Below are 144,179 nucleotides of genomic sequence, written 5' to 3'. Positions count from 1 at the left end.
CGGAGCACCCGGCGAAAACCCACGCAGACACAGGGAGAACTTGCAAACTCCACACAGGCATTACCCAGAATCAAACCCGGGTCCCTGGAGCTGTGAGGCTGCAGTGCTAACATCTGCGCCACTGTGCTGTCCAGTGCCAATAAAGCGGGCTGCTTTGTCATGGATGGTGTTGAGCTTCTTGAGTGTTGTTGGAGCCACACCCATCCAGGCAAGTGGAGAGTATTACATCACACTTCTGACTTGTGCCTTGTAGATGGTGGATAGGCACTGGGGAGTCAGGAGGTGAGTTACTTGCCACAGTATACCTAGCCTCTTACCTGCTCTTGTAGCCACAATATTTCTATTGCTGGTCCAGTTCCGTTTCTGGTCAATGGTAACTCCCAGGATGTTGATTGTGGGGGATTCAGTGATGGTAATGGCATTGAATGCCAAGGGGAGATGGTTAGATTCTCTCTTGTTTGAGATAGTCATTTTCTGGCACTTGTGTCATGTGAATGTAACTTGCCACTTATCAGCCCAAGCCTAGATGTTGTCCAGGTCTTGCTTCATCTGGACATGGGCTGCTTCAGTATCTGAGGAGTCACGAATGGTGCTGAACATTGTGCAATCATTAGTGAACATCCCCAATTCTGACCTTATGATGGAGGGAAGGTCATTGATGAAACAGCTGAAGATGATTGGGCCTAGGGCACGACACTGAGGAACTCCTGCAGTGATGTCCTGGAGCCCAGATGATTGACCTCCAACAACACAACCATCTTCCTTTGTGCTAGGTATGGCTCCCAACCAGCGAAAAGTTTTCCCCTTGATTCCCATTGACTCCAGTTTTGCTAGGGCTCCTTGATGCCATACTCGGTCAAATGCTGCCTTGATGTCAAGGGCAGTCTCTCTCTTCTCACCTTTGGAGTTCAGCTCTTTTGTTCATGTTTGGACCAAGGCTGTAATGAGGTCAGGAGCTGAGTGGCCCTTGCAGAAACCAAACTGAGCATCAGTTTGCAGGTTATTGCTGAGTAAGTGCCACTTGATTGCACTATCGATGACCCCTTCCATCATAGAACCCTGATTTGCATAGATTCATGAGGCCACTGCCTGCTTTAGGCAGGTACCTTGTCTGCCAGCAGTATCCTGCTGCTTAAAATAAGGAAAGGGTTAACCCCTTTATTTTAACTTCCCACCATCTTGTCTGTGTCTGTGGGGTGTCTAGGGTTAAAGGTTACCTCATTGGTTTTTTTGTAAAATACAACCTTTGCAGGAGATGACAATGTCAGTTGCAGAGAGATAACTCATTGTACAATGAGAACTAAAACCTCTTTTGATACATGCCAGGTTACCTTGTAGACATAGCCAAAAACAGCAAAGAGGCAGCAGGAAGAGAGATTGCAATGTCAACATTTTCTGCTGGTTTTGAGTCTAGGGAAGATCTAATAACAGTCTTACATGTGTTCCAGTTGGATCCATGCACCAGCTTTACATCCAAAGTTACAGCATATTTTATAACCCTAGTTCGGAGACATACGATGAGTAAAACTGACCTAAGAATTTTTACATTTAGCTTCAAAATTTAGGCAGCTTTTGAATTAGTTCTGCAACTTGAACAAATTGATTAAATTAAGAGCATAATTTAATTCATGTAAACTAATTGAAATTAATGCAGACTGTTATGATGGGAGATAATCTGGAATCATGAGTTTTTCTAAATGCGTATAGTTTGATAGAACAGAAGTTAAGCCAAGATTTGCTTTCTCTTGGCTTGGAGAAGAATTAACTTATTTAATTTGAAATGGTAAGAGAGAAGGATGGAGCTTAGCCAACGATTTAACATGTCATTGAGCTGGAGCAGAGCATCATAATTTTGTAATCTGGCTGGGTTTGGTTCAGATTCAAGGGCAGGCTCTTCACTCATTCCTATTAGAAGTAAATTCATTTCAGTGGCTATTCCTGTTGCTCTGAAGAAATGTGACTTCAAAACATGTGCTTGTGATTAATGTCGTATCATTGGCTGAAAAAAAGGTTATTTTACGATAATGTTTGTAAATATTTTACTTCATATAGACCACTAGCTGAAACAGCTGTGGGACAGAACTGGCTACAACTCTCTTCTTAATCATTGCCTTTAAACTCTGGCTGCATATACTTTCAAATTTACCTCAGAAAAATGGGATGAAGGCCCATTGACTGTTTAAGAGATCCTGAAGTCCACAGTAAAAAGTGTGGTGAAGACTCAGAACTGACACAGTGAGGATGGTGACCAATGTAATTTTTTCAACAAATATCAATTATATTTTATAATCAAATGCAGGAGTCTGACTTAACTTCATTGGGTTTGTTGTCTGCCAACACTAAACATATTTATGTGGCTGTAACTGGCACAAGAGCTGTTGTCAGTCCAAATAAACCCAACATAGCACACTTGTGTACAGAGACAGTTGAGAAATCAAGTCAATATTTTAAAAGTGCCAAAGGAATACTTTGCACCCAATCTCATTTTCATGAGGGCACAGCCCTTGCCATCAGGTAAACTGTGAACAGCTGAGGAGTAGGAGGAGCAGGAGGAAGAGGAGGAGGGAGAGAGGAGGCAACTAATGCATCCTCTTTTGGCGGGCTGTCTGTGATTGACTCATCTGACTGTGGCATCAGTGAATGCAAATCCAATTCCCCACTCGCCAACAATCTTAGCTTCCTTCTGTTACTGAACATCACAGTGTACTCTTGACAACAATGCTAAAACAAAAGCCTCCACAAAACAAGCATTAAACAACTTTAGAAATTAAACCATTCATACATTTCATATAAAAGTCAACTAATCACCCTTCTGCATTCCCTTAGTGCCTGTCTTCCATGTGCCTTTGTCTGTCCTAATACTCCTATGCAGTGCTACCACAGTGGCTGCAGCATAACCGGTGGAAGGCTGGTGGTGGATGGGCTGCCGATTAAGTGGACTGCTTTGTCCTGGATGGTGTTGAGCTTCTTGAGTGTCGTTGGAGCTGTACTCATCCAGGCAAGTGGAGAGTATTCCATCACACTCCTGACTTGTGCCTTGTAGATGGTGGAAAGGCTTTGGGGAGTCAGGAGGTGAGTTACTTGCTGCAGAACTCCAAGCCTCTGACCTGCTGTTGTAGCCACAGCATTTATGAGGCTGCTCCAGTTAAATTTCTGGTCAGTGGTAACCCCCAGGATGTTGATAGTGGGGGATTCAGCGATAGTCACTGCCTGGCATGTGTGGCACGAATGTGACTTGCAAGTGTTCTCATGGAGCTGGCCACCACTTTTATGCGGGAGAGGATGGGCTCCAAAGCTCAGTGCAAAGCTCTGTGCCAAGATGGTGCCGGACTCCTCCGTGCTCTTTGATAGTGACTGCAAGTTTTCTGTCAGGCTTGCCAATGCACGAAGCATTTTTGTGTACGTGCCTTCTCTGTACGCTGCCCAAACAATGTCCTCATCTGAGTCTCCTACACTGGTACTCATGTGTGATCTCGCCCTCTGGCGAGCTGGCACCCTGCTACCCTTTCTCCCTGGCCTGGCTGCAGTGCACTCATGTCAGTGACTCACTGGGCTGAATTTTATCAGCCTTCGAGGGTTGGGCAGGGTTGTGTGGGGGTCCATAAAATGGTGTGGGAAGGCAGGGTGTCATGTGCCCGTTGCATTCCTGGCTCCATTCAATTTTGTCAGGAGGATGCCTACGACGGCCTTCTCATCCAGAGGCCAATTAATGGCCACTTAAGGGCCTCTTCCCGCTATATGGGGAGACCGCCCAGTAACACCAGGCATCCTCCCTGTGGCTTGATGAGGGGACTCCTGCCCGAGAAATCTGTGGGTCATGGAGGGCCCAGCGGCAAAGGCCACCCCTGCGCCAACAAGACCTTTCCCCGCCTTCAATAACTATCCCCCCCCACTCGCTAGGGCCTGCCTCACTGGCCCCGGCGAGCATGCCAAGCTTCCCTGTAGTCTGAGTCTCCATGGATGCTCCTGGTCCTGCGCTACCTGCACTACCAGCAGTGGCCACTGCTCCCGATGGTACTGCTGGGACTGCTGAGCAGTCAGCCCACTAATTGGCCAGCAGCTCTTGGAGGTGGGAACATAGGAACATAGGAAGATAGGAACAGGAGTAGGTTATTCAGCCCCTCGAGCCTGTCCCGCCATTCAATGAGATCATGGCTGATCCACGGCCTAACTCCATATACCTGCCTTTGGCCCATATCCCTTAATATCTTTGCGTAACAAAAATCTATCTATCTCAGATTTAAAATTAACAACTGTTCTAGCTTCAACTGCTGTTTGTGGGAGCGAGTTCCAAACCTCTACCACCCTTTGCGTGAAGAAGTGCTTCCTAACATCTCCCCTGAATGGACTGGTCCTAATTTTTAGACAATGCCCCCTAGTTTTAGAATCTCCAACCAGTGGAAATAGTTTATCTTTATCTAGCCTGTCTTTTCCTGTTAATATCTTGAAGACTTTGATCAGATCACCCCTTAACCTTCTAAATTCTAGCGAAAACAGGCCGAATCTTTCCTCGTAACGTAACCCCTGTAGTCTAGGTATCATTCTTGTAAACCTATGTTGCACTCCCTCCAAGGCCAATATATCCTTCCTAAGGTGTGGTGCCCAGAACTGCTCACAGTACTCCAAGTGGGGTCTAACCAGGGTTTTGTACAGCTGCAGCATAACCTCTGTGTGTTTATACTCGAATCCTCTGGATATAAAGGCTAGCATTCCATTAGCCTTTTTGATTATTTTCTGCACTTGCTCGTGGCATTTTAAAGATCGATGCACCTGCACCTCCAAGTCTCTTTGGACATCCACTGTACCTAACCTCTTCCCATTTAGAAAGTACCCTGCTCTCTCCTTTTTTGGTCCAAAACGGATAATCTCATACTTGCCCACATTGAAATCCATCTGCCACAGTTTTGCCCACTTGCCTAGTCTGTCAATATCTCTTTGCAATTTTATGCTGTCATCTAGACTTTCTACAATACCACCTAACTTTGTATCATCAGCAAATTTGGATATATGACTTACTATGCCATCATCCAAGTCGTTAATGAATAATGTGAATAATTGAGGCCCCAACACAGATCCCTGCGGGACACCACTAGTCACATCCTGCCAATCGGAGTACTTACCCATTATCCCCAATCTCTGTCGCCTACCACTCAACCAACTTCCTAACCATGTCAATAATTTACCCTCAACTCCATGGGCTTCTACCTTAGTTAACAGTCTCTTATGTGGGACTTTATCAAATGCCTTCTGGAAATCCATATAAATAACATCCATAGACATTCCCCTGTCCACTACCTTAGTCACCTCTTCAAAAAATTCAATGAGATTTGTCCTGTCCTTAAAGGGTCGTTAGTGTTTGGAATGCTCTTCGCCTGTGAGCAGTGGAGGCTGAGTCATTGAATCTATTCAAGACTGAGTTAGACAGATTTATGATTGACAAAGGAGTCAAGGATTATGGGGGGCCGGTAGGACAGTGGAGTTAAGGCCACAATCAGATCAGCCATGATCTTATTGAATGTGGAGCAGGCTCGAAGAGCCGAATGGCCTACTCCTGCTCCTATTTCTTATGTTCTTATGTGTGTTCAACTGTGGCAGGCACATCACCCAAGCACATTACACCACACTGACATACTTCCCTCTCTCTTGCAGGACACGGTTGCACAAAATAGGTGGCAGCAGCAATTAACTGGCGGGTCAGGCATGGCTGCATGCACTGAACCCATGGAGGAGAGGGTGCTGGAAATCATTGGAGTAGCTATCACGGAGACTGTGGCCAGTGACAGGGCTGAAACAATTCAGGATGATAATATGTTCCTGTCTAATCCACCTTCTCACATCCCAATTCACCCTCATCCTGCGTTCTGTTATGATTCACAATCTGCAGATGATGTAACCATGTACCTCTTGCTTTCCCCTTCTTCCCTCAATCCTTGTGCCTTTATACTTTCAGATACCCAAGAACTGCCGCCTGGTCAGGCAGTGGTGCAGGAGGCTGAAGGTCCAGACAGAAAAGAGTGATGAAGAAACACAGTCACTCAATCTGACAATTTTCAGCCAGCAGCTCAGAGAGTGCCACTGTGCGAGGGTAGCATAGAGGCAGGATCTGCACGTGGTGAGTCAGCTCAGCTTGATGTCATGCAGGTTCAGCCTGCTGCCATCATAGGTGTGGGTGCCAGTGCTCAAAGGAGCTTACAGGGACTCACAACAGTCCAGTAATCTGCCATCCAACAGATTACTGGATTGCTGAGACATTGCCCCGAGGCGAGTGGCAGTGGTTCCATCATGCACAATAAAGACATGCAAAGGAAACCCAACCCCAGTCCGAATGCCAGAGCCGGAAGCCCAATATGACCCAGCCGGAACCCGATAGGTGTCATCGGATCCCGTCGGGGTCAGGTCGGGTAGCAGGCCTTTACATCAGCACATGGCACGACATGTGTCAGGTTCGGGCTGGGTCAGGTCGGACTTTGCACACCTTTAGTGCAGAAACCTGATGTCTTCTCTCAGGGTGACAGGATCTGTCCTCCCACTGCTGCCACTCCACCAGAGTCTTTGCTGTTAGCTGTCAGCCAGCCCACACTGCTGCCAACCATGGCAAGTGGGTGCAATCTGAAGCCTGGCCTTCTAGGGTCAGAGCTGCTCAAGGTCATCCTGTAAAGATATCTGCAGTTCCCCCCACTGTAAGTCAGCAGCTTTCTACCAGCCATGCTGCAGCCAGTGGGGTAGCACTGTGTAGGAGCACTAGGACAGGCAAAGGCATACACAGAGCCAGCAATAAGGGAATGCACAAAGGTGAATAGTTGAGTTTTGTATATATTGTTGGATATTTTGTTGGATAAAGTTGGTATGGAATGGTTATATTGTGGTGTCTTTTAGTTCAGGAATGTGGCCAAGAGGACATTGTGCCAGTCCATAACTGAGATGGTAAGGTGTGGGACTGTTGTACAATGGGGATCTGGGGTTATGTTCATGGACAGCCTGTCTGGAATATGGGTGTGCTGGCTGACATCTTCCTTCATCCTCCTTTGTGGAGGTGAGGGCTGTGCCTTCATGATGGCCAGATTGTGAAGGATGCAGAAGACCACTATGTAATCAAGACACTCACTCCAGTGAGTAGTGGAGGGCCCCTCCAAAGCAGTCGAGGCAGCAGAACTTTTGCTTCAGCACCATGATTGTCTGCCCAATGATGTTTCTGGTGGCTGCATGGCTCTCAGCAGGCTGGCCACGTGTGTTTGGGTTGCAGAGGGGAGTCATCAGCCAGATGTAAAACTAGAGCCACCCTCTGGTTTGACGTGGTGGCTGAATGATTGCTGGAACAGCAGACTGGCGCGAATGAATGCATCATAACAGCCGACAGGACAGTGGGCAGACACCAGCACAATTTGCAGAATGTGTCATTGTCATAGAGTCATAGTCATAAAGTCATTATGACACATAAGGAGGCCATTTGGCCCATCAGGTCCATGCCAGCTCTATTCACACTTCTATACCCATAGCCCTGCGAGTTTATTTCCAAGTGCCTATCCAATTTCCTTTTGAAATCATTGATCACCTCCACTTCCACCATCCTCATAGGCAGTGAGTTCCAGGTCACTACCACTCGTTATGATAAAAAGTTCTTTCTCACATTCCCCCCCTATCTTTTGTCCAAAACCTTAAATCTGTGTCCTCCAGACCTTGTACCATCAGCTAATGGGAACAGCTTTTCTTTGTCTACCTTATCTAAACCTGTCATAAACATGTGCACCTCTATCAAAACTCCCCTCAACCTCCTTCCTTCTTTGCTCCAAGGAGAACAACCCAGTTTCTCAAACTCCAAGTCTCTCTCTCTCTCTCCCTCTATCCCAGGTCTCTCTCTCTCTCACTATCCCAGTTCTCTCTCTCTCACTATCCCAGGGCTCTCTCTCTCTCTCTCTCTCTATCCTGGGACGCTTTCTCTCTCTCACTCTCTCTATCTCTCTCACTGTCTTTCTATCCAGGGGCTCTCTTTCTCTCTATCAGTTTGCACAATAATTGAACATTGAGTGAGTGTACCCTTTGTGGTTGCAGCACGTCTCAGCATCGACACGGTACCCACAAAGCCATGTGTGTGCAGTTGATGCCATGCTGCACCATGGGGAAGCCAGTTATCCTGGCAAAGCCACGTGCATCATCGCCTGCTTTTCTCTGTTCAGAGAGGTCCCAATGAAGTACTCTTTCCTGAGGATGCAGATCTGGTTCCAAGAGGTGGTAGAGTTCGGTGAGCACCTCCTTCATGAATCTCTGATGATGAACACACTGTTCCTGGCTTAGGGGGAGGTAGGAAAAGTACTCCTGGAAAACCTGAGGTGGATAAGGCTTCCTGGTGAGAGCTCTGCTTCCCCTCCTCTTTCTCTCTCTGCGAGCAGCTTGTCTTCTTAATTGCTGTCTCTGCATCATCACCTTCTCATGTTGCAGCCCAAGGAGGACTGCTACTATGACACCCATGACTGAGAGCAAGTAATGTGCCTGGAGCCCTTGCAGTCACAACCAATGTCACTCCCTGTAGATTTTACCCACTGTAACCAACTCCTCAAAACACCCAGCGTTTCCACAATTTCAAACAGAGCCAACAGAAACTAATAAACAATTAATCTGCAAATTATTGATGATCCCTTTAAATAGTCCTGGTGTGGGGGAGGAGTGGGTTCTTCCTGCTGCTTAACTGGAGCAGCGATGTCAAAAATGGAACTGCTGGCATCAAATCAGCATTAGATGCTAACTGAGGTCACAATCTGCATACTCTGAATACTTCTGGCTGACGCTTGTAAAGCTCGTGCTAACGCACTTACCAAGATGGTGTTCAGTGTAGGCCATGCTGGAAGTGAGCAGAAGCAGCGCAAATGCCATTTTGGACCTAAAACGGCATGCATAGAGCCAAAACTACCCATGCTACAGTGCTGAATCTTGCGGCCTATTTATTTTATGTTGGATCAGCCTTCCTCTACTCTATTTATCTAGAATCATAGAATAAGTACAGTACAGAAGGAGGTCATTTGGCCCATCATGTCCATGCTGGCTGTCTGCAACATCAAAACAGCTAGTTCCACTCCCCCAGCTTTTCCCAGTAGCCCTGCAAATTATTTATCTTCAGGTGTTTATCTAATTCACTTTTCAAAGCCCCAATTGAATCTGCCTCCACCACACTCTCAGGCAGTGTATTCCAGATCCTAACCAGTTGCTGCATAAAAACGGTTTGCCTCGTGTTACCATTCACCTTATATCGATGACCTCTGGTCTTGACCATTCCGCCAATGGGAACAATTTCTCTCTATCTAATCTGCCTCGCCCTCTCATGATTTTGAACACCTCATCAAATATCCTCTCACCTCTTCTTTAAGAAGAACAGCCCCAGCTTCTCCAATCTATCCACCAAACTAAAGTCCCTCAAACCTGGAACCATTCTCATACATCTTTTCTGCACTGTCTCTAAAGCCTCACATCGTTCCTAAATTGTGGTGCCCAGAACTGAACACAGTACTCCAGTTGAGGCTAAACCAATGTTTTATAAAGGTTCATCATAACGTCCTTGCTTTTGTACTCTATGCCTCTATTTATAAAGCCAAGGATCCCATATACCTTATGCCTTCTCAACCTGCCCTGCCACATTCAATGATTTGTGCATATATACCCTCAGGTCGCTCTGTTCCTGCACCTCCTCTAGAATTGTACCCTTTGTTTTATATTGCCTCTCCTCATTCTTCCTACAGAAATATATCCTTTCACACTTCCCTGCATTAAATTTCATCTGCCATGTATCCATCCATTCAACCTGCCAGTCTACGTCCTCTTGAAGTCTATCTCTATCCTCCTCACAGTTCACAATATTTCCAAGTTTTGTGTCATCCATAAATTTTGAAATTGTGCCCTGCGCACCCACTTCTGGGGCATTAATATATATCAAGAAAAGCACTGGTCCTAATACCGATCCCTGGGGAACTCCCCTGTATATCTTCCTTCCCCAGTCCGGAAAACAACTGTTCACTGCTACTCTCTGTTTCCTGTCACTTAGCCAACTTCTATCCATGCTGCAACTGACTCTTTTATTCCATGAGCTTCAATTTTGCTGGGAAGCCTATTATGAGTCACTTTTTCAAGCGCATTTTGGAAGTCCAAATACACCAAGGGGCGGCACAGTGGCGCAGTGGTTAGAACTGCAGCCTCACAGCTCCAGGGACCCGGGTTCGATTCTGGGTACTGCCTGTGTGGAGTTTGCAAGTTCTCCCTGTGTCTGCGTGGGTTTTCTCCGGGTGCTCCGGTTTCCTCCCACAAGCCAAAAGACTTGCAGGTTGATAGGTAAATTGGCCATTATAAATTGTCACTAGTATAGGTAGGTGGTAGGGAAATATAGGGACAGGTGGGGATGTTTGGTAGGAATATGGGATTAGTGTAGGATTAGTATAAATGGGTGGTTGATGGTCGGCACAGACTCGGTGGGCCGAAGGGCCTGTTTCAGTGCTGTATCTCTAATCTAATCTAATCACCACATTAACCCCATTATCCTCATCACCCCTCTCTGTTACCTCATCGAAAAACACAATCAATTTAATTAAACACAATTTGCCTTTAACAGATCTGTGTTGGCTTTCCTAAAATAATCCACACTTGTCCAAGTGACCGTTTAATGTTGTCCCGAACTGTTGTTTCTAAAAGCTTTCCCACCATGAGATTAAACTGACTGGCCTGTAGCTGCTGGGCTTATCCTTGCACCTTCGCGATAGCCTCTTGTCATTGGTCATGCACCTTTCGAGGCTCATATACAATAACCCCTAAGAATCTTTCCTGCTTGACAGATTTTAATTCTGATGAGGTCTCGCTAGAGCTCTGTACAGCTGTAACATAACTTCCATCTCTTTGTATTCCAGCCCTTTTGAGACAAAGGCTAACATTCCAGTTGAATTTTTTTTATTGGTTCAAGGGATGTGGGTGTCGCTGGCAAGGCCAGCATTTATTACCCATCCCTATTTGTCCTTGAGAAACCGAGCGGTTTGCTGGGCCATTTCAGAGGGCATTTAAGAGTCAACCACATTGCTGTGGGTCTGAAGTCACATGTAGGCCAGACCAGGTAAGGACAGCAGATTTCCTTCCCTAAAGGAAGGACAAAAGGTCACAGACTTGAAACGTTAACTCTGCTTCTCTCTCCACAGATGTTGCCTGAGTATTTCCAGCATTTTCTGTTTTTATTTCTTTTCTTGGGATGTGTGTAGTCATGAGATTAAAGTTCCAAATTGATCTCTCTAAATTATATCAGCTAGGAGCATGAATGAAATCTGGCCCAAAATATGTGCAATTCTAAAATGGTGTTGCACTAAGTCAGTTTAGTGTAGTAAATGTGCAGTGTTACCTTTCGATCAGGCATTTGATGATACAGCCTTCAATGTAAAGCACGCATTTCAAGGACCACTGCCTTTAAATGACTGTTAAAGTACAGGCAGCATTTACCGTGAAAGTAATCTTTCCTTGCTTATTTAGGTACAGTTTGGTTATTTCCCACTTTCCCCTCCTATGTCCGTGTTTCCCTCACTTGACTATGGTTCCACACTATGGCTGGCAATCACTGTCTTATATCTTGCCCTGGCGCCCATTTTTAAGTGCAACTGTGAGTATTGTCAGCCTATTGCCTGTGAAGGACATCACAGCCAATAATGCCTTAGGGGCAAAGGAACATAGGAGCAGCAGTAGGCCATACAGCCCATTGAGCCTGCTCCGCCATTAAGTTAGATCATGGCTGATCATCTACCACAACACCACTTTCCCATGCTATCTCCATATCCCTTGATGTCATCAGTATCCAGATATCTATTGATTTCCAAAGAAGGGTCACTGACCCGAAACGTTAACTCTGCTTCTCTTTCCACAGATGCTGCCAGACCTGCTGAGTGGTTCCAGCATTTCTTGTTTTTATTTCAGATTTCCAGCATCCGCAGTATTTTGCTTTTAATCTATTGATTTCTGTCTTGCAAATGCTCAATGATTGAGCTTCCACAGTCCTCTGGGGTAGAGAATTCCGAAGATTCACCCTCTGAGTGAAGAAATTCTTCCTCATCTCAGTCTTAAATGGCCTACCCCTTATTCTGAGACTATGTCCTCTGGTTCTAGACTCACCAGCCAGGGGAAACATCCTATCTACATACACCCTGTCACGCTCTGGAAGAATTTTGTAAGTTTCAATGAGATCACCTCTTATTTTCGAAACCTCTCCTTCCCTTTCTCCTCTTGTCCACTCATGCACACTTGCAGGGAATATTGTATAAGTTGATATTTTCCTCCCTAATCCAGGGGTTTTGTCACCAACGGCAATAGACCCACAGGTGTTCTGCTGAAATAAGCATACTCACCACAAATAAGGGATTGAGTCTAGGACCTTCCTGGTTAGAGATGGAGATCTTACCTAGGAGCCATTGAGATGGTTAGATATTTTCCCATTGTCTTCCATATGTTAAGAAAATTCCTATGATCGAAACATCATTCCTAAAAATGGCTATGAATCATTATAGAAAATTCCTCATAGTTCTGGGTTGGAATGGGTTACAATTTAGAGTTGCAAAATATTGTGCCTCAGAGAAATGCTATTACTATGAATTCATTTTGATTAACTAAGGCATTGTTGGTTGACAGTGAGGTAATTTTAGTGTTAATTATATTACACCTACCGACAACTAAAATTACAGATCAGTTGTGTAATGCAGTAGATATCTACTGTGCTCTTCATAATGCCTCTCAGAACACAATGATCGTTACATCGCTTTTATATTTGCTTTAACATATGTAGGATGTGTTAATAATGGGACAGCAGGAGTGAGTATTTTGTTCTGCAAATGATATGCTATTACAATCCAACATGCAATGTTCAGCATTCACAAACTGGTGTGATCCATGATTTTTTTTTTAATATTGTATTTCCAACCTTTTTCTCCTTCCTTTGTCTTAAAGCAACTTATCTCTTTGCATCTTCCAATGCCAGGATTGATATTCAGAATAACAATCTCACTACCACTTTGCATGCTTTCGTGAACAGAATGCATACTGATTGGAGTTGCCAGAAAATTGGAAGCAGTTGTCTTGCGGGAGGGTGGCTTCACCCCTTGCTTATTGGAAAAGATTGTAAGTAATTACGTGATTCAGAAGTGAAACTGCCTAATGTAAAACAAATATCTTAACTGCTGTAATACCTGATTGCCTAATATCTTGATAATAATGGAAACTGGTCAAAAATCCTTAAGTGCAACAATCCATACCAAAACTGTCCAATATTCTCCCATGTTCTGTATTCCTTTAATCTAGCTGTGTTGACTCATGTGTAGGAATCTACACAACAAAATAGTGAGTCTGAATGTGCAAATGGTGAGGTTCTTCCTGTCATGAGACAGTGTATTGGATGTTTCAAAGTTCACCACATGTTCAAAAAACCTGAAACCATTAAATCTTTCCTTTGATCTCTGAGCAGCAGATAACGGACTTTGAAGTTATCAGGTCACTAGAAATTTATAACCTAGAGCAAAGAGTCCTGCTGTCTGAGAAAAAACTGCTGTAGTGAGTAACTTCTTAAAATTTTCAAAGTGATTCCTGACGTCGTCAGGCTGCGCCAAGGTGCGCACATGCGCAGACGGGCTCCTGCTCCCTGCGCGTGCGCTGTGTTCCGACTTGCCAGGACTGGTTAGCACATACGCCGATGACGTCATCGCGTGACGTGTGCATCTTCGGGCAACGCGCCTGGTCGGCCTCTGCGTATGCGCTTTATGCGTACAGCAATGCAACGCCAATGGGTATTCACCCATGCGTCAAGCTCCGCTCCCCCCACCCCACCTTGCTGCTCTCTCCGGCCGCTTTGCTTTTTCAGCTGCTCCGCTCCCCCCCTCACTGCTCTCTCCGGCACTCCGCTTTTTCGGCCGCTCCGCTCTACCCTTCGCTGCTCTCTCCAGCTGCTCCGCTTTTTCAGCCGCTCCGCTCCCCCCCTCTCTGCTCTCTCTGGCCGCTCCGCTTTTTCGGCCACTCCTCTCCCCCCCATGCTGCTCTCACCGGCCGCTCTGCTTTTTCGGCCGCTCCTCTCCCCCCCACGCTGCTCTCTCCGGCCGCTCCACTTTTTCGGCCGCTCCTCTGCCCCCCACGCTGCTCTCTCCAGCCGCTCTGCTTTTTCAGCTGCTCCGCTACCCGCAACGCTGCTCTCTCCGGCCGCTCTGCTTTTTCGGCCGCTCCGCTCCCCCGCCACCCGTCCCGTCCCCGGCCCGCTCCGCTCCCCCCTCCTTCCCCGGCCCGCTCGCACGCTCTCTCCCTCCCGCCATTGTGTGCTGCCTTGTGTTTAGGTTAGGTTGCCTTCGTGTGATTTTTTGAGCAGCGCCATCTTTAGTCCTGGCAGCTGCCTGAAGTCACAGACTGTGACGTTTTAGTGACACATGCTGCATTTGTGCATGTGCCACTGCAGCGCCACCTACTGGTAGCATTGTCAGCAAATGCAGCCAAAAGTGTTATGTTATGACCAGTTGCGAAATGTGTCTAGGGGTCTGTTACTATCTTCACCTCGTCTTATTGTAACAGGTTTTAAACACACTGTGTTTTGAGCTCTTGTTCACAGTTTTCCAATTATAAGACAAAGAAACAATTCACACAGGCTTTCTCAGGTTTAAAGAAGAAAGATGAAATTTTATTAAAACTTAAAACTTAAACTCTAATACGGTTCATGCCTACAGATATACGACGTGCCCACGCTAGCATGCACACGCGATATCACATGCAGATAGGGACAGAAAAGAGAAGAGGAAAATATAGTAGAGAGGGGCTTGAGGCAATATCTTGTTACGGTGCTTCGAGCTCACTGTAGTCCTTTTGTAAGTAGTCTTGCTTTTCGTTGGGGCCCAGTAGTCTTCTTTAAACCTTGCTCACGTAGGAAACCTATCTCTCTTTGAGTTTCATGTGTTGTCACAAGATTCAGTTCTGTGCGAAGGAGATGGAAGCAAGCAGACAAGAGGGGCTGTAATTCTTGCTTCAGTTCCAGGAGAGATCTTTACTCCATGAGCACATGGCTTTGTCTGTTCAAATCCTTTGTTGGAAGTTCAAATTCAAAAAATCTCCAGCAAGCTAGTCATGTGACTAAAACTGGTTTGACCTCTTCTTCTGTGTATTGGGGAAGCAACGACTGGGTCCCTTTTGTTCCAACGCTGCTAATGATGATACAAAAATGTCTTTCCAGTCAGAGGCTTGCAATTTTACATTTTAATGTTCATGTGGCGAAATAATGGGCGCCTCAGTCTTGGTCGGTGGGGGGATTTGCCTGACAGTTCTCATACAAAATTTGACACCAAGCCACATAAGGATATTAGTTTAGATGACCAAAAGAGATTTAGGGAGGAAATTCCAGAGCTTAACGCCTTGGCAGCTGATGGCACGACCATCAATGCTGGAGTGATTAAAATTGGGAATGTTCAAGAAGTCACAATTGGTGGAGCACAGAGATCTCGGGAGCTGCAAGGCTGGAGGAGATCACAGAGTTAGAGAGGAGCAAGTACTTGGTACGATTTAGGACATGGGCAGCAGAGTTTTGGAGGACCTCAAATTTGCGGAGGTAAAACTAGGGAGGCTGAGTGGTAGTGCATCGGAAAAACCAAGTCTAGAAGTAACAAAGGCATAAATGAGGATTTCAGCAGCAGAGTTAGGCAATGTTACGGAGGTGGAAATAGGCAATGGTGAGGATATGTGGTGAGAAGCTTAACTCAGAGTCAAATATGACACCAAGATTGTGAACAGTCTGGTTCAGCCTCAGACAGTTGCCAGGGAGGGAGCGGTAGTTGGTGGTTAGGAAACAGAGTTTGTGATGGGGACTGAAGAGAATGGCTTCAGTTGGAGGAAATTTCTGTTTGTCCAGTACTGAATGTTGGACAAGCAGTCTGACAGTTTAGAAGCAGTTTATGGGTCAATAGAGGTGGAAGTGAGGTAGGATTGGGTATCTTCAGCATACATGTGGAAACTGAACATACGAACATACGAAAAATCGAATTAGGAGCAGGAGTAGGCCATTCGGCCCCTCAAGCCTGCTCTGCCATTCAATAAGATCATGGCTGATTTGATTGTAATCTCAACTCCACATTCCCGCCTACCCGGGATAACCTTATAGACCCTTTCTTAACAAAAATCTATCTACCTCTGCCGTAAAAATATTTATAAAGACTTTGCTTCCACTGCCTTTTGAGGAAGAGAGTTCCAAAGACTCATGACCCTCTGAGAGAAAAAAAATTCTCCTCATCTCTGTCTTAAATAGGCGACCCCTTATTTTTAAACAGTGACCCCTAGTTCTAGATTCTCCCACAAGGGGGAACATCCTTTCCACATCCACCCTGTCAAGACCCCTCAGGATCTTATATGTTTCAATCAAGTCACCTCTTACTCTTGTAAACTCCATTGAATATAAGCCTAGCCTGTCCAACCTGTCCTCATAAGACAACCTGTCCATTCCAGGTATTAGTCTAGTCTAAACCTTATCTGAACTGTTTCCAACACATTTACATCCTTCCTTAAATAAGGAGACCAATATTGTACACAGTACTCCAGATGCGGTCTCACCAATGCCCTATATAACTGAAGCATAACCTCCCTACTTTTGAATTCAATTCCCCTCGCAATAAATGAAACATTCTATTAGCTTTCCTAATTACTTGCTGAACCTGCATACTAACCTTTTGCAATTCATGTGCTTGGAAACCCAGATCCCTCTGCCTTTCAGAGCTCTGTAATATCTCATCATTCAGATAATATGGTTCTTTTTTTATTTTTCTGCCAAAATGGACAATTTCACATTTTCCCACATTATACTCCATTTGCCAGGTCTTTGCCCATTCACTTAACCTATCTATATCCCTTTGTAGCCTCCTTATATCCTCTTCACAGCTTACTATCCTACCTATCTTTGTGTTATCAGCAAATTTAGCAACCTTATCTTTGGTCCCTTCATCCAGGTCATTCATATAAATTGTAAAAAGTTGAGGACCCAGCACTGATCTTTGCAGCACACCACTTGTTACGTATTGCAACGCAGAAAATGACCTATTTGTGGCAACTCTCTGTTTCCTGTCAGCTAGCCAATCTTCTATCCATGCCAATATGCTACCCCCTACACCATGAGCTTTTATTTTTTGCAATAACCTTTGATGTGGAACCTTAACAAATGCCTTCTGGAAATCTAAGTACAGTATATCCACCGGTTCTCCTTTATCCATAGCACATGTTACTTCCTCAAAGAACTCCAATAAATTGGTTAAACATGATTTCCCTTTCACAAAACCATGTTGACTCTGCCTGATTACCTTGAATTTTCCTGTGCCCTGCTATAGCGTCTTTAATAATAGCTTCTAACATTTTCCCTATGATAGATGTTAAGCTAACTGGCCTGTAGTTTCCTGTTTTCTATCTCCCTCCCTTTTTGAATAAATACATTTACCATTTTCCAACCTAATGGAACTTTCCCTGAATCCAGGGAATTTTGGAAAATTAAAACCACGCATCAACTATCTCACTAGCCACTTCTTTTAGGTTCCTAGGATGAAGTCCATCAGGACCCAGGGACTTGTCAGCCCGCAACTCCAACAATTTGCTCAGTACCACTTCCCTGGTGATTGTAATTTTCTTGAGTTCCTCACTCCCTTCCATTTCCTGATGTACAGCTATTTCTGGGATGTTACTTGTATCCTCCATAGTGAAGACCAATGTAAAATACCTGTTCAATTCATCTGCCATCTCCTTATTTCCCTTATTAAATCCCCAGACTCGCTTTTTATAGAACCAATGCTCACTTAGCTAACTTTTCTTTTTAAAATATCTATAGAAACTCTTACTATCAGTTTTTATGTTTCTAGCTAGTTTTGTCTCGTACTCTAAACTTTTCCCTCCTTATCAATCTTTGACATTGTTTTTGTCTCATGTCGATGAGGGGCAGTATGTAGATAAGAAATTAAAGGGGGGGAAGAATTATTCAAAACTGAGATGAAAAATCCATCGCTGTCTGATGAAGAGTCGGAGAGAGCCTGTGTAGATCCCTTGACACCTTCATCAATATCTAGGATGTACGGCTCCTTCAAAGCACAAGAGAATCAAGCTGTATTGTTGCGATACCATTACAACAGTTGAGTGACTCAGACTGTTCAAATGCAAACTGAAGAGGCTCACTTTAAGTTCATACAAATCTGAACAATGATGGAATAAGAAAAGACCCTCTGATCTATCCAGCCTGTCTCACACAATTGCGATACCTTATGCATCACAATATATACATTGCCCACGCCACCCAAAACCATGTGATCTCCTGGGAGAGGCAAAAGATCAGATAAAAAGCCAGAACAATATGGTGGAGGGAGATAAATCTGGGAACTTCCTCTCCAAACCCCTTAGGCATTTGAAATTAGTCCAGGAGATCACTCCAGACCTGAATTTTACACTGTACATGTATGCTGATAAAGAAGTAATTGAATATGGACAGAAAGTGCTGAAAATACTCAGCAGGTCTGGCAGCATCTGTGGAGATAGAAACAGGGTTACCGTTTTAGGTCTGTGACCTTTCATCCAGGCCATGGAGCTTCAGTGGCTCACCAGCTATAAGGAGGTGAGATCTTAGCAGCAGGTGAGTAGTGCCTGGAGATGGAAGCCATTGAGAGTAGCAGCGTTTGAAGACAGGAAGGGTGCGAGGCATTACATAAGAACATAAGAAATAGGAGCAGGAGTAGGCCATTCGGACCCTCAAGTCTGCCCTGCCATTCAATAAGATCATGGCTGATCTGCCCCAGACCTCAACTCCTCTTTTGTGCCAGCTCCTCACAGCCCTCAACTCCCTGATATTTCAAAAATCTATCTACTTCTTCTTTAAATACTTTCAGTGATCTAGCCTCCCACAACTCTCTGAGGTAGAGAATTCCAGGCATTCATTAACCTCTGAGAGAAGAAATTCCTTCGCATCTCAGTTTTAAATGAGTGTCCCTTATTCTGTAACTATGTCCCCTAGTTCGAGATTCCCCCACTAGTGGAAACATCTTCTCAATATCTATCTTGTCAAGCCCCCTCAGAATCTTGTGCGTTTCAAGAAGATCACCCCTCAATCTTCTAAACTCTAATGAATAAAGGCCTAACCTGTTTACCTGTTCGTGATAAGTCCATCCCTTCATCCTAGGCAGCACAGTGGTTAGCACTGCAGCCTCACAGCTCCAGCAACCTGGGTTCAGTTCTGGGCACTGCCTGTGTGGAGTTTGTAAGTTCTCCCTGTGACTGTGTGGGTTTCCACTGGGTGCTCTGGTTTCCTCCCATAGCCAAAGACTTGCAGGTTGAAAGGTAAATTGGCCATTGTAAATTGCCCCTCGTGTAGGTAGGAGAATGGGCGGGGATGTGGTAGGGAATATGGGATTAATGTGGGATTAATGTATGATTAGTATAAATGGGTGGTTGTTGGACAGCACAGACTTGGTGGGCCGAAAGGCCTGTTTCAGTGCTGTATCTCTCTATGACTCTAATCAGCCTATTGAATCTCTTTTGAACTGCCTCCAATCCCAGTATATCCTTTCTTAAATATGGGGACCAAAACTGTACACAGTACTCCAGGTACGGCCTCACCAACACCATGTACAGTTGTAACAAGACTTCCCTATTTTTAAACTCCAACCCCCTAGCAATAAAGGCCAAAATTCCATTTGCCTTCTTAATTACTTGCTGCACCTGCATGCTAACTTTTTGTGTTTCATACAGAAGAACACCCAGATCCCTCTGTGCTGCACTTTTTTGGAATCTCTCTCGATTTAAATAATAGTCTGCTTTTGCTTCTTCCTACCAAAGTGCATGACCTAACACTTTCCTACATTAAACTCCATCTGCCAAGTTTTTGCCCACTCACTCAATCTATCTATATCCCCTTGCAGATTCTTTGTGTCCTCATCACAACATGCCCTCCCACCTATTTTTGTATTGTCAGAAAATTCGGATATATTACACTCTGCCCCCTCCTCCAAGTCATTAATATAGATAGTAAACAATTGAGGCCCTCGGGCTGATCCTTGTGGCACTCCACTAGTTACATGTTTCCAACCTGACAAAGACCCATCAATCCCAACTCTCTGTCTTCTGTGAGTTAACCAATCTTCAATCCATGTTAATACATTACCCCTAATACTGTGAGCTCCTATCTTGTGCAATAATCTTTTATGTGGCACCTTATCGAATGCCTTCTAGAAATCTAAATACACTACATCTACTGGTTCCCCTTTATCAACACTGCTTGTTATATCCTCAAAGAACTCTAGCAAATTTGTCAAACATGATTTCCCTTTCACAAAACCATGTTGACTCTGTTTGATTGTATTGAGCTTTTCTAAATGTCCTGCTATTTCTTCCTTAATAATGGACTCTAGCATTTTACCAACGACCAATGTTAGGCTGACTGGTCTATAGTTTCCTGCTTTTTGTCTCCCTCCCTTCTTGAACAGGGGCGTCACATGTTTTCCAATCTGCTGGGAGCCTCCCGGAAACCAGTGAGTTCTGGAATATTTCAACCAATGCCTCCACTATCTCTGCAGCCACTTCCTTTAAAACCTTTGGATGTAGGCCATCAGGTCCTGGTGACTTGTCTGCCTTTAGTCCTATTAGTTTGTCAAATACTTTGTCCCTAATGACAGAGACTGTTACAATATCTTTCCTTCCATTAGCTCCTTGCTTATCTGATATCTGTGGGATGTTTATAGTGTCCTCTATCGTGAAGGCCGATGCAAAATATTGGTTAAAAGTATCTGCCATTTCCCTGTTCTCCATTATCAATTCTCCAGTCACATCCTCCAAGAGTCTCATGCTCATTTTAGCTACTCTCTTTTTATATACCCATAGAAGCTCTTGCTGTTTGTTTTTATATTTCTTGCCATTTATTTTTATAACCAATTTTCTCCCTCTTTATTAGCTTTTTAGTCATCCGCTGCTGGTTCCTAAAAAATTCCCAATCCTCTGGCCTACCACTAGTTTTCGCCGCTTTGTATGCCTTAGTTTTTGATTGGATACTCTCCTTGACTGCCTTTGTTAACCATGGGTGGTTCATCCTTCTCATCGAGTCCTTCTTTTTGACCGGGATAAATTTTTGCTGAGTGTTATGAAATATCTGATTAAATGTCTGCCACTGCTCATCCACTGACCTTCCCCTTAGTCTATTTTCCCAGCCTGCTTTAGACAACTCTTTCTTCATACCTCTGTAATTGCCCTTGTTTAAGTTGAGGACACTGGTTTAAGACCCAAGTTGCTCGCACTCAAACTGAATTTGAAATTCTATCATGTTGTGATTGCTACCCCCTAGAGGATCCTTAAATACGATATCTCTTATTATACATTACTAGATCTAAAATAGCCTGTTCCCAGGTAGGTTCTGCAACATATTGCTCTTAGTAACAATCCCTGATGCATTTTACAAATTCGTCTTCCATGTTACCTTTGCCAATCTGATTTGTCCAGTCAATATGCAGATTAAAATCACCCGTGACAATTGTAGCACCCTTCTTACATGCCTCCATTATTTCCCAATTTATACTTTGTCCTTCAGTGAGGCAACTCTTCGGGGGGCCTATAGACAACTCCTACCCGTGACTTCCTCCCCTTGCTATTCCTAATTTCCACCCAAACTGATTTCACATCACGATCTATTGCACCTATGTCACTACTCACCACCACACTGATACCTTCCTTTATTAACAAAGCTACCCCACCTCCTTTTCCTTTTTGCCTATTTTTCTGAAACGTCGAATACCCTTGAATATTGAGTTCCCAGCCTTGGTCACCCTGCAACCTCGTCTCTGTAATAGCTATCAAGTCATACTCATTCATTTCTATTTGTGCCGTCAACTCATCTATCTTGTTGCAAATGCTGTGTGCATTCAGATAAAGAGCCTTAAGCTTTGGCTTTTTACCATTATTACTCATTCTGGTTCCAATTTCTACTGCACTATTCTGCACATATTTTCTGCCCCTTCCTGTCACAATTTGATTACCGTTCACCTCTTCACTACCCTACACCTCTGCTCTCTCAGTTCTTTTTGATTTTTTAAACTTCCCTTCAATTGAACCCTCCCCCCCACTAATTAGTTTAAAGTCCTATCTACAACCCTAGTTATACGATTCGCTAGGACACTTTCCCAGCATGGTTTAAATGAAGCCCGTCCCAATGGAACAGCTCTCTTCTGCCCCAGTACTGGTGCCAGTGCCCCATGAATTAGAACCCATTTCTCCCACACCAATCTTTGAGCCACACATTTACCTCTCTCATCTTATTTACCCTACACCAATTTGCACGTGGCTCAGGTAGTAATCCGGAGATTATTACCTTTGTGGTTCTGCTTTTTAATTTAGCCCCGAGCTGCTCATCGTCCCTCAGCAGAACCTTTTTCCTAGTCCTACCTATGTCGTCAGTACCTACGTGGACCACGATAGCTGGATCCTTCCCCTCCCACTCCCATTAAAGCACGGGAGAGAGAAGCTGGAGGTACTGCCAAATGTGCGCATATATCAGAGCAGATCATGGGTCAGGTCTCTCCACTGTGCAACTCATGCCTGCATTTAGGGGATTGAGAGGCTTTGAGACCTGAACGCATCAATTAACCATGGGTTTCATGAACTCAGATTTTTGACTCTTCTGATGAGGAGAAAAATGAGAGAGAGAGAGAGAGAGGGAGGCACAGGGAGTGGGGCTGCAACATCTAGAGGAGCAGCAGGCTTATGAGGGTGAAAGGGGACATGGACGAGAAGAGCGGACACTGACAAGACTGAAGGTTCATGGTTGCAGAAGGCACTACCCATCTGAAAGGGACTCTGCTACATGGAGATGTCAGAGCATCAATGTCAGCAAAGACTGCGCCTGTCCAGGCAGGTGGTTTCGGAGCTGTGCACAATGTTGGAGAAGGAATTGAGGCCAATGGAATGTGATAGCCACCCATTGCCTGCAGCAGTGAAGATCACCATGGCGCTCAATTTTACACCTCAGGTTTATTCCAGGGATCCTCTGGAGACATCTAAGGGATCTCCCAGTCAGCGGCCCATCGCTGCATCAAGATAGTAATGGATGCCTTGTACCAGAAGGCAGGCCAATACATATGCTTTCACACAGATCAGGCCAGTCAAGCTGAGAGGATGGTTGGATTCGGGTCCATCGCTGGATTCCCCCAGGTGCAGGGCTCATCGACTACATGCAGAGCAGTCAGGAGCCTTCGTCAACAGGAAGAGTTTCCACTCACTGAATGTACAGCTAGTATGCGACCTCCACAAACGGTTCCTGCAGGTGTGTGCAAGGTTCCTCGGAAGCTGTCAGGACTTTTACATCCTGAGAGAGTCCCAGTTGCCTTTGTGGATGGATATTGGATTACACGGGCTATGCTTTGAAGACATGGCTCCTTTCACCTGTGCGGCACACCAACACAGAGGCAGAGGACACTTCCAACTGGTGCCACACAACTACAAGGGCAACCATTAAGCAGACCATAGGCTTGCTGAAAATGAGGTTACAGTGCCTGGATAGATCTGGGGGAGTCCTGCAGTACGGACCATTAAGACTGACATGTATCACTATGGTATGCTGTGGCCTGCACATCCAGAGCGGAGTAGCTTTGGTGATTGAGGATCTCCTTGGGCCTGCACCCTCCTCTGAGGAGGAGGATCTGGAGGGGGCCCAAGACCAGGCGTCCAATGGCAATACACACGAGGGGCTAATGTCAACGGGCATTGACATGCATGCCAGGGAGACACGCGAGTCATTCATATGGACACGTTTCTCTTGAGCTCACCTTAAATGCCTATTTAAGCATTTCACTTTTTTCCCCTCACAAAGCCTTTTTGGCCTTTCTTTGAATGCCCTTACTATCTCAGTTGGCCTGTCAAGGCATACATATACCATTGCTCTCATGCAATGCAGACCTTCCCCTTACCTCCTTCTCAAGAGCTCACCAGCTGGAGATGGCCCAATGGTGCAGAAATGAGCACTCGAGACCTTAGCTGAAGCAAAACATCACATTTCACTTTACACATTGAGCCAAATCTTTGCCATTACACAATAAACTATCACCCAGTGAGACCCAAGTGCAACTAGGTGATTTTATGCGAATGTTTGCGGGTGCTCCTACGTTGTGCTGCCCCGGTGCATGCAGCTGAAGTGAAAGCAGACTGCTTGCCTTTTTGCTCCATTGCATTAAATGACTGCGGTGTTCATCCTCTGGGTGGCTGAGGCCTAGAGGATCCTGGCACATGGGGATGGCCACCTGCATTGGTGCAGGAGCCTCCTCTGTCATCGCTGTTTCATGAATCATCGGCGTCACTGTCAAAGGGGCAGAGGAGCTGCCATCGATGCTTCAGGCAGCTGCTCCTCCACCCTTTCAAGACCTGCCTGTCCTTCTCTGTGCACCTGGAATGTCGTGCTCACTAGCTGGTGCCACCCTCTTTAACTGCGTGATAATACCCACTGACTTGCAAGTATCTAAGCTAGTAGAAGATGCACTAGAGTGATGTGAGGCTGTCTTTTCAGATGGTGGCTCCTCCTCTGAGGTCTCAAGCAGTTGCTCTGCACTTCTTGTTGCCTCATCTGCCACTTGACCTGCGAGAGAGACAAGAGTGATGTTAGGGCTCTGCACTTTCCACCAACTCCTTCCGCCTGTCATGCACCTGGACCTCCCTGTGTTCATCACTGGCCATAGGCTGTGCATACCATAAGGTTCAATGCGTGGTGGATTATAATCCTCGCCTCTTTTTGGGGTTATCTTGGATCAGGCCTATCTCTCAGATGATCTCTCTCAACCTAAGGTTGAGAAAGACAGATCCTAAAGACATTAAATGGGTCTGAAGGACTGATCTAACTCTCTGTAAAGGAAAGGAATCCGCTGAGAATATTACTGTCCCCCCGATAGTCTTTTAAACAAGTTTCAGCCAGATTATAATAACGTGAATATTATAAGGGTTCAGAAATCTCTCCTCAGATGCAGAAAACTATGTGAGACAATATAAATTCTAAATTATCTAAAGGCTTATATAAAGATCTGAACAGATCTCACAGTTGGTGAGACAGTCAATTGTTAATAGTTCTAGGAATAGACCGAAGTACAATCTTGTTTCTAATAGAGAATCCAATTTTTAAATCTAAATATTATTACAGTAAAATGTTTAAGTAGGCTATCCATCAATTATTAAAGTAACATTTACCTTAAATCCCTGAGTAGAAAACTACAGAGTTAGCGAGATATCTCTGTCCCAGTGAAGGGAAAAATTATCATCGCTTCATTCCAATAGTCGTACCTTTACCATGAGAGATGTTCCAACAAATCTAAAAATCCAATGTGTGCTTCCAATATTTATATTGTTTTTCAAGTTGTATAACTAATTTCTTACGTATGGGGTATTACCTCAACTGTAAGTAAGTGCATCCTCCTTTATTTCCCCAAATAAGGTTGTATAACTATTAATTTCTAGGTAAAGTCCAAGCCTCTTTGATTTTTAAGGAAGCCAAGCTACGAGATTCATGATGGTCAATATTTCATTAGGCATCTAACTGTGTTTCAAAATGATAATCCAGTTTTTGTGTTTGGTCAGCTTTGTCAAAAATTCAGTTCATTGTGGTTTCGGGCTATCAGCATAAAACCAACTTATCAAATGTTAACTGTGGTAGCTTTTGTGACAGTTTGCCAAAATATGTTATCAATGTTTTACCGTGTGGTGAGGTTCATGATATTAGGAGCAAATCCTCCTTAACAGTAGCTGCTGTTATGGTTCTAACATGAGGCAAGCTTTTCACTCCCAGGGTCATTTCCATTTAGTTTTATAGAGATAAACTTTTAAACATTTTTTTAGGAAGATGAACCCTATTTTAAATTTTTTAATCACTCATTCATAGGAAAATAACTCTTTTAACCATATAACCCCTCATTAGGGCAGATCCCTTCACAAATGAATGCTTCCATGAAGTTACTCACTCTTTATGAGCTGCACACCCACCTCACCATCAGAAACCCACTGCCCTGCTGAAACCCCTCCTAGCTCCATTGCCTCCTCCTCCATCAGCAATGGCAGTCCACCTCCAGTTCTTCTCCATTCCCTGGCCTTGTGAGCTCACTTCTCCTGCAAACACAGACATATACAATGTTACTGTGCTCATTATTTTGTATCAGTTTAAAGGTCCAGCTTTCACCACTGGGTGACCTGCTACTAGGGGCCATTCAGTATTGGCAATGCAACGATCAACGTTGACTAATCAGGGACCTCTGCTATGAGGCTACAATGCGTCTCACTGTGAACGCTGGAGACTGGTCATGTTCGATGCCAACCTCTTCTCATATTTCATTGGCATCTTTTGTGAGATCCAGGGCTGTAAGGTATAACAAAGTCCATTCACCTTGTGATATCTCAACAGGGCTTTGAATCGCTCTTGGCACTGCAACCACGTCCGTGTGACCACCCCGTCCGTGGTTGCTAATTTGGCCTGCGACCTCCGACCATGACTTCTTGGTAAGGCTTGCTGACATGGAAAAGCACTTCTCACCATGGCCTTGCTGGCTAGAGTAACACCTCTGGGAAGGCATCACTAACCCCGGGAGTCACTCTTCCTCTAACTGTAGCCATTCCTTGAAAGTAACCCTTGATTGCTCTCCCTTCCAGATGTCTCTATGTGGATGGCTTTAAACCGAGTGCTGCCATCCCTTTAAATATGGCACCTGCATTTCGGCTGCTGCTGGGCCTTCCTCCCGCCTGCCATCCGTTATTGGCTGACTCCCACGCCTGTTGGCCGTTAATTGGGCATGAACGAAAAAATCTACTTAGATATCCCGACTCCTACTTGAGCGGTCACACCCAATTTGGATCCCAACACAGAACTTCCTCCCTCCCGGTAAAATTCAGTCCCTTCTGTCAAGGGGCTATGCAACTTTAAACTGGGAGCGAAGTATATGTGATATTGAGATACTGAAAAGCTCCTGATAGTAAACAGAGATTCAGCTGTTCGTTTCACTAGATATTTACTTATTCAACGTGATTGCATTTGTGCTTTGGTGCCTGTTAGTACTTTGATATGTAAATGTAGCAAGTAAAAAAACACACCAAAAACTGACAGCCGTTACAGGTAAAAATTACTAAAACCTAATATACATTCTCAGCTACATATTGACAGCAAAGCAAATGAGTACATTTGATGGGTAGGAGACAAGACTTGTACAGAGCATTGGCACCAACCTAATTACCTATGTGAAAAGGCTGCTTCATGTTAGGAACCAAATGTACATTATTTATTCTTCAGACTGCATTTACGTTCAATATTCATGCAAATTCCCTTTGACATAACATCCATTGACACTGTTAATCCAATAAAGATAAAATATAGTCGAAGAAGAACACCAGCCTGTTTCAGCTTTATGGTAATTACGCATGTCTATTTCATCCAGGCTCTTTCAGTAAATGTATTTTCCATCAGATATGATTGCACTCTTCTTTGAAGCACTCCATCCTCCCAAGTAGATTTAATGTGACATTCAGGCACTTTTTTAGTCTCTTGGCCTCAGCGGCAGTTGAGACAGGCACAACAAGCCACCACAGATTTATCCTCAAAGGCCGACACTGTCTTTTTGATGTATTGCAACTTAAAAAGTCATTGCTAGCAAAGCATGTGTTTTCTACCCATCTCTCGCGTCAGCCTTTTATCAGCTCATCTGTATGCACCCAGCACACCTGCTAACAGCTCAGAGGACAGAGTGTTGTGTCTCCTCATGGAAAACACATTACCAGCTATTGATTTATTTCCCTCAGTAATTTCATATTGTTTAGACGTACAGATGTTGAGGCAGCCTTTGTGCCAGATAAACTAACACTGACACACTAAATTCAAGTGCCTTTTGAAGTACAAATATTAAAGCACATGGCAAGAGCACAAATGCTAAAAGCTTTATTTGACTAAAAAAAAGTTTCTGCGCTGCAAACCTTTTTGTGAGATAACTCAAAAGTACAAAATCTGCAGAGGATGACCAGAGACAATGGCAAGTGTTGTGAACCAATAAGGGCTAATTTAACTCTGTGCCAGCTGAACGTTTCTGGCATTTGCCAGTGTGTGGACCTGCTTCACTTCACCAAACACATAGCAGGAATTGCAGCCAATTGGAATGTTCAGACTGGATATTGTTGGAAGACTATAGGATGCAGTAAGCTATGTCCTTCCTACTCTGGCATTTGGGTTTAATTCAAACTCAGTTGTTAGGGTGAAAATCTTCTCTCTTTGACAACCCAAGAAGATGTAAACCCTGGTAGTCACTTTGCTCATTATACTACTCACTTAGCTCTCCATTTAATTACAGCAAGTGTTTCTTGGCTGTTTCTCCTGCAATGAACAGAATGTTGTGTGTTCAATTACTTTGGTTGTGTGAAGTGCCACAGCCTCATTTTTCATGCTAACAATTATGGTAAATGGTATAATTCAAGATTCATAATGCAAACTTTTCCAAAATGGCGATAATGGCATTGGAAATTTGGATGTGCTATGCATAATTTATTGACCATTGTTTTCAACAGTTAGAAAATTGTGTGCAGTGTGCATATTCTGATATGCACTTACAGTGGGTGAGTTGGAATATTACTCCCGTAGTTCCTCTGCAAAGCCCATTCCCATTGATGTAATAATTTATTTTAAAAGGAATGATATCCATTGCTAGAGAATAATTAATTGTTAAACTGACCCCTTTGGTTGAACACTTAATAGATTTGTATTTATAGAGGATTAGAAGTAGACCTTGGTTTTTATCACAACAATACTGGTATCCCCAATTCTCTCTTCCATTCATTTTTAATCCTGGTAATACATTCTCTTAGCTTCCACATCAATTCTTTCAGTACCTCCAATGACAAAATCATACCTAAGTAATTTTGAACATGTCCATGGAATCTATATTTATTCCACTAAACTAGACTGACACTCCAGTCTAGCACTGAGGGAATGCAGCACAGTTGGAGACACCGTCTTTCAGATGAGACATTAATCTGCAGCCCTGTCTACACTCTCACATGGATGTAAAGATCCCATGGTGTTATTTCAAAGGAGAGCAGGGCAGTTCTCCCAGGTGTCCTGGCCAATATTTATCCCTCAACCAACATCACTAGAACAGGTTATCAAGTCATTCAGCTGGATTTTACCATAGGCGGACGGGACTTTGCCACTGGCATAAAAGTCTGTGACAAACCCGCCTCCGCCTAGACCGGGGATCTGACCTGCATTTTATGGGTCCCGGGCTTTAATTGTCCTGAGGTGAGATTTCCACCCGCTTGAGGGAGGAGTTCTTACCTCAGTGAGCTGGCAGCCAGTCAGCGGGCCGGCAGTTCTTAGTCGTAGCAGCGCTACTGGGAGCGGTGGCCACTGCTGGGACTGCAGCCTAGCCAACACCATTTAAAAAAAAAATTTTTATATCTCTTTTCTTTTTTTTTTGTAGAGGGAGCTTTACTCTGTATCGAACCCCTGTTTTTTTTTTCTTCCAAGGTGGCCTTTATACCCCAGGCCCCTTTTATATATTTTATGTCGAGGGGGCCTTTATTCCTCAGGCCCCTAGCCAACACCATGGAGCCAGGACCTCGGGTAAGTTGGGCTTGCCTCACTGGGGGTGGGGGGGGGCAGGGGGGGGGGTGGTCGGTCATGGTGGCGAGGCAAGGGTAGTGGTTTGGGGGAAGTGGGGGTGCAATTTGGGTCCTGGGATGGGTTGGGAGACGGGGGCAGCCCTCAATTGGGCACCCTGTGCCTGACTATCATGGCACCCCCAGTACGCAGAAAGGGTTGCCATGGGTAATATACACGTAGAGGTGGGCGAATGCCCTTAAGTGGCATTCTACATCATAGAGAGTGTATCCTTTTGTTTCATGCTCTAACAATGAAAAAACTAAGCTCCAATTTTAAAAATCTTATCCCCTTGACATTCTCTACTTTGAAGTGGAGTAGCTTGCATATAATTACAGTATTACGTTTGCAATTTATGTGTGTATGGACTGCAAAAGAATGCATTTAATTAAAAATGACTCACACTGCATTACTTAAATCCACTTAAAAACAGAATTTTATAGAAATGAATGGCTGAAATTTGGGCATACATATTGCAGAATATTAGTTTAGTTTAGTGATACTGAAACAGGCCCTTCGGCCCACCGAGTCTGTGCCGACCATCAACCACCCATTTATACTAATCCTACACTAATCCCATATTCCTACCACATCCCCACCTGTCCCTATATTTCCCTACCACCTACCAATACTAGGGGCAATTTATAATGGCCAATTTACCTACCAACCTGCAAGTCTTTTGGCTTGTGGGAGGAAACCAGAGCACCCGGAGAAAACCCACACAGACACAGGGAGAACTTGCAAACTCCACACAGGCAGTACCCAGAATTGAACCTGGGTCGCTGGAGCTGTGAGGCTGCGGTGCTAACCACTGCGCCACTGTGCCGCCCATGTTGTAGACACTTAATAAATAGGCACCTAAATAGAGTATGCACTAAATAAACAATCCATTGATATGGAAAGAAAAGCAGAGAGAAAATATTACTACATCTTAATGATCCTATTCAAGTTATCCTTGCCCTTTAGAAATAAATTAATATTGAATCCTTTTCTAATGTAAATTTTTATAGAATTAGAAAAATGTACAGTAAACCAGTTTCAAATACTCTCCTCCTTTTATTGTTTGTTACTTTGTTATAAAGATGCCCATGGTCTTAAAAATCAGCTAATGCATTTTTATCAAAATCAATATTGGCAGAAGAGAAATAGCAAGGAACTCTCCAAAGTTATGCTCGCAATACTGAGAGGCTGGATCTCAGCATTTTCCATATCAGTGGTTGAGGACTGCATCTATTACTCATGTGCTGCTGAACAGTGCTTTGTCACATTTTATCACTTCATGAAGAATTCACTCTCATGACGTCTGGGTTTCAGAAAAATTAATATTAATCTGTGAATGATTATGTCTTAACACAGTGCAGAAACACAGCAGTTTGCTAATTTGGTATTGTTCACATTTTGAAACATTACAACAGCTGAACCAAGTTGTCATCTCATGACTGCCTGAATATAATCCTAAACTTTTTTATTTCATAATTACTACACAGATGTGAAATTCTATAAAAATTTCCCTAGGCATATGCTACACTGATAGTGAAGGTATGCTGTAGATTACACACGGCACTGGTTTAATAGATTAATGCTGCTTTTGAGATATCTGTCAGGACAAAAGGACAACCATACTGAGTATGAGATTAATTCATACCAGAGTTTATAGCTTCAGATGAATATGTAGTTTAAGCCAATGCTATTCACCTCTGCAGATGCAGACCTTAATGGAGCTCAGGGAAAGTGAATGTTGGTTGATGCCTGCAATAGGTAGGAATGGGAACAAATGTCAGTCTAATCTAACATAATTTATGAGTTATCTACTTAAAAACACTTTAACAGATTAGACCAATCATAACTAAAGATGCTTAGGATACATAAAATCATTCACCATTATTAATGCAGATAACTCCCCAGAAATGTTACCTATTGTCAGAAAAAAGGGGTTAATATTAATTCAGAGCAGATTTCAGGAGGGTAGGGGGCAGGTAATTGTGAAATGCGCTGGCAAGTCTAAATTGCAGGACCAAGCTATTTTACTTCCTGGGCCTGTTTTAATTTGACCGTCAGCTTTCCTACCCAACTGCGTCAGGAATAGGAAATCCACCCACTTTCAATGTGTAATTTCCAGAGGCCTATTAAAAATGGGAGTGCACCTCTTAAAGGGAGGTTTCATTCCCTTCTGGCTGATTTAATTGTTACAAGAACGAATTTGGTCTGGTCAGCAATGTGCAGCAGACGAGTGCCTAGGTTTGCTGAAGATTCCCTAGAGGCCCTGGTAAAACAGGTGACGGCAAAGAGGGAGGTTCTCTATCCCTCTAATAACCTGTTGATTCCTGTAATAGATGTTCTCCAGGCCTGGAGAGAGATGGCTGAGAGAATCAACTCCAGAAGCATCACTGACGGGACCTGGGTTCATGCAGGAAACATTTCACTTATCTGATAGAGGCAGAAAGGTTGATTACAGCTCTTCATTTCCATATCTTAGTTTAGTTTAGAGATACAGCACTGAAACAGGCCCTTCGGCCCACTGAGTCTGTGCCGACCATCAACCACCCATTCATACTAATCCTACACTAATCCCATATTCCTATCACATCCCCACCTGTCCCTATATATTTCCCTACCACCTACCTATACTAGGGGCAATTTATAATGGCCAATTAACCTATTAACCTGCAAGTCTTTGGCATGTGGGAGGAAACCGGAGCACCCGGAGGAAACCCACGCAGACACAGGGAGAACTTGCAAACTCCGCACAGGCAGTACCCAGAATCGAACCCAGGTCCCTGGAGCTGTGAGGCTGCAGTGCTAACCACTGCGCCACTGTGCCGCCCCTCTCAGTAACACCTGGTAACAGTCCTTCACCCTCCAGCACTCTGAACAATTCCCTCCCTAGCTGGGCCCTTACAATGGGAATCAATGATACTAGCCTTTGCAGCTCTTGGTGGAAACCATTCAGACTCTGGGATCCATCTTTGGAGGACTGAATAGAAAGAGGCCTTTAAGGTCTCACTGAACTCCTATCGTTCAGTGGGACAAATGAGGTGCAGCTCCATGGGAGCAGTAGAGACATCATGAGAGCAGTACATATTGCCCTCTCTAAAAGTTTTATCAGCACAACAGGTCCCTAAACAATCTTTCAACCAATATTTGCCATGAAAATAGCCAGAAAACCAGCTGGGTCAGAAGTGCTACAGCTTGCAACCAGATCCTCACAGGCTCAAGTTTCTAGAATTCACTGGCCATGAGCATCTCAAGGATCCCAACATGATGAACAGCAACATTCCACCAGTCTTGCTGAAATGACTGGGGACAATCTCCTAGGAGTAGCTGAGTTAAGAAATCTTTGGAGAAAGGCAATATGGATTGACACTTTATTGACAGAAAATTCAAGGCAAGTATTGTATTTAGCATTAAATTAATCACCATTATCACATTTGCCAATTTGGTCTTCAGCGTCTTTTCATAACGCTTTTCAAGTCTGTATTTTCATGATGGGACATAGATAATGGCTCTTCCTGTTGCACTGCCTCTTCCAACTGCTGTCCTCTGTTGCCATGTTGTGCAATGTGTGGTACATTACAATAAATCAACAGACTTTGTAGGGGGCCCCCAGAGCGATCCAGGCACCTGAACATTTGATTCCTTTGTTATCTCTTGCCCCACCCCCACCTCACTTGCTTATAACCTGTGACATTTTTAATATTTGTCAGTTCCGAAGAAGGGTCACTGACCCGAAACGTTAACTCTGCTTCTCTTTCCACAGATGCTGCCAGACCTGCTGAGTGGTTCCAGCATTCCTTGTGTTTATATTTGATTCCTTCGTCCAATGGTGTGGCCAATGATGTTTCTGGTGGTCCCATGACTATGATAGTGCCTGAGCTTTTCAGGCATGGTGGGATTGTGGAGAGGAGCCATCAATAATGTATAACTGAGGTAAACCTTGTTCCCAGGCAGCCATCCCCTTACGTTCTTGGAAGGATGGAATAGTGAGGGGATGGATGAGCATTGCAGGATGAAGATATTATGACAGATTCTTGTGAAACTGGTATGGACTTCCATTTTCCTTTTTCAGTGATCCCAGACCAGATGGACATTAATTGAGCAATAGCCCTTCCTGTTGATGGCCTGGTCTTTTGGAGCCTTCAAAGTTACATGTCTACAACACCCTGGACATAGGGAAGACAGCCACTGCTGCAAATTCCAGACCGCACTTATTTTGACTGTTGGCATCTGTGGAGAATCCCTACCTCATCTCTTCAGTACTTCTCGGCCTTCCCACTTTCCTGTCGCTATCGAAGGCTTGACTCTATCTTAAATAAACCTACAGCTTCCCTCTGTGCCTCTCTCAGCATCCTCCAAAGGGCCTATCAAGGCACTCGTCTCTGCTTCCTCACGAGTAATTCCATCTGCCCCATTCTAGTCTCCCGCCAACTTTCCCATCCAGCACACCAGCTGGGAGATGATCTTGCCAATCTCCTCCCTGTCCACCTCACCTTTCCCAGTGCTGATCCTGTGCACTTTGCCAATGGTCCAGATATCACTGCCCCTCTCTACATCTTCCTCCAGAATGTCCGTTCACTTATGAACAAGGCCCTTGCAATCCATAAGGATATTGTGGATGATTGCATCGACAACATGGCCTTGACGGAAACCTGGCTGAGGGGTGATGACCCTTCCCCCTAACTGAAGTATCCCCAGCTGGCTATATCTTTCACCACTTGCCTCACCCACACCATTGTGGTGATCCTGTGGCTGTTATAATCAAATCTCACCTTGGTCTGGCCTCTTACTCCTCTGCCACTTTCTCCTCCTTTGAACACCTCACCTTGTTCCACCCCCTCACCTCTCATTTAAAATTTTGGTTCTCTATTGTCTGCCCAAGTACTGTGCCAATTTTCTCAATGAGCCATCTTTATTGCTTTCCTCCTTCAGCCTTTGCACTTAGCAACTTCTTATCCTAGGTGATGTCAAGCTCCGTCTCAATTCATCATGTGCTCTCTCTCCTCTGAGGTCATTGCTGTCCTATCCTCCCTTCACCTCACCCTCCATGTAAATGACCACTCGCTTGATCTTGCCATTTCATTCGACCTCGCTACTCCCATAGTATCAATCACCGATAAAGACATCTTTGATAACTTCCTTGTATCATTCGCCACCCACATCTCGCTTACCCCCCCAAACCCTACTTCCTTCTTTATCTGCCCCGGAAAAAATTATCTCCCAATTCACTTAAAACTACACTCTCAAAATCTCAACTGTCCAGCCATTGGCCCTCCATTCATCACAACATTTCTGTAGCTACCTATCTGTTCAACCATACCTTCACCTCCACCTTCGACTCCCTAGTCCCCATTAAAACCATTACTCTCTCTCACCCCAGTACAGCCCTCATCTCTACTCCCATACATCCACGGGATGCAAACTTGAATGCATACAGCAGACAATTGGTTTAGCCATTCACTGCCGGATTTGACTGGCCCACATAAAGCACTATCGGGTCCTACTCTCGACTGTGAAAAGTGCTCCCTGTTCCAGGATCATCCTGGAATGTAAAGGTAAATCCCAGCTTCTTTTCTCTACTAAAAGCCGTAATTTTAAACCCCTCTCCCCTGTCTCCTCAACTCTCACCTCCAACAAGTACAAGGAACTCATGGATTTCTTTGTCACCAAGATTAAGATCATCAGATCAGCTCCCTCTGCCACTTCCCTCCCTTCTCCTAGCCCACCGGGCCAGACTACCTCTTGGCTCCCCCCGACCTAGTACTGAACTTGTACCTTTCTCTACTTTCTCTCCTATCTCCCCTCATGTCTTCTCTGAGCTCATCTTATCCATGAGACCCACCTCCTGCTCCCTCGACCCTATTCCCATTAAACCACTGACCACCCAACTTCCCTTTCTGGTGCCCATGTTAGCTGACATTGTTAATGGTTCTCTCTCCTCAGCTACTGTCCCTATCACCTTCAAATTTGCCGCCATCACTCCTCTTCTCAAAAAAACAACCCTGACCCCTCCATCCTTATCACCCCATCTTCAATCTCTCTTTCCTCTCCAAAGTCCTTGAATGTGTTGCCACCTCCCAAATTCATGTCCATCCTTCCCATATCTCCATGTTTGAATCTCTCCAATCAGGTTTCTGTTCCTACCACAGTACCGAAAAGGCACTTATCAAAGTCACAAATGACATCCTATGGGACTGTGACCAAGGCAAATTATCCCTTCTTGTCCTTCTCGACCTCTCTACAACTTTTGACATGGTTCACCACACCATCCTCCTCCAACGCCGCTCCACCGTCGACCAACTGGATGGGCCTGCACTCATCTGGTTCCATTCTTATCTATCTAATTGTAGCCAGAGTATCACTTACAATGACTTCTTTTCCCACTCCTGCACTGCTACCTCTGATGTTCCCCAAAGATCTATCCTTGGCCCCCTCTTATTTCTCATTTACATGCTGCCCCTCGGTGACATCATCCGAAAACATGTACTCAGTCCGAAAGCATGACCCTGAGCTTCCGGTTGCTTGCCATTTCAACACACCCCCACTGCTTTCATGCCTACATCTCCGTCCTGGGCTTGCTGCAGTGTTCCAGTGAACATCAACGCAAGCCGAGGAACAGCATCTCATTTACCAATTAGGCATGCTACAGCCTGCTGGACTGAACACTTGAGGTCAATCATTTTAGAGCATGACGGGCCCCCTTTTTTTTCATTTTTGGTTATTTTTTTTAATGTTTCTTTTTTCTTTGTTTATTTTGTTTTAGTTTGTTTAGTTTGTTTCTACTGTGCCTACCCACTTTTTTCATGTTTGTGCTTGGGGCCAGGGCTGTTAATTTTTCTGTCAATTAACAAACACCCTCTCTGTACTAATGCTTTGTCTTTTACCACACCATTAACATACCGTTTGCCTTTGCTCCATGACCTTCAAGTCTGTTATTCTCTGTGACCTTGTCCTATCAACACCTTCTCTTTTGTTATCTCTTGCCCCACCCCTGCTTTACTTGCTTAAAACCTTTTACATTGCCAGTTCTGATGAAGGGTCACTGACTTGAAACGTTAACTTTGCTTCTCACTCCACAGATGCTGCCACACCTGCTGAGTATTTCCAGCATTTCTTGTTTTTATTTCATCCAAAAACCTGTCAGTTTCCACATGTACACTGATGACACCCAGCTCTACCTTATCACCAACTCTTTCGACACCTCCACTGTCTCTAAATTATCAGATTGCCTATCCAACATACAGTACTAAATGAGCAGAAATTTCCTTCAATTAAATATTGGGAAGACTGAAGCCATTGTCTTTAGTCTCCATCACAATCTTCACTCCCTCGCTACCAATTCCATCCCTCCACTGACAACTATCTTGAGGCTGAACCAGACTGTTTGTATCCTCGGTGTTGTATTTGTCTCTGGCATGGAACCTTATTTATTTTCTCCTCGGGTTAAAATAGTGTGCCTTTAAGATAGAGACAGAAGCTTTTGAATTTCTGAGGCACAGTGTGCCAGCTGCACCTGTCCCTAGGCCACATCAGGAGAGAAGTCACATGATGTAATGTTTTGATTTGACTGTGTGTGGTAAAACCAATTAAAACAGTTTTGAGAGATTCACCAGCAAAGTGTGCTACAGAAGAAAAGAGCTGTCTATTTTTTAGCAGAAATTCTACAAGGAGCTACAGACTGAGTTAATTACTTAAGGAGGAAATAACCCTTTGAAGAGACCATTTGTATTACTGAAGTAAAGTTTCGACTGAGAGACTATTGGTTTTAAAATTCAAGTAGACCTATTGCTGTGCTCATCATTGAAAGAACTGTTTGATGTCTGCAGCAGCCGAAGAGTATTGAATGCCTATCTACTAGAAGACTATTTCATCATATCTGCGTGGCGACTTCGAGTAGCATTTGATTATTTTCACATCAGAATAACTCACCCATCAGGATCATAACCCACAAAAGACTTATATGCCAGTTATTTATTTATTCTTAAGAAACAGCTAATTTTTAAAACATAATTTTTAAAAAGAAACTGGTTAACCGTGATTTTTGAATGTATGTGTGTGAATGGGGGAGTTAGGTCAAAATCAGAAGTTGTAAGGTCTTTAGACATAGGTTTATCTTATTAGTGTTTAAGATTTAGTGTTTAATAAATAGTTAATTTGTCGTAGTCTAAAGATACATGGTTTGGTCGGTTTTATTCTGGGGGTTACAAGAGTGTTTAATTTGGCTGTTTTCTGGTTGGGTGTGAAAACTTTAATAATATGCTGCAACTTGTGGAGTGATGGGACTGAAAAATTGACAGTGCATCGCTCCCTCCTTGGTCGTAACAACCCCGAGATGAGCTTTCAATCGTATATCTGCGTTGTCACTATGACCACCTATTTCCACCTCTGTAATATTGCTCGACTCCACCCCGCCTCAGATCATCAGCTGCTAAAACTCTCATTCATGCCTTTGTTACCTCCAGACTTGACTATTCTAATGCACTCGCGGACGACGTATCACATTGTATCCTCTGTAAACTTGACTTCATCCAAAACTCTGCTGCCCATGTCCTAACTAGCACCAAATACCATTCACCTATCACCCCTGTGCTCACTGACCTACACTGGTTCCAGGGCGGCACAGTGGCGCAGTGGTTAGCACCGCAGCCTCACAGCTCCAGGGACCTGGGTTCGATTCCGGGTACTGCCTGTGTGGAGTTTGCAAGTTCTCCCTGTGTCTGCGTGGGTTTTCTCCGGGTGCTCCGGTTTCCTCCCACAAGCCAAAAGACTTGCAGGTTAATAGGTAAATTGGCCATTATAAATTGTCGCTAGTATAGGTAGGTGGTAGGGAAATATAGGGATAGGTGGGGATGTTTGTTGGGAATATGGGATTAGTGTAGGATTAGTATAAAAAATGGGTGGTTGATGTTCGGCACAGACTCGGTGGGCCGAAGGGCCTGTTTCAGTGCTGTATCTCTAATCTAAACAATGCCTTGATTTTAAAATTCTTATCCTTGTTTTCAAATCCCTCCATGGCCTGGTTTCTGAAATCTCCTCCAGCACTCCAACCCTCTGAGATATCTGTGTTCCTCGAATTCTGACCTCTTGAGCATCCCTGATTTTAATTGCTCCACCATTGGAAGCCATGGCTTCAGCAACCCAGGCTCTAAGCTGTGGAATTCCCTCCCTAAACCTCTCCAACTTCCTAACTCGCTTTCCTCCTTTAAGATGCTCCATAAAACCTACTCCTTTGACTCCTTTGAGAAATAAGGTTAAAGTAAGTGGTGGCTTTGACAGTCACTGGCAAAGCATGGTCACTTGTGCCAATAGGCAGCAGGTTCTGTTGCAGAAAGCTGCATAGATCAGCAACAACCTGCCCAGTGGTGAAGTGCAACCTCCTGATGCAGTGCATATGCATGAAAGTGACTCTTTCCTGGTATTGAGTATAATTATTTATGCCTAACTATTGAAAAATCTTTCATCAATGGCATGTCTGTTACGCTTCAGATATCACGTTTCAAAGTGTAAAACATTGGTAAAAGGAGCAGAAAGTAATTTCTTGCAGTCTTTTTTAACCTGGTGCTGGTTGCTGTAAAATTACATGTTCCTTTGATATGTGAACTATTGTAAGACTCACAGGACTACAAATAATATCCAAAGAAAACATGGGTTTTTATTATAACCTAACTAGAACACACACATATATATGTTAAATATATATAGATATATATTATATGTGTGTGTAAACAGTTACTGCACAGGTACATCTAAACACATCTTACGGCACAGTGGCGCAGTGGTTAGCACCGCAGCCTCACAGCTCCAGGGACCCGGGTTCGATTCTGGGTACTGCCTGTGTGGAGTTTGCAAGTTCTCCCTGTGTGTGCGTGGGTTTTCTCCGGGTGCTCCGGTTTCCTCCCACAAGCCAAAAGACTTGCAGGTTGGTAGGTAAATTGGCCATTATAAATTGTCACTAGTATAGGTAGGTGGTAGGGAAATATAGGGACAGGTGGGGATGTTTGGCAGGAATATGGGATTAGTGTAGGATTAGTATAAATGGGTGGTTGATGGTCGGCACAGACTCGGTGGGCCGAAGGGCCTGTTTCAGTGCTGTATCTCTAATCTAATCTAATCTATTCTGTCGATGTACACCCACAATTTGCTGGTCATGTGCGATGTGACGTCACTTACAACACTGAAGGTGATCCGCTTTTAAGGTGATCTCACATCCCACAACATCCCCCTTTTTTCCAAAGATAAAAACATACGTACAATATACAATGATGTTTCAGTTTGGACAAACTATACATGATTAACACAAAATATTATTTAAAGGTTAGTAAGTTTAACATTCTGTAAGACGTAGAGGAGGTTTGCTTATTTGTCCCAATCTTGTTATCGTGAACTTCTTCCCACAACTGAGACTCTGGTGACTCGGAACTCTGGTTAGCATGTTCTTCCTGTGTAGCCTCTGTCGGTTCATCTTCAGACTTTGTCTTTGAATGTGTCCACAATGCTACAGGGTTGTCACATGTAGTGTTGTCGTACAGCTCCCTTAATTGACTTTAGTTCCATCTGACAATTGCACCATTGAGTGTCTGGACCTTATACGATCTGGGCTGGTTGTATAGCCTCGCCAGCTCTGCAGGATACCAAGTTCCCAACACATCATTGAGGACTCTGACCTTCTGTCCTACTCGCAATCGAGCTAATTCTGGTCCTGCTTGCTTGTCATACGATGCCATCATCCTTTCTTGTTAGACAGAAGTATATCCTTTACTGTGGAAAATTTAGAGAGATGATGACTGGGCAGGATAGTTCTTGCCTGCCTTCCAAACATCAAGTCTGCAGGGGAGGCAGTGGCGTAGTGGTATTGTCACTGGACTAGTAACGCAGAGACCCAGGGTATTGTTCTGGGACATGGGTTCAAAGCCCACCAAAGCAGGAGGTGGAATTTGAATTCAATTAATAAATTTGGAATTTAAAAAAAACTAGTCTAATGATGGCTATGAAACCATTGTCAATTGTTGTAAAAACCCATCTGGTTCACTAATGTCCTTTAGGGAAGGAAATCTGCTGTCCTTACATGTGACTCCAGACCCACAGCAATGTGGTTAACTCTTACATGCCCTCTGAAATGGACTAGCAAGCCACTCAGTTGTATCTAACCGCTACGAAGTCAATAAAAAGGAATGAAACCGGACGGACCACCCGATATCAACTTAGGCACCGGAAACGACAACGGAAAACCCAGCCCTGTCGACCCTGCAAAGTCCTCCTTACTAACATCTGGGGGCTTGTGCCAAAGTTGGGAGAGCTGTCCCACAGACTAGTCATGGAATCAAACCTGACAGACAATGTCCCAGACACTGCCATCACCATCCCCGCAGAGGTGGCGGGACAGTGGTCTACAGTAGGGAGGGAGTTGCCCTGGAAGTCTTCAACATCGACTCTAGACCCGATGAAGTTTCATGGCATCAAATCAAACCTGGGCAAGGAAACCTCCTGCTGATTACCACCTACCGCCCTCCTTCGGCTGATGAGTCCGTACTCCACCATGTTGAACAGCACTTGGAGGAAGCACTGAGGATGGCGAGGGTACAGAATGTACTCTGGGTGGGGGACTTCAATGTCCATCACCAACAGTGGCTCGGTAGCACCACTACTGACCCAGCTGGCCGAGTCCTAAAGGACATATCTGCTAGACTGGGTATGTGGCAGGTGGTGAGGGAACCAACAAGAGGGGAAAATATACTTGACCTCATCCTTACCGATCCACCTGCCGCAGAAGCATCTGTCCATGACAGTATTGGTAGGAGTGACCACCACACAATCGTTGTGGAGATGTAGTCCCGCCTTCACATTGAGGATACCCTTCTTCGTGTTGTGTGGCACTACCACCGTGCTAAATGGGTAAGATTTCGAACAGATCAAGCAATGCAAAACTGTGCATCCATGAGACGCTGTGGGCCATCAACAGCAGCAGAATTGTACTCAACCACAATATGTAACCTCATGGCCCGGCATATCCCCCACTCTACAATTACCATCAAGCCAGGAGATCAACTCTGGTTCAATGAAGAGTGCAGGAGGGCATGCCAGGAGCAGCACCAGGCATGCCTCAAAATGAGGTGTCAACCTGGTGAAGCTACAACCCAGGACTACTTGCATGGCAAACTGCGTAAGCAGCATGCGATAGACAGAGCTAAGTGATCCCATAACCAATGGATCAGATCTAAGCTCTGCAGTCCTGCCACATCCAGCCGTGAATGGTCGTGGACAATTAAACAACTAACTGGAGGACATGGCTCCACAAATATCCCCATCCTCAATGATGGGGGAGCCCGGCACATCAGTGCGACACATAAGGCTGAAGCATTTGCAACAATCTTCAGCCAGAGGTGCTAAGTTGATGATCCATCTCGGCCTCCTCCTGAAGTCCCCAGCATCACAAAAGCCAGACTTCACCAATTTGATTCACTCCGCGAGATGTCAAGAAACGACTGAAGGCACTGGATATTTAATTTTATTTTATTTATTTAGAGATAAAGCACCATAACAGGCCGTTTGGCCCACCGAATCTGTGCCGACCAACAACCACCCATTTATACTAATCCTACATCAGCCCCATATTCTCTACCACATCCCCACCATTCTCCTACCACCTACCTACACTAGGGGCAATTTACAATGGCCAATTTAACGATCAACCTTTAAGTCTTTGACTGTGGGAGGAAACCGGAGCACCCGGCAGAAACCCACGCAGACACAGGGAGAACTTGCAAACTCCACACAGGCAGTACCCAGAACTGAACCCGGGTCGCTGGAGCTGTGCAGCTGCGGTGCTAACCACTGCGCCGCCCCCCTAGGATACTGCAAAGGCTATGGGCTCTGACAATATTCCAGCATTAGTACTGAAGACCTGTGCTCCAGAACTTGCCACCCCACTAGCCAAGCTGTTCCAGTATAGCTACAACACTGGCATCTACCCTGCAATGTGGAAAATTGCCCAGGTATGTCCTGTACACAAAAAGCAGGATAAGTCCAACCCGGCCAATTACCGCCCCATCAGCCTACTCTCAATCATCAGTAAAGTGATGGAAGGTGTCATCAACAATGCCATCAAGCGGCACTTACTCAGAAATAACCTGCTCAGTGACGCTCAGTTTTGGTTCCGCCAGGGCCATTCAGCTCCTGACCTCATTACAGCCTTGATTCAAACATGGACAAAAGAGCTGAACTCAAGAGGAGAGGTGAGAGTGACTGCCCTTGACATCAAGGCAGCACTTGACCGAGTATGGCATCAAGGAGCCGTAGCAAAACTGAGGTCAATGGGAATCAGGGGGAAAACCCTCCGCTGGCTGGAGTCATACCTAGCGCAAAGGAAGATGGTTGTGGTTGTTGGAGGTCAATCATCTGAACTCCAGGACACCACTGCAGGAGTTCCTCAGGGTAGTGTCCTAGGCCCAACCATCTTCAGCTGCTTCATCAATGATCTTCCTTCAATCATAAGGTCAGAAGTGGGGATGTTCGCTGATGATTGCACAATGTTCAGCACCATTCGTGACTCCTCAGATACTGAAGCAGTCCGTGTAGAAATGCAACAAGACCTGGACAATATCCAGACTTGGGCTGATAAGTGGCAAGTAACATTTGCGCCACCCCAGTGCCAGGCAATGATCATCTCCAACAAGAGAGAATCTAACCACTCCCCTTGACATTCAATGGCATTTCCATTGCTGAATCCCCCACTATCAACATCCTAGGGGCTACCATTGACTAGAAACTGAACTGGAGTAGCCATATAAATACTGTGGCGACAAGAGCAGGTCAGAGGCGAGGAATTCTGCGGTGAGTAACTCACCTCCTGACTCCCCAAAGCATGTCCACCATCTACAAGGCACAAGTCAGGAGTGTGATGGAATACTCTCCACTTGCCTGGATGGGTGCAGCTCCAACAACACTCAAGAAGCTCAACACCATCCAGAACAAAGCAGCCAACTTGATTGGCACCCCATCCACCACCTTCAACATTCACTCCCTCTACCACCGACGCACAGTGGCAGCATTGTGTACCATCTACAAGATGCACTGCAGCAACGCACCAAGGCTCCTTAGACAGCGCCTCCCAAACCCGCGACCTCTACCATCTAGGAGGACAAAGGCAGCAAATGCAAGGGAACACCATCACCTGCAAGTTCCCCTCCAAGCCACACACCATCCTGACTTGGAACTATATCGCCATTCATTCACTGTTGCTGGGTCAAAATCCTGGAACTCCCTTCCTAACAGCACTGTGGATATACCTACTCCACATGGACTGTGGCGGTTCAAGAAGGCAGTTCACCACCACCTTCTCAAGGGCAATTAGGGATGGGCAATAATTGCTGGCCTGGCCAGCAACACCCACATCCCATGAATGAATTTTAAAAAAAGGTGATGGTAAGCCCATGTCCGATAGAGTAGATCGGAGGTGCAACATTGCAACCTTGAGATCTTGTCCCGTCTGACGGCACTTTAAAATTAGTGATTTGGTGGTGCACACTATGTGTTCAGCCATGCCATTGGACTTTGGATAATGCAGTAATGATATCATGTGACAGACTCCCCACCTGGCACACATGTCAGAATGGTTTTCCTGCATATTGTGGCCCAGTATCAGTGATAATTTCTTCCAGCATGCCAAATATACTGAACAGAGTACTAACCCTATCAGCAACCACTACACTTGTAGTGTACAATCTTGTAGCTGCCTGATAATCGGAAACTTGATGAAGTAATGCATAATGAGGTGATGCATTTTGGGAGGTCCAACAAGGCAAGGGAATATACAATGGATGGCAGGACCCTAGGAAGTACAGAGGGTCAGAGGGACCTTGGTGTATTTGTCCATAGATCACTGAAGGCAGCAGCACAGGTAGATAAGCTGCTTAGGAAAGCATATGGGATACTTGCCTTTATTAGCCGAGGCATAGAATATAAGAGCAGGGAGGTTCTGATGAAGCTGTATAAAACACTAGTTAGGCCACAGCTGGAGTATTGTGTACAGTTCTGGGCACCACACTATAGGAAGGATGTGATTACACTGGAGGGGGTGCTGAGGAGATTCACCAGGATGTTGCCTGGGCTGGAGCATTTCAGCTATGAAGAGAGACTGAAAAGGCTAGGGTTGTTTTCCTTAGAGCAGAGAAGGTTGAGGGGAGATATGATTGAGGTATACAAAATTATGAGGGGCATTGATAGGCTAGATAGGAAGAAACGTTTTCCCTTAGCGGAGGGGTCACTAACCAGGGGGCATAGATTTAAGGTAAGGTGCAGGAGGTTTAGAGGGGATTTGAGAAAAAATGTTTTCACCCAGAGGGTGGTTGGAATCTGGAACGGACTGCCTGAATAGGTGGTAGAGGCAGGAACCCTCACAATATTTAAGAAGTATTTAGATGACCATCCTACACCTGTGTCCATCCTATACCTGTGTAGGGGCCCCAACAACCCCACTGCCTTGTGGGCGTCTCGGGAGAGACCAAGGCTAAGGGAGTAAACCCTAACAGATAATCCGGAGCGGAACCCCGTAGGCGGTCATGTGTCACCTTTGGCATGTTTCCGGCAGTTCCTGCAGCCATACTGGTGCCAAACGTCGTGTCCTGCACTCCTTTGGACCCCACCAGAAAGGCCGAGAGGGGGGTTTTGACGACTGGGCAACTCTCAACCTCCATAAATTTGCCCAGGCATGCGCCATGGAGAGGTCACTCCATAGTTGCCTCACAGCGACTAAAACAACACGGAAGGCAGCAGTTACGGGTTATAAGTCCAGATAAATTGGCGTAGAAATTGGGCGCCACAGGTTGCCTTTGTCGGTGGGAGAGGTCATTGCACCTCACTGGACAGCTACCGCCCGCCTCAAACCGGGCAGCCCCCGGTCAATAAGGTTCTGTCCCGCCACAGTCTGCCTGCTTCAATGGGTGCTTGGAGCTCAGGGTCATTGCCCGAAAGGTGGACTGATACACCGCACCAAACAACATGAAAAAAGGAAAGAAGGTACCAGCCCTTCGCTTTGCAAGCTGGAACGTCAGAACTATGTGTCCTGGCCTGTCGGAAGACCTTACACAAATCAACGATTCTCGGAAGACCGCCATCATTAACAATGAGCTCAGTAGATTCAATGTGGACATTGCAGCACTTCAGGAGACATGCCTCCCCGCGAGTGGCTCTCTAGCAGAGCAAGACTACACCTTCTTCTGGAAGGGCAGGGATCCTGAAGAACCAAGACAGCATGGAGTGGGCTTCGCCATCAGAAACTCCTTGCTCAGCATGATAGAGCCTCCCTCAAATGGCTCGGAACGCATACTGTCCATCCGACTGCTCACCACCTCTGGTCCAGTACACCTACTCAGCATCTATGCTCCAACACTCTGCTCCCCACCTGAAGCTAAAGACCAGTTCTATGAACAACTCCATAACATCATTAGCAGCATCCCCAACACCGAACACCTATTCCTGCTGGGGGACTTTAATGCCAGGGTTGGGGCCGACCATGACTCATGGCCCTCCTGCCTTGGGCGCTATGGCATTGGAAGGATGAATGAGAACGGGCAGAGACTGCTTGAGTTGTGTACCTATCATAACCTCTGCATCACCAACTCGTTCTTTCACACTAAACCCTGTCACCAGGTTTCATGGAGGCACCCAAGATCGCGTCGTTGGCACCAGCTAGACCTCATTGTCACAAGGCGAGCCGCCTTAAACAGTGTTCAAATCACACGCAGCTTCCACAGTGCGGACTGCGACACCGACCACTCCCTGGTGTGCAGCAAGGTTAGACTCAGACCAAAGAAGTTGCATCATTCCAAGCAGAAGGGCCACCCGCGCATCAACACGAGCAGAATTTCTCACCCACAGCTGTTACAAAAATTTCTAAATTCACTTGTAACAGCCCTTCAAAACACTCCCACAGGGGATGCTGAGACCAAGTGGGCCCACATCAGAGACATCATCTATGAGTCAGCTTTGACCACCTACGGCAAAAGTGCGAAGAGAAATGCAGACTGGTTTCAATCTCATAATGAAGAGCTGGAACCTGTCATAGCCGCTAAGCGCATTGCACTGTTGAACTACAAGAAAGCCCCCAGCGATTTAACATCCGCAGCACTTAAAACAGCCAGAAGTACTGCACAAAGAACAGCTAGGCGTTGCGCAAACGACTACTGGCAACACCTATGCAGTCATATTCAGCTGGCCTCAGACACCGGAAACATCAGAGGAATGTATGATGGCATGAAGAGAGCTCTTGGGCCAACCATCAAGAAGATCGCCCCCCTCAAATCTAAATCGGGGGACATAATCACTGACCAACGCAAACAGATGGACCGCTGAGTTGAGCACTACCTAGAACTGTACTCCAGGGAGAATGCTGTCACTGAGACTGCCCTCAATGCAGCCCAGCCTCTACCAGTCATGGATGAGCTGGACATACAGCCAACCAAATCGGAACTCAGTGATGCCATTGATTCTCTAGCCAGCGGAAAAGTCCCTGGGAAGGACAGCATTAACCCTGAAATAATCAAGAGTGCCAAGCCTGCTATACTCTCAGCACTACATGAACTGCTATGCCTGTGCTGGGACGAGGGAGCAGTACCCCAGGACATGCGCGATGCCAATATCATCACCCTCTATAAAAACAAAGGTGACCGCGGTGACTGCAACAACTACCGTGGAATCTCCCTGCTCAGCATAGTGGGGAAAGTCTTTGCTCGAGTCGCTCTGAACAGGCTCCAGAAGCTGGCCGAGCGCGTCTACCCTGAGGCACAGTGTGGCTTTCGTGCAGAGAGATCGACCATTGACATGCTGTTCTCCCTTCGTCAGATACAGGAGAAATGCCGTGAACAACAGATGCCCCTCTACATTGCTTTCATTGATCTCACCAAAGCCTTTGACCTCGTCAGCAGACGTGGTCTCTTCAGACTACTAGAAAAGATCGGATGTCCACCAAAGCTACTAAGTATCATCACCTCATTCCATGACAATATGAAAGGCACAATTCAACATGGTGGCTCCTCATCAGAGCCCTTTGCTATCCTGAGTAGTGTGAAACAGGGCTGTGTTCTCGCACCCACACTTTTTGGGACTTTCTTCTCCCTGCTGCTTTCACATGCGTTCAAATCCTCTGAAGAAGGAATTTTCCTCCACACAAGATCAGGGGGCAGGTTGTTCAACCTTGCCCGTCTAAGAGCGAAGTCCAAAGTACGGAAAGTCCTCATCAGAGAACTCCTCTTTGCTGACGATGCTGCTTTAACATCTCACACTGAAGAGTGTCTGCAGAGTCTCATCGACAGGTTTGCGGCTGCCTGCAATGAATTTGGCCTAACCATCAGCCTCAAGAAAACGAACATCATGGGGCAGGACGTCAGAAATGCTCCATCCATCAATATTGGCGACCACGCTCTGGAAGTGGTTCAAGAGTTCACCTACCTAGGCTCAACTATCACCAGTAACCTGTCTCTAGATGCAGAAATCAACAAGCGCATGGGTAAGGCTTCCACTGCTATGTCCAGACTGGCCAAGAGAGTGTGGGAAAATGGCGCACTGACACGGAACACAAAAGTCCGAGTGTATCAGGCCTGTGTCCTCAGTATCTTGCTCTACGGCAACGAGGCCTGGACAACGTATGCCAGCCAAGAGCGACGTCTCAATTCATTCCATCTTCGCTGCCTTCGGAGAATACTTGGCATCAGGTGGCAGGACTATATCTCCAACACAGAAGTCCTTGAAGCGGCCAACACCCCCAGCTTATACACACTACTGAGTCAGCGGCGCTTGAGATGGCTTGGCCATGTGAGCCGCATGGAAGATGGCTGGATCCCCAAAGACACATTGTACAGCGAGCTCGCCACTGGTATCAGTCCCACCGGCCGTCCATGTCTCCGCTGTAAAGACGTCTGCAAACGCGACATTAAATCGTGTGACATTGATCACAAGTCATGGGAGTCAGTTGCCAGCGTTCGCCAGAGCTGGCGGGCAGCCATAAAGACAGGGCTAAATTGTGCCGAGTCGAAGAGACTTAGTAGTTGGCAGGAAAAAAGACAGAGGCGCAAGGGGAGAGCCAACTGTGCAACAGCCCCGACAAACAAATTTCTCTGCAGCACCTGTGGAAGAGCCTGTCACTCTAGAATTGGCCTTTATAGCCACTCCAGGCGCTGCTTCACAAACCACTGACCACCTCCAGGCGCGTATCCATTGTCTCTCGAGATAAGGAGGCCCAAAAGAAAGAAGTTAGATGAGCACTTGAAACGCCATAGCATACAAGGCTATGGGCCAAGGGCTGGAAATAGGATTAGAATAGTTAGGTGCTTGATGGCCAGCACAGACACGATGAGCCGAAGGGCCTGTTTCTGTGCTGTATAACTCTATGACTCTATGACTTTATAACAAGGAGGAAATCATCACCTTGAATGTGAAATAAATCTGTGCTGATCTTTGCCCATGAATGTGAAGGTGTTTCATATGGGATCAAGGATTCCTTTTGTTGATTTGGCTAACAAATTTGACTTGCCTCTCAGGATTTCACCACTGTCTCAATATCACTGATGATTCCTAGCCAGATGGCCATCTCTCTGACAATTTGTCTGACGTGTTATATTCCTAAATGCCCTTGATGCAGTTGGGTTAGAATATCAGAATGCAGAGCTTCAGGTATCAGGACTTGTTTCCCTTTGAAAATCATGCCTTGTAATATACTGAGCTCATCTCGATATGGCCAGGTACAGCACAGATATTTGGTTCCTTCCTGGTCTGGTGTCAAGCCATCTTTCCACAATCACATTCCACAGCAATGATAGGGTAGGGTCACGTGCTGTCTCATTTCTTGCTTGCATTTGTGGAGTGGCGTTGTCGAGTTCTTCCCACTCTTTTCGGCTTAGAAAAATTAAAACAGCTGTAGCTACTGCTTTTCATATTTTTCGATCCATTGCCAGATTTGGTGAAACCTCCAGTCTCCTGGCAAATTGCCTGCTGTACTTATAGAGTTTCAAAATGTCCCGGGGTCCATTCTGTAGCCTAGCTTGTTGCAGTGTTGTGGGGTCTCCTGCAAAATGCTCTCCTGCTGGATCGTCAGCCACTCCAGTTAGGCAGCGTTCTGTTCTTTGTTTGCTCTTACTGTGTTCTTCAGAAAAAAATCAAATTTTGCCACAATGTAAGATTTGGTCATCTTCCAAAAAAAATGTCCCAAACATTGCCACTATGTAATATTTCTTGACCCTTTGATATGTGAACTATTGTAGGAGTCATATGACTACAAGTAATATCCAAAGAAAACATGGGTTTTTATTATAACCTAACTGGAACATATATATATACAGTTACTACACAAGCACTTCTAAACACATCTCTGTTGGAGTACACCCACAACTCCCTGGTCATGTGTGACACAACATAATTTCCTCCAGTGGCCTTCACTTACATCTCTAAAGGTGGTCTGCTCTTAAGGTGGTCCCATATCCCCCAACAGTTGCCTCCCCCCGAAAGCTTATAGTGTTTCAGAAACCATATAAAGGGGACCACAACTATATCATGGTTTTTAAATACCTTTTCTCAGGGGTCTAGACCACATTCCCTAGGTTGATGAACACATCCACCCTTTAGTGGGTTCAGACAGGCTAGTCTTTGTACAGCCACCAATCTTTGTCAGAGTCGACGACAAAGATATATTGACTTTGGGAGTCACTGCACCCTCTTACTCCATTGGTCTTGTACAGGGTGGGCAGATGTTCTGCCCCCAACAAGGCTAAGTGGGAATTCCTTTGCAAGGCTGAAATCTGGGATATTCAGGACATATTCTTAATTCCAACTGTTTTGATGCACTCCCACTGGAGATACAGTGGAAGTGCAATGGAAGATTTTCAGGTTTTCAGCTTCATAGTTGGAACAAAGTGGAGGAGACTTTACTCTGCAGTGCTTAATGCTGACTGGAAGGCGTTCAGCCGCACAGTAATAACATTTTTCACAGGGTAAATACTTGTCTCTGTTCACTAATGCTGGTGAAAAAGTCAATCTGAGTATAAATTGTTTTTCCCCTTTTATTCTCACATTAACTTTTTCATTAATATTAACAAAAGGAGAGAACCAGCTGATGTGAAAATCTTTAAAAAAAGAAAGACTTTCAGATTAAACACTCAATGAATATGCTTTCACTTTAAGTATTCTATTTTAACATTTTGCTGATTTGTTAAATGATATGGACATGCTCAATTTTTAATCAAAATATTAATAATTGGCACAAAAAAAATTCTTTATTGTATCTGTTTGTATAATTTATGGAGATCAACAAAAAAATCATTTATTGAACATATTTTTGGATCCAATTAGTTCTGTTGAGTTCACAATAAGAAACTATCAAATTTCCTTCAGCCTTATGGAATCTGCCACTGATCTTTCTTTTAAAAACACTTTGGTCAATCAAACAGAATGAGGCTGAAAGACCTTTAACAAGGACTTATTTACATATGCGTCAGTATGTATTCTATTCTCAGACTGAGACAAAACCTATTCTACTCTGCAATGTTATGCAAAGTTTTTAACCCCATCCTTTAAAGAAAAAGCCTTTGTGGTTGATTCTTTCTGATCATATCATGAGGGTGGTCTGAGAAGTGAAAAGGAAATCATGGAGCAAAATAATGTCATTTAACGTGAAAATGATTGTGCTGGTTTCTTTGTTAATGAGTTTTAAAACAGTTATCAAAAGAAAATAAATGTGTTATTTTGGGCTGTTTACATGATGCTGATATTTTTTCAGATCATGTTGTGGCTTTGGGGTTTTACTGCCATTTGTTGACAGATCTAGAAATAATGATTAATTCTGCAGTTTCTCAACATCTGATGTTTCCTATCAACAAAGTCTGCCACTATATTTATCCATTTGTTTCCATGAATTGTTGACACTCAATAAAACAAGCAGCTACTTCCTTTTTTAAACCAGTTTTCACCTTTCTTCTTCCGAAGCAGTGCTTCATGTTAGGTATGTTACCACAGTCACCTTGTTCAATTGAGGATCCTCCATGTGAGAGTCTAGGCCGTCAGTACCAAATGGTATTTGACTGTTTACAATCCCGTTTGTAGTGTTTTGAAAATTGCATTACGCAGTTTGTTCACTTGAGGCTACACACACATACACACATGCCAGCAGACGGGCTGGAAAGTGAAAGTAAAAGAATAAAGAAGAATCCATTATTTTCTACAGCATGTACTCTCATATCTTTTACTAAACTCGGCTGAATCTTACTTCCATCCTGAGAACGCCACATTGACGACAAGGTAAATAGAAAATGGATGGTAAAAAGGAGGAAAAATTGCTTTCAGGTATGAAACTTTGGGAAGGCTTTTGTCTGCTTTCTGAAGACAGCATTTTACGTTGGACACCGTGTTAGACACACGCAGGAAGCTTGTACAGTGTATACACACACACTGATCTCTCCAAAATAGCCATGCAATTTAAAAATATTAATCTCAGATCATTGCAGAGAAGTTTCCTCTGAAAGGAATGTGATCACAGATACTTGATCATGCATTATCACTGTGTTGCTGATCAGTATGGTATGGCGTTGTCTATGCCCAATCTTTTGATGTACATTTAGAGCTATCATCTGTATTCCCTCATTGGCAAAAGTGGCTGCGACGGTTTGACGGCACGATGGCAGGTTTTGCAATCACAGATGATAAAAGGAAAAAGACCTTACTGCTCCACTATGGAGGTGAAGAATTAGAAGACACTTTGAGATACTTACATCTGAGCAGAATGATTACAACTCAGAAAAAAATGTGCTGACAACCTTCTTTACACTCAAGAAAAATACAATACACAATGCTATCGTCTTTTGATGCACTAAGCAAGAAGCAAATGAGACAACTGACAAATATTGCACACAATGGAGGCAACAAGCAACCAAATGCGATTTTTCGGCTCGGTGCCAGGTGCCCCGCCTCCTGTGCAAAATCCAGCCCATTGAGTCCAGGATTCTTCTAATCTATACAATGCAGTATCACAGCAGCCAAAACATTCACTCGTTTAGCTATAGAAGTGCTGAAAAAATACTTTTGACAAGTTGAGCAACCAGTCTATTAACTAATTTTTTAGCACGTTTCCCAAACTTTCTGACTAATAATGAATAAACCACTTGCCTCAGCATGTTGTAAAATCCAATGAAGTATTTAAAAGATGCAACACTAATAAAGCTAGTTCTCAACAAATTTGTATACAAAAGAGCTTCATGTATTTAAGGTTATAATGAATTTAGAAAATAAATGTGCATTATTAAATGTCATCACTAAATGGAGACAAACATTATTTCAAGAAAAGCACACAGCTACCAGAAAGCAGAATCATTTTCTTCACACACGTTTCTCTGGTGCAAGTGGCAGATGACTCCCACATGTTCCAATTCAAAATGTCTTTTAGCAATCTATCCAGAAAAAAATTGACAGTCTGTCAAGAAACATCTTTAGATGGTGAATTAAAGATATCAGAAATGGTAGCTTATGTTACAAGTAATAAATTCCTTCATTGTAGAGGATTATTAGTCACATATTTTAATATATATTACTCCCTAGCATGCATTTGTGTGTCACAAATTACTCTGAGCAGTGTCACATTTCTTTTCAAGTCTTTGATGAATAACATTAGGAGAAAAAACATTAAATTTTAAATCTTTCCAGTTCAATGGAAATCATCAGATCAACTGCTTCAGGGCCTCCATACAATATAACATCTATTCTGAGCATTTGACCTAGATGCAAATAAGTTAATGCCTGACTCATTCCATCTGCTTGTGACATCTCGTACACCTATTCTGTATGATTTGCTTTCCTATCTGATGCCTTTTAGCATGATTGCTGCCAAATGAATGCATTCTGGTAGAAGGTCAAATTTTAAGTGTTAACTCATCATAACTATCGAAATTGCTTCTCTAACCTCATTTACACTTACATAGAGAGTAATAGATGGCAGAGAATGAGTTACATGGCTGTAAACTGATTGAGAGTTTAGATGCTTGCCATGCAGCTAACACTCAAGCATTTTACCAATGCTATCCAAATCCTTTTAGTAGATTATAGTCTTAAATTCACTCCCTGTGATTGGTTACATTTTATTTGATACATATGTAGAATTCTTTTCAAAAGATACAATTAAATTCACATTTATAATCAATTTTTGACCTAAGATGCTGTTTTCTTAATGTGCTGCAGGTTTTTGAAGTAAACTAAAATGAGAAGTAAGCTGACTGCTGAATCACTTGAATGTGCATCATGCACATATGTGTTCTCTATATTCCTCAAACATCCTGCAGATTTTGTTGATAGCTTATCCATATTTCACTTATACATATGTGACACTGACATATGAGAGTTTCATCAACAATGTGTATAAAATTGCTAAGCCATATAACAAAGTACCTAGGCCCTCAAATTAGAATAAGCTTGACAGTACCTCCTTATCATTAGGAATTCTTATATTCTGCAAGAACCTTGCGATGGTAGTATGACTGTAATCTAATTGAAAGTTTAGTTTAAATTGCATGCGATGTGAATGCCATCTGAATCACCTGAATGTGTATCACGCACATGCGTGTTCTCTATATTCCTCTGATATCCTGCAGATGTTGTTGATAGCTTATTCATATTTCATTTACACATATGTGACACTGAAATATGAGAGTTTCATCAACAATGTGTATATAATTGCTAAGCCATATAACAAAGTACCTAGGCCCTCAAATTAAAATAAGCTATGACAGTATCTTTCTATCATTAGGAATTCTTATATTCTGCAAGAACCTTGTGTCATATACAGGACTTCCATGTAAATGTTTGTTCTACATGGTTTCTGTTACAGTGCAAGCTGGAATCAAGTATTTGTGGCACTGTACATGTTGCACGCTATCTTGGGTTGATTCTGATCTTGATGGCTGTGGAATGAATGAAAATAAACGGAAATTAAAGAGGAACAAAGAAAACCAATACAAAACAGCAAGGAAAAGAAAATAATAAAAAAGAAAAGGAAGAGAGAAAACAAAGTCAAAGGGCAGCAGTAAGCAACTGCAGAAGCAAAATGAGAGTTGACAGAAGTTATCAGTATTATATTACATAAGCTTTCACCAAAGATGAACTGTATATATTGTTATGATGGTGCTTCTATACTTTTGTTGAATTTTTTTTGAGGACTCATGAATTTTAGAATTATGGACATTGTTTTATTTGGGAAAACTGAGAAGGTTTGCATGGATTTTTTTTTCCACTAGGATCATTGAAAGGACACTGAGAGGTCTTGTTAGAAAACAACATTTACTGGAAGTCACCTGTCTTCAGATAAGTACCCAGCAGGGACTTTCTGACTTGGGGGAGATGTTTACAGAGAAGTGACAGGTCAAGATTTATAGGGGTCGAGAGGCTTGACTCTTGAGATATTGTTTTTGGTTTCACTTTGGACAGTGTGTTGGTGTGTGAACTGTTTTGAAGGCATTTGGAGAAAAACAGCCAAGAGAGCAGTCATCATCAGCACCTTCTTCCATCTCTTTGAGAACTTCCTGAGAATCAAGTGTGTGAAATAGAGAAACTGATGCTGTATTTATCCTGAAAAGCCTGCTAGAAACCCTTGTTGCTGCATTTCTCCTGGGAAAGCTTACCAACTGATCTTCAACATTGCCTGACAAGAACTGTTTTAGAATGATCCCAGTGACAGCTGTCTATGCGTATTTGGAATGCCAAACCAAAAAGGGACAATTGACATCTTTCTATATCTTCTCTTTTTTTCTTCAAGAATTAGCAAGTATTTGGCCAAAGTATTCTTTTTTGGGTTTTTTTGTAACAGAGCTCTAAAGAGAAAATCTCTATTTTGTGTGTGTGTGTTAGGGGCTAAGGTAAAGGTGAACTTTCATATTTCAATGTGTGTGTTAGTGCTTTGCTTTGTTAATGGTTACGTCTTGTTTTATAATAAACTGATAATTTTGTTGTTTATTCCGGAAACCTGGTTGGTGTATTTTATTCTGGGATAAAGAGTAGAGCATACAATTGACCGTATTGGTAACTGGGGTAAACATTTGAATATATGTTGTGACCTGTGGGGAAGTGGAACTAGAAAAAACAGTGCACTGCTGCAGCCTCAGTCGTAACAATATGCAGGTAAGAAGATATCAAGTTTACCATTTCTGTGCAAGAAGAAATAACTATAACTTAAACAAAAAGGCCTGATCATGAGATGGGAGCATGGCCACATTGAAAATCCAGCAACAGAGAATATTTCAAATAAACTCTCAGGAATTAAGTATAAATGGGATTGTTCCTAAGTTAGTAGTTGAATTTACAGGGTTATCACAATATTCTACTTTGGTGATATCATATCATGGCGATTGGCATTCTTCAATGGTACTTAGGGGAAATTCAACATAGCATATATATTTTTGGACCAGAAATGTGGAAGTATAAAAAAGAGAGCAAGGGACAAATAATTGCAGCACTAAGGCATAGCTTCATTTATATGAGGCATATGATTTATGCCTCAATTTATGTCTATATTTCAAGACATGATTCAAACTTGCATTTACAGTGCTCAAATCTGTGAATAGTGACAAGAAGCTATGCTGTAAATGGTGGCATTGATTTCAATGCTGGGCATTTATTGGCTCCACATTTTACAGTATAATGCTGGAGTTGTACATAGCTCTTTCTCCAGTGAAAATTGGATATTGTAAATGTTGGTGCTGAGAATGGAATTTTGCTATAATACAACCTAACATTTACGACAACCACATTTCAGAATTCAAACCAATGTGCATTATATCTTAGATTGTGAATATAGAGGGCAAAGAGGGGATTCTGCTCTTTTCCCCTTTATTGCCATTTATATGAACAATTTTCAAAAGTGTTAGTAATACAACAATGTGCTTCCCCTTTCAGCACCTAGCATTAACAAATTTAACACACTGTGGGATTGGTAGGTACAGTATATTAGAATTAGAATTAGAATTAGAATATTACAGCGCAGTACAGGCCCTTCGGCCCTCGATGTTGCGCCGATCATCTGACCTACACTATTCCATTTACATCCATATGTCTATCCAATGACCACTTAAATGCCCTTAAAGTTGGCGAGTCTACTACTGTTGCAGGCAGGGCGTTCCACGCCCCTACTACTCTCTGCGTAAAGAAACTACCTCTGACATCTGTCCTATATCTTTCACCCCTCAACTTAAAGCTATGTCCCCTCGTGTTTGCCATCCTCATCCGAGGAAAAAGACTCTCACTATCCACCCTATCTAACCCTCTGATTATCTTGTATGTCTCTATTAAGTCACCTCTCCTCCTCCTTCTCTCTAACGAAAACAACCCCAAGTCCCTCAGCCTTTCCTCGTAAGACCTTCCTTCCATACCAGGCAACATCCTAGTAAATCTCCTCTGCACCCTTTCCAAAGCTTCGACATCCTTCCTATAATGCGGTGACCAGAACTGCACGCAATACTCCAGGTGCGGCCTCACCAGAGTTTTGTACAGCTGCATCATGACCCCTTGGCTCTGAAACTCGATCCCCCTACTAATAAAGGCTAACACACCATATGCCTTCTTAACAGCCCTATTAACCTGGGTAGCAACTTTCAGGGATTTATGTACCTGGATACCAAGATCTCTCTGCTCATCTACACTACCAAGAATCTTCCCATTAGCCCAGTACTCTGCATTGCTGTTACTCCTTCCAAAGTGAATCACCTCACACTTCTCCGCATTAAACTCCATTTGCCATCTCTCAGCCCAGCTCTGCAGCCTATCTATGTCCCTCTGTACCCTACAACACCCTTCGACACTATCCACAACTCCACCGACCTTCGTGTCATCCGCAAATTTACTAACCCACCCTTCTACACCCTCATCCAGGTCGTTTATAAAAATGACAAACAGCAGTGGCCCCAAAACAGAACCTTGCGGTACACCACTAGTAACTAAACTCCAGGATGAACATTTGCCATCAACCACCACCCTCTGTCTTCTTTCAGCTAGCCAATTTCTGATCCAAAGCTCTAAATCACCTTCAACCCCATACTTGCGTATTTTCTGCAATAGCCTACCGTGGGGAACCTTATCAAACGCCTTACTGAAATCCATATACACCACATCCACGGCTTTACCCTCATCCACCTGTTTGGTCACCTTCTCGAAAAACTCAATAAGGTTTGTGAGGCACGACCTACCTTTCACAAAACCGTGCTGACTATCGCAAATGAACTTATTCTTTAACACACTGTCCTTTTAATTCTAGGGCCTGAGTCTGAATCCAGCCCAGATTGACGGGGTGAAAATGATCACTCACTTCCTACTGCAAGAATTCTATGTAAAATGAGTTTGGGTGATTTCAGCTTGGTTTCTATTGAACAACAGGCCACAGCACGGAACAACCAATGATCAAGCACAGATTGAATTCAAATTACCAATCTCACTTAAAGGTCATTATGAAAATGAAAAGTTCACATTTGTGCAGATGGTTTTCCTTTTGGTTATGACACATTATGGTAAATCTGCTCCCTGGAGAAAAAACTGGAGTTGTGGATTGGCCACCTGTTATAAAAACTGCCCAATTTACTGACTGCAATCGTATGACCATTATAGAAACCATCTGAATTTCATATCCATTGATTTCATTGGAAATGAAAACCAGTCAATTTCAATTATGGTCACTCAATCTAAACATCAGTTTTACACCTGGCAAGTTGAGACTCTACCTCATTGCTGGGCAGAGTAGACAAGGTTTCCTGTGTAACTACACTGCGCTGCACCTGGACTGGAGCAAAAGTTTGGTGTTGGAAAATTTGAAATTCATTTTGGTTAAATTTTGCATAAAATGAAATGGGAAAATGATAGAAAGGCTAGCTTGTGAATGTGCATGATTTTCTTACTGGCAGGCTTTAATGATTTTATTTCCTGTTAAATTGAATATTAAAGTCATGTAATTTAACCATTTTAAATTAACAGTGAAAGTTTATTGGTTTTTCCTCATTATCAGTCCAATGAACTGATCTCTCAGAGTTTTTGTAGTAAGAGATTAACTGCAAAATTAATTGGGGTGAATTACGACTAGAACCGAAGGAATCTCCAGGCTAGTACCTGTTACTTTACAAGACTGACAGGAACACTGAAAGATTTGGCAAATGAAATTGTGATGACCCTTTGTACAATTTAGCAAGCTGGCCGTTGAAAGTTAATGGTAAAAATATAAGAGAAAGTATATTCTGTTACTGCATAAGTATATTTCAAACAAACATAAGACACGTAGGAATCTTCTTAGAATTTTGCATTATTTTACAGTAAAACATAATTCACTTGTCATGTAAGAAGTTGATACATTTTTCCTAATAAAATACTGTGAGGTAACAGGCATAATCTTGTTTTTAAAAAAACGTTTCTTGTCATATGACAGAAAGATGTATGGCACAACTCAATAGCCATAAAGGCAATGGTTACCAGCAGTAAACTAAAATGGGTACCAATAAAACTGGAAGATCCTAACTTCCAATCGAAAGTTTGGAAAAAGAAAGAACTTATATATTATAAAGCAAAAATCATAACTGCAAGCATGATCATGGCTGTAATATAGACTCAGAATTTGAAAAATACCTACTGGCCGTTTGTTTTCATATTTCTAATATATCAACTCCACCATTTCCCTATTATAGAATCATGGCATTTCATAAATGAATTGAGTGTCTGTCTTTATTGCAATGATAATAACAACACTCACCATTATAAGGGAGAAAATCCCACAGCAGCTTGTAGAGCATGCACATTCGCAGTTAAATGTGGAAATTCAGAAGCAACTACCAGAGGTACTCTGCTCCTCCACAGGGTGCATGGTAACACTACTCACCAATAGACTCAGCACCAAAATCATTACAATAGCATGAACTTGTGATACTTGCCCACTAGTTCCCATTAAAGATGCCAGGAAAAGTTAGGGCTAGTACATTCAGGAGTAAGTGAAATTTTAATGACACGCTAAGTAATTACTGCCAAATAACCTCTCTGGCCTTGAAAATTTAATTTTACAAGTGTAAACATCTCATTCCTTCAGAAGTTAATTAGTGTGGCAGATTTCTTAAAAATTAAAATTTTCTTTTTGGTTTTTCTGTTTGCCTCTTTTATCTCTCTCCCTTAATCATTTCTGTCTTTCCCAATCTTTATTTATTTTCTTTACATCATTTAAATCTAATTTATATTTCCTGCTTTATGCTTCCTGGTTTAGACTCTGTGTGCCTCAGTGAGGATTCTTCAATCTAATTGGTTTCTTGCCCTGCTCACAGATACCTCAGATCTTCTGTAGAGGCAGCCATGCTGGGTCAGATGCCTGATTAATGCAAATCTATGCTGGGAAGACTGATAAAACCTTGTGGGCAGCTGTCATTGCGGTGAACAGTGAGCACCATTCCTACAATGTTGAGAACAAAATCCAAAACATTATTTTTACTCTACTCACCCATTATTAAAATACAAACTGACATTTTTAGCTATTATCTTTTTCAAAATGAAAGTTCAGGAAAAGTAATTTAAAACATGCTAAAGTTTATCTCTAATCCTCTGGAAAGTGAAATTCCACCAATGTTTTAAGTAGAAAATCAATATTTTTCCATTAAACAGTCAGCACCCTGCTCCGTGCAAGAGACAGTCATTTTGAAAATACTTTATCTGATTTATTCGAGCTATTGTAGTTATGATGATATCAAAATTTAGTTTCTCTTCCCCCCAGATTACGAGCACAATAAAAATGATGAAAAGCACATTTACATCAGTAACTTTCTCCTCCAATTCTACATCCTTCCGAGATCTCTGCATTCCTCTAATTTGGCCTCTTGCACATCCCCAAATTTCATTGTTCTACTATTGGTGGCTGTGCCTTCAGTTGCCTAGGCCAACAGCTCTGGAATTCTGGACTCTGTACCTCTCTCCTCATTCAAGACACTCCTTAAAACCTATCTCTTTGACCAAGCTTTTGATCACCTGTCCTAATATCTTCTTCTATGGCTGGGTGTCAAGTTTTGTTTGGTAAAGCTCCTGCAAAGCTCCTTGGGAGGTTTGTCACATTAAAGGTGCCATTTAAATCCAATTTGTTGTTGTTGTTAAGTATCCTGGGGATACAGTAAAGCTCTATTTTTTTCTGATTTTAATCAATTCACTTTTCAAAAAACTGGTTCATTATAAGGGAAAATATAATTCTATTATACTTTCCAATCTATCTGTTCCAGCTGCATCCACTCCTGACAGAGTGATCGCTGCACAATCTTTGTGGAGAAAAGGTCCCATCTTTACCATGAGGACACCCTCCATCATGTTGTGTGGCACTATCACCATGCTAAATGTAATAGATGCAGAACAAATCTAGCAGTAAAAAGCCAGGCATCCACCATCAGCAGCAGAATTGTATTTCGCCACAATCTGTAAGCTCATGGCCTGGAATATCCCTCACTCTACCATTACCATTAAGCTAGGGGACAAACCCTAGATCAATGATAAGTGTAGAAGAGCATGCCAGGAGTCAGCACCAGGTGTACCTAAAAATCAGGTGCCAATCTGGTGAAGATACGATACAGGCCTACATGCACGCTAAACAGCAGAAGCAGCGTGCAATAGACAGAGTTACATGATCCTAGAACCAAAGGATCAGATCAAAGCTCTGCAGTCCAATCACAAGTGGACAAATGAACAACTAATGGACGGAGGAGGCTCCATGAACATACCCATCTCAATGATGGCAGAACCTAGCACATCAGAACAAAAGGCAAGGCTGAAATGTTTGCAACCATCTTCAGCCAGAAGGGCTGAGTGGATGACCCATTATCTCAGCCTCCTTCTGAGATCCCCAGCATCACAAATTCCAGCCTTCAGATAATTTGATTCACTCCACATGACATCGAAGATCAGCTGAGTGCACTGGAGACAGCAAAGGCTATTGGTCCCAATAGCATTGTAACTATAGTACTGGTGACTTATGGTCCAGAACTACTTGTGCCTCTAGCCAAGCTGTTCCAGTACAGCTACAACAATGGCATTTACCTGACAAAGGGGAAAAATGCCCAGATATATCCTGTCCACAAAAAGAACAAATCCAATCTGGCCAATTACCACCCCATCAAACTACTCTCAACCATCAGTGAAGTGATGGAGGGGTCATCATGGTGCTAGCAAGTGGCACTTTCTCACCAATACCATGCTCACTGAAGCTTAGTTTGGGTTCCACCAGGATCACACATCTCCAGAACTCATTACAGCTTTGGTCCAAATGTGGAGAAAGAGCTGCATTGCAGGGGCGAGGTGAGAGTGACTGTCTTTGACATCAAGGCAGCATTTAAGCAGGTGTGGCATCAAGGTGCCCCAGCAAAATTGAAGTTAATGGGAATCAGGGGAAAATCGTCCATGGGCTGGAGCCAGACCTAGCATAAAGGAAGATGGTTGTGGTTGTTGGAGACCAATCATCTCAGCCCCAGGACATCACTGCAGGAGTTCCTCAGAGTAGTGACCTAGGCCCAACCACCTTCAGCTGCTTCATCAATGACCTTCCTTCCATCATAAGGTCAGAAGTGGGGATGCTGATGGCTGTACGATGTTCAGTTCCATTCGCAACTCCTCAGATAGCAGTCCATGCCTGCTTGCAGGAAGACCTGGATAACATTCAGCCTTGGGCAGATAAGTTGCAAGTAACATTCATGCCTCACAAATGCCAGGCACGATGATCTCGAACAAGAGAAAATCTAACCTACTCCCTGTGACATTCAATCGCATTACCATCATCAAATACACGACCATCAACATTGGGTAATGATTGACAAAAAACTTACCTGAAACAGGCACATAAACACTGTGGCTACAAAAGCAGGTCAGAGATTGGGTATTCTGCATTGAGTGACTCATCTCCTGACTCCCCAAAGCCTTTCCACCATCTACAAGATACAAGTCAGGAGTTTCTTGGAATACTTATGCCTTGCCTGGATGAGTGCAGCTCCAACAACAGTCAAGAAGTTGGCACCATCCAGGGTAAAGCAACCTGCTTGATCCCATCCTTGAACATTGACTCCCTCCACCATTGGTGCACCATGGCCGCAGTGTATTCCAACTACAAGATGCACTGCAGCAACTAGCCAAGGCTTCTTTGCTAGCACCTTCCAATACTGTGACCTCTACCACCTAGAAGGACAAGGGCAAAGAGACACATGGAAACACCACCAACTCCAAGTTCCCCTCCAAATCACAAACCAACCTGACTTGGAACTATATCACTGTTCCTTCATCATTGCTGGGTCAAAATCCTGGAACTCCAACCCTAACAGCAATATGGAAATTTCATCACCAAATGGACTGCAGTGATTCAGGAAGGCAGCTCACCACCACTTTCTCAAGGGCAATTAGGGATGGGCAACAAAAACTGGCTTTGCCAGCAATGCTCACTTCGTGCGAATGACTAAAAGAAAATTGTGGGTGGCGATTAATCAGAGAAAGATACTCTGATAAAATATTGCATTTTGCCTTTAATTCTGTGGTAGAATTTGTTTAAACATTGAAAATGATCACATGGAAGTCACTTTACTTTGTCTTTTGGATTACAAAACTGAAGAAATGTGACTGGCGGTAATGGAACTGTAGGGAACCCTCGACAGTAACCTGCCTTCTGTCCAATTGCAATTGACATTACTGACCTGAGTATTTTGTAATATCATCAGCATCCGTTTTCAAGGTGCCATGTTTCAGAATCTTTGGACCATTTTTGATTGTAGTAGTTAGTATATTAATGAGTTAGATTTGGTGTTGCTTTGTCATAGACTAAATAAAAAGCAATTTGATGGCTTGTTTCTGCAATTGAAATATACCTCACATCCATGATGTTGGAAGATTTTTGATCTTTTTAGGAAATGAAGCAATCTAGTTTTTGGAACAGAAGGGAAAGAGGTCTTGAGACAAGCAGGCTTAAAAAGTTAGGATGGAAAGGAATTGGTCTGTCAAAGATGACTTACAGAAGTGGGGTTAATATTGTGTGCCCATTATTTTCGTTATCAGTTGCTCGGTCAGTTGAACCAAGCGAATCTGATTATAATTATTGCTCTATACATTCACCCTACAGTGGAATAAAAAAGTTTCATAATTTGAACCAATTCTCACCTCATCCAGTACAGACTCAGTCTGCCTTTGCAGAGATCAAATGAATACACATGCAAAAGACACTGGGCAATGGGAGCACAATTTAAATATTCAAATGAATAAAATGAATACATTTACATGGACTTACCTGTGATCTTGATGGCCTGTTGCAATCTTTGGCACGTTGGCCGGCACTCCCGTGCCTTCAGATCCCTGTCTGGGGAAATGGGGGGGCCACATTGGTGGGGAGGAGAGATGGGGCAAGTTTGTCACTTCGGGAGTGGGGTGAAGGGGGGGGGGGGGTGGGAATTGGCGTCCAAGATATATAATGAGTGTAGGGGATGGTGGGAAGGGTTGAACCTTAAACTTTGTGCTGTTTGGTGGGGGCAAGGACCGATGTAAAAGGTAAATGTTTTTGCGGGGCTAAGGGCAAACTGCTACTGTAATTGTTATGGGAGGGGTGGGAAAGGGGCATTAGAAATTTATTTAATTTTTAGGGTATGTCTTTAAAAATTTTAATTTCGTAGCTGGTTTGGCTGCCCTTTAAAAATAGAGCCAATGCCTGCACACAGGCAGCTGATGCCATTGCTAGGGAGGGTGTGAATCAGGGTTGTGTCCCAGCCCCCCCTCTGTTTGGCATCTTCTTCTCCAGGCTCCTGACCTTTGCCTTCCCTGCAGATATGGAAGGAGTCTACTTGCACAGTAGGTCAGATGGCAAGTTCTACAATCTATCAAGGCTGAAAGCGAAGACAAAAACACATCACGTCCTGATCAGAGAACTCCTCTACGCTGATGATGTTGCGCTTGACTCTCACAAGGAAACTCAGCTACAAAGACTCATGGACTGTCTCTCCTGTGCCTGTAACTTGTCCTCATTGACCATAAGCATCAAGAAAACCTTGTTTCTCTCCATTCTTCACTGAAAAACTGTCGGAAGTGGAGCCATCAAATTGTACAGTGCAGTGCATGTTGTCATGGAAGGAGTGGATGAGACTGAGGAGCTTCAGTGGACAGCCAATTTTCCCAAAATCTTGTAGAGCCCTTCTCTGCTGACCATGTCGAATGTTTTAGTGCGATCTACGAAAGTAAGTAAACGGTATACTTTGTTCCCTACACTTCTCTTGTTGTTGGCGTTTGGAGAAGATCGTATACACAGTAGATCTGGGACAAGGTGTTGCATTTCCACCTCTGATCACATTAAATAACACCCCACTGGAAGTGGTTAGCAAATTCTGCTACCTTGGGTCCACGGTGACAGACAATCTGTCCCTTGATGCAGAGCTCAATACACGCATAGGGAAAGCAACATTTGGCCCGCTTGTGAAATGCGCATGGGATAACACCAAGATGACCCTTAGGATCAAGCTGATGGTTTATAAGGCCTGTGTTTGCAGCACCTTGCTGTAAGGCTGTGAAACACGGATGACTCACAGCTACCAAGAAAAGCAGCTCAATAATTTTCATCTTCGCTGTCTGTGGTACATTATGGGTATATCCTGGTAGGACAAAATCACAAATGTGGCAGTCCTCTAAAAGGCAGAGCTCCCAAGTGTGTTGGCACTAATCAAACAGAGGAGGCTTCGGTGGATCAGACACGTCTGCAGGATGGAAGATGGTTGCATACCCAAGGATCTTCTGTACGGTGAGGTAGCTGGGCCAGGCAACCAGTGGGGCACCCAAACTGCCACTTCAAGGATGCTTGCAAGCGTGACATGAAGGCAGTAAATGTCGACTATTGCACTTGGGAGTCACTAGCTGGCGAAAGAGGGAAATAGCGACACATCCTGTGGACTGGTGTGCACTAACATGATGACCAGTTGCTACAGCACCTTGGCAACAGGTGCCAACATCAAAAGCAACAATCCACAGCACCACTTGGCAGCTTCGCATGCAGCACCTGTGGCAGAACCTGCCTCACAAGGATTGGCCTTCACAGCCATTAGCAAAGGTGCATCAAGAGAAGACACCCCATCTAAATGGATTGTTCACTGCATGTCCATCATCTTTTATAGGTGGAAGGATGCCAACCCTTCCTTACTGAAAGTGCCACTCGGCCTTCAATTTGCATAAACTATGCTATGCATGCTAAAAGCCTGACCTGCAAGCGCACAAATACGCAAACAAAACCATCAAAACAAATAAAAACAGAGCTCTGGTCCATAAACCTATCAAAGGACAAGTTGAGCATGCAGTCCCTGGCAACGAGCTCCTTTCAGAAATGGCTGCTCAGATGCCTGGCAACAGGGGTGTTTCACTTTTGCTGCTGAAACTCATTGACAGCACTCATTTTCTGCCTGCAGTTCAAAGACAACCCAGTATTAGCTACCACTGGGTTTACCATCATTAAGCAACATCTTGTCTGACAAGTTAAAGAATGGCCATGACCTTCAGATGTCCACTTTAAATTAATCATCAGTGACTAGTGAGTGAATGCATGCCAGATTACTAAATAAGCATGGGAATGCTAAAATATTAATTTATGAAATAATACCTCTAATCTGTAAATGAATAAGCTATTTGTGCTGAGATTTTAGTCACAGGTCAAGTTTGTTTATTGTAATTCTTTAATGATGATCGTATTGTTTTTCATCTTGTTCAAAAATACTATATTAGAGACTGCACTGAAGAGTATTGGGACAAAATATACCCTGCAGCGCTAAACTGGCATCAAATTAGTGATGTGCTTATACTCAGATGTGCTTCAATTTCTTCAGTTTCACTTGACATAATTGGAAAAGATAAATGTGATGTCATTGGAATAAGACAATTATCAACAGTGTTCCTGTAACAATACGGCAGTGAATCACTGACACTGTCTAACTCGCCAGGAGTTTATATTATGCATTTCTGCAATCTTTCCATTATTACTGGAAGAGAAAAGAAAAATAGTTTTCTATTTTGATCAAAACCAGCATAAATGTGGAAATTATAACAAATGCACTTGAAAATCCCACCCAGCACAAAACAATTCATTTTATTTATACGTACCTCTCTATTGTAAATAAGTCCTCAGGCTAAATTGTTAAAAATGAACAAATGTAGAAGTCCCCAATGCACAGTGGGCTATTTGCTTGTATTGTTTCCTTTCAGCTAACAACAACATCAATTTTTAAGCACTTGGAAGTGCTTTTCTATTTTAAATCAAACAGGACAAGCATCATTTCATTGCACCTCAGTTTTTGATTTCTAAAGTGTACAGAACACACACAGGCACACCCCCCACGCACTCCCCACATCCCCCCCACACCCCCCCACACACACAACCCCCCTTCCTACACCCCCCACACACCTCCCCACACCCCTCCACACACCTCCCCACACCCCCCCCAACACTCCTCCACACACCTCCCCACCCCCCAACACTCCCCCACACATCTCCCCACACACACGCAACCCCCCTCCCCACATCTCCCCACACCCCCACACACCTTCCCACACACCCCCACACCACCCACTCCCCCCACACACCCCCCCCCATACACGCACCCACACACACACACCTCCACACAACTCCCAACCCCACACCCTCCATACACACCCCCACCTGAACCTCCCAACTCCCACCCATCAAGAACCCTGACCCCCACCCACCCACTGACCCCCCCATCCCCCCCACCCACCCACTCATCCCCCACACCCCCCACCCACTGACCCCCCCTCCCCCATCCACTGACCCCCCCCAACCCCCACCCCGCCACCCGATCTCCCCATCCCCCACCGACCGACCCCCTCCACCCCCACCCACTGACCCCCCCCAACCCCACCCCACCACCCGACCTCCCCCACCCAGCGACCCCCCTCAATCCCCCCACCCACTGACCCCTACCCCTCCATCCACTGAACCCTGACACTCCCACTCCCCCACACGGTAGAGTGCACAGCGCCTGCTCTGACCAGTTACCCTCAGAAGTGCAAACAGTAATACAGCTTCCACTTGATTCACGCAGATGCTTGGGCTGCTCAGTGAAAGGCCCCAGCAGATATGACAGCAGAGCGGGACAAGGCAGTAAGTTCACCATAGCCGATTTGTAATCCGCTATTACCCAATTCTGTCAGGCAGGTTGTGTTAAAAATCAGCCCTATACACACTCCCCACCCCACAAAAAGCACAGCAATAAGAAAGAAAAACTGCTAGACAGCCAGTCTGCAGGGAGACACAAGACACGTTAAACCTCATATTTCATGAATAATATTGAGAATCTTCAGGGCTGAATTAGGAGGCTGTGCAATCAGTGCTTATTGAGTCAGAAATTTTACATTAGTGTATTCATCAGAGTGAATCCATATGAAAAAGACAGTTGTCCTGAGGTAAACACACCTGCTCCATCATTGAAGTACACAGCACCCAGTCACCAATTTGTCATGTGGATCTCTGTGTCTCTGTCTCTGCCCATTTGGTGCAAGACTGCACACAGCAGAATGGTTAGACGTGAGCTTTTCTGACAGATACGACAACCCTTGCTGAATTATTCATTAGCGTGTTAATGGCAGGTGATGAGATCTTTTCACGCTACATCCCACGCAGTAGGTGTTTATTACCCTGTTCAACAGCAGCTTGCTATTACTGTAGGGGAAAATAACTATCTACACAGGCTTGACAGGTAACGGGGATGGTGCTTTAAAGACTCCTGTTGCCTGCGAGGTCGCCTGAAGGTTATTGTGAACAAATTATTTTTCCATTTCTTGTTGATTGAGTAGATGGCCCTAATGAACTGTCACCTACCAATCACAAGGCTGCTTTAAATGCAAAACAAAAATGATATACCGATTGGTTCATAGCTGGAGCATGTTTATTAACAGGCCCGTTCTTGCATAGTACATTTGTAAGGCAAAGCTAACAAGGATGCATGTAAACAGTTACAAATTGTAATTATGAATTGATGCTGACTCTGTTGAGTGGGTTTCAGTCATCCTGAAAGTACTGGCACAAGAAATTAAATTTTGCCTACTATAAATTTTATGCGGGCCAAGTGCTGGAAAATGGGATTAGAATAGATAAATGCTTGAAGCTGGCACAGACACGCTGGCCGAAGAGCCTGTTTCTGTGCTGTATAATGCTATGACTCTAACATTTAAGAAGTATTTAGATGAGTACTTGAAACGCAATAGCTTCAGGCCAAGTGCCAGAAAATGGGATTAGAATGGATAGACTTGATAGCCGGCGCGGACACGGTGGGCCGAAGGGCTTGTTTCTGTGCTGTATAACTCTATGACTCTAAATGTAAATATTTAACCTGATTATGCTGCAAAGTTGTTTTTAAGCTCACATTTTTACCTGTCACCTAAGCGATGATTTCTGACATCTTAACTTTGTTCAACAATAGCTATCATTTCCAGGTAACTAAAGGGTACATACTTTCATTAAAATAATTTTCAAGTCACTTTTGAACCATACTATAATCCCCTATGTTTTCACTATCAACATGCCATTTCATATAGAGAGCATTTTATAATTGCAGATTAAAATTAAGCTGTTTTAAGGAAAACTGCTTGGGAAGACGTTCTCACTGCATATGCTGCAAGATAAACTTATCACGAATAGCCTTGCTTTATGACAGCTTTTATGTGACACAGACTGTCCCCATTTGCTCCCAGGAAATTTCCAAATCTTGTGGCCCAAGCCATTCTTTAACTCACAGACAACACACTAGTCCAGGGGAATTGCTGTATTGCTGGGCTAGATGATTTTCCAATATTTCAGCTCACACACTGTGAACACAATTGACAATAATACAACAAGCCACAAACAAAATTCTGTAGCATTCAGATTACCAGGCCCACATGTGGCCTAACAAGTGCTCCTTAAAGGGACTGTTGGAGGCCAATAGTACAAATGTAAGTTTTTAAACAGAAGGAGATGATAGATTAATGTGGAGCCCAGGGAGTCAGGAATGCTCTTCCCAGCTCCAAATTAAGACTGCTACCAGTCACAACTCGCACCCCTTCTACAGATTGGCTCCCAGCACCCAGACTCACCTGAGGTCCTTGGCTGGCATCCCAGATGATAGATTCCACTCCTCTCTGTGTGTAGCCTCTGGAGCTGTGACAGGCGACTGCAACTTGCCAGTACTATCCTAATCAGGCCAGTGGACCAGTTTTCCACGTGCAGCATGCCTTGCACCAGGAGTGCACCCCAATTCAGGAGCTTTCCAATTTCCAGGCCATGTTATTAAAGGGAGCATGGCAGTATAGATAGAATGTTGGTTGTAGGCAGAAAATAGAGAATAATATGCCTTCTCAATATATGCAAAGGATCTAGATTTAAGTATGGGACACAGTATCAAACTTAGCACATGACATAATAATATTCAGCTTGGTCAACTGCATAAAGGACTGTCAGTGACTTCAGGAAGATATAGACAAGTTAGCAGATTGGGCAGACAGATAACAGATGATATCTTGTGAAGGTGATATGTGAAGTGATACACTTTAGGAGGAAGAATATGAAGAGAACATACACCAAATAGTAAAACTTTATCTGAACCCCTATCTCCCTGCTCCTCTTCATCTTTTAAAGATGTCTTTAAAATAGAAGGACAAGGAAATCTTGCAATGGAGAATAAAAACAATGGAGACCTAGGTTTTACAAACAGGAGCATAGAGTACAAGCACAATGCCTTCCTCCCTCTGCAAACCTCTTCAGCTATACTGTATACATAGTGCAGTATAATGTACATAAACTGTTGCTGGGTAGATTATGTATGTAGACTTTAAGCATAATTACAGGATGTGATGTCACAAGTTGAACCTCATGTTGCTCAGTGTTAATGTAGATGCCTTAGAGATAAGACCCTTGTAAATAAACTCCTGTTACTTTGACCCAAAGTCTACTATTCTCATTTAATATTAATGGTACACTGACTAGTATAGTTTATGGTGGCAGTGGTAAAAATGACTTTTGTAGGGTAAGGACAGAAGATATTGAAAACATTGGAGAGAAGCATGGATAGGTCAATACCCTTACTGGAGAGCTCTGAGTGAGCGGCAGGGCCTAACCAAGCCTAGGCGTGGCTGAGATGGATTGAAGACTCAATAGCTACCATTCTGTATTGGGTCTAGCAGCACAACCAAACAAGGAGCAGGTCAGTAGTTTACGCCATAGGAGAGAGAGCGGACGACATTTTAACTACTCTGGGGATTGATGTAAAGGAAACCCTGTATGGCAAAGTAATAAAAGCTTTGGAGGGATACTTTAAGATCAGAAAGAATGTTATTATGGAAAGGGAGAGATACAACAAACACACCTAAAGAGATAGTGAAAGTATTGATTCATTCATTAATGATCAATATAAAATGACAGAGGATTGCAACTGCAGTAGCTTGTGAGAAGAACTGATTCAGGACAGAATAGTAGTCAGGGTCATAGATGAAGTGCTGTCAGACTACCATCAGTTGAAAGAAGCTTTGCAAAAGGCCATTCTGTTGAGCAGGCAGGCAGAGGTCCAAAAATTTAATCGAATATTAGTTCAGGGGGATTGGGGGAGCCCAACCTCGAAAATTCTAAAATCAGTTGAGATTGTGGAGAAGGCAGAGAATAATGGCGCCAGACAGCCCGAGAGGCGGGAAAGACATCTACAGGCAGCAGCACTGAATTGCAGTAGGTGTGGCCAGGACATCGAAGAGATGATTTCTAGGGTGTATCACATGTGCTACCACCAGAGCCAACTGTGCAACAGCCCCGACAAACAAATTTCTCTGCAGCACCTGTGGAAGAGCCTGTCACTCCAGAATTGGCCTTTATAGCCACTCCAGGCGCTGCTTCACAAACCACTGACCACCTCCAGGCGCATATCCATTGTCTCTCGAGATAAGGAGGCCCAAAAGAACTACCAGACAAGACAATACAGAGCCACTGACGTTGTCTTTGTTTCTGTCTAGGCCATGGAAATGCCAGGGAATGGACCTGTATGAACATAAAGGGAATATTTTCCTTATTGTCGTTGACTATTATTCCTGTGTGAGATCTTTGAAGGTTTCATTTGCGAATTGTGGACAATTATCAGAGATCACTAGATGTGCAATGCCATGTCTGACAAAACTTTCCTTTAATGATTTGATTACGGCTTCAGAACTCTGCCATGTATTGGTTTGACTTCAACCCATCTGGATTCAATGCCTCTTTCAATTGAAGCTGGTCTGACAGCACTTCATCTATGACCCCAACTACTATTCTGTCCCGAATCAGTCCTTCTTGCAAGCTCTTGTAGTCACAATCCTCTGCTATTTTATATTGATATGGGTTTGTCCATGTTACAAGTTCACCAAGATGCCTCCAGGGCAATGGAAAAGTGGAGAGAGGTGTTCGAAACATGAAAATGCTACCGAAAAAGAATGAGGATTTTCAGTTGGCACTATTAAACTATCGATCAACACTACTCCAGAATGGGTTGACCCCATGTGAGTTGCAAATGGGTAGGAGGTTAAGGACACTCCCAAAAGCCCTTCAGCCATGAATCAGTGCAGAAGAGTAGGAAAGGGTGAGGGTGAGAGAACAGAAAGAGAAGTCAATCCAAACAGAGAATCATGATAGACACTACCGAGCAAAAATTCAAACAGACCTACAACCTCGTGATTTGGTTTGGATTAAAGATTAGGGTCGATATGGGGAAATGATGGAGAAATCTCCATATCCTCAATGCTACATAGTTCAGACTGACCAGGGATAGATACAAGGAGAAATAAAAGATCATTGGTAGTGACATCAAAGAAAAATATAAATGGGGAAAAAAATCAAGAGAATCAGCTACTCGAGAGAGCTGATGAATCGGTGATACAACCAAAAACAGATCACCAGACGACAGCGAAAGCAGACAGCCTGAGTCATCCAATAGTTCCACTCACCCGCAGGAAAATGAGGAGGAAGAACTAAAAGACCCAATAGCCCAAACAAGTGAAAGAAGAAAACTCTATGGTAGAGTCCTGAGAACCCCATAGTGTTACAGACCTGATGAATGAAATCAGAGACTTGGGGAGAGATGTAGTATAATGTACATAAGCTGTTGCTGGGTAGATTATGTATATAGACCATTAAGCATCATCACAGTTTGTGATGTCACGAGTCTGAACCTTGTATGGCTCAGTGTTAATGTAGATGCTTTAGAGATAAGACCCCTGTAAATAAACTCCTATTACCTTGAACCAAAGTCTAGTATTGTCAATTAATGTTAATGGCACACCGACCAGAATAGTACACATAAGACTGAAGGAGGTTGCAGAGGGCGTGAGGGATGTGTCCATACAATGAATAAGGATATTGAAACTGATGCATTCTGGAGATGGGGAGCCATAGGAAATAGGCAAGGAAGGAGATGATAGTTGAATGGAGTTAGGGTAGGGAAAAAGCAGTTTATCAAGTTTTGGAGGTGCATCATGATTGGCTGTTAATGTTTTGTTATTACGAATGAAATCACAGTCTTTTAAAAGAAAATGCTGAGCTCTCTATCGCTGATATTTTCTATGCTACTAAGGTAGATTTCATTCACTCAGCTGATGGTGATTAATTTTTTTATACCTACATTGTTATTACTATTCATTTCTTCGCTGTTTATACATTAGTACATTCTGATGCCTGATACCTTCATATTGTTAGTTGTTTTTCTCAACACGATGAAATGCTGAAACCATACTGGCAAAGAGGTTAAATGACACTTGGTATTGTATCCAAATTAATATGTAGCTATTCATCGTACATAAAACAAGTATCAAAGCAAGGGCTGGATAGATTCAGTAGGTGAAGCCTTCAATCATTGTAATGGTGAATGAATAGGCAATTATTTGGAGCAGGTAATGAGCTGATATGACTGTAGGCAGGATTTTATTGCAGTGTTGTATAAATGACTGCTGTGCTAGCAAATGGCCCAAAGTGTGGCCCTGTAAAAATTAATGGTCTTTCACAGGTAATATTACTATTTGTTTACTTGAACATAAATTCCTTCTTCTGCTGATGATTCCACTATCATCAACTTCCTTAAGATCTCAAATCCTCACTGCTCACAATTTCTGGTCCTTTTGCAGTTCAATAGCTGAATCATTATATCGTGATCATCTCCATGACATATGACGGCACAACAAAAATCTTGGTTCCTTCAATTCATTGAGGTAGCAGTCTCTTTATATTAATCCACAGCTATCACCTTGTACCTTTCATGACTCCATTCTGTATCTATTGATGTTTTTGGTTTCACTACCTTCTTAGACTTTGAGTAAAATGCCTACATAACCTCCATTACTGAGACAGCTTCCAAGAATCTTGGATGCCTGCAATAGTGTCAAACACATAGGGCTGAATTTTGTTCCCAGCCCATGTCCAGTTCCATGGCAGGGGTGGGGAGATGCCGGAGAATCAGAGCAGCAGTGGCCACCACGGAACCCGACACTGGGATTGCTGGTCCTGATCTTCCCGGCGGCGGGGCAGCTCCGTGGCAGCCCCTGTACCGCTCTGCAACGGGACCTGACTTAGCATATTTAAATTACATATTCGCACAAATTAAAATCTAAACTGCAGTGATCTTACCTTCAGTTCCCGATCCTCAGTGCGACATGTGGCACTCACGTGTCTTCACTTTTCCGTCGAGGGAAAGCTGGTGCCATGGAGGTGGGGAAGGGGTGAACTCCGTACTCTGATGGATGGGTGGGGGGAAGGGGTGAACTTTGGACTATGATGGGTGAACTTTGGACTGATGATAGTGTAATTGGAAATTAGGAAATGGCTGTCTTTCTATATAGTTATTTTTTATCATTCTTAGTGGAGATTGAGGTTGAGGTTAAAGTACCAGAGATACAAGAAAAACAAAAAATAAATCAAGGGGACAAACCAACTAGATTCAATGTAAGTTAAAAATTGGTGATGGAGAATCTACTGAAATTAAAGACAGACAAATCTTCAGGACCCAATAGTTTCCACTCCGTTAAAGGAAGTAGGTGAAGAAATTGTTGAGGATTGGTCATGATCTTCCAAAATACCCCGATTCAAGAATTGTTCCATTGGATTGGAAAACTGCAAATATCACTCCATTATTTAAAAAGGGTAAGAGGAATAAACTAGGAAATTACAGGCCTATTAGTCTAATACCAGTTGAGTGGAAGTAACTGGAATCTGTTATTTGGGACAGAGTGACTGAGTAGTTAGACAAATATGAGCTGATCAGAGAGAGCCGGCGGGGATTTGTAAAGAGTAGGTCATGTCGAACAAACCTAGTAGAATTTATTGAGGTTAACAAACTTGGTAGATAAAGGAATTTCTATGGATGCTATTTATATCGGCTCCCAAAAGGTATTCAACAAGTTTCCACGTAAAAGATTGTTAACAAAAATGAAAATGCATAGAATTGGAGGCAACCTATAGGCTTGGATAGGGAATTGGTTAGCAGGTAGGAGACAGAGAACAGGGAGAATAGGTGTGTACTCCAATTAGCAGGATGTGACTATTGGTGTATTCCTAGGGATCTGTATTGGGGCTGCAGCTTTTCACTGTATTTGCAAATGACTTGGATGAAAGACACCAATTTAGATGGCACAGTAAATAATGCAAATGGGAGGAGAAAGTTACAAAGGGACATTGATTGGTTAAGTGAGTGGGCAAAACTGTGTGAGGTCACCCACTTTGGCACTATGAAAGATAGATCAGAGTGTTTTCTAAATGGCAAGAAGCTAGGAACAGTGGATGAGCAGAGAAATTAGGGGTCTAAATTACAGAAATCACTAAATGTCTGTGGACAGGTACAACCATTGATCTCTTGCTTCCCACTCCAATCCTATTCCCTAACCCAACCCTCTTCTTCTGACCTTCTGTTTTCACACATACTAGAATTTTCACCTGCCCACCCAAGGCAGTCTCAGGAGGAAGGATAAAAGCAACACCACATCACTGATGAAGAAGCACCATTACTTGATCTGATACTCGTAGCCACCCACTCAACACGAACTTTAGAGGGTAGTATAGTGTTGGGATCTAGCAAGTGATAGGCATAATTGTGATGCAGCCAGGCCAGGGGAATGGATAGTTTGTGTGCCAGTGTCCTGGAAGGTGAGGTTGCAGATAAGCTGCAGAGGACTCAGATGAGGTGGTGTACAGGAGAACACTGATGAACATACACACCAAAATGCTTGGTGCATTGGCAGGCCTGTTGTTACTGTCAAGAAGCATGGAGGAGTTCGGCTCTTAATTGGCAAAGGGCTTTGCGCAGAGCTTGGAGTCCATCCTTTCCATCATGACCAACTCCATGACAACACTTGCGAATCCAGCTGTGATGCTGTGATGCATGTTGGTGGCTGATGTCTCAGCTTCCATTACAGCGCAGGTGGAAGCTCTGCTGCAGTGAAAGCTCAGAAAGAGGTGATAAGATCCATGCTTGTTGCCATGACAGCTTAAACTGCTGCTATCAGGGATGCGGATCTCAGTGCTCAAAGGGGCTTGCAGGCTCTTGCGATAGTCCAGAAATCTGTACTCTGACAGATTACTAGGATTGCTGAGGTGCCACCCCACGGGAATAGTAGTGGGCTTGTACTGCACTAACCTGTTGTCCTCTCTTAGGATGACAACATTTATGTTCCCACCACTGCCACTTCACCAATGCCCTTGCTGTTACCTGCAAGCCAGTCAGCCTTGACTGTTCCCTTCCATGCTGAGATGGTGTAGTCTAAAGCCAGGCCTTTAAGGGCCAGAGCTGTGTGATGTCATCCTTCAAGGCCAACTGCAGTCTCCTCCACTGAAAATCAGCAGCCTTCCCCCAGCAATGCCGCAGTCACTGGTCTAGCACTGCGTTGGGGTGCTAGGTTCTTTTGTTGACTTTTGTATTGAAATATTGGATGGTTTATTTGATAAGGTTGATTTTTAATGTTTGTTTTGTGGTGTCTTTTAGTTAAGCATTATGGCCAAGAGGATGCTGTGATAGTCTTTAACAGAGGGATGGTAGGTTGTGTGATTGTTATTGAATGGGGAATTGGAGTTGTGTTCACTCGTAGGGCAGTCAAATGAGCTGATCACAGACGGCTTGTGTTATGTTGGTTGCTTCCTCCTTTCGTCCTCCTCCTCTTTCTTTTTCTCTTCCTCCTACGCGGCTGCTCACTGTATATCTGTTTGCAAGGACTTTGACCTCATGATGTTGAGTTTGTGCCGGATTGTGACATGTGCTCTAGACAGTACTGTAGGGTTCCTCTCGGGCAGTCCACGCAGTATAAGCACTGCTTATGGACCCCAATGATTTGCTCAATGACATTCCATGTGGCAGCATGGCTCTCATTATTCACATGCTGCCCGTGTGTGTGTGGTTTGGAGTCATGAGCCAGGTTTAGAGTGGATAGACCAAGCTCTGGTCTCTTGTGGCAGCTCTGGTCTCTTGTGGCAGCTCTCTGGAAAGAAAGAATGCAATGTATTTCCCTCTCTTCATATGCTTGCATCAGTTACCTCTCCTATACAATAGTGGATGGTGAACTGCGAGATGTTGGAGATGTCCCCTGCTACACTCTGAAAGCATCCCAATGCTAAGAAGTTCACAGCCACTGGCAGAGCTGTCCTTGCCTTGCTCTGAGGCTGAAGATCTGTCTGCAATAACTATCAGATTTCAGTGTGGATGTCCTTAGTGAAATGGAGGCATCTGATGCACAGTTGATCGGTGAGGTTGTAATAGGAGAAATGCTCCCTGAAGACCCGGGTGGACACATGACCACCTGCTGAGAGCTCTTCTCCTTCTCTTCCTCTTCCCTCTTTGAGCAATTTTTACTCCTCTGTGTCACCTCTGCTTATTCTCCCTGTCATCCTGCAGGCCATAGGGGATGGAAACTACAGCATCCATGAATGGGAGCAAGTGGTTTGAAGTGAAAACCAAGGCCTTCAGCACATGCCACACCACTCCTTGCAGACTTTACCAACTATAAATGACAGTACAAAACACTAAGAGCTTCTACTAACTCAGTTGCAGCCAGTAGAAATCAATCACCAACTAGACCGAGAGAGGTTGATAATACCTTTAAATAGCTCTAATGGGGGGGAGGGGCGATGGTCCTTCTTGCTACTGAAACAGGTTAAGTTGTGCGAGGTTAAGAGAGGGCATTAACTGGAGCATTGAGGTCAAAAATGGCAGTGCTAGAGTCAAAGCAGGGTTATAAGCAGACTCAAGCCACGATCTGCCGACTCTACATACTTCCAGTGCATGCTCCCAGCACCCGTGCTACTGATTCACCCAAAATGACAATCCGACATGGCTCAAACTAGATGTGTGCGCGATCAGCGCAGGTGCCATTTTGTACATGAAACAAGACCTTTGGCGCTGAAAATGCAAATGCTGTGGAGCCGAATTTTGCAGCTTGTTTTCTTCTCAGCATTTTCCTGTGGAGTTTGAAAGGACAAACTATCAAATTTCTTCACCAGTTTACACATTGCACCTATTTTTGGTTTATTCTAATAGTAAAATAAGTTCATTTAAATGATTAGTCTACCATAATTCCCAAGGACCTTTCTAAATCTCCCACTGCCAATTTAATTCTACTCATTGCATATATATGACACACTTTTGACCACATCTGCAAAGTTTACATTTGTAAGCATAAAGTTTTGTTTGCTATACATTAGCCAATTCCTTGTTGTGATGGCATCCTTCCTTCTATGAAAGATGATGGACACTGTTACGTCCGAGGTTGGAGGAATGTACTGTCTTTCTCTATCCCACTACTCCACTGTTCACAACATATACTTAATAGTTTTACCCAGTTACCAATACGGCTGATTATATGCTTTATATTAGTTTCAGAATAAAAATCTGCCAACCAGGTTTCTTTAATAAACAACAAAATTGTTGATTTATTATAAAACAAGACTTATTCAATAAAGATGCAAAGTTTATCAACACAGTTTGAAATATGAAAGTATAAATATCTACCCGTCTAAAATAACCTAACACATACGTGCACACACACACTGGTTAAAGGGAAAACAATGGAAAATGACAAAACTGGCTCTGCAGAGATCAACTTTAAAAAAATACTTTGGCCAAGTTATTGTCAATTGTTCAAGAAAAAGATGACATGGAATGTTCCAGATGGCTTTTTTTTTCCTGTCCTGCTTTTGTTTTTGATAAAGGTCCTAAACAGTCGACCAACACCCTACTAAATAGTTCCCCAAAAAGTGGTATGGGAATTAGAGGTGCTGGTTTTACTGTAGGTTGCGGCTTTCCCACAATCTGGCACATATGGCACGTTTTACAATATGTTTACTTAGACTTGCTTGTGTCTGCTGGATCCCTACATGTCCCACCATAGGAATTTTATGGGCTATCCTTAATATTTCCTGGCGATATTTGGGTGGTACCACTCTCTGGTAAAGCACCGTCCATTCTTCATCCGCAGGTCTATGAGGAAATCTCCACTTCCTCATCAGAGTCCCATTTTTAATATAGCATCCTTCCGGAACTCCCTCTGCCTCAGCTTCGGTTTGAACCGATTGTGCCACCTTACTTAACTCTGGATGGGCTTGCTGAACCTCGATCAGAGAAGACTTACTGAACATTTCCTTCGGATTATCCAAATCTCCCAAAAACGTTTCAGATAGCCGAATATCTGCCTGTGGTGCCAATTTGACCTCTGACGATGGAACTTGTTTAGCCATTATTTGGGTCACTACATATGAAGGAAAATTCCTGGAACCTTTTCCTGCAACTGCTCTGTCTCCTTGACTTCACTTGGTCTACCTTTGCTCCACCAAAATAATTCCCCAGTGGTAGGTCAACTCCATCTAAAGGCAAACTATGGACAACTCCTATGATTACCGTTCCAGACATTAGGTCACGCTCCAGGCGCACCCGATACAAAGGTGCGGGTATATACTCCCCGCCGATACCATTCACTAAAACCTTGGCACTCAATGTACTCTCTGGTGGAAAAACCATGCCTTTCCCCAGCAAACGAGTTTGGGTGGCTCCTGTATCCCTAAGTATAACAATAGGTTTAATAGGAATAAGGAGTTACTTTTCTTTTTGACAAGAATTCCCCATAGCTTTCAGGTATCTTGTTCTTGTCCCCTGCACTCACAGTGGTTTTTGTACTTGGCATTACAACTGCAGTCAGAGCTACAGCTTGATCTGTTGTACTCTCAGTCAGGCCCCCTTTCTCTTCATTGGCCTTGTGTATCCCATGGGTTTACCCCATAACTTCCAGCAATCCGCACAAAGATGTTCCACATTGTGGCAATGGAAACACTGGGGCCTCCAGACCTCTCTCCCACCCTCATCACTTTCCTTTCTTGCCTGAGGAGGAGATCCCAGTACATTCTTAGCTGTCCCCTCTTGTCCCTGGTTAGTTGCCTTCTTTTCACCCTCCCATCTTCCATCCTTCTCAGGTTAATGGGGGTGACAGAAAAAGGGTTTGGACTTGTGGACAAGCTTGTAATCATCAGCCATCTCAGCTGCCTGTTTGGCTGTTGAAACCTTCTGGTGCTCTACATGAGTTCTTACTAATGGAGGAGTGAATTTTTAAATTCCTCCAGGAGAACTATTTCCCTAAGGGTCTCATACGTGGCCTCTAACTTTAGTGCCCGCATCCAAAGATCAAAGCTAATTTGCTTTATCCTCTCAAATTCTATATAAGTCTTCCCAGGCTGTTTCTGGAGGTTCTGTAATTTCTGCCTGTAAGCTTCAGAGACCTACTCGTAAGCAACGAGAATAGCCTTTTTTGCCATCTCATAATCTGCAGAAGCCTCCTCAGAAAGGATAGCATAATTTTCATGAGCTCTGCCTATGCTTTGCATGTATAGTATCCAATTTTCTTTTGGTCACTTCATCTGTTTAGCTACCTTTTCAAAATAAATGAAAAATGCCTCTACATCTATTTCCTTAAACTTCAGGAGGTCTTTCATGAATTTAAACAGCTCCCCACTGGATCCTGGGTCACAGTCAGATTCTTCCTCATCAGTATTTTTCCTGGAGTTGAGGTCATCCTTTTTTTGAGTCCCAGCCTTTTAAGCTGGTAGTCTCTTTCTTTTTCTTTTTCTTCTCTTTCTTTTTCTCTTGCCCTTTCTCTCCCCTGCCACTCTGCTTGCTTCCTTTGAAATGCCCTTTCTTTTGGCTTTTTCTTTCTCTGAACTTCTAGCTCTAACTTTTTCCTGTCTGACTGAATCTGTGCCAGTGTTACCTTGTCTTCTTCCGATTCTACTCATCCCTCTGGCTCTTTCACTTCAATTTTCAGCTGTCTGGCCACTAGTCTCTGAATTTCAGCACTCCTAGCTTTTGATCTAATATCTATCTTCAAGTGCTCCACACACCTAACAGCTCACCAGTGGACAACGCCTTTAAAGAATCATAATTTATTCCAGACTGATGCACAAATGCACATGCATCAAAAGTAGCCATTCTGCTAGTGTAAATTTTACTCTAATGCACAAAAAACCTGGTGTTTTCCTTTTCCCCCTTTCAATTATTATTCCCCCAATTACAATTGCACTTCATCGGCTGTGGGTTATCCTGGGCCAAGCCCCCAATTATATGTTACGACTGAGGTTGGAGGAATACACTGTCTTTCTCCAGTTCCACTACTCCATTGGTCACAACATATATTTAAATGTTTTACCCAGTTACTAATATGGCCAATTATTTATTTTATATTAGTTTCAGAATAAAATCCGCCATCCAGGGTTCTTTAATAAACAACAAAATTATTGATTTATTATATAACAGGACTTATTCAATAAATATACAATGCTTATTAATACACAGTTTGAAATATGAAAGTATAAATATCTACCCTTTTAAAAATATTCTAACCCCCCCCCCCCCCCCCCCCCATACACACACACACCAGTTAAAGATAAATTAAAGAAAAATGAAAGAAACTGGCTCGGCAGGGATCAACTTTAAACAAAACTTTTGGCCAAGTTATTGTCAATTCTTGAAGAAAAGGGATAAGATATGGAATGGTCTAGATAGCCCTTTGGTCTGGGTATACACAGATAGCTGTCACTGGGATTTTTCTGAAGCAGTTCTGTTCAGGAGACATCGAGTAGTAGTCTAACAGGCTTTTTGGGAGAATTACCACATCAGTGGTTTAAGCTATCACACTGGATTCTCAGAAGATTTTTAAAACAGGTGGCACAGGATGAGTTGGGTGGCTTGTCTCTTAGCAGGCTATACACCAACTGCACTCAAAAAAAATCCAAATATGAAACCAAAACTCCGGACAGCGATAAATCCAGACATGTGACGTCTCTAAGTCCGAACAGTTCCATAGTCCATAAGGCTCTGGCTGTTTACTTAGCTTAAGACATGTGATTTCCAGTAACTGTTATTTATAAACAAAGTTCCAAGTGTCCTTCCAGTGACCCTTTAAAAAAAAACAAGTCCAGGCATCTTCTCAGGTATTTTCCACAGTCTTTTAAACATAAGTCCTCAAAAAAAAGATATTAATAATAGTAGCACCTTTATGACACTATATTAGTTTCAGAATAAAAATCTGCCAACCAGGTTTCTTTAATAAACAATAGAATTGTTGATTTATTATAAAACAAGACTTATTCAATAAAGATGTAAACCTTATAAACACACAGTTTGAAATATTAAAGTATAAATATCTACCCATCTAAAATAACCTAACACACACACACACACACACACACACACACACAATGGTGAAAGAAAAAAAAATGGAAAAACTGGCTCTGCAGAGATCACATATAAAAAAAACTTTGGCCAGGTTATTGCCTATTCTTGATGAAAAAGGATAAGATATGGAATGTTCCAGATAGCTTATGGTCTGACATCCAGGTACACGAAGACGGCTGTCACTGGGATCTTTCTGGAGCAGTTCTGTTCAGGAGGCGTTGAGGAGTAGTTTTGCAGGCTTTTCGATGGTATTACCTCATCAGTGGGCTCAGCTAACACACTAGATTCTCAGAAGATTTTACAAAGCAGGTATAAATGGATGAGTTGGGTGCCTTCTCCCTTAGCAGACTACACACCAACTGAGCATTCAAACAGACCATGCCCGAATCAGAAAGCCAAAAACTCCTGACCACCATAAAACCTAGACATGTGACTTCTCTGTAAACACTTCCAATAGGCAGCAAGGTTCCTTATGTTTATTTAGCCCTTCATTATCTCTTCCAATAAGAGATTTAAATAAAAAATCCAAATGTCCTTCCAGTAACATTTAAAAAAGAACAAATCCAGGCATCTCCTTAGTCTTTCAAATGAACCAATTTTCACACTCTTTTAAACATGAGTCCACAAAAAATATTAATAATGGAAGCATTTTCATGACAACATGCAGCAAACAATCCATTTAGGTGGGGTGTTTTCTCTTGGTGCACCTTTGCTGATGGCTGTGGAGGCCAATCCTTGAGAGGCTGGCTCTCTCACAAGCACCACATGTGAAGCTGCCAAGTGACGCTGTGAGTTGTTCTTTTTGATGGTGGCGCCTGTTGCAAAGCTGCTGTAGCCATCGGTTGTCGTGGTAGTGTATGCCTGTTCACAGGACGTGTTGCCATTTCCCCAATTACAAAGCTGATTTAAATCCTTCTACAACTCTTTTACTGCATCTTCTCTCTCTTTTAATTTTAGTGATGTCAACACAGCTGATAAACTCACATTATTTAAATGTACAGGTCATTAATGCAGGTTAGAAACAACAGAGTCCCAAGCACTGACCCCTGCAGAACTCGATCCACTCATAAGACAGGGTAGATGCAGAAAGGATGTTCCCGATGGTGGGGCAGTCCAGAACCAGGGGTCATAGTCTAAGGATACTTTTTTTTTTCATTCATGGGATGTGGGCGTCACTGGCCAGGCAAGCATTTATTGTCCATCCCCTAATTGCCCTTGAGAAGGTGGTGGTGAGCTGCCTTCTTGAACCGCTGCAGTCCATGTGGGGTAGGTACACCCACAGTGCTGTTAGGAAGGGAGTTCCAGGATTTTGACCCAGCGACAATGAAGGAACGGCGATATAGTTCCAAGTCAGGATGGTGTGTGACTTGGAGGGGAACTTGCAGGTGGTGGTGTTCCCATGTATGTACTGCCCTTGTCCTTCTAGTTGGTAGAGGTCGCGGGTTTGGAAGGTGCTGTCGAAGGAGCCTTGGTGCATTGCTGCAGTGCATCTTGTAGATGGTACACACTGCTGCCACTGTGCGTTGGTGGTGGAGGGAGTGAATGTTTGTAGATGGGGTGCCAATCAAGTGGGCTGCTTTGTCCTGGATGGTGTCGAGCTTCTTGAGTGATGTTGGAGCTGCACCCATCCAGGCAAGTGGAGAGTATTCCATCACACTCCTGACTTGTGCCTTGTAGATGGTGGACAGGCTCTGGGGAGTCAGGAGGTGAGTTAATCGCCTCAGGATTCCAAGCCTCTGACCTGCTCTTGTAGCCACGGTATTTATATGGCTACTCTAGTTCAGTTTCTGGTCAATGGTAGCCCCTAGGATGTTGATAGTGGGGGATTCAGCGATGGTAATGCCGTTGAATGTCAAGGGGAGATGGTTAGATTCTCTCTTGTTGGAGATGGTCATTGCCTGGCACTTGTGTGGCGCGAATGTTACTTGCCACTTATCAGCCCAAGCCTGGATTTTGTCCAGGTCTTGCTGCATTTCTACACAGACTGCTTCAGTATCTGAGGAGTCACGAATGGTGCTGAACATTGTGCAATCATCAGCGAACATCCCCACTTCTGACCTTATGATTGAAGGAAGGTCATTGATGAAGCAGCTGAAGATGTTTGGGCCTAGGACACTACCCTGAGGAACTCCTGCAGTGATGTCCTGGAGCTGAGATGATTGACCACCAACAACCACAACCATCTTCCTTTGTGCTAGGTACGACTCCAGCCAGCGTAGGGTTTTCCCCCTGATCCCCATTGACCTCAGTTTTGCTGGGGCTCCTTGATGCCATACTCGGTCAAATGCTGCCTTGATGTCAAGGGCAGTCACTCTCACCTCACCTCTTGAGTTCAGCTCTTTTGTCCATGTTTGAACCAAGGCTGTAATGAGGTCAGGAGCTGAGTGGCCCTGGCGGAACCCAAACTGAGCGTCACTGAGCAGGTTGTTGCTAAGCAAGTGCCGCTTGATGGCACTGTTGATGACACCTTCCATCACTTTACTGATGATTGAGAGTAGACTGATGGGGCGGTAGTTGGCTGAAGTCTGGCATCTGTGATGCTGGGGACTTCAGGAGGAGGCCGAGACGGATCATCAACTCGGCACCTCTGGCTGAAGATTGTTGCAAATGCTTCAGCCTTATCTTTCGCACTGTTGTGCCGGGCTCCCCCACCATTGAGGATGGGGATATTTGTGGAGCCACCTCCTCCAGCTGGTTGTTTAATTGTCCACCACCATTCTCGGCTGGATGTGGCAGGACGGCAGAGCTTAGATCTGACCCATTGGTTATGGGATCGCTTAGCTCTGTCTATCGCATGCTGCTTACGCAGTTTGGCATACAAGTAGTCCTGGGTTGTAGCTTCACCAGGTTGACACCTCATTTTGAGGTATGCCTGGTGCTGCTCCTGGCATGCCCTCCTGCACTCTTCATTGAACCAGGATTGGTCTCCTGGCTTGATGGTAATGGTAGAGTGGGGGGAAATGCCGGGCCATGAGGTTACAGATTGTGGTTGAGTACACTTCTGTTACTGCTGATGGCCCACAGCGCCTCTTGGATGCCCAGTTTTGCATTGCTAGATCTGTTTGAAATCTATCCCATTTAGCACGGTGATAGTGCCACACAACACGATGAACGGTATCCTCAATGTGAAGGTGGGACTTCGTCTCCACAAGGACTGTGCGGTGGTCACTCCTACCAATACTGTCATGGACAGATGCATCAGCGGCAGGCAGATTGGTGAGGACGAGGTCGAGTATGTTCTTCCCTCGTGTTGGTTCCCCCACCACCTGCCGCAGACCCAGTCTAGCAGCCATGTCCTTTAGGACTCGGCCAGCTCGGTCAGTAGTGGTGCTACCGAGCCACTCCTTGTGATGGACATTGAAGTCCCCCACCCAGAGTACATTTTGTGCCCTTGCCACCCTCAGTGCTTCCTCCAAGTGGTGTTCAGCATGGAGGAGTACTGAGTCATCAGCTGAGGGAGGGCGGTAGGTGGTAATCAGTAGGAGGTTACCTTGCCCATGTTTGACCTGATGCCATGAGACTTCATGGGGTCTGGAGTCGATGTTGAGGACTCCCAGGGCATCTCCCTCCCTACTGTATACCACAATGCCACCACCTCTGCTGGGTATGTCCTGCCGGTGGGACAGGACGTACCTGGGGATGGTGATGGCGGTGTCTGGGACATTGTCTGTTAGGTATGATTCTGTGAGTATGACTATGTCAGGCAGTTGCTTGACTAGTCTGTGGGACAGCTCTCCCAACTTTGGCACAAGCCCCCAGATGTTAGTAAGGAGGACTTTGCAGTGTCAACAGGACTTGGTTTGCCGTTGCCGTTTCCGGTGCCTAGGTCGATACCGGGTGGTCCGTCCGGTTTCATTCCTTTTTTTAGACTTTGGGTACAGGGTAAACCTTTCAGGATTGAAATGTGGAGAAATTTCTTCACCCAGAGAGTAGTGAGCCTGTGGAATTCGCTACCACAGAAAGCAGTTGAGGCCAAAACATTGTATGTTTTCAAGAAGGAGTTAGATATAGCTCTTGGGTCTAAAGAGATCAAAGGGTATGGGGCGAAAGCAGGAACAGGTTACTGAGTTGGATGATCAGCCATGATCATAATGAATGGCAGAGCAGGCTCGAAGGGCCGAATGGCCTACTCCTGCTTCTATTTTCTATGTTTCTATTGACATTTTCTATGTTATCTCTTTCCTAGTTTTTAATTAACTACTTGTTTAATTGGACCCTGGATTCCTATAGCTTATAAGTTAATTAGAAGTTCTTCATGTAAAACGTCATCAAAAACTTTCTGAAAGTGGAAATAAAGTATAACACAGGGAGTTGCACCATTTACTTCCCTGAATACTCTTCAAGAAGTCAATGAGTTTTGCCAGGTTAGATCTTCTTTCAGATCCATGCTGGCTGTTTTAATTGCTTATTATTCCTAAAAAAGGTATTTCTCCAACTTCTAAGATAATTTTCATTAATTTATTTCCTGCTCAAATTAGATTAATGGGCCTAATTTGCTACTTTACAAATGAATTCTTGCTCTGTTGATAATATTGTATAGTGGAATCTACAAGAAATGTGGATGAACTAGCTTTTCAAATATCAGGTTTGTGACTCATTACTGTTGCAAGCAAGGAAGTTGACAGACCCCGGAACAGTCCATGACCCTTTTCTGAGCAATGGGTGAACTGTTCTAACCAGATCTGCTCTGTTTTTAAGAACCAGCTTTTGATCTGATCCCTTTGATGATTTTCCCTATTCGAAATGAGAAGATGTGGTAGTTTAACTAAAATAGAGTTCACTTCCTTCATTCCTAGCTTGATAATACATCAAAACAAATTTGAAGAAGAGATTTGTTGTATTCCAGAAATAGACCAAAGAAAAGGAAGTATCAACTACTTGATGAAAGGAGGTTTGAATTAAATGCTGTGCACTGTGCCTGCTTCACAATAGCTCAGGTTAAGATGATGTCATTCTCATATTGAACCAATGTCTTGTTATTGTTGCTTCAAGATGCGTTTATAGTTCAGGATCAAAGAACTTGGCTTTATTCACAATGCATGTGAAACCTTTCAATATAAAGGATTGCAAGTGTTTCTTTTGTACAGTGTGACCAATTTCTTTTTATTCACCAACATTCCAACTATATACATAAGTACAAATCTATATATTTCAAGACATAAACTTAGTGAGAATGTGTTATAAAAAGGCAAGGAGATGTAAGAGCTTGAATTTAGGTTGGAACTAAATTATCAATTATTTAGCCAAGAAGATAGACCAACCAACATGCAAGGGAGGCTGAGCTACCAGGCAGAAACAACAAGAGCAAAATACTGCAGATGAGGGAAATCTGAAATAAAGACAGAAAATTCTGGAAATACTCGGCATCTGTGGAGGGAGAAACAGAGTTAATGGTCTGAATTTTGTTCTGATGATGGGGGTCCTGGTGGTGGGCCAGAAAGCAGGGGGAGACTCCACCGTGGCCCTCCATCAGACCCCCATTGCAATTTCATTGAAGGCAGGCAATTAACTGCCCGCTGTTGGGTACACCATCACTTTAAGGGACAAGCTCCCGCCTCCAAGAGCTGCCAGCCAATTGGAAGGCTGGCAGCTCTGCAGTACTGATAGCGCCACTGAGAGCAGTGGCCACTGCTGATACTGCAGGAGGCCCTGCAATACCAAAGAGTCTGGAGACTCCGGGAGAGGTAATGTCTGGTCGGGGTCACCTGGGTCATTCAGGCAGGCCCCGGCGACGGGGTTTTGAGTGTGGGGTTGAGTGAAGGTGTGGGGGAGTGGTCTTCCTGTGGGGGGAGGGGGCAGTGATTGCTGCTGGGGAGACCCTCTGGGGGCCCTGGATTGCTCCCAAAAGAGGGAACCACTCCACCCACGCTAGGAGGCTGCTAGATTTTACCTGGCGTCATCTCCAAGTGGCGGCGGGCCCATTCACCTGCCATTAAATTGAGGTGGAGGAGGGAAGCAGCCTTCAAGTGGCCATTATTTGGCCACTTAAGGGCCTCAATTGGCCTGGGGTGGGAAGGCCATCTGCAGCCTTCCCTGTCCCAAACTAAATTAGAAGATTTTGGGAAGGCGATGGGCACTCAGCCCCCCACCTTCTGACGAAATTGTATAGGGCCCCCACCTTCATTCCCATCCCTAGGCAGCCCATAAAATTCAGGTCATTCAGGTCAATGACCTTTCATCAGAACATCAGTTATCTGATATTGAATAAATGGGTTGTTTTCAGCAAAACAACTGGAGGAGACCATAGCTTAATAATGGCCACCTTAAATGAATTAAATTTTTAATCAAGGATGCTCTTCTTCAAGTTAATAAACAAGAGATCAATCAGATCAATTGAAATGAAAATCCTGTGGTTTTGATAATCAGTTGATGCCAGGTGGAAATTTGAAAATCTACACCAGTATACCTAAAGGCATGAATGAGGGTTTAGTTGCTGATGGGCTGAGGTATGGCCAGAGATGAGTGCTATTATGAGTTGAAAATAAACAATCTTTTTGATGAAGATGAAGAGTATTTGAAATTTGTACTCGAGATTATATAAGATGTCAATAATTTAAACAGTCTGGTTCACTTTGAGATAATGGCTGGGGAGGGGAAAGAAATTGGTGGCAAGGATACACAGTAAGCTGTCTAGCCTGTTTCAATTTGAACTTTTAACCAGTGAGCTTAACCTTCTACATCCCATCTTCTTCTCCCTCCCCAGTGCACGCACACACTTTTGAAAATGGCCACCAAGCAGCATAATCATATTGAGATTTGAATAACAAGAACAGAACTCATGGATGTGGCACTTAAAGTTGAAGACAAAAATGTTCAGCCATTGATACATTGGTACTCTTCCTATCTATTAATTTATTTTCCTTGTAATTTTCATGCCCACTGCTAAAAATGGATTTGTTTTTCATTGCACAACCAACGTAAGTATTAATGGGGAGCTCTCATGAACAGGCTAAACTCCAGAGACAGCCAAGAACAGTTTGTACCATGAAAGTCATTGCGATGGTTACTGAAGAAATGCTTGTGCTGCAGTCAGCTCCACTGAGATCATTTCCATTGAGTTTTTAACACATTTTTAATTCGACACACTTTACCTAAAAGTATTGTTATGGTCAATTGAGGAGGGATTGAAAGGCTTCTTTCTTTTCCCTCTCCTTGTGTTGTGTGATTGCCTTTAAGAGTGATGGCTCTTTAAGATCTCAGTATGCTAATGAGCTACCTGCCAGGATTCAGTGATGTGACTACAAGCCAGAGTCTCTTTGTAATTGTAACACCAAGACGCAAGTCATGTAAATAGTTAGCTCTACACTGTATATACTTGTTAACTGTTTAATAAACCTGTTTGAGATCTTCAGTCAACTGAACTCCACGCATCTCATTTATGTTGCATCAGACAACATAAAAAGCTTCTCATTATACCTTTTAGTCCAGGTTTAATTCTTACTTAAGGTGGATGCACTGGCCAATTCATTAGGTGTTTGATTACTTACTTGCTATGATCATAACAAGAACCAATCAGACAGGTTTTCTTGACTTAACAAAGAAAGAGATTAACTTTATTGTACCTGAACCAAACTAATAAAATAATAAACAACATGCCAACTTTCACGCGCACACACACTGGACGTTTGTACACACACACAAATAGGTTACAGAATGAGGAAAGGTAAATTGTTTGAGTGAGAGTCCATAAAAAAGGTTACGGCTGGTGGAGTTTGGTTGTTCGGCTGGCTTCCAGCTGAATTAAGTGGTCCTGAAGCTTTTAGTTTGAAGAGGTAGAAGACTGGTTGGGTGAGTCTCTTGAAGATAGCGATGTGGATGATTTCCTCCAACGGGGTTCTGATTGTGGCCAGAGTATGCAAAGGTGGTCAGTCAATAGGCAGGATTTGAAAGCTTTCAAGGTGGAATGGAGAGAGAGAGAGGGACCCCAACTTACGGTCCGCTCATGTTAGAGTCCAGTTGCTTCTCCTCTGCTGCAGAGAAAAACACAAGCTTAAAAACCACAGATGGGGAGGGGCTTGTCACATGACAGGCACTCAATGATTCAGAACGTAGCAGTTAGCAGTATTTCTCTCTTGCAAAAAAGAACAAGCAGTTCCTTTAAACTTCCTGGGTTTTGGTTCCTGTTGGGAAATGCACAGACATTTTGTCTCCCTTCTTACAGTCCTTTGCAGTTTAGGATGCAGTGTAGCAAACTAGGTGATCATCTTAAACTGCTGGCAGTCAACCTGTTCTAAATGCTCTTTTTAAATTTCTTCAAAAAAATATAAATTCAGATCTCCAGTCAGTGGATCAAAGAAAATTATCATTCAACAAAATACATTGACATAACACCTCCCCACCACGTGAAATGAATGTGACAACTGGAACATTTCAGTATGAGGCCACAAATTAAAAAGAAACTGTACACACACACTCATTGGTCTCACTGTCAAAGCCTACTCCAGTTTTTTGTTTTAGCCGGGATGGTTCCGTGTTGAGATAAACCCTAAATAAAGCATAAGCTATCATATTGTTTTTCCTTGCAATGTGGATAATCTTTAGGTGGTAAGGTTGCAGAAGCAGGCTCCAAAGAAAAAGCCTCTCATTATGGGTTTTGAATTTTTCTATGAAGGTCAAAGGATTGTGGTCAGTATAAGCTGTGGTTTCTCTATATCCCTTTTGGACATATACCTCAAAATTTTTGAGAGCCAGCAACAGACCCAGGGCTTCTTTCTCCACAGTAGAGTATTTCCTTTAATGCTTGTTTAATTTTTTGGAGAAGTATCCAACTGGTCTCAATGCATAACTCATCACCTTGGAGCAGGATGGAACCTACGTCTAGGTCACGAGCATCCACTGCCACTTTATATGGTTTGTTAAAGCTTGGAGTTGCCAGCACCGGTTTGTTGGTTAAGATGGTTTTCAGCTTCTCAAAAGCTGTTTGATACCTCCCTGACCACACTGCCTTTGCTTCTTGCTGTAATAATTCTGTCAGTGAGACAGCTATAGTGCTGAAGTTTGGAACAAACTTGCGGTAAAACCCACACATCCCCAAAAATCGCATTATTTCCCATTTGGTCGTATGGACTGGAAAATCTGTCAGTGCCTGTGCCTTTGCTTCTCTGGGAACACTCGCCCTTGACCCACAATATGCCCTAAGTAGGTTACTTGAGCTTTTGCGAACCCGCTGTTTGCAAGATTTACCACAAAGTCAGCCGACTATAACCTTTGGAAGAGGGCTTCTAACTAGTCTAGGTGGTCCCCCCAGGTGTCACTGTACATTAACAAATCATCCAGGTACATTACACAGTTGGGCAGGGCAGCCACTACCTGGTTCATCAGCCTTTGCAAGGAGAGTGGGGCACCTAACACTGGAATAAGCCACCTGGGGTGAGAAAAGTTGAGATCTCTTTAGCTCGGGGGGTTAAGGGAACCTGCCAGTACCCTTCTAACAAGTCTATTTTGGTTGTGCAGGTGGCGTTTCCTACTCTACCTATACAGTCTTCCAGGTGGGAAATTGGGTAGGAATCAGCTCTGGTCACTGCATTAATCTTTCTGTTATCAATGCAGAGCCTTGTTGAGGCATCGGGTTTGGGCATAGGCACAACTGGGGAATGCCAACTGTTCTGACTGGGCTCAATCAGCTTGTGCTCCAGCATATACTGAATTTCCTCCTGAACTTGGGTCAGTTTCCTGCGACATAGGCGATAGGGTTTTTACTTTATGGGAGGGATCTCTCCTACATTCACATCGTGTAAGGTTAGGCTTGTGCACCCTGGTTTGTCCCTGCAGATCTCTTTAAATACTATGAGCAGCCTTGTTAGGTCTTCTCTCTGTTCTGCGTTTAAATAGGAGAGTACAGTGTCTAATTTCACTAACATTTCAGTGTTAGCTAACCGGACGGTAGAAGATTTGATTTGGGAATCTTACAGGCCTCCATCTAACTGATCCTCACTGTCCCATTCACCCTTTTTTTTCCTGACTGCCTGACAGACATGTGCTTGTTTGTCCCCTTCCCAGCTGTGATACTGTTTTAACATATTGATGTGGCACAGCTTTTGCTTTTTGCTACGATCTGGGGTGTCAATTATATAATTCACCAGGCTAATTCTCTTTTTATTACTCTGTACCAGCCACTGAACTGAGCTTTCAATGGTTCGCCCTGTATTGCTAATAGCACAAACGCATGGGGCTGAATTTTACTGGCCCCCCAATGTTGGGGGTCATGGAAAATGACTCCAGGAGAGGCCTGCCTTGAACCTCGATGCCGGGAAAGCCCACCCCATATTACCGGCGGTGGCGAGGCCTCGTGGCAGCTACCCTGCCGCTAGGTAAGGGGGCTGAAATGTAAATATGTTAATGGGTGCTAATGAATGAATTAATGCCTTACCTGCTGCCGTTGGCTGTCGTGCTCCAATATTCCGGTCAGTTGCCGGAACACCCGTGCCTTCGGATCTCCGTCTGGAGATCCAATGCAGGACACTGGTGGGGCATGGGGAGAAGGTACGTTTTTAGGGCAGGGGAAGGGGAGCCAGCTCAAACTAATGTGATTGGTGGAGGGGGTGGGTGGTGGGAAGGGGTAAAGTTAAAAGTTTGTGAACTTTGTTGGTGGGGGCAGGTCAGGTACACAAGGGAAATACTTTGGGGATGGAGAGGGTAAGGAATGAGTGCATTGTTAATGTGGGGGGAGGGGGAATGGGAGAGAGGCTGGAAGCATGTATGTAATTTTTAAAAATCAATTTTATTGCACTTTTCCTTTAAAAATTTAAGTTAAATGTAAGGGCTGGATGCCCTTTAAAAATGGCGTTGGCACCTGTACAATAAGGAGGGGCAGTACGCCCCTGCCATGGGAATGAGCCGCTGCGTTTAATATCACGGCGGCTTCATGGAGTAAATCCCGCGTATGCGCGGCGCCATCTTTGAAGCTCACTGCTGATTCAGTCCATGATCTCCAGGCTGAAATGATCTGGCCTCGGCATGTTTATCCGCCTGTCTTTTCATAACTGTCTAGTAGGTTTTTATGGGTTCCTGAGCCACCACACAGTCTCTCGTAAGCTGTTCTCGGTAAATGGAGATGTAGGACTGGATGTTACCAGCACCCCCGAGGTCAGGGGTCATGGCGGGGGGGCTCGTAAGATCCTTCTGGGAGAGGCCCGTTAAGGGCCTTGACACCGGGAAGGATCGCCCCATTTTACTGGCAGTGGCAAAGCCTCATGGAGGCCGCCCGCACCGCTCCTTGGCGATGGAACCTTAATTTAAATAGCCAAATAAATGTTAATGAATGAATAATCACTTACCTTGTCCTGACGGCCATTCCATGCTGATATTCCGGTCGGTTGCCAGAACTCCCGTGCCTTCGGATCTCTGTTCAGAGATCTGAGGCGTAACACTGGTGGGGAGTGAGGAGGAATGACGTTTTCAGGGTGGCGGTGAGAGCAGGGTAAACTGTTCCTATTGGTTGTGGGGATGGTGGGAAGGGGTTGAGGGTAAAAGTTTATGAAGTTCGGGGGAGGTTCGGGATCGCAAAAAATGTTTTTTTGGGGGTGAGGGGGTAATTTACATATTGATTTCTTGGTGGGGGGCGGGTGGGAGAGGGGATTCAAAGTGCAATTAAAGTTTAATTTTATTTTTTGGACAGCAGGACCGTTAAAAATTTAAATCTCACTGAAGGTCTTGAAGCCCTTTAAAAATGGTTTCGGCGCCTGCGCGGTGGCACCTGACGCTATTGCTGGGGACGGAGCACTGACCCTCTCTATGTCATTGGGCACGGTTGTTCCGCCCCTCCATGTTAATGAGCTGCAGTGCGACATCTCGCATGGCTCCGCGGCGCCCATCTTGCGCATGCACTGCGCTGTTCTTGAAGCTCACCACCAAACTTGGTGATGATCTTTAAAAATTCAGCCCGTAGGCTACTAGGGAAGATTCGTTCCTGTGTCCCAAAAGCCTCTTCTTCATTAGTTTTGGAGGACCTCTCACCTCGTGTCTGTAAACTAATTCAAAGGGACTTAAGCCAGTGAACTCATTGGGAGAGTCTCTGGTAGCAAACAGAAGAAATCCCAGCCCTTTGTCCCATTCATGCGGTACTCATAACAGTATGCCCTGATCATTGTCTTTAGGGTCTGGTGGTACTATTCCAAAGTTCCTTGTGACTGTGGGTGGTAGACTGAGGACTTTAGCTGGGTTATGCCCAGATGACCCATGACCTTTTGAAAAATACTGAGCATAAAATTTGTGCCCTGATCCTACTGGAACTCAGTCAGCAGCCCATACAGGCAGCCCATATCAGGTGAAGAATTGGGTTAGCCCCTCCACCACTACCTTGGTAGAGATACTTCTTAGAGGAATAGCCTCTGGAAATCGAGTAGCCACATCCATACTGGTGAGAAGATACTGGTCGCCTCCTTTTGTTTTCGGCAGGGGCCCCACTCAATCTACCAGCACTCTGTTGAGCGGTTCCCCAGAAGCCAGTATGGGAATTAGGGATGCAGGTTTTATTGGAGATTGAGGCTTCCCCAAAACTGGCACATGTGGCAAGTCTTACAGAACTCCACCACATCCTTGTGGAGTTGTGGCCAGTGAAAATACTGTCTTATGCGGGCTTGTATTTTTCTCATACCCGACATGTCTAGCCATTGGAATCTGACAGTTATTCTCAATATTTCCCTACAGTATCTCAGCGGCACCACTACCTGGTGAACCGCTATCCACTCTTCATCTGCAGGTCTATGAGGAGGTCTTCACTTCTTCATCAGCACCTCATTCTTTAAATTGTAGCACTCTGGAACTCCCTCTGCTTCAGTTTCGGTTTGGGCGGTTTGTGCTAACTTTTATAACCCTGGGTCGGCTTGCTGAACCTTGACCAAGGAAGACCTGTTTAACCCATCATTTAGATCCTTTAACTTCCCAAAGAAGGTCTCAGATAACCAGACAATCGGGCCATCTGTTGGAACCTTTTTCTCCTCCACGTGGTTTCTTATGGATGGGGGAAGCGAGTTTTTGAACTCCTTGAGGAGGACCATCTCTCTGAGATTTTCATAGGTGGACTCTATCTTAATTGCCCATATCCACAAGTCAAAAGCAAGCTGCTTAACTCTTTCAAACTCAAGGTAAGTTTGTTCAGGCCGCTTTCAGAGGGTTTGGAAATTTTTGCAGTATGCCTCCGGTCCTAGCTCATATGCACCCAGAATAGCATTTTTAGCCATCTCATAATCTGATGAACTCTCATCAGGCAACAGTGAATAAAGCTCATGGGCTTTTCCTGTCAGTTTGCTTTGCAACAACAATGTCCAGCTCTCTGCCAGCCACTTCAGCTGTTTTACAAGCTTTTCAAAAAAGACAAAAAATGCTTACACATCCACCTCTTTGATCTTTGATATCAACTGGGAGAACTTTAAGAGCTCAGTACCTGGTCCTGAGCTCGGGGCCGTTTACTCACTAATGTTCCTGCACTGGGTACATTGTGTCTTCCCCTGTTCAGTTCGAGCTGCATTAACTCCCTTTAGAAAGCTCTTTCTTTTTCGCTTTCCTGGAATTCTCATACCTCTTTGGAAAATTCTCTCTTTTTCTCTTTTTCTGCTTTTTCTCCTTCTGGAATTCTAATTCTAGTCTCCTCTGTTCTAGTTGTATCTTAGCTAATGTTACTTTGTTTAAGATTCTATGCCTGTTTCTGGTTCTTTGGCGTCAATTTTAAAATGGTTGGCGACAAGTTTTAGGATTTCAGGTTTCCAAGCTTTTGGATGGTTGTAATCTCTCACTGTCCAGCTACATTTCTCAAATCTTCAACAGATAGGGCTTTTAACCTGGTCCAAGTTACTTCACTGTGTTCTATGAAGGTACTGGCCTCGAAAGTGGACATTTTATTACTCTAGCGCTGAAAAGCACAAGAAAACCTGCACTGAATTTTAAAAATGTAACATTATTACTGGGGATCAATTCGGTTTCCTGCTTCCAATTTCCCGTTTGTCTTTGGGTTTTATCCCAGATGTCAGCCCCCAAATTTCTGTTATGGTCAGGTGAGGAGCGGTTGAAGGGCTTCCCTTTTTTCCCTCTCCCTGTTTGACTACAACAGTTTTAATTCTTTTTTAAAGTGAATGTACTGGCCTATTCAGTAGGTGTTTGATTACTTACTTGCTACGATCATATCAAGAACCAATCGGACAGGTTTTCTTGAGTTTATTGGACCTAAACCAAACTTGTGAAAATAGTAAATCACATGCCAACTTTCACTGACACACACTCACTAGAGGTGTACACACACACAAATAGGTTACAGAATGGGGGAAAGCTGGATTGGTTGGGTTCGAGTCCATAGGAAAAAAAGGTATACAGTCTGGTGTTTGGTGATTCGGCTGGCTTCCAGCTGAATTCGGTGGTCCTGAGGCTTTTAGTTTGAAGAGGTCGTTGACAGGTGGGTCTCTTGGCAACAGCAATGCAGATGATTTCCTCCAATGAGGTTTCTGATTGTAGCTGAAGTATGCAAAGGTGGTCAGTCAACAGACAGAGTTTGAAGCTTGTAAGCTGAAATGGAGAGAGAGAGAGGGAGAGAGAGAGAGAGAGAGAGAGAGAGAGAGAGAGAGAGAGAGAGAGAGAGACCCTTTTTAAAACAAATATAATTTCAGATCTCCAGTCAGTGGATGAAAGAAAATTATCATTCAACAAAGCAAGTTGGCGTGACAGTAGGAAATTCAATTCCAAATCAAGTACAGAAAGCAAAATAAGGAGGGAAAGAAAAATGGGATGAAGACAGAAAGGTAAAAGAGACAAAAACAAAATGTAAAAATTAACACTTTAAAATTTTTTAAGAACTGATACTCCACACTTGTAAATTTAAGTTTCAATGCCAGAAGAGTTGTTTGTCATTAATTAAGACTTATCATGCTGTTAAAAGTTCACTTACACTTGAATGGGTAAACCTTAGCTTTATCTGGTGTGTTTAGTCGGTATCCATCACATAAGTACCGCAACTTAGAACCCTTCCAAGTATTTGAATATCAAGTCTCTTGGTGAGAAACTGTTGTAGCGCAGCTTCTGGATGAGCAGGGCAACTTTGAAAAAACGTCTTGATTTCTGCATTTAACTGTGCATGTATGGTTATTGCTGTTGGGCTTCCTCTAATACTGTTGATAGTCTTACCATTACTATTATTGCAAAATCTTGAACAATGCTTTTACTACTTGTTATCTGCAATTGTTAGTGGAGCAATCCTGTAGTTTATACCCTAAGGCGCAGTCTTAAAGAACGCTTATCCTTCTGCATTCTGGAGTCGAGGAAGTCACAAGGCTCTTGTGGTTTATCCAATAAACAAAGTTTCTATTTGACTTTTGAGCTTGCTACATTGCACTGTGGTTTGTAGGGAATGAGGACTCATTTTTGGGAATCAGCTTTGGCACTAAGCACAAGGAAAATATCTGATTCATAACTTAACGTAACACCAATAGGGGATATCCCATCAGTTTAAATTGGATTCAAATCTATGATCCCTAGGTGAGAGAACAGTTTTCTAATTCACTGTACTCTGAAGTTCTCAATTTGAAAACAATCTGATTGTATGAATGCATAATAAGGATGTTATCATGCTGCCACCAAATAAAAAAAAAGTAATATCCACATATATATAGTTTCTTGCCATTGTGAAACACCACAACAAGCTTTCATACACTTCCATATAATGAATTACCTTGAGGTGTAGTGCCTGTTATGTAGGTAATAGCAAAAACTATAATACACTGGCAACAGGCCATTCGCAGCAATGCAATGATTGATTAGATAGCCTGTTTTCTTTTGGTGGCGTTGGTTGAAGGAAGAATGTTGCCTGGGACACTGGTAGAGTTCCATGTCTTTGAATAGTGCCAGTAGGACAGTCTAGTATTGTGATTCTGAGTCTTTATCAACCACCTACTGGGTTTCTGACTGATGCTGTGTCACGTGTTTGCTTGTACAATTGAATGGCCAAGGTTAAATGAAAAAAACTTTAGAAACATTTTAAAGAACAGATTCAAATCCAGTCTCCAAAATAAAGGGAAGTAACCTCAATGTTTTTGATAGGGCATTCCATGTCATACCATCCCTCTAGATAAAAGAAATTCTCCTAACATCTTCCTTTTTTTTGGGTAATCTTCAATTTATACCCTCCAGTTACTGACTGACTGATCAGTGCAAATAGATTTTCCCTATTTACCTTGTCAAAAGTCCTCCTAATTTTGAACACATCCTTCAAATCTCCTTGAAATCTCTGTGCAAGTGATTATGTCCTTCATTTCTCTAGTTGTTTTCTCATAATTAAAGCATTTAATCCGTGTTAAGTTTCTGTAACCAACTGCATATCTAGCTATTCTTGTTTCAAATAGCCTGCCCAGATGATTTCCTAAGTCTATAACATGTTTAAAGCATGACATAACCCTAAATTACTAATTAAACCCTTTACTTACAATAATCATAATACTAAACACAAAAAGAAAGTGTGAAGTCAAAACTCTCTTGCAATTCTGCTACCTTTTGATACTAGCTTTACAATGTAAGGAAGATCAATGCCTTTCTCAGTGCAAGGAAACTGTGCCCGATGGTAAATCCATCATATTATAAAAATTGATTGTTTCCCAAAAGGGAAAAACGTTATTGAAGATCCAGTGCCTGGGGATAGTACATCATTGATCACTGTAAGAAGTACTTCCTGAAACTGTTTTTAATCTTTTCACTAGGGCTTTACTGATTAGTCTATAGCCAGTGTTGAGTAATGACTCGTTTTCTATTTACTGAATCAATATAGCATTTACCTTTTTGTTATAAATGTGCTTTATTATTTTTTGTGACCTTCTGTTATATCACTTTCAAATATATTTCCAATATTCTGTGTAAATCTCAGAATGGTAGTAATTTAATAGCACAGATGTTTCATTCTGAATCTGTAACTACAAGTCTCAAAAATAGTCTTTCATTAATTGTATTAATTGTTGTAGCTGCCTATAAAGGCTCCATGGGCAACTGTTGAGATGCAAACACACACAGCAAAATCAATTAGTGTAATTGTTTTTTATTCCTGTCAAGATTATCATATATTATCATACAGGATTCTGCATAAGAGACCAGAACTTGGGAGGCTGTGAAGCACTATTAATTTAAATGTGATCATGTGCTAATATTTTACATGAAATTTTGTAGCAGCAAATGGATTGAGGAACAAACTTTGTTTGGAAGTGAGGTAGATTTTATGAATGGTTACACTGCAGTTGTATTTTTTAAACAAGTTAAGTGAAAAAGAGTGATAAAAGGGAATGTGGGTCCATTAAAAATAGATGCTGGAGAGATGATAATGGCCAATAAGAAAATGATAGTCTTGTTAAATGAGTACTTTGGATCTTCTTTTAAATAGTTGTTACAATGAAATCTAAAAGTAAGTCAGGAGGAGGAACTTAACTAATCTAAGAACATGATAATTGAGAAAATGATGAAACTTAACAAAGAAATCTTCAAGACCTTATGGATTTCCCCCCAGGGATATTTAAAAAAAAGGGAAAGCAATTGCAGAAGTGTCAGTCATAATTTTCTAAAGAGTTCCAGATTCAGGCATTGTATTGAAAAATTGCAAATGTCACCCCATATGTAAGACAGGAAGTGCAGGCCAGAGGCGAGCATGTTGCTATATTTTTCATATTTTCATATTTTTGCAATTGTCAGGACTATTTTATAATTGTTCATGGCATAAGTTAATGGCCTAATTGTAATTGATTGAATATTAGAATGACTGCAATTTTACAAGTGTTGATGGGATAATCAGGAAGGGTTGAATGTCGAATTGATTAGAATTTTAGGTTGTTAATGAGTAACTGGCATAATATGGTCACAGAAATCCTGTCTTGTTTATTTACAACAATACAACCACGAACCCAGCCTAATGGGCCAGCCTGAGCTGGAAGCGGTTTATCACAAGCCATAGACCATGACAACGGAGACCAAGATAAAGAGTGCTCTGCTAGGCATGCAAGCATTTCGGAACTGATTGTTTCAACAAACTGCACCTGTAGGAACAAAGGAAAAGGGGTTATTCTGGGAATGTGAACATCAGTGCTCAGTGAGGACAATTGGATAACCTAATCAAGTGAGCAAAGAGCAATTGTCTCATCAGACAAGCAGGTGCCAGAAGGGACCTGCGAAAGGTGTGAAGATCGACATAAGAGGATATCCCGGAAATCAGCACTGCAGTCAGGAATGGGTGGTCTAGTCGACCATCGGAAGACGCAGAGAGACGGGATGACGGCGGAGTGACTAACTGAAGGTGTCCACTCCCATGCAAAGGCAGACTCAAAAGGTTTGGGTGAGGTGAGAACATTGTTGTATTGCTAATATACTTGTGATCAAGGAAAGGGTTACTGTGTTTCACTAGAATTTTTCATCTTGCCTGATTCATTGTCGCCTAGAGTAAGGGTCCGACTCCGGATTTGTTGACCACCAAGGTCCCTACAGAGGAAAGAAGTGATTTAACACTTGGACAACACTGCATTGCTGAAAGAGATTCAAATGGATTGGGAAGGAAAGGTCGTGTCTGACTAATCGAGTTGAATTTTTTTGAGAAAGTCACTAGCATGGTGGATAGTGGTGTGTGTGTGTATGTTACCAATATGGAGTTTCAGAATGCATTTGTTAAGGATGTACATAAGTGCTTATTATCAAAAATGAGAATACACAGAATTGGAGATAACCTTATAATACGAATTGGTCATTGGTTGGGATGCAGGATACAGAAATTAGGAATAAAGGGAACATTATCTGATTGGCAGCAGGTGACAAATGGTATTTTCCTGGAACCTCAGCTTTTTAACCATATATAATAATGATGATGAATAGAGTTGAATATCTCAGTTTGCACTAGGCACTAAGTTATGAGGCACAGTACGTTTTGTAAATGGAAGCAGGAAGTTATAAAGTGAAACAGATAGACTGGGCGGGATTTTATCCTGGTGACAGGGATCCTGACGGTGGGCTGGAGGGTGAGGGGACACACTGCCTCGGCCCTGTTTCACACCTCCCTTGCAATTTCACGGCAAACAACCAATTAACTGCCCACTGTCACATACCCCATTCCCATAAGGGACGAGCTCCCACGTCCAGAGCTGCTGGCCAATTGGAGGGCCGACAGCTCTGCAGTACCGGCAGAGCCACTGGGAGTGGTGGCCACTGCCAGTATTGCAGGAGGCCTACAGAAGATGAGAGGGCGGAGACCCTGGGATGCTCGGAAGTGGGGTCAGAGTCGCTGGGGCCAGTCAGGCAGGCCCTGGTGAGCGGGTGGAGGAGGTCTTGCTTTGGGGGAGATTAACATCGCTGTGGGGGAACCCTCTGGGCTCCATGGATGGCCTCCACAGGAGGGACCTCCTCCCTGAGCCTACAAAAAGGCTTCCAGGTCTCACCTGCTGGTGCCTCCATGCAGTGGCTGACCCTCTGGCTTCAATAAAATTGTTTTAGAGGTGGGAGGCTGCCCTTAAGTGGTCATTAATTAGCCAGTTCAGGCCCTCAGTTGGCCTGGCGTGGGAAGGCTGTCCTCACCACCACTTGCCATTTTGTGTTTCCCCCCCCCGTTTCTGTTCCTGTCTACAAGGGCAGGATAAAATCCTACCCACGAAGTGAGTAAACAAAATTTTGGCAGGTGGATGATAATGTGGAAAGTGTGAGGTCATATACTGTGGATCCAAGAATGACAAGTGGGAATATTTCCTTAATAGGGGGAGACTAGGAACTGTGGGTGAGTAAAGTGATTTAGATGATCACATGCAAAATCACTAAAAGCTATTGTAGAGGGGGAAAAAGCAATCAAAAAAGTTAATGGAATGTTGGCCTTTATCTCAAAGGGATATGAATTCTAAAGCAAAGAAGATCCCCTCTGAATTACTGCTTTCTGTTTTTTTAAAAAATTATTTCAAGGAATATGGGCATTGCTGGCAAGACCTGCATTTGTTGTCTATATTTAATTGCCCTTGACAACTGAATGGCTTACTAGGTCATTTCAGAGGGCAATTAAGAGTCAACCGCATTTCTGTGGGTCTGGAATCACATGTAGATGTGATTGGGTAAGGTCATTAGTAAACCAGATGGGTTTTTATGACAATTGATAGATTCATGGCACCATTACTGAGACTAGCTTTCAATTCCAGCTTTGGACTAATTAACTGAATTTTTTTTAATTAATGGAATTTAAATTCCACCAGCTGCCATGATAGGATTTGAACTCATCTTCCCAGGGCATTAACCTGTGTCACTATATTAGCAGTTTAGTGGTATTACCACTACACCACCATCTCCCCCAGCATACTTTAGGAAGAATATATTGGCTTCGGAGGCATACAGTACAGCTTCACCAGAATTATGCCAGGCTTAAAAGGTTAAATTCGGAGGACATGTTGCATAAACTTGCTTTGTATTTGCTTGAGTATAGAAGGCTTATGGATGATCTAATCAAAGTGTTTGATAAATGGATTCAATAGGGTAGGTACAGAGAAACGGTTTCTTATGATAGGGGAATCCAAAACAAGGGGGCGTTTTCTTAATAAGGTAGTTCATAATGAGCTTGGTTGTTTAGAAGTAAAATTAGGGAGTCATTTTTTCACAGAAATGATAGTAGAACTCGGGAACTCTCTCCTCCAAAAAACAGTGGATGCTGGATCAATTGAAATCTTCAAGAACAAGATCAATAGAAGGTAAGGGTATAGGAACATAGTGGGGAGTTTTATCCCCAAAAGCCGAGTGGGATTGGAAAGTGTTAAAGATCTGAATTCCCAACCGAAACCTGCCTCTAACCCATCCACTGGTTCTGACGGAGAAGGCATGGGGAGTGGTCAGCCAGCCCGCTCCCAGGAAATGGAATAGCACTTTAAATTTTATAATGAGGCTGCAGGACTCATTTTTGTGCACCATTTTGAATTTAACTCTGGTCTATCAGGTTTCCCGAGCCTCAGAAAACCTGGCGGCTAAATTTGGGTGATGGACTGTCAAGTCCAGGAGCCTTTCTATCAGTCTGCAGGATCCAGCATGCCTACCAAGACAAACCCTCCATGATAGGACACCTATCACTGCACCTTCCCGCCCAATCCTTCCAATCTCCTGCCCGACTTTCCCCATGAGGTGGCTACTGACCTCACCCCCAGACTTCCAATCTCACCCCAGCCCTCTAACAACTGCATCCTTAGGCCTCCGATCCACCCTGACCTCCCCTCATTGAAGCTTCTGACACCCCCTCACCCCACAACGAGGCCTCTGACCTCCACCAGGACCAAGGAGCGGCTCCCCCTCATCTGGGACCTGGGATTGGCCTCCTCCCAGTACCCTGGGATTGCCCCGTCACCCCCCCACCAGGATTAAACTCCCTAGGGCGATGACCTATCTGTGCCTGCAGCCACCTCTGAACTGCTCCCTGTCTGACTGAAGCCAAGCTTATCAATCAGGCTGACTTCCAGGCGGGGAACCTGTTGGTGATGTCACAAACATGGTGGTGGTAATACATCACAGTGCGAAGGGGAGCCCCAAACTTCGTGTTTTCCACACTCTACCAACCTCGTCTGCTCCCAGGGGATTGGTAACAGAAGTAGGCCATTCAAAGAAGGGACATGGCGAAATGGTGGCTAAATGAAATTGAGGTACAGATAGGCCATAATTTGAGAAAACGGCAGAACAGGATTTGGCGGCTAAATGGCCTACGCCTCTTTTTATGTTCCTATGATAAACAGATTTCTGCCAATTAATGCCCCAATTAGCTTTGCAATTGGATTTTGAAGTGGTGCCAGAAGGACCACTAGTTTTTAATTTCAATTCTTAAGTGTGGTACTGATTCTATAATTTAAATATCTAATTTCCTAGAATTTAGAGTGGAATAATATTGAATCAGAAACCTGTCCATAAAAATTGGATTTTTTTTTTACATTTATGTTATTTATTACTATTTTATTTATTTCTAAGGATTCTGATGTATGCAACAGTGCATTGAAAGCAATAACCTGCAGTCCTGTCTCCAAACGAAAGCAATGAAGATGGAGTTCACCAATACCTGCCAAGGCAAGACTGCTCTATGTCAAGTAACCCCAAGTATGCATGCCACAAAAGTATTTCATCATAGATGATATTAGATTACTAGATACATTCCATTGAGGGTGAAAGGTAAGGGAACCAAAAACAGGGCTCTTTGAATGATGAGGGAGATAGAAATTATGATGAAACAAAAAAGAGGGTTTTTGTTTTTGTTCATGGGATGTGGGTGTCGCTGGCTATGCCAGCATTTATTGCCCATCCCTAATTGCGCTTGAGAAGGTAGTGGTGAGCTGCCTTCTTGAACTGCTGCAGTCCATGTGGCGAAGGTACACCCCAGTGCTGTTAGGAAGGGAGTTCCAGGATTTTGACCCAGCGACAGTGAAGTAACGGTTATATAGTTCCAAGTCAGGATGGTGTGTGGCTCGGAGGGGAACTTGCAGGTGGTGGTGTTCCCATGCATCTGCTGCCTTTATCCTTCTAGGTGGTAGAGGTCACAGGTCTGGAAGGTGCTGTTGAAGGAGTCTTGGTGAATTGCTGCAGTGCATCTTGTAGATGATACACACTGCTGCCACTGTGCGTCTGTGGTGAAGAGAGTGAATGCTGAAGATGGCAGATGGAGTGCTGCTCCAGTTCAGTTTCTGGTCAATGGTAACCTCCAGGATATTGATAGTGGAGGAATTCAGCGATGGTAATGCCAATGAATATCAAGGGGAGATGGTTAGATTCTCTCTTGTTTGAGATGGTCATTGCCTGGAACTTGTGTGGTGCGAATGTTACTTGTTAGATGAATTCTTCAAGTGAGAACCAGGCCGTATACAATAAGTTGAGAGGGGGGATGAAGAGGAAAATTAGACTGGCAAAGAGAGAATATGAGAATAGAATGGCAGTCAACATAAAAGAGAACCCAAAAATCTTCACCAGCATGTCAATAGTAAGAGGTGGAATGGGGCCTATTGTGGAGAAAGAGGGTAATACATGGTTAGAGGCGCAGAGTAAGGTTAATATACTTCATGAATATTTTGTATCAGTGTTCACTAAGGAAGTGGAATCTGAAAAAATATCGGTTGAAGTGAAGAGAATAGAGGCAATGGATAGGATAGAAATTGAGGGGGGGAGGTACTAAGAAGACTTGCTATGCTTAGGGTATGCTTAGCATCCTGGTCCGGATGGCTTGCATCCCAGGTTGCTAAAGGAAGTGGGGGTGGAGATAACGGAAGGGCTTGCATAATCTTCCAATCGTTCCTGGATATGGGGGAGGTGTCAGAGGATTGGAGAGTGTCAAATGTGAACATCCTTATTCAAGAAAGTGTGCATGGCCAGTCCTAGCAACTATAAGCCAGTTAGTTTAATATCAGTGGTGGGTACGGTTTTCAAAACAATAATCAGGGAAAATATCAACAGGCACTTGGAGAGGATCGAGTTAATTAAGGATAGCCAACATGGATTTGTAAAAGGCAGGTCATGCTTGACTAATCTAATTGAATTTTTTGATGAGGTAACAGAGAAGGTTGATGAAGGGAATGGGGTGGATATTGTTTATATGGATGTTAAGAAATCATTTGTTTGGGTACCACATAAAAAGCTGGTTAACAAAATAGAGGATTAGGATGGTCAGTGTCCACTGGTTGGCTTAAGGACAGAAAACAGTGAGTCGTGGTAAATGGTTATTTTTCAGACTGGAGGATGATAGACATCGCTGTTCCCCAAGGGTCAGTGCTGCGACCATTGCTTTTTTGGCTATATATAAATGACTTGGATCTTGGAATAGAGTAGAATCTCAAAATTTGCCCATGTCCTAATTTGGAGGAGTGGCAAACAGTGAGGATGATATGAACCACTTGCAACAGGACATAGATAGGCTAGCAGAATGGGCAGACAGGTAGCAGATGGAATTTAATACAAAGAAGTGTGAGGTGATGCATTTTGGCAGAAGGAATAGGGAGAGGCAATACATACTTAATGGCACAGTTCTAAAGAATGTACAGTAACAGTGGGACCTGGGGGTGCAGATGCATCGATTTTTGAAGATGGTAGGACATATTGTGAGGGTGGTTAGAGAAGCCTATGGGATCTTGGGCTTCATAGTATTGAGTACAAAAGCAGGGAAATTATGCTGAACTTTTATAAAGCTCTGGTTAGGCCCCAACTGGAGTATTGTGTCCAGTTCTGGTCACCACACTTTAGGAAGGATTTGAGGGTCCTTGACAAGGTGCAGAGGAGATTTACCAGAATGGTTCCAGGGATGAGGGATTTTAGTTACACGGTTAGGGTGGAAAAACTGGTGTTGTTCTCTTTAGTACAAAGGATATTGAGGGGAGATTTAATAGAGGTGTACAACATTAAGACAGGGTTAGATAAGTTAGACAATGGAAAACTGTTCCCTTTAACTAATGGTACAAGGACTAGGGGACACAGATTGAAAGTTTTGGATAAGAAATGCAGGGGGAACATGAAGCACTTTTTTATGCAACGGGTGGTATTGACCTGGAACTCACTGTCTACAAGGATGGAGGAAGTGGAGATAATCAATGACTTCAAAAGGAAATTGGATGGCCACTTGAAGGAAATAGACTTCCAGGGCTATGGGGATCAAGCAGGGCAGTGGGACTGAGTGGAGAGCCGAGATGGACTCGATGGGCTGAATGGCTGCTTTCTGTGCCGTAAATGACTGTGTGACAGTATGACTGTTTTCTTTCTACATGATAAATAGAACGTTTTCAATGCTTGTTATACTGACTCTACCATGGCAGAGCATAAATTCAAACAGTAACTTACAATTGAAGCTGTTGTCACACTGATCCCCTTAAAGGGGCTTCACATAGCAAATATTACAGCAACAACAACAACTTCCTTTTATATAGTGCCTTTAACAGAATAAAATGTCCCAAGTCGCTTCACAGGAGCATTATAAAACAAAATCTGACACCTAGCCTCATAAGGAGATATTAGGGCATAAAAACAATGCTGGAAATACTCAGCAGATCTGGTAGCATCTGTGCAGAGAGAAGCAGAATTAACGGTTCAGACCTGAAACATTAACTCTGCTTCTGTCTCCACAGATGCTGCCAGACCTGCTGAGTATTTCCAATATTTTTTGTTTTTATTTCAAATTTCCAGCATTTGCAGTATTTTGCTTTTATTTGAGATATTAGGGCAGTTGGCCAAAATCTTGTTCAAAGAGGCAGGTTTTAAGAAGCATCTTAGAGGAGGAAAGAGAAGTAGTGAGGCGGAGAGATTTAGAGCGAGAATTCCAGAGCTTAGGGTCTAGGCAGCAAAAGGCATGGCCACCAATGGTGGAATGATTATAATCAAGGATGTCGAAGAGGACAGGATTAAAGGAGTGTAGATATCTCGGAGGGTTGTGCAGTTGGAGGAGATTACAAAGGCATGGAGGGGAGAGGCCATGGAGGGATTTGAAACTGAGGATAACAGTTTTTAAATTGAGGTGTTTCTTAGATGGGAGCCAATGTAATTTAGTGAACACAAGATGTTTGGATGAGGTAGGACACTGGCAGCAGAGCTTTGGTCGAATGTGGGAGACCTGGCAGGACTGTGTTGGAATAATCATATCGAGAGGTAACAAAGGCATGGAATAATGTTTCAGCAGCATATGAGCTGAGGTAGGGGTTGAGTTGGACAATGTTACGGAGGTGGAAGTAGGTGGTCTTGCTGATGCGGATATGTGGTCAGAAGTTCATCTCGGGGTCAAATAGGACACCAAGATTGCAGACAGTCTGGTTCAGCCTTAGACTATTGCCAGGGAGAGGGATGGAGTTGGTGGCTAGGTAATGGAGTTTGTAGCGGAGGCTGCAAACAATTGTTTCAGCCTTCCCAGTATTTAATTGGAGGAAATTTTTGCTCTTCCAATATTTAAAAAAAAAACATGGGATGTGGGCATCACTGGCAAGGCCAGCATTTGTTACACATCCTTAATTACTCTTGACAACTGAAGGGCTTGCTAGGCCATTTCAGAGGGCAGGTAAGAATCCACTACATTGCTGTCTCGAGTCATATAGGCCAGACCAGTAAGGATGGCAGATTTCCTTCCCTAAAGTGCATTAGTGAACCAAATGGGTTTTTACAACAATCAATGATAGTTTCATGGCACCATTACAAAGAATAACTTTCAATTCCAGATTTTTTATGGACTAATTGATTTTTAAAAAATTAATTAATCGAGTTATTAAATTATACTAGCTGCTGTGTTGGGATTTGAACCTCGTCCCCAGGGTATTAGCCTGGGCCACTAGATTATTAGTCTAGGGCTATTACCAAGCCACCATCTCCCCAAGGAAGCTAGTAATCTAGAGGCAGTGGAAGAGTTAACAGAAGTGGTAATGAGTTAGAGCTTGCTATCATCTGCATATGAAAACTGATATGTTTTTTGAATGAAATTACAGAGGGGCAACATGTAGGTGAGAAATAGGAGGGGGTCAAGGATAGATTCTTGACGGACATCAGAAGCAACAGTGCAGGAGCAGGAAGCAAAGCCATTGCAAATGATTTTCTAGCTGCGAATAGCTAGATAAGAATGGAACCAGGTGATGCAGTCCCACCCAGCTGGATGACAGTGGGGAGGTGTTGGCGGAGGTGGTCAACTGTGTCAAGGACTAATACAACCTAGCTAAGTGATACACGAAGTTCTAAAGGATAAACATTTGTGTTTCACTCAATGCATCCATGAAGCTTTAATTAGAGTACAAGTGCAGTGCTGAGCGAGTGCTGCATTGTCAGCAGTCTTGTCATTCCGATGAGTCATTAGAGAAAAGCCCCCTGCTCCCTATCTTTGTTCTGGTAATTCAACAGTACATTAATGACTCCATTGTAATAGTCAAAGATGAGCTGGTATCCTCCCAAAGTCCTGGACAACATTTGTTCCTCAACCAGCATTAGCATAACTGGTCATTCATCTTATTGTATTATTCTCACCAATTGCCTCAAGAACCAACACAACTGCACTATGATTAGTGCAGCTATGATCAGTCAACAGTAGCCCACTGCCTTGTGGGCGTCTTGGGAGAGACCAAGGCTAAGGGAGCAAACCCTAACAGAAAATCCGGAGCGGAACCCCATAGGTGGTCATGTGTCACCTTTGGCATGTTCCCGGCAGTTCCTGCAGCCATACCGGTGCCAAACATCGTGCTCTGCACTCCTTTGGACCCCACATGAAAGGCCGAGAGGGGGGTTTTGACGCTTGGGCAACTCTCAAACTCCATACATTCGCCCAGGCATGCGCCATGGAGAGGTCACTCCACAGTCGCCTCACAGCGACTGAAACAACACGGAAGGCAGCAGTTACGGGTTATAAGTCCAGCTAAATTGGCGTAGAAATTGGGCGCCACGGGTTGCCTTTGTCGGTGGGGAGAGGTCATCGCACCTCACTGGACAGCTACCGTCCGCCTCAAACCGGGCAGCCCCCGGTCAATAAGGTTCTGTCCTGCCAAAGTCCACCTGCTTCAATGGGTGCTTGGAGGTCAGGGTCATTGCCCGAAAAGTGGACTGCAACACCGCACCAAACAACATGAAAAAAGGAAAGAAGGTACCAGCCCTTCGCTTTGCAAGCTGGAACGTCAGAACTATGAGTCCTGGCCTGTCAGAAGACCTTACACAAATCAACGATTCTCGGAAGACCACCATCATTAACAACGAGCTCAGCAGACTCAATGTAGACATTGCAGCACTTCAGGAGACACGCCTCACCGCGAGTGGATCTCTAGCAGAGCAAGACTACACCTTCTTCTGGTAGGGTAGGGATCCTGAAGAACCAAGACTGCATGGAGTGGGCTTCGCCATCAGAAACTCCTTGCTCAGCATGATAGAGCCTTCCTCAAATGGCTTGGAACGCATACTGTCCATCCGACTGCTCACCACCTCTGGTCCACTACACTTACTCAGCATCTATGCTCCAACACTCTGCTCCCCAGCTGAAGCTAAATACCAGTTCTACGAGGAACTCCATAATATCATTAGTAGCATCCCCAACACCGAACACCTGTTCCTGCTGGGGGACTTTAATGCCAGGGTTGGGGCCGACCATGACTCATGGCCCTCCTGCCTTGGGTGCTATGGCGTTGGAAGGATGCATGAGAATGGACAGAGACTGCTTGAGTTGTGTACCTATCATAACCTCTGCATCACCAACTCGTTCTTTCACACTAAACCCTGTCACCAGGTTTCATGGAGGCACCCAAGATCACGTCGTTGGCACCAGCTAGACCTCATCGTCAAAAGGCGAGCCTCCTTAAACAGTGTTCAAATCACACGCAGCTTCCACAGTGCGGACTGTGACACCGACCACTCCCTGGTGTGCAGCAAGGTTAGACTCAGACCAAAGAAGTTGCATCATTCCAAGCAGAAGGGCCACCCGCGCATCAACACGAGCAGAATTTCTCATCCACAGCTGTTACAAAAATTTCTAAATTCACGTGTAACAGCCCTTCAAAACACTCCCACAGGGGATGCTGAGACCAAGTGGGCACACATCAGAGACGCCATCTATGAGTCAGCTTTGACCACCTACGGCAAACGTGCGAAGAGGAAGAGCTGGAACCTGTCATAGCCGCGAAGCGCATTGCACTGTCGAACTACAAGAAAGCCCCCAGCGAGTTAACATCCGTAGCACTTAAAGCAGCCAGAGGCACTGCACAAAGAACAGCCAGGCGCTGCGCAAATGACTACTGGCAACACCTATGCAGTCATATTCAGCTGGCCTCAGACACCGGAAACATCAGAGGAATGTATGATGGCATTAAGAGAGCTTTTGGGCCAACCATCAAGAAGATCGCCCCCCTCAAATCTAAATCAGGGGACATAATCACTGACCAACGCAAGCAAATGGACCGCTGCGTTGAGCACTACCTAGAACTGTACTCCAGGGAGAATGTTGTCACTGAGACTGCCCTCAATGCAGCCCAGCCTCTACCAGTCATGGATGAGCTGGACGTACAGCCAACAAAATCGGAACTGAGTGATGCCATTAATTCTCTAGCCGGCGGAAAAGCCCCTGGGAAGGACAGCATTACCCCTGAAATAATCAAGAGTGCTATACTCTCAGCACTACATGAACTGCTTTGCCTGTGCTGGGACGAGGGAGTAGTACCTCAGGACATGAGCGATGCCAATATCATCACCCTCTATAAAAACAAAGGTGACCGCGGTGACTGCAACAACTACCGTGGAATCTCCCTGCTCAGCATAGTGGGGAAAGTCTTTGCTCGAGTCGCTTTAAACAGGCTCCAGAAGCTGGCCAAGCGCATCTATCCTGAGGCACAGTGTGGCTTTCGAGCAGAGAGATCGACCATTGACATGCTGTTCTCCCTTCGTCAGATACAGGAGAAATGCCGCGAACAACAGATGCCCCTCTACATTGCTTTCATTGATCTCACCAAAGCCTTTGACCTCGTCAGCAGACGTGGTCTCTTCAGACTACTAGAAAAGATTGGATGTCCACCAAAGCTACTAAGTATCATCACCTCATTCCATGACAATATGAAAGGCGCAATTCAACGTAGCGGCACCTCATCAGACCCCTTTCCTATCCGGCCCGGGTTCAATTCTGGGTACTGCCTGTGTGGAGTTTGCAAGTTCTCCCTGTGTCTGCGTGGGTTTTCTCCGGGTGCTCCGGTTTCCTCCCACAAGCCAAAAGGCTTGCAGGTTGGCAGGTAAATTGGCCATTATAAATTGCCCCTAGTATAGGTAGGTGATAGGGACAGGTGGGGATGTGGTAGGAATATGGGATTAGTGTAGGATTAGTATAAATGGGTGGTTGATGGTTGGCACAGACTCGGTGGGCTGAAGGGCCTGTTTCAGTGCTGTATCTCTAAACTAAACTATCCTGAGTGGCGTGAAACAGGGCTGTGTTCTCGCACCCACACTTTTTGGGATTTTCTTCTCCCTGCTGCTCTCACATGCGTTCAAGTCTTCAGAAGAAGGAATTTTCCTCCACACAAGATCAGGGGGCAGGTTGATCAACCTTGCCCGTCTAAGAGCGAAGTCCAAAGTACGGAAAGCCCTCATCAGGGAACTTCTCTTTGCTGACGATGCTGCTTTAACATCTCACACTGAAGAGTGTCTGCAGAGTCTCATCGACAGGTTTGCGGCTGCCTGCAACAAATTTGGCCTAACCATCAGCCTCAAGAAAACGAACATCATGGGACAGGACGTCAGAAATGCTCCATCCATCAATATTGGCGACCACGCTCTGGAAGTGGTTCAAGAGTTCACCTACCTAGGCTCAACTATCACCAGTAACCTGTCTCTAGATGCAGAAATCAACAAGCGCATGGGAAAGGCTTCCACTGCTATGTCCAGACTGGCCAAGAGAGTGTGGGAAAATGGCGCACTGACACGGAACACAAAAGTCCAAGTCTATCAAGCCTGTGTCCTCAGTACCTTGCTCTATGGCAGCGAGGCCTGGACAATGTATGTCAGCCAAAAGCGACGTCTCAATTCCTTCCATCTTCGCTGCCTCCGGAGAATACTTGGCATCAGGTGGCAGGACCGTATCTCCAACACAGAAGTCCTCGAGGTGGCCAACATCCCCAGCTTATACACACTACTGAGTCAGCAGCGCTTGAGATGGCTTGGTCATGTGAGCCGCATGGAAGATGGCAGGATCCCCAAAGACACATTGTACAGCGAGCTCGCCACTGGTATCAGACCTACTGGCCGTCCATGTCTCCACTTTAAAGACGTCTGCAAACGCGACATGAAGTCCTGTGACATTGATCACAAGTCGTGGGAGTCAGTTGCCAGTGTTCGCCAGAGCTGGCGGGCAGCCATAAAGGCGGGGCTAAAGTGTGGCGAGTCGAAGAGACTTAGCAGTTGGCAGGAAAAAAGACAGAAGCGCAAGGGGAGAGCCAACTGTGTAACAGCCCCGACAAACAAATTTTTCTGCAGCACCTGTAGAAGAGCCTGTCACTCTAGAATTGGCCTTCATAGCCACTCCAGGCACTGCTCCACACACCACTGACCACCTCCAGGCGCTTACCCTTTGTCTCTCGAGATAAGGAGGCCAAAGAAGAGAAAGAAGATCAGTCAACAACTCCATTATCATTGAATCAGCAACTACTAGGATGTAGAAGGCAGACTTTTCATGTTTGCACTTGCTGCTGTTCAGTATTCAGTCCGTTAACACCCTATTTGTACTAATGCTTTGTCTTTCAACACACCATTAACATATTGTTTGCCTTTGCTCCATGAACTTTTGGTCAGCTATGTGGCCTTGTCCAATCTACACCTTCTCCTTTGTTATCTCTTGCCCCACCCCCAGCTCACTTGCTTATAACCTGTGACATTTCTAATATTTGTCAGTTCCGAAGAAGGGTCACTGATTTGAAACGTTAACTCTGCTTCTCCTTCCACAGATGCTGTCAGACCTGCTGAGTGGTTCCAGCATTTCTTGTTTTTCTTTCAGATTTCCAGCATCTGCAGTATTTTGCTTTTATTTTAGGTGGACCTTCATCTTTTTTCATCTACCAATTCCGATGTTCCTATGTATATAGACCACATAGATAATAGATAGTAAGCTTATGAAAGTAGCAGCAGATGAGTTACAGTGCACACATGAGAAGGACCAAGTTGTGTTGGCAGTGCAGGAGCATAAATCTGTTGGCTAGACAGTTAGCTTGGTTCTCTCCTTAGCTATGGTGTAAAAGGATTTAGACTTCGCAGGAATTCTAAAAGGAAATTGCTATTTCCACATTATTAGCACTCAATTCAGCCTGTCCAAAATACTCTGAAAACTCTGAGAGTGTGGAGGAGCCACTATCACATAGTATTATGAATTATTTACAGCGCCGAAACAGTACTTTAAGCCCAACATGTTCATACTGTTGTTTATGTTTCACATGAGTCTACTCCCACCCTTCATCTAACTCCATCAATGTGTCCTTCTATTCCTTCCTCATGTATTTATCTAGCTTCCTCTTAAATGCATCTATACTAGTCACCTCAATTGCTCCTTGTGGTGGCGGGTTCCACATTCTAACACTCTCTTGATAAAGAATTTTCTCCTGAATTCCCTGTTGGATTTATTGGTGATTATCTTATCTTTATGGTCCCTAATCTGGTCTCTGCCTCAAGTGGAAACATCTTCTCTCTGCCTACCCTATCAAAGCCTTTTTTAATCTTGCTGTCCTTTATCAGATCACCCCTCAGTCTTCTTAGTCTTTTCTTTTCTGGAGAGAAGCGCTCCAGCCTGTTCAATCATTGCTGATAGGTATTGCCTCTCACTTCTGGTATTATCTCGGTAAATCTTTTTTGCACCTTCCCCCGTACCTCTATATCCTTTATATAATATGAAAACCAGAGTTGTCCATAGTAGAACTGTTCATAGTACTCCAAATGTGGTCTAACCAAGGTTCAATATAAATTTAACATAACTTCTTTGCTTTTCAATTCTATCCCTCTAGAAATGAACCCCAGTGCTTGGTTTGCTTGGCCTTATTGACATGTCATTACTTTTAGTGATTTGTGTATCTGTGCCTCCAGATCCCTCTGCTCTTCTACTGTATTTCGACACTTATTTTCCAAGGGATATCTACCAAAATGTACCACCTCACACGTATCTATATTGAAGTTTATTTGCCATTATATGCCCATTCTGCAAGTTTATTAATGTCTTATTATATTTTGTCACAGTCCTTCTCAGTATTAACTATAGCCCCCAATTTAGTGTTGTCTGCAAATTTTGAAATTGTACTTCTGACTCCCAAGTCCAAATAGTTTATGTAGATAATGAACAACAGTGGTCTCAGCACCTGTCCTCGTGGAACACAATTTTCCACCTTTTGCTAACTTGTGCAGTTTTCAAGAAGCCTTGTCTGGTTTGCTATTGGCTCTGGAACACATGATGGCTCCAGAGACGTTTGTTATCAAGCACACAGTGGTACAGTTCTTAAGCACAATGGCATAAATGTTGAGAGAAGTACTAATCTTGAATACCACTGCCACTGCTGTCCCCATGTTGGAGGATGGCTGTTCATCTCTTTGTAGCAGATAGCACAGTGCTTCCTTGAATCTGAAGAAGCATTTCTCTCCATCATTCTAAAATAACTGTGCATGGGCCTGTTGGTACTGTCAGTAGCATATTGGTGGATGCAGCGAGTCTGCCCTTGGTGCCAGCTGAGATAAATGACATCTTTTGCTTGTTTTTCTTCGTCCTCTTTCATGAAATCCTGTGAGAGGAGAGCGCTAAAAATCCTCATTGTTTTCAATTCAGTACAGCAAAGTAAATAAGTATGACTGCTTTAAGGAAACCCCTCCACTAAGTATTTAACATCCATTTTAAATGGTTAAACTGAATGCACTATGTGAACAGGGCAAAAAAACTTTAAAAAAAAAATGTTCTTGGGATGTAGTCAATACTGCAAATCAGTATTTATTGCTCATTCATAGTCGTTCTGAGAGCATCACGAGTCAACTGTCTAATGTGGGACTGGAATTACATGCAGGGATAGTAGCTCTCCTGAAGAACATTTGTGAATCATAACAACAATCCAGCAGTTTTCATGGTTGTTTTTTCTTGCGTAGCTCATGAATAACTAAACTTATTAGATTCGACTTCACAATTTATCATGGTGGTAAATGAAATCATGACTTCAGGTGTTACCAGTGCAGTACCATATTCTCTAGGCTACCATGCCTTCCCAGTTAGTTGTTCAGTTGGATCAAATTTATCTCTGTGATGAAGCTGTTGCAATTAAGTGAGCCACTGGCAATCAGGTCAACAATTTAGTGCAAATTGCAGAGTGGGCAGGAAACTAATGAGTTCTCAAGCTTGCAATTTTCAAAATCCCTGGCTTTTTCAGTTCCCACTGGTGAAAACTTGCATGTTGCCAAGAAGTTCTAGGGTCTAGTGGACAAGTTGTGGGAACATAAATGGTATGATAAATATTTTTATAAATGAAGCTGATGAATCGTGAATTCATGAGTAGTTGGTCAATTTCCTGGATGGAGTTATCCATCATGTTACTGAAATATATTCCATTTATAACATTTATACATTTCAATGGAAAAACATCTAAAATTTTAATGAGTGTGTATTTGTCCCCAAGGAGAACAACTGAGAAATTCTGCTTTTTACTTCCCTTGTCATCACCGAACACCCCTATGACAGGTACAGGTTGGGCAAGATAGAGTTAAGCTCTCACTGCTCTGCCCCAGGAATCTCCCTTAGAACCAACCTCAGTAGAATTTCAAGATATCAATCTAACAGAACTATCTTAAGACATTGGGCATTTATTTCATGGCTGCACTTTTCAGTTCATTAACTAATGCAAATAGTAGCTATGGCACTCCTTTCTTTTCCATACATGATTGTCTCACATTCAAACTAACAGCTGTTTCAGTGTTTGAAAGCCGCAATGGGTTAATATATTATCCTTTTACTCTGAGTATTTGTTGTTGTTTTAAGAATATAAAATATGGAATGAGAAAGCCTTTATTGTTCATCAATGGAACTCTTTCTCGCAGACTCTGCAATTTGTTCCATTGTAGACTCTATCCTAATGCATTTATTCTCCTGAGGGAGGTGAATAATCACAGGTACAACTTCCAAGAAGATTAAGCTCTGCAAAATTTCTCCTTGGCATCCAAAGGTAATTGAGCAAAACTCCAGGATATCAATCTAACATTACAATCCCCATTTGTCAATCCTGACCAACCATGCTTTACACATGACAGTTTCACACTCTCAGCTGCACAAAAACTATAGTGTTCCATCTATGCCTGTACTTAGCCATATAACCTTCAATTCTATTCTTAACTGTATATTTATCCTGCTCTTTTTTTTTAAAGAAATTGATCGAAGTAGCCCTGGCTGGTTTTGATGGAAGTCTGTTAGCGTGTATGCTTATGTGTGTCCAGGTGAATTTTGCTAATGTTTGCTGCTCAGTAATACTGACATAAAAATTCCACAACTAGCCCTTGGCGCATACCGTGAAATAATACCACCGTAGACAATAATGTTTGGTCCACTAAAATTAAGGGAAAATTACGAATAGGTGATGTGCAATTTCACAATTTTTGCTTCCGGCATGTGTCAAAATGGATATTTTATTCAATTGTATTCATAAGAATATAAGAACATAAGAAATAGGAGTAGGCCGTATGGCCCTTCAAGACTGGTTGATCTAATCTTGGCTTCAATTCCACTTTCTTGCCTGATCCCCATAACCCTTGATTCCCCTATAGTTCAAGAATCTGACTATCTCAGCCTTGAATATATTCAATGAATCAGCCTTCACAGCTCTCTGGGCAGGGAATTCAAACATTCACGACCCTCTGAGAGAAGAAATTCCCCTCATTTCTGTCTTAAATGGGAGACCCCTTAATTTGAAACTATGCCCTCCAGTTCGAGATTCCCCATTGAGGGGAATCATCCTCTCAGCATCTACCCTGTCAAGCCCCCTCAGAATCTTATATCGTTTAATAAAATCACCTCTCATTCTTCTAAACTCCAGAGAGTATAGGCCCATTCTACTCAATTTCTCCTCATAGGACAACCCTCTCTTCTCATGATGAACTTTCATTGTACTGCCTCTAAGGCAAGCACATCCTTCCTTGGGTACTGTCATGCCCAGTAAAGACATATATGCCTACTTTTAAGATACAAACTTTATTCAATGTGGAATCTTTGAAATTAAATTTTCCTTTAAAAATTGGACAATGTGCTGCAAAATAGCCACCGAAGGTCAGATGACCTGGCCTATGTCTTCAAAAGTTGCCTCACTGTCTCGAAAAGACAAAAGGATACATTCCAGACTAAAAGGTGTTGACTACATCCATCCTGGAACCATAAAGAGACATTCCCGAATTGAATTGTTTTCTTCTGAGACAAAGAAGTTGTGAAGTAGACACATTGGGCTGGAATTTATGGAGCCCCTGAGGTAGGGTAGGAGGTGGGGTCACCCATAGAATTGCAATGAGTGGCAGGGGTGGGCAGGGAGTAGAGGGCCGCAGCTGCCCCATCACCAAGTGATTTTCCTGGGGGCGGGATAGGTCAATGACAGCTTTCCCACCCAGAGGCCAATTGAGGCCCTTAAGTGGTCTATTAACGGCCACTTGGGGGCCTCTTCCCCCCGCCACTGGGATTTAACCAGTGCCGGGGAGAGGCTTCTGCCATGCAGAGAGAGCGCCTTGTAAAACGTCGGGGAGGTTTCTCCTCCATGGTCAATCTGTGGCCCATGGAGGGCTCTGGCTGGGAAACAATGCACCTCTCAGAATCCCCCTCTCTGGATCCCAACCCCCTCACCGGGCTCTGGCTGGGAAACAATGCACCTCTCAGAATCCCCCTCTCTGGATCCCAACCCCCTCACTGGGCTCTGGCTGGGAAACAATGCACCTCTCAGAATCCCCCTCTCTGGATCCCAACCCCCTCACCGGGCTCTGGCTGGGAAACAATGCACCTCTCAGAATCCCCCTCTCTGGATCCCAACCCCCTCACCGGGGCCTTCTGGCTTAGCCCCGGTGACCCCGCCTCACTTAACTGAGGTCTGGAATTCCAGCACTGGGCCTGGGTCCGATGCCTTTGCAGTAAAGTAGTGGCCACTGTTCCCGATGGCGCTGCCAGTACTTCTCAGCTGCTGGCCCTGTGATAGGCCGGCAGCTCTTGGAGGCAGGATTGCATCTTTAAAGGGATGGAGATCCCAGTGCCGGAAATATCACCTCCGGAACAATGGAGAATCATACAGGAGGGGCACAAAAGGCCAAGGTGGGGAGTCCCCTACGTTTTTGGCCTGGTGCTGGGAGCCCCACCTCCTCCACAAAATCCAGCCCATCATAACAGAATGATACTCATCCAGACATTAATGGATGACCATGGATTCCATATCCTGGTCCATTGTATGGTCACACCATGGGAGAAGGCCACGTGCCAGGTATCAGGAATGCTTGTATGATGAATTGTGACCTTTAAAAGGTAACCTTCTGGGGGGAGAGAGTGAGAGATCACAACAACCTCATTGAAAGAGTTGAGGCGGGGCTGTGGAAAGATCCAACCTAAACAAGAAGAAGATGCCCTACTGCTAATTCGACACTTCAACTTAGTGCAACAGAGAACTGAAAATGACTGCCAACTCCAGTCTGAAATGTTAACCACCAGAAATCTATAAGACCTCAACAAGTTCAAGTCTACAAACACCCAGGCCTGCATTTTTAAAAGAAACTGTCTTACTTAGAAGATTCAACAGGTTTACCGTGAACCACGAACACCTACCAGACCTTAAACTCTTACCCTTTACCTTCTATCTGTCTTCTCTTGAGAGTACATGTGAGAATGAATGTGTGTGTGAGTGGTTTTTCAGGGAATGACTATTGTTCAATAAATAGTTAATCTTTTGTTTTAAACCTACAAGAAAACCTGCCACTGTCTGTTTATTTGGCAAGTAAAACACTCAGGGACTAACTCATCATTTTAAACAAGACACAATTGTGGTCAGTTGGGAGGTGAACAGTGGGAACCACCTACACCCCTTACCATCTGTCTGTAACAGTACAGAGACCAAAACTATACATAGTGCTCCAAGTGTAGTTTCACCAAAGCCCTGTACAAATGCAGCAAAACTTCCTTAATCTTGTATTCCAACCCCCTTGCAATAAAGGCCAACATCATTTTCATAGAAATATGTTGACTCTGCCTAATCATATTATGATTTTCTAAGTGCCGTGTTACCACTGTCATAATGATGAATTCCAGCATTTTCCTGATGACTGATGTCAGGCTAACTCCCTGTAGTTCCCTGTACTGTCTCCACCTCCTTTTTTGAATAGTGGTGTTACATCAGCAACCTTCCCATTCATTGACACTGTTCCAGAATTTAGAGAATTTAGGAAGACCACAATCCGTGCATCCATTATTTCAGCAGCCACTTTTTTTGAACCCTAGGATGTAAGCTATCAGGTTGATGGGATTTGTCAGCTTTCAGTCCCATTAATTTCTCCACTACTTTTTCCTTACCAACATCAATTACAAATAGTCATTTAGTAGTATAGAACTTGAGTATTGCTGGAAAAAAGGGACATGCTGTCAAAGCTTTTTGTCTTACGTTCATCAGGACAGATGCAAGAATGCCAAATTTCAAAGGGACCAATAATTTATGCTTGATGAGAAAAGCGTGCTGATTGGTTGGCAAGTTGACTCTGGTTGAGGGGGTGCCATGGAGAATGCATCAGGGACTATTGTCCCCCATACTTTTGTTTAATTCAAAAAGGCGCAAAACCTGGACATGTTCCTTTTGCCTGCAGAGGATATGCGTATGTAGCATATGTAGCATCTAGCAAGCATAAGTGTAAGCACATTGTAAGCCCGACTGATAAGCTTAAATTGATTGTTAATGTAATTCGTAGCACGCTTGGGGGTTGTTCAGTAAGTGCTGTACAATCGCAGAATCATATATAACATCAGACGTTTGTCATGAAGGTGCTTCCATTAGTAATATTTTTTGAGGACTTGTGTTTAAATGAGTGTGAAAATTGTTTCATTTGAAAGACCGAGGAGATGTCTGGATTTGCTTTTTTCTAAGGGTTACTGGAAGGACACTTCAGATTTTTTTTTAAAACACTTATTGGAATAGACAATGAGGTGCTAAAATAAGGAGCCTTGCTGGCTATTGGAGTTGTTTACAGAGAAATCACATGTCTAGGCTTATGGTGGTCAGGAGTTTTGGCTTTTTGTTTTGGCTTGGACTGTTTGAATGCTCAGTTGGTGGCTATCCTGCTAAGAGAGAAGCCATCCAACTCATCCTTTTAGTTTAGTTTAGTTTAGACATACAGCACTGAAACAGGCCCTTCGGCCCACCGAGTCTGTGCCGACCATCAACCACCCATTTATACTAACCCTACACTAATCCCATATCCTTACCACATCCCCACCTGTCCCTATATTTCCCTACCACCTACCTATACTAGGGGCAATTTATAATGGCCAACTAACCTATCAAGCTGCAAGTCTTTGGCATGTGGGAGGAAACCGGAGCACCCGGAGGAAACCCACGCAGACACAGGGAGAACTTGCAAACTCCACACAGGCAGTACCCAGAATTGAACGCGGGTCGCTGGAGCTGTGAGGCTGCGGTGCTAACCACTGCGCCACTGTGCCGCCCACCTGTTTTGGAAAATATTCTGAGAATTCAGTGTGATAGCTGAAACCACTGATGCAGTAATTCTTCCGCAAAGCCTGCAAGACTACTCCTAAATATCTCCTGAACAGAACTGCTCCAGAAGAATCCTAGTGACAGCCGTCTACCTGTACCCAGACGCCAGACCAAAGGCCATCTGGAACATTCAATATCTTATCCTTTTCTTCAAGAATTGACAAATACTTGGCCAAAGTGTTTTTTTTAAAGTTGATCTGTGCCGAGCGAGTTTTTTCATTTTTCTTTATTTTTTCCTTTAACTGGTGTGTTAGCTTATTTTAAAGGGTAAATATTTATATTTTCATGTTTCAAACGGTGTGTTAATATACTTTGCATCTTTATTGAATAAGCTTTGTTTTACAATAAATCCACAATGTTGTTGTTTATTAAAGAAACCTGGCTGGTGGATTCTTTTTATTCTGAAACTAATATTGATAAAGTATATAATTGGCCGTATCAGTAACTGGGTAAAACATTTAAATATTAGATTAGATTAGAGATACAGCACTGAAACAGGCCCTTCGGCCCACCGAGTCTGTGCCGAACATCAACCACCCATTTTATACTAATCCTACACTAATCCCATATTCCCAACAAATATCCCCACCTATCCCTATATTTCCCTACCACCTACCTATACTAGTGACAATTTATAATGGCCAATTTACCTATCAACCTGCAAGTCTTTTGGCTTGTGGGAGGAAACCGGAGCACCCGGAGAAAACCCACGCAGACACAGGGAGAACTTGCAAACTCCACACAGGCAGTACCCGGAATCGAACCCGGGTCCCTGGAGCTGTGAGGCTGCGGTGCTAACCACTGCGCCACTGTGCCGCCCAAATATATGTTGGACTGCAGCGGTTCAAGAAGGCAGCTCACCACCACCTTCTCAAAGGCAGTTAGGGATGCTGGCCTAGCTGTCGATGCCCACATCCCAGGAACGAATAACAAAAAAAAAGTGGAATAGTGCATTACTAGTGGTAGTGTCCTAGGCCCAACCATCTTCAGCTGCTTCATCAATGACCTTCCTTCAATCATAAGGTCAGAAGTCGGGATGTTCGCTGATGATTGCACAATGTTCAGCACCGTTCGTGACTCCTCAGATACTGAAGCAGTCCGTGCAGAAATGCAGCAAGACCTGGACAATATCCAGGCTTGGGCTGATAAGTGGCAAGTAACATTCGCGCCACACAAGTGCCAGACAATGACCATCTCCAACAAGAGAGAATCTAACCATCTCCCCTTGACATTCAATGGAATTACCATCGCTGAATCCCCCACTATCAACATCCTAGGTGCTACCATTGACCAGAAACTGAACTGGAGTAGTCATATAAATACCGTGGCAATGAGAGCAGGTCAGAGGCGAGGAATCCTGTGGCGAGTAACTCACCTCCTGACTTCCCAATGCCTGTCCACCATCTACAAGGCACAAGTCAGGAGTGGAATACTCTCCACTTGCCTGGATGGGTGCAGCTCCAACAACACTCAAGAAGCTCGACACCATCCAGGACAAAGCAGCCCGCTTGATTGGCACACCATCCACAAACATTCACTCCCTCCACCACCGACGCACAGTGGCAGCAGTGTGTAACATCTACAAGATGCATTGCAGCAACACACCAAGGCTCCTTAGACAGCACCTTCCAAACCTGCAACCTCTACCACCTCGAAGGACAAGAGCAGCAGATGCATGGGAACATCATCATCTGCAAGTTCCCGTCCAAGTCACACACCATCCTGACTTGGAACTATATCGCCATTCCTTCACTGTCGCTGGGTCAAAATCCTGGAAGACCCTTCCTAACAGCACAGTGGGTGTACCTACCTCACATGGACTGCAGTGGTTCAAGAAGGCAGCTCACCACCACCTTCTCAATGGCAATTAGGGATGGGCAATAAATGCTGGCATAGCCAGTGATGCCCACATCCCATGAATGAATAAAAAAACAAATTCCTCCAATCTTGGTGGTAACACATTATGTTTTGAGTTTTGCAAGTACGGGCTGGTTGAGTACAGTCAGTACTCTGCCTATTGTGACCAGCTGAAGGGCTGTGCAGTTTAATATGATCCACCAGTCATTGGGATGTACGGCCTAGTACCTGGTATTGCATCGGCACTGGAATTCATATTCCACATTATTCATTTGCATGGTAGGAAGAGCGTCTTTTTGGCTTGATGGCAGCATCCTGTCAATGGAAAATACCACTTGTGTTGCTACTGCATAGTAGCAGTGTGAAATGGCTAGCTTGATCTGTTGCTCATATTTTTGAGATACCTTACCTTTCTAGGGTAATTTGAGGTAGATTGGGCACTTTTCAGGTCCGAAAGTGGCATCCTTAGGCCCTTCAGTATCCCTTCGGGTAGTTTAGTTGGCTAGATGGCTAGTGTGTGGTTCAGAACATATATCAACACCGTGGGTTCAATCCCTATTCCAGTGTGAGGAAGGCAATGGGAAACCACCTCATATACCCTCTTCTCTAGTCATGCCCATCTCTCCTGGGTGAAAAAAAAAGAGCAGAGGACCTGCCCTTGTGCAGACCATCACCACCACAGTGTGGCACTAATTTATATACAGCAATACTGGGAAGGTTGGGTGGCATGTCTTATTTCTGTAGTTGCTTTCCCCAACTGCTTAGAAATCACATGTGTCTGTATATCACATCCTGTCTGGTGATGGACAGCTGTTTCAGGTATACCCTTAAAGCAATACCACAACAAGTAACTCTCCCCCTCCCTATTGCCCTGAAATGTCTGCACTTCAGACTCCAGTTCAACAACTTTGAGCTGAAGCTCCTTGAGATGCAAACACTTATTGCATATGTGGCTGGCCAGGATCACAACACTCTCAGCAAACTCCTACATGTTGCAGTTGCAACACACACCTGCACTGCCATCCCTATCTAACCTTGCTTTTATATATTTAATTAATTAATCTATATATATTATATAATATACTGGGGGTAATATACTGGCATGGATTGAGAATTGGTTAACAGACAGGAAACAGAGTAGGAATAAGCAGGCAGTGACAAGTGGGGTACCGCAGGGATCAGTGCTTGGGCCCCAGCTATTCACAATATATATTAATTACTTGGGTGAGGGAACTAAATGCAACATTTCCAAGTTTGCAGATGACCCAAAGCTGGAGGGGAGGAGGCAGGTAAAGTGGGCTGTATGCAGGATGCAAAGAGGCTCCAATGTGATTTGGACAAGTTGGGTGGGTGGGCAAATGCATGGCAGATGCAGTATAACGTGGATAAATGTGAGGTTATCCACTTTGGTTGTAAAAACCGAAAGGCAGATTATTATCTGAATGGTGATAGATTGGGAAAGGGGGAGGTGCAATGAGACCTGGGTGTCCTTGTACACCAGTCACTGAAAGCAAGAATTCAGGTGCAGCAAGCAATTAGGAAGGCGAACGGTATATGTTGGCCTTCATTGTAAGAGGATTTGAGTACAGGAGCAAGGATGTCTTACTGCAGTTATACAGAGCCTTGGTGAGACCACATCTGGTGTATTGTGTGCAGTTTTGGTCTCCTTATCTGAAGAAGGATGTTCTTGCCATGGAGGGAGCACAAACAGGATTTACTAGGCTAATTCCTGGGATGGCAGAATTGATGTATGAGGAGAGATTGGGTTGACTAGGCCTATATTCACTAGAGTTTAGAAGAATGACAGGGCATCTCATAGAAACCTATAAAATTCTAACAGGACTAGACAGGCTAGATGCAGGGAGGATGTTCCCAATGGCTGGGGAGTCCAGAACCAGGGGTCACAGTCTCAGGATACAGGTAAGCCATTTAGAATGGAGATGAGGAGAAATGTCTTCGCTCAGAGGGTGGTGAATCTGTGGAATTCTCTACTGCAGAAGGTAGTGGAGGCCAAATCATTAAATATATTCAACAAGGAGATAGATATATTTCTTAATGCCAAAGGGATCAAGGGATATGCGGAAAAAGAGGGAACAGGGTACTGAATTAGATGATCAGTCATGATCTTTTGTGAATGGGGAAGCAGGCCCGAGGGGCTGAATGGCCTACTCCTGCTCCTATTTTCTATGTTTCTATAATCAATTTACTTTATAGTTCTTAGTCTTTTTAACTTATTACTTGATCTACTTTATGTTACAGGTAGATTAAATTATTTACCTCTAACACGAACCACTACAAGAGGAGGCAAAAGGCAACACCACCTTCTCCCTCTGCATTGAATTCCCACTTGCACCAAATTTCCAACTTTTACCTGTTTTACCTTTTTTTGACTTGTATTTCAGATTTCCAGCTCCGTAGTATTTTGCTTTTATTGCAACTTTTCCATTCTGTTTGCGATGCACTCCATTTACTACCACTCTTCACGTCCACTGGCTCAGTGATTACATTTTAACTTAAACAAACTACTTGCAATGACATTTTTTACAACCATCTGCATTTTAAATATCAAAATCATGCTATCTGTCAATGAAATAAATTCAATCTATAAGCCTTTCTTAAAAAGCTCAACTCCATTGTTATTCTTCACTGAGCCCTCTCTTGTTCTTTTCAAAATTTCTTATAATATTCTAACTCTGCCCTTACTAATAAAATAACTGTGACTGTAACTTTGGTGGGAGATGTACAGAAATCATGGAGAAGTGGCCTAAATGACCCATGCAAACAGTACTGCAACATGTAGTACATTTATCTGTCCGAGCATTAGGGTTACATCATTGATTACAACATCATTAAAGAACATTGCATTGATTTCTGTTGATGATTTAGAGCATTTTTAAAGCCAATCAGTTGTCATTGCATTTACAAAGAAACGATCAATCCATCAGTTCTATTCAATCTGCAGAATATGTGTCTCTTACTGTTAATGGACCATGTGTAGTTGAAGCAATAAAAATTCCTCACTTGCTAACACATTTGGTTTGGAAGTCAAAGAGTAGAATGCAATAACATAATCCATTCAAAAGAACAATTAAATGCCAGCAAACTCAAATGTGCTGTGAAATAAGGGCATGTTCGAAATAGAAACAGTTTTCAGTATTATTTGAAAAAAAATCCTGCAGATTGATAGCTGGACAAAACAGGAGCTCAGTGCAACATTTATGGAGAAAGGTGAATATTGAACTCTGAACTCTAGGTGGCAGCTTTATTTCATGCTAGAAAGAACTCTGTTGTTATACTTCATTGCTGCACTATTGTTGCAGCTTTTGGCATTGGCAAATAATGAATTAATGCTTTAGCTTGTTTAACCTTGCCATCTTACTGAGCAGGAGGTAGGAAGCTCAAGTGAGGGCAGGTTCTGGTAGGCAGGATGGTGGGGTGATGTTCGAATAATGTGGCCAACATGAAATATAGAGATTATTCATGTACCTCAATTTGTTTGATTATACCTCATTCAATTGTTTTGCTGTCAGCAGGCTGAAAAACTATTGGATTTTAATTCAATTGTACCTTAGGCAAACCAGGGACAATGCCATAGGAAAAATACTTGGCATTTATATAAAAAACAAGTAGTGCTAGCAATAGCATCTGATCAGATGTAACATCATCTTGTGTGCTTCTTAGTAGCAGGTTTTATGACTCTCCACAAGTCACTTTTCAGTAATAAATCATCAACATCAGCATCTCTATTTCATCTACAACATGGCAGTAAATATGCCATTGGTGGGGAAAGTCATGCACAAGGCAATCTTATGTTTGATTAGAAGGATCATAATGACCCTGATTTTGCTGTTGTGATGATGGTGAAACGTGGCATTACAAACGTGAAACTGACAGAAACTTCTGGCATCCATCAAACATTGCTCTCAGTAATTCCCTTCTCCTCCACAAGGAAATGTTCTGACAATTGTTCTGACGAAAGGTCATCGATACGAAACATTAACTCTGTTCCTCTCTCCACAGATGCTGCCTGACTTACTGAGTATTTCCAATATTCTCTGGTTGATTTCAGATTTCCAGCATCTGCAGTATTTTTCTTTTGAATGAATTAGAAATCACTGAACAGATGAAAACTTTCCCTTTTAAGCTGTAATATCGCTGTTAAAAACCCCTGAAAAAGGTAAGCCTTGTTTAATGAGGTGTTAACTGGGGTTTTAACAGCACACTGTGTCATAATTACTACCAATCATTCTTTCTGGTCCTGAAAAACTAATATTATATTTGTGGAATGTTAAGTTTTTTCTTTATGATAAAAATTCCATTGCTTTTTAATATAATAAAAATTATTTTATACAAAGTTTGTTCATGATATTTCAGCTTCTACTTTAATCCCATGTATATGCCTCAATCTTTATTTCATCCTCTGTGAAATATATAAAAAGTGAAGGATAATCAGTGTGTTTTAATTCCTGGTTTGCTGTTTTTGAGAATTTTTCAATGTGATTGGCTGCTTACCTTGCTTAATAACATCACCGATGCCAGACATCTGGAAGATCCCCTTGACTTGGCACCAGATTCAAATTAACATTGAGAAAGGGGAAAGCCATGCCACAGAGATTGGTAGATCTTTGTAGGCAGCTTGCTTCGAGGTCAGCAGTGAGCACCATTGTTTTGTTGCTGATTGCAAAATCCAATACATTATGTTGACTGGTTTTGTGTGCAGAAAAGGTTATGCAAGCTATGTTCACTCAAATATGGGCTGATATCCATAATTAAAGGGAACTGTTTTTTGTTTCAAAAAAGATGCATTTTGGCAATTAATTAGTTGTATAGTTTTGGTTCCCAATCCTCTTCCTGCATATAGTGCTATCAAAAATTTATGTTTACCATGATGCTATATTTGACCACTAATGCAGTGATGTCTTACACCCATCCAGCAGTGTTTGTGAGTCAGTTATATTTAAGTTCCTTGTTGAAGATGTGTGTGAAAATATGTTCCAAAATATCAGGGTTGCAAAATTTGCCAATTGGTAGGAGCATACCTTGCAAGCAAACAAATAGAACACAGTGAAACCTGTGAAATACACACACCTAGGAGACTGTGTGTTTTTTGCAGTTGTTTGTATTTTAAGAAGGTCCATGCTGCCACCAATAATTAATCCATAAATATATAGAGTCACAAGGTGACTCTCGGAGGTTTCCAGCCAATCAACTGCACAGAGAGATTGTGATGATTGTATGGAATCTCAGGACATGATATAATCAACTGCTTTGCTTGTTGTTTAGTCTATAGTATAAGCCACGGGTTAGAAATCATGTGAGCTATACGATGCTGGAAATCACTACAAATTACCCAGATATCAGAAATGTGGGAAGTGAGGCTCAGTGAGGCAGCAAAAGGAATCTATTGAGGTAAAAATGCAAAGCATAATAGTGAACATATCTAAATGAAGATTCTATGAGGTGGAGAAAGGATAAAGGAACAACGGTGCTCCAATTTTATAATTAGAAAACAGTCATTAAAGCTTGTTCACTTGTTCGGAAAGTGATCAAAAGGCTGTTGGGATAGATACACTGTCCTGTGTTTTAAGGTGTAAAATATACTAAGTAAATAGGACTTGTTGCAGTGAAGGCTGTCCCTAGTCTATAATTTATGAGGGCCTGTTATTTTGGAGTGCCTCTTGCATTTTATATCATGTAAAATATTTGGGAATGTCATGAAATGTATTTTATGGTTGTATGTTTGTGAGTATCTACCCTTCTCTCCTGCTTTAAGACATTCCTTCAAACCTCTCTTTTTGACCAAGCTTTTGATCATCTGTCTTAATATCTCCTTATGTTGCTCAATGCAAAATTCTGTTTGATAACGTGCCTGTGTGGTGCCTTGAAACATTTTACTATGTATATAAATGCAAGTTGTTGTTGCCTGTAAGACCAGGTTTCATTGTCATATAAATACCCTAGAAGTCCTCCCATCTCCCCAAGAAATCTGATAGTTACCAAATCAGAAAAACAGTATTAAGTACACAGAATGATTTTTGTCTTGTAAAAAATTGCAATACCATAATTTTTTGTAGATGAAAGCAGCACATTAAACAGGATTAGCTTGTTTTTAAATGGTGAGCCACAGTTAGGCTAAAATTTGGAATTAACCACATTGTGAAACATTTCAGTTAGTGCAATGCCAGACATCGAAGTTAATGCAGGGCACAAGTGTAATATGATGAGTATTCCTATCACTTGGCTTAAGCCCTACTTTCTGACATTTCTGACACTAGTGCTGGTCCATTACTGTAGAAGTAGAGGCCTTTCTCTATCCTCTAACTTAACTGAGGACTATTACTCTCTTGTTCACCCTTCTTTACCATCAACTCGGGAAGCATATTTGAGCAGCATAATTCAAGGAGAAATCCGATGGAATGCATAGATTGTTGTGGCATAGCAAGAAATGCACTTTCAATAAAAGAGTTTATCGTCCACTTCAAACAAGTCATTTTGATGCTGTTTGGGCCCCTGACAAATGGTGACACCCAAACAATGAAGCCTAGGCCACCGCGGACATATAGGGATATTCATCTTCATGGCCCAGGCAGTAATCTGGTGGAACGGATTACCTGCCCATTGTAGAACCAGTCAGATTTTCATCCCATTGATAGCAATGTCTTTTAAATAGATTATTCAATCCTTTGCTGCAACATTATAGGCTGCAAATTACTGTCGCCAATCTTATCATACAAGTGCTTAACGTGTTCATATCAAATTTCTTTCTGCTATTTTAATGGAATGATAACATTGTTGAGAGTAATCTCCAGGCTTACACTGTCTATGGAAAAAAAAACTTCAGTACATCTTTGTGATAATTCGGGGAATATTATTATAAAAATTACAGTGGTTCCGCACGTCTACTGCAATCTTTAATACCTCATGTTGGCCTCATGTCTGCATCTTGAATTGTTTGTCTTGCAACCTTGAAATTCCTGATGTGGATATCCCATGTTAGATGACTCAATCTGTCGTTAATGATTGCATGTAAATATCACTTGTCTATTGGGATGAATTGAATTAATCTTATACTGAAATTCCAGCTTGTATCTGGATACCATCTGGAGGTGACTAGGCCAGAGGGAAAAATAAGCCAATAATTTAGTTACTTAACAGTTTCTCTTTCATCTATTGCATATTTCAGCATTTGACCCATTTTCTTTTATTTTTAGCCAAGATGAAAATAAAAACATGCCATATTACGAGTTGACATACATAGATTTATGCAACAAAATATCACTATAGATAAGAAAAAAGAAATGCAATAAGTAAGTTATCACCTTTCACTTTCTCCAAGTCACTAGGCATGCAAAAAACAAATATCTAATGATTCAAGATTATGACACATACAATATGACACATATAATTATTATCCATGTGTTCAATTATTACCATTGTAGATGTACATTGTTCCCAAACTCATCGGATCCTCCATTTGCTCTACTGACATCTAATCCCAATAACCTTCACTCAAAACAGAACATACTGCATGACTAATTTGGACTATTACTAATACAACAGCAACAATTTGCATTCATATAGCACTTTTAATGTAGTAAAATGTCCCAAGATGCTGCACTGAGGTGTATAACAGAGTTACCATTTTACTCTGATGTTAACAAGACCAGGATCCTCTTATTGGCGGTATCTGAAAGAGAAGTACCAGTTTTGATTAAAAAAACCTGATATATCTCCCTCTAGACATGTAACTTCATTGTTCCAATGCTAAATGAATTTTCATTCACTACAATGGATCAATTGGAATATTTTCATTCCAAATCTTCAAACCATGCATTGTGCAATACACTAGTTAAATAGCTTAGATTTGGATTCCTAATGATGTCTGGAAATCTCAGTAAAACATCTATATATGCAATTGAAAACCCTGCCTACTTCCTACACACATTGGAGCTTAAATTCATTGGTACTGGAACTGGCACAATTCTGTGAGGTGTGTCTAGTGTGGCAGACTAGAGAGGACCAAGGAACATCTTAAATTTGTCATTGGGCGCCAATCATACATTGCAATTTAACTTGCCTTTTGGAGCATGACCAATTTCACCTGGTAGTATGACATTCACCTGGTAATGTTTCTCTGGGTTGCGGTGGGGGGGGTGAGCAGAAGTTGGAGGGGTGGGGAATGGTTGGGGGTAAGTGTGCCACAGTTGTTTTATGGAGCCAGAAGAAGTGCTCCTTCTCCTTTCAATTCCACAAAAGTAGCATTTCAGGAAATTCTGGGCCATTTTTTGAGGGTCCTCTAGTAGTCCCATTAAGGACTGCTGGTTAGGAGGCTCAAGACCTGGAAATATTGATCAGAGGTTGTATAAACTCCAACTAGTTTTAATGAATTTTAGTCATCTGGATCAAAAATGGGCACAGTAGACACAACGTTACAACAGTGGTTATACTTCAACAATACTTAGTTGGCTATGAAACACCTTGGGACATCTTGGGGTCATGAATCATGCTGTATAAATGTCAATCTTTCTTTTTTAGACCAATTTTAATATTGAAATGAGTCTGCAGTCATATTATGTAGCTGTCAGGGCAGACTGTGTGAAATTCCAGCATCTTCTTTGCTGCCTCTGTGGCACGTTCTTGTCCCTTCATTGGCTCACTCTGCTAGGTTCTCTTCTGTTCAATATTCTTGTAAAGTAGCATGAAAGCAGTCATGTGACATTCGACAAGCTAGGTGACAGTCAACTTATTGAGCCAAGTATTTACCTTATTTACCTGCTACTGCCCGAGGCTACTGCAGCAAACTTAAGCCAGAACTGTCTTTTTAAAGGCTGCCATATAATTTCCATGCCTCCTGTCAGGCAAGCCCCCCACCTGCCAAGAATGAGGAAAATTAGTTTCGCCACATGAACATTGATTTTAAACAGCTGAAGGTGAAGAAAGAACTTGATTTAAAAAACAATTGGAGACTTTGGCTGGAGAGAGACATTAGCATAGCAACAGACAAGTACTTTGAAGGACAAAGGAGCTATTCCCTGCTCCAATTTACTCCACAATGGACATTTGATTACCAGACGTTGAAGCATTCCAGGTTAACTACTAGGATGGCTGAATACACAAATAGACATGGTCAGACCAGTTTAGTCACAAGACTGACTGTTGGAGTTTTTTGAGTTTAAACTTCCAACAGAGAATTTGAACGAAGAAGGCTGTTAGCTTCTGGACTGAGAACACCTCTCTCCTGTCTGCTCTCATCTCGCTCTCACCAGCTTCGGAAACCATTGAAGACATATGAACTCCAAGAGAGAAAAGTCTCCTACAGTGATCAAGGTTTAAGAAGAATACTGGGCCCCAATGAAAAGTAAAAGCTGTCTATAATCTAGGATTCTACAGCGAGCTGGAAACACAGAAACAGTAACAAGAAACACCCTTTTAGAGACTGCCTCAAACCTCTCCATTTTATTTTTCTTCTGCTCTTTTCTGTTCCTATTTGCATGTGTGTATTGCGCATGCATGTTAGTGTGGGCGTGTCGTATATCCATAGGCGTTAACCGTATTAGAGTTTAAGTTTAAGGTTTAATAAATTTCACGTTTCTTCTTTAAACCTAAAGAAAACTTGGTGTGCTCATTTCTTTGCCTTATAAATGGAAAGCTGTGAACATGGATTTACAAAGGGGGAGCTCAAAACAGTGTGTTTAAAATTAAACCCTGTTACAATAAGACCAGGTGAAGATTGTAAAAGACCCCTGGACACCTTTCTCACCTGGTAATAACACTCCTCTTCAGGTGATTACTTCTATTTCACATTTATTTTATGCCAATTATGACTCGAATGGATGTAGAAGTGAACTGACCAGTGAAATTCTGGTGCAAATAATCTCCAGAACATCAATAGGCCCAGATCAATTTCGGTGTTAAAATTATGCAACTCACCATGTGAAATTTTGGGCCAACATGACATTGTAAGAAAATATGGTTTAGGTATTTGATACAAGGATATAAGTCAATCTAAAATGCAATCCTTCATGGTACTATATTTTTAAAATCATCTGAATCTACTGTTTCTATTCCAGCTTTATCATTATACTAGACAAGGCAGCTATTATTATTTATAATCTTTTATATTGATGCTTGATTTAGTTTTCCTTTCTACTGTCCTTGTATTTTATGTTTTCTCCAATACCAGTATTTTGTTCTGTTCAGATATAGTTCTTTGTCAGCTATCATTGTCATTGTGAGATAAGCAGCAATAATGTGATATCACCTTATCCCAATAGTTGGCACTCTGCTACCCTGCTCCATTTGCTGTTGCTGCTGATTTAATTGCTGCTGGCTTGCATGAGAAGGAACTACTAATTTAATATGCAAACACTGATATTGCCCTGTACAATACCTGCAGCCTCCTGCACCCACTTCACTACATTTAACAAAACCCAAAGCTTGAACCAAGACTCGTGCACACACAGCATTCTAGGTAAGGCAGTGAAGAGAAAGCAAGGGAAATGCATATTTAGAAAGGAAAAAAATAACTTGCATTTATGTAGCACCTTTCATTACTTCAGGATTTCCTAAAGCACTTTATAGTCAATGAAGTATTTTTGAAGTGTAGTCATTGTTGTTATGTAGGGGAATGCAGTAGCAACTTCGCACAGCAAGGTCCAACTAACAGCAGTAAGATAACTGATCAGATAATCTGTTTTAATGATGTTAGTTGAAGGATAAATATTGGCCAGGACTCTGAGATGAATAACCTGCTCTTCTTTGATAGTGCCATAGGATCTTTTATATTCAACTGAGAGAGCAGTCGCCACCTCGGTTTAAATTCTCATCTAAACGATTTGCTTGTTGCAGAGGTAACTAACAAGTTGCACGTATTATAAAACATGTATTGTAAAATAATTAGTGAGAAACTCTACAGTTGTCTGACTGTCTTGAATTTGCAATTGCCTTGCAATTTAATACTGTTCATCTATTAATAAATACATTTGTTTTTGTAAAATGCCAAGACCAGATACAGGATAACCAGCCAGTCATTGGAGTGATTTTTGTATAGTACCATCCTATTTTCCAGTGTAAACGAGAGAGCAGTGAGACAAAAATTATTTAACAAAAGCACTGCTGACTTGACAACTGAGATCGACCCAATATGATTTTTGAATGGGTCTCAATTTCAACAGCCAGCATTGCTGCCTGTTTAAATTCATAAGCTCCTATGATACAAACAATACCCCATTACAAATCTAGCCTTCATCTAAGTGGAGCATGCTCCACTTGCTCACTGAAACTGAACATAGGGTTTCCAAACCAAGGCCCTTACAAGGACTGCCTGCAAGAGGCTGCTTAGCAAACAGTTAAGGCAAGTTTTTCAAATGATTTTGGTGGGACCTGGAGAAGCATGGATGCTCCTCCTGGACCCAAAAAACATCATCCTGTCTGCTACCAGTCCCTCCGCACCTACCACCCCCACCCTGCACTATTACTTGTGCCCTTTAATGCATCCCTGCTGGCTCTGCTTTGCAGAGGAGCCACTGGATTTCTTGAGCTCCATCACCGATCAACAAGCTGCCTTTCAGTGCTTGTATATCTTGGCAGCTCATCCATTTTATTATAACAAGGCCCATCACCAAAATTGATTGAGCATTCCACTGCCGACATTGGGCGGGCTGTGCAATCATCTTGCCCACCTCCTGCAGGTGCCCACTCCAATTGAAGATCACCCACATTTTGTACATGTATCATCCCAATTAGCATACACCCTTTCTCAGAACTTTACTGATAGCTTCATTAGATAATGCAAAAACTGTGGCTGCTGCAGCAGGTCAGAGGCTGGGTGGTCTGTGGTTAGTGGATCATCTACCCTAAATGCTCTCCACCATCGACAAGGCACAAATCAGCAGTGCGATGCAATATTCTTCACTTGTCTGGATGTGTGCAACTCACCATCCAGGACAAAGCAATCCGCCTGATTGACAGCCCATCCACCACCTTAAACACTCACTGGTGCACTGTGGCTGCAGTGTGTACTATCTACAGGATAGCACATGATTCTTCAACAACAGCTTCCAAACCTGTAATTTCTACTACCTAGAAATACAAGGGCAGCAGGTGCATTAGAACATTATCACCTTCAGGTTGCCATCTACAGAACACACCATCCCGACTTGGATATATATTGCTGTTTCTTCTTCTTTGCTGGGTCAAAATCGTGGAATTTCCTCCCTAACAGCAATATGGATCACATGGATAGTAGTGGTTAAAGAAGAAGGCTTGCCACCAGCTTCCCAAGGATAACTGAGGATGAGTAATAAATGCTGTCAGTTGTAACCTTGGGGTTGTCTTCAAATAAGAAAATCAAATACTTGTTCTAATTTGCAACAACTATAATCAGATAATTATACAGTAATGTCTGAGCTACACACACACACCAATCTGATCTCTCCTAACATATTATTGAAGCTTTATGACTCTTCTGAGAGTTGTATTTTCTATGAATTGGATTTTAATTTTAAACTAACAGGAGCTTTTAGGAATTGTTTTACAAAGGCACTCTCCTGGAGTTTTTCCCACCAGGACCATATGTTGGGAAATTGCAAGCTGCTAGCCATAATTTTCTATCCATTTAAATTAAAGGGTGGAAAATCTTTTGGGATTGCACGCATGATTTTTTAATACATAGTCTGGGAAGTGAAGTTCCCTGCCAAGAACGTTTGTAAAATTGGGCCTATTATGTAAAACTAAAATTGTAAACATTGTGAGGGTAATTTCCCTCTGTATATTAAAGGTATTGAATTACTAATTAATAATTCTGTATGTTAGTGTTAGTGAGTAAACGTTCATTTCTCCCCTCCCTTCACTTACAAATTAGCCATGCCCTGGTGATGAGGAACTATACGTCTTAGGTACTTCAGTCCACATTTAACAATTACCCAATTTTGCAGTAACATTAAGCCACTGGAATTAATGTAGAATTCCCACTATGTCTCCTATCAATTCAAACTTGGAAATTTTTAGCCTGCAAGATGAACAGGGGATGAATTTCTATGGGGGTTCTCCACTCGTCTGCCATAACTTTGGCAGAAGAGCTGTGGAAATTTTAAAAAAGGCATACAATTCAGCTTTATACAGTCAAGTACGACTACAGTGTTTATTTGCAAGTTAATAAATCAACCTTCTGAACTAAGCAATACACCATAAAGCGCAGGGCAGTCTTTAAAATACATATTCATCTAGAATATTCACCTAAGGGTTTATAGATGAGCAGGTAGATGGGAGATGCAGAAACTTGAAGAGGTGCAAATGGCTATGGTTTGTGTAATGATAATCACACTATGACTTCTATTAGACTCATAGCAGTGTTTATGACACAGCATGTATTCCCATTCCATCAGCAATATGCAAAACATTGTCAATTTACTCATTTTTTGTACCCATTTATATGCCACCAGTCAGCTGCTTGGCCATTTTCAGAAAGTGTCAGCTGACCAGCAGAAGAAGATGAAGATCAGGTGTCCTGAAACCCACCTGTCAGCATCCAAAGAAGGCTGGCAGCAGCAAGGAAACTCCAGAAGGAAGGAATGTTCCAATCGATCTTGCAGCTGGGGGGGTATGGAGAGGTGGGAGACCAGGGCAGCAGGAGACCTTCCCTGCTTTTTTTACAAATAGTGCTGTGGAATCTTTCACATCCAACTGAGATATTAGTTTAATGTCTCATCCAAAATATGGGACCTCTGACAGCGAGCACAGTACTACACCAAAACATCAGTCTAGATTATGTGCTTAACTCTGCAGTGGGACTTGAAACCACAACCATCTGATCGAGAAGTGAGAGCGCTACACCTGAGCCATGGATGACATAGTGATATTGAGAGTCTTTCTGAAGCAAATAAGGATGCATAGCATTTGAGAATAAATGACTGGGAACAAAAAGAAAATGCACAGCAGCATAGCTAAGAGTCAGAAGAAAGGGTCATGCTTGGAATTAGAACATTGAGACCTGGCACAATTGACAAACTGCCTGAAGGTTCTGTCGCAGGATCTGTAAGTGGAATCTTTTCTGGCTGAGAGGATAAGGTCATCATTCCCCTGTGTAAGTCTTGATTGACAGAGGAATCCCCTGAAGATGAGACATGCAATCAGTAGTAAATCTGCCACTAAAGATGTCAGAGCTGAGAGGCATAGCAGAAAGAAAACTTATTTGAGCAGGACCAGCTTGCACAACTGATTAGCAGAGGGAGAGTACGAGCTAAAGCTGAAGGCAGAAGGACTACTGTATTAATATAGTTCTATGAAAGATGCACCTTTGAAGCTTTGTCAATATAAACAGGATTATGGAGTGTGATACAAAGAAGTTAATAGCTTCTCCTGAGGCCAAAACAATAAGAGTGCATCTCAGGTCCAAAGAGAAAGATGCTGGGCAGAATTTTGGATCTGGGGTCAGGACCCCGATGTCAGGTGCAGTTCCAGGCCCCAACCCTATGCATGATGCATGCTGCGATTTTAAACAAACAGGCCAATAATTGGCTGAAGGCCTGTTGGACACCTAATTAGGGGCAGCAGAGGTGGGACAGAAGCGAGGTGGGTGAGATTTAAAGAGGAGACAGCAGCCATTATTGCAGTTGTCAGTTTACAGGGAAGATGGCAGAGGGAGAGGATCGACATGCATGCAGAACAGGCACCAATGCCAGGGCAGCCCCCAATTTACCAATGCCTCTCTTGAGGCTCTCCTGGAGGCGATGTCAGCAAGACATGATATTCTGTTCACAGCAAGCGGCAGAAGAAGGCCAGCCAGCCAGACCAGTTTGTGGCTGGAGGTGGCAGATGATGGGCTGGATTTTAAGAGCCCGCCACTGATTTCGATGATGAGTTCAAAAAATAGCAGGCCGCACGCCAAAGAGTCGGAGCAATCTCCCACACAGCGGCTCATTTAAATAGCCAGGGCAGCCCATACCCCCACAATCGCGTGGAGGAGGAGGGCTGTCCATCCCCGGCAATGGCATCGGCAGCCTGTGTGCAGGCGCTGGCGCCGTTTTTAAAGGGCAGCCAGCCCTGCTGGTCAATTTGAATTTTTAAAGCAGTATTCCCCCCAAAATCTATCAAATAAATTTATAATGCCCCTTTCCCACCCCTTAATAACAATTACATTAACTATTTGCCCTTTCCCCAAAACACTTACCTTTTAAATCTGACCTTCCCTCACCCCCCCACGACTGCACAAAGTTTAAAGTTCACCCCTTCCCACCATCCCCTACACCCATCACGTTTATTTGACCCCATCCCCTACCGCACTGAAAATCTTAACTACTCCCCCCTCCCCACCAGTATCACTCCGGCTTTCCCTGGACAGGGAATTAAAGGTGCAGACTGCCAGCCGCCATGCCGAAGATTGCAGCGGGCCCTGAAGATTGAAGATAAGTTGATTTAAATTTATGCATGCCATTAATTTAAATATTTAAATCCGGTCCCTGTTGCCTAGTGGCGGGGGGGACGCCACAGAGCTTTGCTGCCACCAGGAGGGTCGAGCTGGGACCTTCCAGTGTCGGCTTCCGTGGCGAACTGCTGCCAGCACCATCTTCCACCCACACCACCCCCCCACCCATACCTGCCAAGGTGCCTGACGTCATGGGCTTGGCCAAATCTAGCCTGATGTGAGTGGACGTAGCGTGGTGAGGAGGACTTGGATTCAGTGCCGCAGATGCCTCAAGGACCTTCTGTGGACTGGTAAGGTGAATGCAGCACTGCACACAGATGACAGACATCGAGATCCTGTAGTCACAAAGATATACACAAGTTGAGCAGCCTGAGGGCGTGTAGTCCTCCTGACCAGTTAATATATCTGTATCCTGGAGCATCACTGAGCTGTGGTCAAAGCTGACCTCTCTATCAGAAGTGCAGGAAGCAACATTGTGGCCAGTGACATCATGTGTTGGTGCAGCTGAATGGACTGAGGGAATGTACATGTTCTTAACTCTCATCCTCTTGAGCTTGCAGGAAAAGAAAGCAGATAATGCTCGAGGATGTTGTCAGGCAAACCCCACCTGCCAAGACTGAGGCACACATTATTTCGCCACATGAACATTAAAACATAAAAAATTGCAATCTCTGACTGGGAGGACATTTGCATAATGCAAGACAATGTGGAAACAAAGGGAGTCAGTGCCTGTTTCTCCAATACACAGAAGTGGTCAAACCAGTTCTCATCACATGTCTAGCCAGCTGGAGCTTTTGGATTTGAACTTCCAACAAAGGATGTTGAAAAGACTGTTCCATATAAGGAACTAGTCACATGACTAACTTGTGGGGCAACCTGGGAGTCTTTTTTGAATTTGAACTCCCATCAAAGGAATTTGAACTCAGACAAAGCTCATGGAGTAAAGACCTTCTCCTGGGACTGAGAACATCTCCTCTCCTGCCTGTCTGCCTGCCTTCATCTCTTCCCATGGAACTGAATCTTGTGAAAACACATGAAACTCAAAGAGAGAAGGGTTTGTCACGTGAACAAAGTTTTAAGAAGATTACTGGGCCCCAACAAATCGCAAGACCATATCTTCAATCAAGGACTATAGCGAGCTTGAGAAACAGTAACAAGATATTGCGTCAAACTGTTCGACTTATCTTTTCTTCTGCTCTTTTCTATTCCTATCTGCATGTTTATATCATGTGTGCATGTTAGTATGAGCATGTCGTATATCCGTTGGCATTAACCATATTAGAGTTTAAGCTTAAGGTTTTAATAAATTTCCTCTTTCTGCTTTAAACCAAAGAAAACCTGTTTGTGCTCAGTTCTTTGCCATATAATTGGAACCTGTGAACAAGGAATCACAAAAGGGGAGCTCAAAACACAGTGTGTTTAAAATTAAACCCTGTTACAATATGACCAGGTAAAGACAGCCAAAGACCCCTAGACATGTTGCTCACCTGGTCATAACAAAGTTCTCAGTCAGAAGGTGCAATCCCAAATCTGGCCATACTGATGCCAATGAAGCAGGTGGTCCTTGATGTGGCCGGGATGGCAACACATTAGGGAGTGGATGCTGGTGAGAAGCAAGACTGCCCATCACAGGGTGAAAAGATCTGAACATCTTCAGGTGGCGGGGATGGAGCTCCCTCCTCCCTGGTTTCCTTAGCGCTAAGGGCCTGCTTCAGTTCTGCAGAAGCAGATAATGAGTTCATTCATTGAGAGAGTGGCCAGTCTCTTGGAAGCCATATATAGCATCACGCTGAGTGGATGCATGAGCAGTACACTGCCTACCAGACAATGGATGTCACTTTATGTAGAATAGACTGGTCAGTGGCACTGATGGTGCAACGATGTATGGAGTGGATACCAGGTGTACTCCAGCTTCTCGTCCACTCTGACGTTCAAGCGGCCCAAGCAAGATCTGAGACAGGTGACGAAGAGTGGGAGGGGGCCATCCCTCAAGGGCACCCTCATCATATGACGTCCCTTTGGCACCTCTGACTGAGGCACCATCAATGCAGAAAGTCCTGTTGCAGAGGCTGCCCCTGAATCGTCGCAGGTAGTGCAGCAAGTTGCAGTGCCCACACCGGCACTGCAGCACCAAGGACGACCACCACAGGCATCTCAACCTCATCCACACACACGTGAGCAGCCTGCCTCCATCTCAGCCTTTTCCACAACAGGAGCACCTGTAGGAGTGGCCGAGATTGGAAGCACCGCATCAGTAATCTCTCAGTTTGGCTCATTTGGGTGACACTTGTTATACTTTTGATATGTTAAACAATCAATCTGTTGCAATGAAGACAATTATGATTGCACCCAGATTTGGGTGAGTCTAATGATTGATTGGGGTAAAGGCAGACGAATGAGTTGGGAGAGAGATACAAATGAGTGTGTTAGTTGGCATAGTGTGGCAGTTGGAGACTTGTCTTCCAAGAAATGTGGGGATCAGTGGAGCCTCCATGATTCATCTACATGAGGGATTCACACTCTCCCCCCCCCCCATAGAAAGGTCAGGCCATGAGCTGCTTGTCTTCCAGGACCTCAGGAGAAATGTGCCTGAATCAGAGTGGACCTAACATTCCTTCCATCCATTATCAGGGGTAGGTAATCAGTTCAGCCATGACCTTATTGAATGGCGGAGCAGGCTTGAGGGATCGAGTAGCCTACTCCTGCTCCTAATTCATATGTTCCGATGTTCACATCCTGATCGATGCCTTGAGGTCTCAGTCGAAGCTCTGCAGATCCTGGTGAGACTGGGTCACCCTCCCTCTCCTCCACCAAGGAAGTGTGCCGTTCCTCCGCTTCTCCTTTGTTGAGGTCGACATTTCTCTGCAGGGCCATGTTGTGAAGAGCGCAGCAGATCACTACAATCCAAGGAACTCTTGAGGGAGTGTACTGGAGGGCACCCCCACCTCCCCAACTTATCAAAGCACTGAAACTGCATCTTGAGCAGTCCAATGGCCTGTTCAATGGTGGGCCTTGTACTGAGATGGCAGTAGTTACTCGTCTCTGTGCCTCAGTCGAAGGGTTGCGTATTGGTGTCAGCGGCCATCTCGTCAATGGATAGCCCTTGTCCCCAGCAGCCATCCACATAGTCTATATGGTGGCAAGAACAGCTGCGGCATCTGCAATTGCCTAAGGATGAAGAAATCGTGGCAGCTGCCCGGATAGCATGCACAGACCTAACAGAAATACTTTTGGTGGCCGCACACCAGTTGAACATTGAGAGAATGAAATTCCTTCCTGTTCATGAATACCCCTGGCTGCTCTGCCAGTGCCTTGATGGCCACATGTAATGAGTTCTTTTATGCTGTCTGATGAAACATAAATGAGATGTGTGGAGTCCAGTTGTGCTGAAGATCTCAAACAGGTTTATTACAGCTAAATTATTATATACAGTACAGAGCTAACTACTTACAGAACCTGCCTCTGGGTGTTACACTTGCAGAGTGACTCTGACTCTGAGTCACATGACTGCATCCTGGTACTTGGCTCATTAGCATACTAAGACCTTAAAGGGACATCACTCTTAAAGGCAATCATAAAACAACATCGGTACAGTTGACAACCTCCTGCACTTGTGGGAGTCCAGCGATGGAGGCAAATCCTACTGTCCTCTCTGCCTGTGTGGCCCCATTGGAGGTGAACTCAATGCAATCCAATGCCTCTCAAATAGGGTATCCGGCACCTTCCACATGCTGTGATGAGCAGCTGACTGCGGGATGCTAATGAGGTCAGCTGCTGCCCCTTGGAAGTCCCAGAGGCAAAGAAGTTCAGCGCCATGGCCACTTTGACATCAACTGGCAGGGTGTGACAGTGTGAGTGGCAACGATAAATGTGGCCCTCCACCAGGGTACACAACTCTGCTACCATCTGACAGGGACGTCCTATGGTGACACTGATATTCTGTTAGATTCAGGAAGCTAATTCGTTGTCAGTATACCCTTTGCAGAGGGTATCACCTTCATTCCCTGCCAGCCTCTGGTCCAACACCTCTGCGTGCCTCAGCAACAATGGCCTGCACTTGCTGTGTGAGTGGCTGGTTCTCATCACTGCTCGTCCCCCAATCCGGGTAGCTCACCCCGATCTCCACGTTTGGCCTCCCTTGCCTCCAGAAGCGAGGTCATGGCTACCTGGACCCCGCTCCTGTGCCCCTGTAAGGTCACTCTTCCACAAGTGGTGCTTACATTCACCTCTATGCGACCTTTTCACACTCACTGGCTACTGTGTGCCTCTGCCTGAGCAGCTCTCTGAGCCATTCCTCTTAAATTCACTGATGTTAAATGGAGCTGCTTCTGTGACTAGCTCCCTGCTGGGCTGCCGCCTCCTGCTCGGGGACATGGTCACGATCCTTCGCAGTCCCTGTGCTTGCAAATAAAAATCACTTCCAACCCTTTAAGTTCATTGCCACATTTCTATATTCAAGTGCTGACCCGTTGTGTCCGGGTGGCTTGCCATTATCCAGGTCCTGACACCGCCTCAAAAATCGACAGGAGGCGGGACTGCATAGGAGTGCCAGCACACCGCAGCTATATCGATTTTGCGCTCTCGCCTACCTCCGGTCGGGCCTCCTCCGGGGATCAAAAGTTCTGCCCGCTGAGCCGCAAACATCAGGCCTTTTCATTGACAGGGGATAATCATCCACAGGGATATCAGAAATAGGGAATCATCTTTTACTTTCTTCCAAATGTTCATGTCTCAGAAAAGAACATCTGCTACCAAATTCTGGAGGCCTGGAATATAGACAGATGATAGAATCAAAATTGGAAAAGACACAAGGTAATAACTTTCATTTATACATTAAATAATCCAATTCTGGATTGTTGGCAGTATATACAGTTAGTTGGAGCCATACAAGAAAATTATAAAAATGCTAGAGAAGCCTTAGGAACCAGATGGTCCATTGTCACATTGTCAAATCTTGCAATGACCAAATCTTTAAATGATAGCTTTCAAGCTCTTCTGTCTCTTAATTCATAGCATCACACATTCCAGTGAGTTCTTCCCCATAAGCTAAGAGCTGGTAAAATTCCTTTCTTTCTATCATAGAATAGAATCATAGAATCACAGAATAGTACAGCACAGAAGGAAACAAATCTGCCATCGAGTCTACACTGGGTCTTTCGAAGAACAATCCAGTTATTCCCAGTCCACCACACTTTCCCCATATCACTGCAATTTTTTTCCATCATGCCTTTCTCCAATTCCCCAACAGGAAGTGCATTCCAAATTCTAACCACTCTGCATAAAATAGTTTTTCCTCATGTCACATCTGGTTCATTTGCAAATCACCTTAGTTCTGTGCCTACTGGTTATCGACCCTTCAGTCATTGGAAACAATTTCTCAATATTTAATCTATCTAAACCCTTCATGATTTTAAACATCT

This window comes from Heterodontus francisci, chromosome 4 (genome assembly GCF_036365525.1).
Source record: "Heterodontus francisci isolate sHetFra1 chromosome 4, sHetFra1.hap1, whole genome shotgun sequence".
NCBI lineage: Eukaryota > Metazoa > Chordata > Chondrichthyes > Heterodontiformes > Heterodontidae > Heterodontus > Heterodontus francisci.
The sequence above is the reverse complement of the archived record's forward strand: the minus strand, read 5'-3'. Positions refer to the sequence as shown.